This window comes from Salvelinus namaycush, chromosome 1, assembly GCF_016432855.1.
Source record: "Salvelinus namaycush isolate Seneca chromosome 1, SaNama_1.0, whole genome shotgun sequence".
NCBI lineage: Eukaryota > Metazoa > Chordata > Actinopteri > Salmoniformes > Salmonidae > Salvelinus > Salvelinus namaycush.
The window spans coordinates 8,977,987-9,122,165 of NC_052307.1; the positions used below are offsets into that span (position 1 = coordinate 8,977,987).

Genomic DNA, 144,179 nt, shown 5'->3' on the forward strand with positions numbered 1-144,179 from the left:
TTAATTTTAATTCTTCAAGCTCTGTCAAATTGGTTGTTAATCATTGTTTAACAACCATTTTCAGGTCTTGCCATAGATTCTCAAGTAGATTTAAGTCCAAATTGTAACTCGGCCACTCAAGAACATTCACTGTCTTCTTGGTGAGCAACTCCATTGTAGATTTGGAATTTATCTCCCAGTGTCTGGTGCAAAGTAGACTGAACCAGGTTTTTACTCTAGGATATTGCCTGTGCTTTGCTCCATTCCGTTTATTTTTTATCCTGAAAACTCCCCAGTCCTAAACGATTACACGCATAGCCAAAAAACATGATGCAGCCATCACTATGCTTGAAAATATGGAGAGTGGTACTCAGTAATGTGTTGTATTGGATTTGCCCCAAACATAACACTTTGTATTCAGGACCAAAATGTATTGCTTTGCCACATTATTTGCAGTATTACTTTAGTGCCTTGTTGCAAACAGGATGCATGTTTTGTAATATTTGTATTCTGTACAGGCTTCCTTCTTTTCACTCTGTCAATTAGGTTAATATTGTGGAGTAAGTACAATGCTGTTGATCCAAGTCACCATTGGCCTCCTGGTGAAATCCCTGAGTGGTTTCCTTACTCTCCGACAACTGAGTTAGGAAGGACGCCTGTATTTTTGTAGTGACTGGGTGTATTGATACACCATCCAAAGTGTAATTAATAACTTCACCTTTATTTTTAGCCTTACAAAGGGTGCCCTTCTTTGCGAGGCATTGGAAAACCTCCCTGGTCTTCGTGGTTGAATCTGTGTTCGAAATTCACCGCTTGACTGAGGGACCTTACAGATAATTGTATGTGTGGGGTACAGAGATGAGGTAGTCATTCAAAAATCCTGTTATTACACACTGAGTCCATGCAACTTGTTATGTGTCTTGTTAAGCACATTTATACTCCTGAATTTATTTAGGCTTGCCATAACAAAGGGGTTGAATACTTATTGACTCAAGACATTTCAGCTTTTAATTTTGTATTAATTTGTAAACATTTGTAAAAGCCTACTTCCACTTTGACATTATGGGGTATTGTGTGTAGGCCAGTGACACAAAATGTCAATTGAATCCATTTTAAATTCAGGCTGTAACACAACAAAATGTGAAAAAATTCAAGTGCTGTGAATACTTTCTGAAGGCACTGAATGTATGCTCCTACTAGCTTGACAACCTTTGATATCCTATAAATGTTTTGCGTGGGTATGAATACACCTGGGTTATACACTTGGGCTAGCTTGATCAGCTATGTATCAAAGCTGATCTCGCTGTGAAGATACAGCCATCCCAGATGTACTAATCCTGTGTGTTCAATGGCCTATTTTGGGAGGACACAGCCACTGATGCATTGACCTGGGGCGGCAGGTAGCCTAGTGGTTAGAGCATTGGGCCAGTAACCGAAAGGTTGCTAGATTGAATCCCTGAGCTGACAATGTAAAAATCTGTCATTCTGCCCCTGAACAAGGCAGTTAACCCACTGTTCCTAGGCCGTCATTGTAAATAAGAATTTGTTCTTAACTGACTTGCCTAGTTAAATAAAGGTAAAATAAAAAACTTGTTAGGGGAAAGATTTGGATTTAAGTCTGGTGGTTAATTCCTTTTTGTTACCAGGAACCCTTTGCTGTTGTTCACCTGCTGAGGCAATGAGACAGCTAGTATGGAAGGTATGGGGCCCTGCCACATGCAGTCTCAGCTACTGTATGTACTGTAGGAAAGGTATGGGGCCCTGCCACATGCAGTCTCAGCTACTATATGTACTGTAGGAAAGGTATGGGGCCCTGCCACATGCAGTCTCAGCTACTGTATGTACTGTAGGAAAGGTATGGGGCCCTGCCACATGCAGTCTCAGCTACTGTATGTACTGTAGGAAAGGTATGGGGCCCTGCCACATGCAGTCTCAGCTACTGTATGTACTGTAGGAAAGGTATGGGGCCCTGCCACATGCAGTCTCAGCTACTGTATGTACTGTAGGAAAGGTATGGGGCCCTGCCACATGCAGTCTCAGCTACTGTATGTACTGTAGGAAAGGTATGGGGCCCTGCCACATGCAGTCTCAGCTACTGTATGTACTGTAGGAAAGGTATGGGGCCCTGCCACATGCAGTCTCAGCTACTGTATGTACTGTAGGAAAGGTATGGGGCCCTGCCACATGCAGTCTCAGCTACTGTATGTACTGTAGGAAAGGTATGGGGCCCTGCCACATGCAGTCTCAGCTACTGTATGTACTGTAGGAAAGGTATGGGGCCCTGCCACATGCAGTCTCAGCTACTGTATGTACTGTAGGAAAGGTATGGGGCCCTGCCACATGCAGTCTTGAGAGAGAAGAGAAACAGTCACCCATGCTCCAAGAGACAGTTATTATTTCATACTATTGTCTAAGTTAAAGACGGCACAATAATGTTTGATCATCAATTACAACTTTTATATATTTTAGTATCCACTACTGTTGAACAGTTTATAATATTCTTGTTTTATTTCACAAGGGGATGTGTCAGCTTCCAGTTGACATGTACAATAAAAAACATTGGAGCGTGCGTGACAAGTTGAAATGGACTTGTTATGCATTTCAAGTGGAGGATCCTTTGAAAAGTCAGACAGACAGACAGACAGATGCGTAAGAATGGCACATGATGATGACCAGAGCTGTCACCTCATTCCGGCAGGAACATTTTTAATTCTATGGCATTGGAGAGGCCATGCAGTCTTTAACACCCTCTCTCTGTCAGGGAACAGCTTCACACTATTTAATTGGTCTCAGAGAAAATTGGTTTGGTATGTTTTCTCATCAACACATAGGCCACCATACTCTCAGTAACATGTTATCAATATATAAATAAATGTATATTCAGGTAATAAGCGTTCCCTTTATTATATATTCGACTTAATTCCAGCAGGATCCTCTTCTTCTCTGAATCATAACAGCTACCCACTGTGTTAAAGTGATGTGTTGTAAGTGATAAACAGTAGGCTACTAAAATGACTCTGGTAGAGGATTATCCAGAATAGGTTTTTACAATTATTCTTACTGACCATGGTTTTACTGTTTGTACAGTTATGCCAACCATTATATTGTGTCCCATCATCACTGTTTTAGAAGAGTGTTGCAGTTTGCACATCAGCTCTTTCAGAGATGAGCTCTGAGCTCTGACTGAAAGCTTCAGACATCTACCTCAGCATATTAAATTAAGGTAAGCCCGGTGACCTATAATGGCAAAACGTTGTAAAGCTGGGGTAGAGATTCACTCAGAAACCTGCAACTTGAGTCTGAGCCAGAGCATGCACCAAGGCTTGCTTAAAAGCATGAATAAGTCAGTGTTTCTGCCCTGAGTCCCTATAGTGACGGGTGACAGTTAAAGAGCCCAGTGTTTTGGGCATCCGCCGTCATGTGCCTTTCCAAATGGACCTGGTGCAGCAGGGAGGCATCTGCTTCAGGCACGGGGTAACTGGACCAGGAACCCGCCCTGCCTCGGCTCTGTGAGTCACATGTGCCTCTTTGAGTCCCTGGTTTAGGGGGGGGGTCCCCATTAGCCCCATCTCTAGCCAGCTGTGGGTAAACCAGATGTTTTAATGACAACTGTGCTCAGGCCCTGCTGAATAAATTATCCTGCCAGTGCTAACACACGATAGTGCTCATACATTTTTTAGCCAATCCATCTCTGTCACTCTCTCAACGTGGATGCGTATGTACACGTAAGGCGGGCGTATTTTTCTGCATATTTTAGCATCATCTGAACTCTCTATTGAGTCATATGTTCTTTCTCAGTGGTCTCGGGAACTTGTTTTATTCCATTACTTGCAGCTTTGCACGTGTTGCCCATGGTGATGACTGTGTGGAAAGCAAGGGTTTCTGCTCTGAAATCAGTGCACCTTCACCATGTTGTATCTACATGTATTGTATATGAACAATAACAATATTTTGATTAACTGAAAGGAATCAAGAGTAGAGGTCTGCAGAAACTGATATCCATCCATGATTAAACATCACAATCAGGCTTTTGACTTTCCAGTGTAGACAGACCTGAATTTGAACTGATACATGATTGATGTGTCAGATGAAAGCAATGTAGGTCATTGTGGGTAAGGATCCACATGCACAGCATAAATCACCTGGGATAATAACCAACTACCATGAAGGATAATGGCCCATCAGACCATTTCAGGTGCATTCAAGGTCCATAACTCAAACAACCGGTCTTTACATAGTCACTTATGTCTGGCGCAGGTACATTTGTGATCTACAGTATTTAGGACATTAAACATACATGTAATTTTATAGTGGCTATTGATGTCAAGATTTACGGTGATGGATCAATATTCAATAAACAGACAACAAACAGCATGGCGCCAAAGGAAATCAATTCATATTAACTATATTTTAGATATTTTTATTCTCTGACAACGGTTTGCTATATAAGAAAGTAATTCCAGTTAATGTTGCTATTAATCAAATAAAATAAAATGTATATATAAAGCCCTTCTTACATCAGCTGATATAGCAAAGAGCTGTACAGAAAGACAGCCTAAAACCCCAAACAGCAAGCAATGCAGGTGTAGAAGCACGGTGGCTAGGAAAAACTCCCTAGAAAGGCCAAAACCTAGGAAGAAACCTAGAGAGGAACCAGGTTATGAGGGGTGGCCAGTCCTCTTCTGTCTGTGCCGGGTGGAGATTATAACAGAACATGGCCAAGATGTTCAAATGTTCATAAATGACCAGCATGGTCAAATAATAGTAATCACAGTGAACAGGTCAGGGTTCCATAGTCGCAGGCAGAACAGTTGAAACTGGAGCAGCAGCACGGCCAGGTGGACTGGGGACAACAAGGAGTCATCATGCCAGGTAGTCCTGAGGCATGGTCCTAGGGCTCAGGTCCTCCGAGAGAGAGAAAGAAAGAAAGAGAGAAAGAGAGAGAGAATTAGAGAGAGCATACTTAAATTCACACAGGACACCGGATAAGACAGGAGAAATATTCCAGATATAACAGACTAGCCCCCCCGACACATAACCTACTGCAGCATAAATACTGGAGGCTGAGACAGGAGGGGTCAGGAGACACTGTGGCCCCGTCCAATGATACCCCCGGACAGGGCCAAACAGGCAGGATATAACCCCACCCACTTTGCCAAAGCACAGCCCCCGCACCACTAGAGGGATATCTTCAACCACCAACTTACCATCCTGAAACAAGGCCGAGTATAGCCCACAAAGATCTCCGCCACGGCACAACCCAAGGGGGGGCGCCAACCCAGACAGGAAGACCACGTCAGTGACTCAACCCACTCAAGTGACGCACCCCTCCTAGGGGAAGAGCACCAGTAAGCCAGTGACTCAGCCCCTGTAATAGGGTTAGAGGCAGAGAATCCCAGTGGAGAGGGGAACCGGCCAGGCAGATACAGCAAGGGCGGTTCGTTGCTCCAGTGCCTTTCCGTTCACCTTCACACTCCTGGGCCAGACTACACTCAATCAAAGGACCTACTGAAGAGATGAGTCTTCAATAAAGACTTAAAGGTTGAGACCGAGTCTGCGTCTCTCACATGGGTAGGTAGACCATTCCATAAAAATTGAGCTCTATAGGAGAAAGCCCTGCTTCCAGCTGTTTCTTTAGAAATTCTAGGGACAATTAGGAGGCCTGCGTCTTGTGACCGTAGCGTACGTGTAGGTATGTACGGCAGGACCAAATCGGAAAGATAGGTAGGAGCAAGCCCATGTAATGCTGCTTTTCTTTTCAATAAGTAAATTTACAAAATCACATTTATTTTCCTCTTCCTCATACAATCACTGAGGCAATATAAATATATATATATAAAGTAGTTATAAACACGTTCATCAAAGAATATCTACTGTATGTGGAAAAGGACATGCGAAAAATGATCTCTGCACACCTGTCTTTCATTCTCAACTAGGTTTCATATGCCTTGGTGAGAGTACGCTATCTGAGTGAGAAGTGCTCAGAGCATCTGCTTATCTCCTATTGTTAAATCCTGTAAAAAAGATATACTCCTTTCCTCATTAAGCCTAGTTCACTTAGCATTTTCAGAGACAAGAGATGGGCTGCCAAACAATGAGTGATGCAAAGGCATTTGAAGAACCAGAAAACAACCCGTCAATTCGTAGCTATACTCAAAAGGCACATAGACTGTGTCATCATAGGTGAAGAGTGCCGTGAAATGAAGCTGTGTAACATTTATAATTAAAAAACAGTTAAAATATATTTTTTTACCTTTTAGGAACCAAGTTTGTGCCAAAACAAAATCTAGGGTGGTTAAGAGATTGTGAATTACATCTGCCATTGGAGAAACATTTCCAATATTAGTGCTGTGCAGACCGAAATACATTTTACATTCATTTGCATCATTAAAAATGACTAGTTAACAAATTGTCCTCTTGATAGTTGACCTTACACAACATGCATACATTATAATACTTTATTATACTACATATTGTTGTTCATTACCAACATTCAATTGAATTCAAATGTAAATAGCAATTTTCAACAGCAAAACAAATTCATCAAATCATATGATGAGTTATTTATTTAAGTCTCAGTCTTTTCAAAACACAGCCACAAGTTACCCAGAATAACAAAAAGAGAACACAGCAGACACTCCCTGAGCTCTCCTCTGTGAGAGAGAAAGCCACAAGCTACCCAGGATAACAAAAAGAGAACACAGCAGACGCTCCCTGAGCTCTCCTCTGTGAGAGAGAAAGCCACAAGCTACCCAGGATAACAAAAAGAGAACACAGCAGACGCTCCCTGAGCTCTCCTCTGTAAGAGAGAAAGCCACAAGCTACCCAGGATAACAAAAAGAGAACACAGCAGACGCTCCCTGAGCTCTCCTCTGTAAGAGAGAAAGCCACAAGCTACCCAGAATAACAAAAAGAGAACACAGCAGACGCTCTCTGAGCTCTCCTCTGTGAGAGAGAAAGTACTGTAGTTCTGTTGTTGTCAGCACAACAACGGCAGGCATGCAGGTGATGGAAGGATAATGACTGTGGGAGGAGGCTACTTGACCCCTGGCAACCTCTTCCTGGATGCTGCTGCTGGGAAACGATTCAGGAAGTGGGTGCAGTTAATGTGATGGGATATCCTGCTGCTGACAGCCCTTCTTCCTCATACAGTAATTAATTGTTCCCACAGTCCGAGTCACCTTTGCAGGATGCTGCACTTGAAGCGCACACAGACACCTCCAGGTGACTCAACGACAGACACGGCCGAGGACGCTTTCACTCAGACACAGCGTTGACACTGCAACACAGAAAAGAGGAATTCAAAACTCACACAATCTAACAAAAATGGCAATAACAAAAGCAATGTGATCATCATGGTACAGTTGGACTAGGAATCCCCTGAACATGGAGTAGCTGCTAAGAGCGCAAAGCTTTCTCTAAGTACAGTTTCACACATTTATGCCAAGAACAAAGCTTAGTGGTGAAAAGGTGTTTAAAGTACACTAATTCACCAAAATGACATCATTTCCCATTTTATGATTACTGGGGCCAAATGATGATGGTTTCCTCTTCAAATAACTATTGTTTTATTTGTCATTACATGTCATTAAGGTTTGGTGCGCATGGCCTTCTCAGATATTTCTGTGGGCATTCTCTTGTTTGAAGGCCTGCATTCTTGTTCCTTGAACATCAAAGGATGGGCACACTGCAACTTCAAGCACATTTTGACATTGCCCTCCCTCCTGACTCTTATGCAGTAATTACAGCTCGGAAAAGACAACATTATTACCCATCAAGTCTGGATATAATAACACTACAAAACACTTTAAAGAGGAGGGGAAATAAAAGCCGTGGATTATGTATTAGGAATTGTTCGACCTCTACAAAGCTAATGGGAGCATTGTATGTCAACCATAAAGAAGATTAACAATACCTTTAATAATATATTCTAGCTTGCTGTATTTCTCATACAATGATACAGCTGTAAATTGGGCCAATGGTCTTGGGGGAAACCCCATTATGAACAACTTCCATAAAAAACATTTTTCCATGAGAGAGTTATGGTTGTTACAAAATGAATATTCCATTAAGCATTGCATTTGGTTAGAAAGGCTTGACTGTTTTGTAAAGCTCGGAAGTTCTCCCCACTGAAGTACTTTCATGTTTCAACACTGCCCTCTTGTGCATGATATTTAACATGCAAATGTACACAATAAAAATGCCTTCAATGTGCTCTTAATTTTTTGTCAGACATGATAATTATACTGTTGGAACATTCATTTATATAACAACATTAGATTCAATTAGATCTTTGCTCACAAATGTGCTTTGTGTACGAAGGTGTATTGTGACAAACTAAACCGAGCCAGATCAACAAGAAACATGGTCAACAAACAGACATGGTCAACAAACAGACATGGTCAACAAACAGACATGTCAACAAACAGACATGGTCAACAAACAGACATGGTCAACAAACAGACATGGTCAACAAACAGACATGTCAACAAACAGACATGTCAACAAACAGACATGTCAACAAACAGACATGGTCAACAAACAGACATGGTCAACAAACAGACATGGTCAACAAACAGACATGGTCAACAAACAGACGTGTCAACAAACAGACATGGTCAACAAACAGACATGGTCAACAAACAGACGTGTCAACAAACAGACGTGTCAACAAACAGACATGGTCAACAAACAGACATGGTCAACAAACAGACATGGTCAACAAACAGACATGTCAACAAACAGACATGGTCAACAAACAGACATGTCAACAAACAGACATGGTCAACAAACAGACATGGTCAACAAACAGACGTGTCAACAAACAGACGTGTCAACAAACAGACATGTCAACAAACAGACATGGTCAACAAACAGACGTGGTCAACAAACAGACATGGTCAACAAACAGACATGTCAACAAACAGACGTGGTCAACAAACAGACGTGGTCAACAAACAGACGTGGTCAACAAACAGACATGGTCAACAAACAGACGTGTCAACAAACAGACGTGGTCAACAAACAGACATGTCAACAAACAGACGTGTCAACAAACAGACATGTCAACAAACAGACATGTCAACAAACAGACATGGTCAACAAACAGACGTGGTCAACAAACAGACGTGTCAACAAACAGACATGGTCAACAAACAGACATGTCAACAAACAGACGTGTCAACAAACAGACGTGTCAACAAACAGACATGGTCAACAAACAGACGTGTCAACAAACAGACATGGTCAACAAACAGACGTGGTCAACAAACAGACATGTCAACAAACAGACGTGTCAACAAACAGACGTGTCAACAAACAGACGTGTCAACAAAGAGACATGGTCAACAAACAGACATGGTCAACAAACAGACGTGTCAACAAACAGACATGTCAACAAACAGACATGTCAACAAACAGACACGGTCAACAAACAGACATGGTCAACAAACAGACATGTCAACAAACAGACACGGTCACCAAACAGACACGGTCAACAAACAGACATGTCAACAAACAGACATGGTCACCAAACAGACATGGTCAACAAACAGACATGTCAACAAACAGACATGTCAACAAACAGACATGTCAACAAACAGACATGGTCAACAAACAGACATGGTCACCAAACAGACATGGTCAACAAACAGACATGGTCACCAAACAGACATGGTCAACAAACAGACATGGTCAACAAACAGACATGTCAACAAACAGACATGGTCACCAAACAGACATGGTCAACAAACAGACATGTCAACAAACAGACATGTCAACAAACAGACATGGTCAACAAACAGACACGGTCAACAAACAGACACGGTCAACAAACAGACATGGTCACCAAACAGACATGGTCAACAAACAGACATGGTCAACAAACAGACATGGTCAACAAACAGACATGTCAACAAACAGACATGTCAACAAACAGACATGTCAACAAACAGACATGTCAACAAACAGACACGGTCAACAAACAGACATGGTCAACAAACAGACACGGTCAACAAACAGACATGTCAACAAACAGACATGGTCACCAAACAGACATGTCAACAAACAGACATGGTCACCAAACAGACATGGTCACCAAACAGACATGGTCAACAAACAGACACGGTCAACAAACAGACATGTCAACAAACAGACATGTCAACAAACAGACATGGTCAACAAACAGACATGTCAACAAACAGACACGGTCAACAAACAGACATGGTCAACAAACAGACGTGGTCAACAAACAGACACGGTCAACAAACAGACATGGTCAACAAACAGACATGTCAACAAACAGACATGGTCAACAAACAGACATGGTCAACAAACAGACATGGTCAACAAACAGACATGTCAACAAACAGACATGGTCAACAAACAGACATGGTCAACAAACAGACATGTCAACAAACAGACACGGTCAACAAACAAACATGGTCAACAAACAGATAGCACAATGCATCTAACACATCCTGCTACTTACTGCTTCCCCTACAAATACAAGTCTATTACTTTCTGTTTTTTGTATGTATGTTCTTAATTAATACATTGCACATCCATGATCCCTGTACACTGCACACTCCAGAATAATGAATCATCAGTCTTCTTATACATCCCTATATACCCCAACTGTCCTCCTGGATACTTGTTAAGCAGGTCAATTGAGTATGAGGTTTTAAACCTGTTGGACCTGAGGAACTTGAAGCACTGTTTAGGTGTCATCTGACAACTAAATTATGTCATGATTGATGGTCAACCCCATTTAGTCCTTGGTGTGCCAAATGGAAAGTACAGGTGAGCTAACCCATGCTGGTGCTACACAGTTTGTACACACAGACCAAGGTGGATTTGTGAGTGTTGTACTAGCTGAGCTCAATCAGTAAGGAACCAATGGTACCAGTTAAATGACGGCTGGGTTAAATGTCCACTGTCCAGCTGTTGCATTTTGGCATGTAGGATATAGGGTTGGATGGTGTTGAAAGCGAAGGATAAATCTATAAAGAGACTTTGGCGTTAGTCTTTGATTGATCTGTCTGTTTGAGGATCAGGTGCTGGCTGAACTCATTTCTGTAAGCAAATTGGTACGGGTCCATCTTCATTTCCACTGTGGCAAGTAAGTGATGTTAAATCACAAATCTCTCCTATGTTTTTATCAGCACGGAGGCTACTTGGACCATGTATTTGGGATGGGGATGATGTGTGATCTTTTCAATGGAGGATGTCTGGCAGATAGGTTGCCAGACAGATGATAGACGCGTCAGCGTCAACTATGAAATATAGAAATAGATGTCTTTAAAAACCCCTAGAGTCTATTGACGCACCGGTGCATCAATCTAAGTAACATAATAAAAAAATCAGCATCAAAATCTGTCAGTTTAAGCTAGAGATATCTGGGCTGCGTCTCAATCCACGGTATCCGCCGATGGTTGCCTTCTGCATCTGCAGTGGAAGGTGGCCGAACTACAGCGGTGTTTGTCTGTGGAAGGATGAGACTCTCACAAACACGATGGTCGTCTCCGTTTTGTTCTTAGACCCCCACAAGTGTCACGGGACTCATCTGAAGGTAACCAGCACTGGTTTATAAAATGAATGGAAGTATGGAGGTAGTTTAGTGCCAACAAAAATAAGGGGTTAAATATGTGAGCTTTCTTATATATCCTAGATACAGGACAGACACTTCCAAACCGTATTCCTTATGATTTCTTTGTTGGATGTCTTTTGCCATTTCTGAATGTGTTATTCAATGTGTTTCTATAGGCTATAGTAGTAAAGGACAAATTCAATATTTTATCAAATCATTTTTTAAATATATTTTTTTGTATACCAATAGGGGTCCTACAATTCTAAATCAAATTGCTAAATGATCCATGCTATGACCATCTTAAAACAAGTCCATATGTCAGCTTAGAACCTCCACTCCCCCACCCACCAACGGCTTAGACTCTTAAATTTTAAAATAATCTATTTTTTTTGTTTCCTTTCTTACTTAGCTATTGCAACTGCAATTCTTTGCCATGTCAAAATAGAATATCTATTTTTGCAGAAGTCTGATCCGTGCACTCACTAACAAAAGCCACCAGTGAGGCCTAAGAGAATTACATTTTATTCCGAAAAACAAGTTCTTATGCAGATTACCTGACATAACACACTTGGGGCCCAGCTTTTCTCTAGCATTTTCCAGTCAGTGTGTTTCTATTCAAAGCCGTATTCAATGGAGGGGGATACTATCATGTACACACAGATAATGTGACATGTTTATACTGAGGGAGACTAAACCTGTGGTGTGTGCAGGCCCGTAGCTACATATGAGGACACCAGTCATTAAAAAAAAGAAAAAAAAAAAGGGAATTCTTGCCGTGTGTGTGTGTGTTCTAAGCAATGTAATATTTAGTGTGAGGCATGGACTGCATCTTTAATGACGTTGTGACCTACTTCTGGTCAGCACAGTCAACAGTTTCACCAACTGTCGTAGAAAAAAATATATATCCCTAAACCATCTTAATGTCAATGACATGTCAGACTTTTAATTATTCAGGAGACTGTCTGTCCCACTTATCTCTGCACTATTTAGCTGACCTTGAAATTACCTCCCTGCACTTCCACTGTGACGTTAGCCTTGACAATGAAGGCAGGCATACTGTCATTATGACAATACACAGTGATTAATAAAGCGATTCTTGACCAAATATCCATGCGGGGACACACGCGGTAATAACACCAGACGGCCTGATAATACCACAAACCCACAACCCAGAGGGCTTCCATTAAAGGGGGGGGGTAGGCTAGCCTACCTCTGGCTAGATTACATTAACCGCTGTACATACAGTACAGATCGCTTTTTTAGAGCTCATGCAAATGTAGACCATATTACACTACTCAAAATAGCTTTGCTTTATGTTAAATGCTCTTGACCATGATATTCAGTGAGCTCCAAAAGTATTGCGACAGTGACACATTTTGTTGTTGTTTTGGCTCTGTACTCCAGCACTTTGGATTTGAAATGATACAATGACTATGAGGTTAAAGTGTAGACTATCATCTTTAATTTGAGGGTATTTTCATCCATATCGGGTGAACCGTTAAGAAATTACAGTACTTTTTGTACATAGTCCCACTTTTTAGGGGACCAAAAGTATTGGGACAAATTCACTTATATGTGTATTGAAGTAGTCAAAAGTTTAGTATTTGGTCCCATATTCATAGCACACAATGATTACATCAAGCTTGTGACTCTCCTTCTGTTGGATGGATTTGCTGTTTGTTTTGGTTGTGTTTCAGATTATTTTGTTCCCAATAGAAAATCATTGGTAAATAATGCATTAGGTCATTTTTGAGTTTTATTTATTGTAAATAAGAACAGAATATGTATCTAAACACTTCTAAATGAATGTGGATGCTACAATAATTACGGATAGTCCTGAATGAGTCACAAGCTTGATGTAACCATTGTGTCAAGATGTCAAACCTTCTTCCTGTACCCAAGAAAGCGAAGGTAATTGAACTAAATTACTATCTCCCCAAAGCACTCACTTCTGTCATTATGAAGTGCTTTGAGAGGCTAATTAAGGATCATATCACCTCCACCTTACCCGACACCCTAGACCCATTACAATTTGCATACCGCCCCAACAGATCCACAGATGACACAATCGCCACTGCATTGCACACTTCCCTATCCCATCTACATTTGTAAGAATGCTGTTCTTCGACTACAGCACAGCCTTCAGCACCATAGTGGGAAGAGGTCTGTCCATGATAGGGCGTTGCTTTGCCTTCTTGACATCTCAGTCGACCAGACAGGTCCTACAGGCCCTGGTTTTGTCGCACCTGGACTAATGCCCAGCTGTGTGGTCATGTGCAGAAAAGACATAGGTAAATTGCAGTTGGTCCAGAACCAAGCAGCACGTATCACACTTAGATGTACAGTGGCAAGAACACGTATGTGAACCCTTTGGAATTACCTGGATTTCTGCATAAATTGGTCATCAAATTTGATCTGATCTTCATCTAAGTCACAACAATAGACAAACATAGTGTGCTTAAACTAATAACACAGACATTATTGTATGTTTCTTGTCTATATTGATACATAATTTAAACATTCACAGTGTAGTTTGGAAAAAGTATGTGAACCCCTAGGCTAATGACTTCTCCAAAAGCTAATTGGAGTCAGCTAACCTGGAGTCCAATCAATGAGACGAGATTGGAGATGTTGGTTAGAGCTGCCTTGCCCTATAAAAAACACTCACAACATTTTTGTTTGCTATTCACAAGAAGCATTGCCTGATGTGAACCATGCCTCAAACAAAATAGATCTCAGAAGACCTAAGATTAAAAATAGTTGACTTGCATAAAGGAAAGGGTTACAAAAGTATCTCTAAAAGCCTTGATGATCATCAGTCCACGGCAAGACAAATTGTCTATTTTCCCTAGGAGTGGCCATCCTGCAAAGATGACTGTAAGAGCACAGTGCAGAATGCTCAATGAAGTTAAGAAGAATCCTAGAGTGCCAGCTAAAGACTTACAGAAATCTCTGGAACACGCTAACATCTCTGTTGACGAGTCTGCTGTCCAAAAAAAACATTGCCGCAAGTCTGAAGTTTGCAAAAGTGTACCGGGACAGAAAAAAGAAACACACAACACCATGTGTGGAGGAAAAAAGGCACAGCACACCAACATCAAAACCTCATCCCAACTGTAAAGTATGGTGGAGGGAGCATCATGGTTTGGGGCTGCTTTGCTGCCTCAGGGCCTGGACAGCTTGCTATCATCGACGGAAAAATGAATTCCCAAGTTTATCAAGACATTTTGCAGGAGAATGTTAGGCTATCTGTCCGCCAATTGAAGCTCAACGGAAGTTGGGTGACGCAACAGGACAACAACCCAAAACACAGAAGTAAATCAACAACAGAATGGCTTCAACAGAAGAAAATACGCCTTCTGGGGTGGTCGAGTCAGAGTCCTGACCTCAACCCGATTGAGATGCTGTGGCATGACCTCAAGAGAGCAGTTCACACCAGACATCCCAAGAATATTGCTGAATTGAAACAGTTTTGTAAAGAGGAATGGTCCAAAATTCCTCCTGACCATTGTGCAGGTCTGATCCGCAACTACAGAAAAAGTTTGGTTGAGGTTATTGCTGCCAAAGGAGGGTCAACCAGTTATTGAAACCAAAGGTTCACATACTTTTTCCACCCTGCACTGTGAATGTTTACACGGTGTGTTCAATAAAGACATGAAAATGTATAATTGTTTGTGTGTTATTAGTTTAAGCAGACTGTGGTTGTCTATTGTTGTGACCTAGATGAAGGTCAGATAAAATTTTATGACCAATTTATGCAGAATTCCAGGTATTTCCAAAGGGTTCACATACTTTTTCTTGCCAATGTACATGGAGGGAAAGTGTCAGTAACATGCATATCAGTCTCTGCTGGCTCAAACTTGAGGAGAGATTGACTGCATCGCTATTGGTCTTTGTGCGGGGTGTTGTGTTGAAGGTACCCAAACTTTCTGTGCAAGTAGTTGGCACAAGGTTCGGACACTCATCGGTAAAACACAAGACATGCAACCAGAGGTCTCTTCACAGTCCCCAGGTCCAGAACAGAGGCTGGGAAACGCAACGTACTAAATAGAGCCATGCCCATGACTACATGGAGTTCTCTGCCACCCTAGGTAACTCAAGCTAGAAATAAAATCAGTTTCAAAAAACAGATAAAACAACACCTTACTGCAGAAAGGGTACTGTGAAGAGACACAGCCATTTTATATATATTGTATTGTAATTTGCACTGTACTATGTATTAGACCTAGATATTGTGTGTATGTACTGATATGTAGGCTGTGTGTGATGTTTTAAATGTATGTATTTCAGTCCTTGACTAATAATGTTCTGCACTAAGTATTACGTCATGTTTCATGTGGAACCCAGGAAGAGTAGCTGATGCTTGTGCAGCGGCTAATGGGGATCCTATTAAATACCAAATAGTGCCCTCCAAGCTCATCACTAAGCTCGGGGCCCTGGATCTGAACCCCGCCCCTGTGCAACTGGGTCCTGGACTTCCTGATGGGCTGACCCCAAGTGGTGAAGGTAGGCAACAACCTGTGGGCCCCACAAGGGTGTGTGCTCAGCCCCCTCCTGTACTCCCTGTTTACCCATGAATGCGTGGCCACGCACGTCTCCAACTCAATCATCAAGTTTGCTGACGGCACAACAGTGGTAGTCCTGATTACCATCAATGACGAGACAGCCTACAGGGAGGAGGTGAGGGCCCTGGCGGAGTGGTACCAGGAAAATAACCTCTCTGGACTTCAGGAGACAGCAGAGAGAGAACGCCACCATCCGCATTGACGGGGCCGCAGTGGAGAGGGTGAAAAGCTTCAAGTTCCTCGGCATGCACATCACTGACAACCGGAAATGGTTTATTCACCCAGACAGTGTGGTGAAGAAGGCATAACGGTGCCTCTTCAACGTCAGGATGCTGTAGAAATTCGGCTTGGCCCCTAAGACCATTGAGAGCATCCTGTCGAGCTGTATCACTGCCTGGTACGGTAATTGAACTGTCCGCAAACACAGGGCTCTCCAGAGGGTGGTGCGGTCAGCCCAATGCATCATCAGGGGCACACTGCCTGCCCTCCAGGACATCTACACCCGGTGTCACAGGAAGGCCAAGATGATCAATGACCTCAGCCACCTGAGCCACAGCCTGTTCACCCCGCTACCATATAGAAGGAAGAGACCTTACAGGTGCATCAAAGCTGGGACCGAGAGACTGAAAAACAGCTTCTATCTTCAGGCCATCAGACTGTTAAATATTCATCACTAGCTACTGAAAAACAGCTTTCTATCTCCAGGCCATCAGACTGTTAAATAGTCACCACTAGCTACTGAAAAACAGCTTCTATCTCCAGGCCATCAGACTGTTAAATAGTCATCACTAGCCGGCCTCCACCAACTGGCGACCAGTACTCTACCCTGCACCTTAATCACTGTTTCTAGCCGGCTACCACCCGGTACTCTACCCTGCACCTTAGAGACTGCTGCCCTATGTACATAGTCATTGAACACTGGTGTCGTGTCTTTGGCTATGCCGGATTAAGTGATATGACATGCTATTCTATAAAATCCTTTCTCTGTAATTAATATTACCTGATTGAGCTAATCATGTAAATGTAACTAACTAGAAAGTCGGGGCACAACGAAATAATATTTATAGAGCAGTTATCTTCCGAATAAACTCTTAAAGACCTAGTAATATTTTAAATCAATAGCAGTGTAACGATAGTCATTTTCTTCCTCCTCCTCGGACGAGGAGAGGCGAGACGGATCGGACCAATACGCAGAGTGGTTAGTTTCCATAGTTATTTAATATAACAAAACAATATGCGATACAAAATAACTACCGTGACAGTCCCGTGTAGCGAAACACTGACACAAGAACAAACACCCACAAACACACACGTGAAACCCTGGCTGCCTTAGTATGATTCTCAATCAGGGACAACGATTGACAGCTGCCTCTGATTGAGAATCATACCCGGCCGAACGCACAAAACCCCAACATAGAAAACAACACATAGACAACCCACCCAACTCACGCCCTGACCATACTAAATAAATACAAAACAAGAGAAAACAGGTCAGGAACGTGACAAGCAGTCAATATTAATCGTCACCTTATTTCAGTCTCATCTGAAAGCTGTAAATTCTTGGTTATCTTCACGAACCCTGGCTAACAAGTTGAATCAGCAATACAAAATTGGGTTTAATTATTTATTTACTAAATAACTAACTAATCACACAGAATTACACATACACAGAATGAATCATACCTTGATTACAAATTATGTCATAAAGGAATACGTCCCTAGCGGACGGAACAGATATGACAGCTGGTTACACAAAGAAACGGGGGCTGGGTTTGAGTGAAAGAGCGGGAAGACTGAAGAACAAAGGGAGAAGCGATGTCTCTATCGGGCCGTAGGCAGCTAGTCTATCGTAAATACAGAATCTTATGCATTCTAAATTACCGCCCATTTGGAAAAGGAAAATGCTATAAATATTTACTCTGAGCTGCGCTTCAATAGGTTGGTGGTAGATGGAAGGCCGTGTTGCCCAACAGAGTCCTTTGTCCTTTGAAGAGTGTCTCTGGTGGTGAACGGGAAACGTTGTAGTGTCGTCGTTGTGTGGTAGACGGGATACTCTGTCTGTCCTCTCCTAGCCCACGTTTACAGCGGCTGCTGCTAACTCAACGGCTAGGAGGTATCACTTCTGTAGCGAATAAGAGTTCAAAGTTCATACCATTCGCAATCAAAGCTCACGCTGAGGTTGGCTTCGTTCTGTAGTTATTATCTGAATCCTTCTGACATCGGATCGTCATCCTAATGTACCTGGAACAGGAGGTTACATTTTCGTCAAGGGCTTATATAGTGGAGGGAGAAGGGTGTGTTTCATAGTTTATGGCCCATGTCTCTTCACGGGGACGGGCCACTGATTGAGCAGAGCCCTAACCTTATGAAAATCCAAATCTCTCATTTGGAAGTTAAAATTACATTGAATCTTTTCACCAATAATTTTATATTTAAACATTAAAATTGCACAACAATTCCATGTGAATCTGATAACTATAATGTGTAGATTTTCCCAGATACAGTTTAGGTCGTCCTGTCATCAGTCATAATGTCTCAGATGACAACCGAACTGACATCATATTCACTAAGTACCAACGCATATTTTCAACTGGTTCTATTACCGAAATATGGTTCCTTTCCCTCCACTTGTTTGATGTTCCCAGACTCTCTGTTTAACAAAGGCTATTCAAGAGTCCCTCTGTAGACTCAAGAGAGAGGGAAGGGAGAAACGTATTTATGGGGGGGGGGGGGGGGGTCCTAAACCTTACCCACAGGCCAACGTCATGACACTGGTCACTTTAATAATGTTTACATACTGTTTTACCCACTTCATATGTACAGTTGAAGTCGGAAGTTTACATACACCTTAGCCAAATAAATTTAAACTCAGTTTTTCACAATTCCTTATATTTAATCCTAGTAAAAATTCCCTGTCTTAGGTCAGTTAGGATGACCACTTTATTTTAAGAATGTGAAATGTCAGAATAATAGTAGAGAGAATGATTTATTTCAGCTTTTATTCCTTTCATCACATTCCCAGTGGGTCAGAAGTTTACATACACTCAATTAGTATTTGGTAGCATTGCCTTTAAATTGTTTAACTTGGGTTAAATGTTTCGGGTAGCCTTCCACAAGCTTCCCACAATAAGTTGGGTGAGTTTTGGCCCATTCCTCCTAACGGAGCTGGTGTAACTGAGTCAGGTTTGTAGGCCTCCTTGCTCGCACACGCTTTTTCAGTTCTGCCCACAAATTTTCTATAGCATTGAGGTCAGGGCTTTGTGATGACCACTCCAATACCTTGACTTTGTTGTATGCTTGGGGTTATTGTCCATTTGGAAGACCCATTTGCGACCAAGCTTTAACTTCCTGACTGATGTCTTGAGATGTTGCTTCAATATATCTACATTATTTTCCATCCTCATGATGCCATCTATTTTGTGAAGTGCACCAGACCCTCCTGCAGCAAAGCACCCCACAACATGATGCTGCCACCCCCGTGCTTCACGGTTGGGATGGTGTTCTTCGGCTTGCAAGCCTCTCCATTTTTCCTCCAAACATAACAATGGTCCTTATGGCCAAACAGTTATATTTTTGTTTCATCAAACCAGAGGAAATTTATCCAAAAAGTATGATATTTGTCCCCATGTGCAGTTGCAAAACGTAGTCTGGCTTTTTATATGGCGGTTTTGGAGCCGTGGCTTCTTTCTTACTGAGCGGCCTTTCAGGTTATGTTGATAACCTGTCCACTCGTTTTACTGTGGATATAGATACTTTTGTTCCTGTTTCCTCCAGCATCTTCACAAGGTCCTTTGCTGTTGTTCTGGGATTGATTTGCACTTTTCGCACCAAAGTACGTTCATCTTTAAGAGACAGAATGCGTCTCCTTCCTGAGTAGTATGACGGCTGCGTTGTCCCATGGTGTTTTTACTTGCATACTATTGTTTGTACAGATGAACGTGGTACCTTCAGGCGTTTGGAAATTGCTCCCAAGAATGAACCAGACTTGTGGAGGTCTACAATTTTTTTTCTGAGGTCTTGGCTGATTTATTTGGATTTTCCCATGATGTCAAGCAAAGAGGCACTGAGTTTGAAGGTAGGCCTTGAAATAAATCCACAGGTACACCTCCAATTGACTCAAATGATGTCAATTAGCCTAACAGAAGCTTCTAAAGCCATGACATCATTTTCTGGAATTTTCCAAGCTGTTTAAAGGCAAAGTCAACTTAGAGTATGTAAACTTCTGTCCCACTGGAATTGTGATACAGTGAATTATAAGTGAAATAATCTGTCTGTAAACAATTGTTGGAAAAATTACTTGTGTCATGCACAAAGTAGATGTCCTAACCGACTTGCCAAAACTATAGTTTGTTAACAAGAAATTTGTGGAATGGTTGAAAAACGAGTTTTAATGACTCCGACCTAAGTGTATGTAAACTTCTGACTTCTGCATTCTAGTCAAGGCTCATTCAATGTAACTACTGCTGTACACAGCTTTTCTATTCATATGCTGCCCATACGGTCTATTTCACAGCATTATATACATATACTGTATATATATTTATATTCCGGACTCATTCTGATATTTATTCATTTCTTTATTTACATTTTTGGGATGTGTCTGTATTGTTTTGCATTGTTAGGTATTACTGCACTGTCGGGGCTAGAAACATAAGCATTTTGCTGCCATTGCGATAACATCTGCAAAATTGTATTTGATTTGAAAACTATAATTTTTATATAATGGATATTCAGTCATTGCATGCATAGCTCTGTCTATGATTTTGAGAGTGGTGTCACGCCCTGACCTTAGAGATCCTTTTTATGTCTCTATTTTGGTTTGGTCAGGGCGTGAGTTGGGGTGGGCATTCTATGTTTTGTGTTCTATAATTTGTAAGTCGCTCTGGATAAGAGCGTCTGCTAAATGACTTAAATGTAAATGTAAATGTAATGTTTTCTATTTCTGTGTGTTTGGCCGGGTGTGGTTCTCAATCAGAGGCAGCTGTCTATCATTGTCTCTGATTGAGAACCATGCTTAGGTAGCCTTTTCCCACCTGTGTTTTGTGGGTACTTGTTTTCTGTTTTTTTGTGTCTGCACCAGACAGAACTGTTTCGGTCGTTCTCTTTGTTGGTTTTGTTATTCAGTGTTCAGTATTATTAATAAATCATGAACACTTACCACGCAGCGCATTGGTCACCTTCTTCTTCAGACAGCCGTTACAGAACTACCCACCACCAAAGGACCAAGCAGCGTGGTGAAAGGGACTCCTGGACAGGTGAGCAGTGCTATCTGGAGTATGAGACAACCCGGGAGGAGATAGAGAGGTGGTCGGTCGACCCAGGGAGAGTGCCGGAGCCCGCCTGGGATTCTCTAGAACAGTGCGAGGAGGGATACCGGAGAATGGAGTTGGCGTCACGAAAATGGCTGGCAAGGAAGCCCGAGAGGCAGCCCCCAAAAAATGTTTGGGGGAGGGAACACGGGGAGTGTGGCAGAGTCAGGTAGTAGACCTGAGCCAACTCCCCGTGCTTACCGTGGCGACCATGGGACTGGTCAGGCCCCGTGCTATGGGGTGATGCTCACGGTGTCGAGGCGGAGCATTCACAGGCCGGTGTGCTCGGTGCCAGCGTCCCGCATTTGCCGGGTGGAAGCTGGCATCCAACCAGAACGGGTGGTGCCAGCCCTGCTCTCCAGACCTCCAGTGCGCCTCCACGGCCCAGTGTATCCGGTGCCAAGGACAAGGCCTCCTTCATGTCTCCCCAGCCTGGTGAGTCCTGTGCCTGCGCCTAGAACTAACCCTCCTATATGTCTCCCCAGCCTGGTGAGTCCTGTGCCTGCTCCCAGAGCCAGGCCTCCTGTGTGTATCTCCACTCCTGTGATGATCCATGGCACGAAGCCTCCAGTGATGATCCATGGCAAGAAGCCTCCAGTGATGATCCATGGCAAGATGCCTCCAGGGGTGAGACATGGCACGAAGCCTCCAGAGTCGAGCCTCCAGCCCGGAGCCGCCAGAGTCGCCCTCCTGTCCGGGACACGCTGCGAGGGTCCCCAGTCCTGGGTCGGCGGCGAGGGTCCCCGCTCCAGAGGCGCACCTAAGTGGGCCAAGCCTAAGGTGGAGCGGGGTCCACGTCCCGCACCAGAGCCGCCACCGCGGATAGATGCCCACCCAGGCCCTCCCCTATAGGTTTAGGGGGGGGGGGGGGTACTGTCACGCCCTGACCTTAGAGATCCTTTTTATGTCTCTATTTTGGTTTGGTCAGGGCGTGAGTTGGGGTGGGCATTCTATGTTTTGTGTTCTATGTTTTCTATTTCTGTGTGTTTGGCCGGGTGTGGTTCTCAATCAGAGGCAGCTGTCTATCGTTGTCTCTGATTGAGAACCATACTTAGGTAGCCTTTTCCCACCTGTGTTTTGTGGGTAGTTGTTTTCTGTTTTTTTGTGTCTGCACCAGACAGAACTGTTTCGGTTGTTCTCTTTGTTGGTTTTGTTATTCAGTGTTCAGTATTATTAATAAATCATGAACACTTACCACGCTGCGCTTTGGTCACCTTCTTCTTCAGACGGCCGTTACAAGTGGTTACATTTCTCCAGGCCCATCTCTCAGCTTTTGACTAACAGAGGTGAGGAAAATGCTTTGTTATTGTTTCAATTAACTCTTCTAGCTTTAAAGGTATAATCTGCAATATTTACAATGGTCATTTCAACATACAGTACCAGTCAAAAGTTTTGGACACACCTACTCATTCAAGGGTTTTTCTTTATTTTTTTACTATTTTCTACATTGGTTTTAACCGAATCATAACGCAAAATGGAGTTATGTTTTGCTTGTAAATAGTGTTTTTGTAAACAAACCATTTATATCCCTATTCCGCATTTACAGCAAACCAAGTTGCAAGGCTGACATTTGTCTGAAATAAGAATGAAGGAGTGGAATATTTCCCTTAAAAAAAGGTCCTACAGGATTCATGTAAAATTTTCCAGTATGATATTTGTTCCTGCAAGAATTCTCTTTTTTTTTTTTTTTTTTTTTTTACTTCTGAAGGTTGTCCCACAGAAAAATGCACTCAAAATCCGGTAGGATTTTCCTTGCAGGATTCCTGTAGGACTTGTTGTAAGGGTTGATAGAGGTAAGAAAACATGATAAACTTACCTGGCATGTGAGATACCTTGATCACCCAGGACAACGCTCGACCATTGCACTCAGGCCATGCTGACTTCTGTGAATTCTACAAATGTGGGAATCTCGACTGCATAATTTTTGGTAGTGGGGGACTGCGTCTACGCTCTCCCTTGATAAAAGAAATTAAAACATTTAATGTTCATACAAATTATAGGCCCAGATCAGCATCATTGATTTACCCATCGCTGTCAGCAGTGAGGAGGATAGTCCAAGGAAAAGAGAAAATTAAAGAACTATACAGAATTCTTGCCTCTGGGGGTGCTCTTGAGCCAAAAGGGGTCTGTCCCCTAAATGGACAGATATTGTCCAGAAATTACTTTTTTGGACATAAAGAGTACAACTCCCTTGTTGATTTTTTAATCAATATTGGGGAATGACTTGGGAATTGGTCCCAATACACTGCATGCTATTTTAGTTGACTGTGTGAGGGCCAGCATTGTTATTTTTTTATTTAACTAGACAAGTCAGTTAAAAGAACAAATTATTATTTACAATGACAGCCTACACCGGCCAAACTCTGACAACACTGGGCCAATTGTGCACTGCCCTATGGGTCTCCCAATCACAGGCGGTTGTGATACAGCCTGGAATCGAACCAGGGTGTCTAATGATGCCTTGAACACTGAGACGCAGTGCCTTAGACCACTGTGCCACTCGGGAGCCCCAAGTTATGAAGGCATGAGGATATTGAATGGTGTAGCAAGTGTAACGGATGTGAAATGGCTAGCTAGTTAGCGGGTACGCGCTACTAGCGTTTCAATCAGTTACGTCACTTGCTCTGAAACCTAGAAGTAGTGTTGCCCCTTGCTTTTGTGGAGCGATGGGTAACGACGCTTCGTGGGTGTCAGTTGTTGATGTGTGCAGAGGGTCCCTGGTTCGTGCCCGTGTCGGGGCGAGGGGACGGTTTAAAGTTATACTGTTACATTGGTGCCGTATCACGGGTCACGGCACCAATGTAACAGTATAACTTTAAACCGTCCCCTCGCCCCGACACGGGCGCGAACCAGGGACCCTCTGCACACATCAACAACTGACACCCACGAAGCATCGCTCCACAAAAGCCGCGGCCCTTGCAGAGCAAGGGGCAACACTACTTCTAGGTTTCAGAGCAAGTGACGTAACTGATTGAAACGCTACTAGCGCGTACCCGCTAACTAGCTAGCCATTTCACATCCGTTACACAAGTAAGGAATTATAATTTAGAATACTGGACATGAACCTTCTTCTGATGGTCTAAAGGTCAGCTATTTTGGTCAGGGAGTTGGTCAACCATGGTTTGCCAGTTCTGTGATAAGAAATTGTGTAAAACAATGCATTTTAAGAATGTATTTGCACCATATGTTTGTTAGTATTAACTGCCAACATTCCATTCAAACAATGCATTCAATACACAGCCATACACTGGCTGAAATCAGTTGATGGTAGGACTGATATTGTATCATATAATAGCACTCACACCTTTCCAAGCAAAACACAATTTGAGACATTTATGGTCTGTTTACGTATATATTTTAGAGACTACTTATACATACAATTTGTATAAAACCTGTATAAACTGTATTTATAATTATATGACACGATTTTAGGTTGACAAATAATTCTATTACATCATTTCTGATAAATCACAGGCCTTACTTATATTTTCCTGTGGAAGAAAAATCTGGATTATGTTGTACAACTGACTAGGTATCTCCCTTTCCCTATACTGGTTAGGATTTGTCCCTGACCAATATGGCTGCCATTTTCTACCCATTCTGGAACTGCGAGGGTTTATCATAAGCTCCTCTCCGTATGTAGAGGGCATCCGTAAAGGGCAAACACATTCTGCAAACAGCATCGTCATTGATGAAATCACGCACCATCAATTACTACAATAACCACAATCCATAGCACGGTTTCATGACCGTCTCACGGGAGAGGAGCGCCACTAGCTAACTCTATACCACAGTTAGCTAAATGGTTTAACGTGTGTATTTAGCATATTATTTGAAATTGTCCGTTATTTTACTTTTTGCGAGACGAATAGCTAGCTACCAACGTGACTGAATGACAGACTGCATGCTAGAAGTCATATGATAGCAGGTCGCAATGCATTCATGAGTCAAACCAAACGACGAGAAGTAAGTGCATTTTGACACTAGGCTAGCTAGCTGTAACGTTACATTTCGGATTTCGCCCAATAGTGTTGTATACTATAACGTAATATTTTGTATCGAAACTGCAGCTAAGTAGTTCATTTAGTTGACTATAGCTAGCTAGTAAGCCTGTAAAGACGCAACAACATGGCTAGCTAGGTAGCTTAGCTATGGGAAACATCTGTAATCTATGTATTATTTACAGTGACTCCCGATGTTGTGTCCCAAAGCTAGGTAGCCTGCTCGTGCCTTTGCTAGCTAGCTAGTTGGTTGTTGCGTGAATTGACTTGATAGTTGATCACTTGCTTATTGATAACTATATCTTTTTTTTTAAATCACAATGATAGACTATGTTGCTTTTATTTAGCTAAATGGGTTGCTATCTGTCATCTATTTCCGAGTGATGGTGTCACGTGAGTTGGCACACGGAACTTGCTCACCTCTTTCCAGTTTAGAAACGATTGTTATGCCGGTGTCCGTTCTAATTTGCGGGCCAAACACCTCTACATTCAGGTTGGTTTTCCATGTAGGAGCGGTGATTTCATGGGATGAGGGGTGTAAATTATCCAATGGGCTAATGTCTCAACATTGTCATTAGCTAACTAACTAGCTGTCATTAGCTAACTAACTAGCTGTAATCTTTAGCTACAGCTAGCTACCTGCTACTGCTAGTTTGCTGTCATTGGCTAGCTAGGTATGTAGTAATTTTGTTTACCAGCCAAATGTCACTGGTTTTGCTAGCATAGGTCCAATCCATAGAAAAATATCACCCAATTATTGCTCTTAGTTAAATTAATGTCTATCGCTAATCTTGTGATCTAATTAAGTAGTGCAGTGCACACAACATGGATTACTTGCTAATCTAGCAATGTTGTACTGTACCAAATTATCAACCTAACGTTAGTTGTCTCACTAACTGACATGTCTGGTGATGTTTGCCACTGAAGATTGTCTTGCTGAGAATATGACATTCAGTGCGGTGGCTACAAGTTACCTAGCTAGTGTCTTAACTGTCAGTAGCACAACTAACAACGGACGTGTTTCTCTTTCTCACAGGGGAACTGACTTTATGATTTGAAGCACAATGACCACGTCATTGCATTGGTTTCTCATGAATTTGTCCTGGATCAAGGCCACATTGTGAGGGCAGGAAGACAGCGTTACAAAGGACCATGAATCTTCACCAAGTCCTTACTGGGGCTGTCAACCCAGGGGACAATTGTTTTTCTGTAGGTAGCATAAACAACCAACCATTCACGGTAAGATATTTCAGGCAGTCAGTCTCCCTACATTTTAAGCATGCTTTGGGAGTGTTCCGTGCTAGTCCAGCAGCACTGCTCAGAGAAGAGAATCTGATACTATACCCACAGTCTTTCACTGAGCCGATCAATATCAGACTATTTTTGTCTCTGTCCTCTAGTGCAGGCAAAAGTTACATTGTGCTGCTTATGCCGTGTTGACAGTCTGCATTTTGTCTGTATATTTATTCATGGCATTAGTATGCATACTACAGATATCATCTGCTTGTCAGTGTCATACAATGCAAAGTCATACTAGAAGTTCAACTTTCATTAAATCACGCTTGACAGTTCTTTGTGATTATTGTCCTAACTGAGTGACATTCCTCCCTCATCCCACCCTCTCATGTGATAGGCATATGCCTCTGGCTGTGACGTTGTGATTTTGGGCAGTGACTTTGAAAGGCTACAGATCATCCCAGGAGCGAAGCATGGGAACATCCAGGTGGGCTGTGTGGACAGCTCACTACAGGGAGGCCAGGTAAGAGACATTGTTTCTTGTATTACTTGTTTGGTGTAGTTACTGCAACTTATAGACGATGCTGTTTGGCGAAGAACCAGTTGAGTTTGCATGCTACTATGACCCTATTTGTATATCCATGCCATATTGTTTACATGGCCGTTGCTTTGTATCAATATTGACCATCAATTTGCTATAGGCTATATTGTAGCTAAACCTTTAGCAATATTGAGCATTTATTTGCTATATTGTTTCTAAACAGCAAAATATGTGAATTATGATGCAATATTACAAATGTTGAACGATCCCCCAAATCCGGGTAAATTTTAACAAGATGGAACACAGCACAGCAACTCAAGAGAAGCGGGCCTTTTGTTCTCACTGTAATGCCATATTGCCTAAAATCTGTTTAAATCTTATCAAAATGCCATGTTGCCTGGATCCATTGTGTTTGTCCTAGGTCAACAATGCATTTTAAGCTGTGTACGAGTCATTGAGCTTGGCCAGCTACACCCGTCAATAGATATCACAATATTTCAGAAAAAGGAAATGAAGAAAGAGAAACAAACTTAGCCAGCCAATACACGGTGGGAAAATGTTGTATGTTGTGACTCAGACTCACTAGTCACTACTCATGACATGTAGCTCTCCTGACTGTTGGAATATTATTAGACACAACCTGTATTATCTAAGGAAGTTAGCTTATAGTTATTTTTGAGCCTGACTATGGACTACCTCGTTTTAGATCAGCCAGTAACTTGCAGAGTTAGAAAGAGGAATCAAGTATATTGGCATATGTGTTAATTATTGGGTCTGGTGCAGATTTCAAATTATGCAAAGTAGACATTTAGCATGTGGTAAAATGCTTAACCCTTTACACTCATGGGAATTGGCCTATATGATAAATTGAAATGTTTCTTACAGAATAAATATGAAAAGCATATGCATAACCATGGTAGCAATTGACAGGGAACAGTTTGGAGATTGTGGGAAGAGTATTCGACCAAAGGTGAGGACACAACAGTTCACCTGACACGAGACTGAATCCGAACATTAACACTGTTGATTTTATGTGCATTTTACATTTACTGTACTTTTCGCCGCATTTGTTGATAAATCATAAGGTACTCTGGTTACTTTCAGTAACATGATAAGAATGTTTATGGAAAATGTGGGGTAGATGCAACATAAAACCATAAAATTACAAAGGTTTGAGTGAGAGGAGTAACTGGTGTCTCCAAGTGTCCACACATCTCTCCATAGTGTGCCCAGTTCCTAAGTAATTTCTCTCTCTCTCTCTCTCTCTCTCTATAATTTTTTTTTTACTCAAAGAAAAGTCTTCAACAATAAGGTGTTGTTGTTTACTCTCCAAGCTGTGCCGTTGAACTACAGCGACCTGTAGTTGTTTTGTTTGGAACTCAGTCCTGCATCCCCGCCATCACACAGTTACTGTTTACGTAATCCAAGAATGGCCCGTTTATAAATCGCAATCTGGGTCAATCGGGCATCATTTTGAAAGCTTGTTCTGTTGTCAACAGGACTAGCATGACGGTGTTAGGCTTTCAGATTGCCATTCATAAAAAGTAGTCATGAGTGCATTCAGGTGCTTGAGAGGATCAAGTCTGTATCAGCGCAGTCCCTTTTTATAGTGCAAAGAGCCTGCTCTACTTACTCATTCATCGCTAGAGCTGCATTAGCTCCCTAGTCCCCACATGCTGCACAGAAGTTAACTTGAATAATGCAACACGTTATGTTGAAACGGTTCGTTACTGTCTGCAAAAACAATGTCCACACAGGCTAGAACACATACAATGCAAGACAATGCAGGTGGCTTCCAGCTTTAATAGTAAGTTAATAGAAGTTAATAGAAGTCAGATTCCACAGCCACATTCTGCCTAACAAATTGTCATTCATTTCTTATACAGGCACACTTAGAAAATATGAGATTGCTTATTCTATAGAAGGGTTGGTTGTCTAGCAACATTTGACGCGTGCACAATTATGGGGCAAAACAGACGCGGTTGGCTTAGATTGATGACATGTAAACTATATTTCGTCGCCAATGTTTATTGAACACGTAAATACATTTGCACAATGAGCACTTGTTGTCAAATACCTCGTTAGTTGTTTGTTAGCGAATTTTACCCATATTAGCATAGACATAAGGTCAGTCAAAATAAGACATGGTATGAAGAACAAGATGAAGCGATTCCCCACATGGCAGTTTCTTGTCGTTCTCGCCATCCAGAATCACTACAACACGCGGACTTCTGCCTCATAGAAGCGTGTGCATTGTTTACGTGACGGTGTCAGCTAACCCATCTATGCAAATGTTGTTAACTTACTACTTTATTGTGCTGATTATCTTATCAGTTGCCAATAAAATAGTCCTAAATGGAAGGGATTGTCATTTGTAGCCCAATGGAATCAGCTAAAACAAGCTCAATAACTCAATGCATGCACACACTCCTATTGAATAATATGCATTCACCTGTATTGTGAATAGACCTAGGCTACATCTTGATTTACACAGTTTATCAATAGATATTAATGATTACAAATATATTGTTTTGAAGTTACAAAGTCAAATTGATTGTATCATTTACTCAATTCATGCATACATGGTTGTCTCCAAAAATTTGACAATGTTCAAATGTAATGATATTGAACTAACGATTTAACAGAGCTGTAGCTGAGTTTATCTGTCTGGATCAAGTGCCATTCTGTGACTTTGGCTAATATGTATTTTTTTTTTTTTGTGGTATCGTTTTGATATTTAGTATCGTGATATCGAGTATTGTGATACTAAACCTGGTATCGATATGGAAGTCAAAATTCTGGTATCATGATAACACTAGCGTGTGCCACAGTGAATTTTCTTAATAATAGACAGACTAATTCGGTTCAGAACAACCCTTGTAAATGTACATCAAACATAGTGATCATAAACTGACACTGTATATTACATGAGTTTTATAATGTGGAAATGTGCACTTTTGGACTCACAGGTATTTGGCTTGCTTGTATGACATCACAGGGGTATTTATTATAATCCTAAATGTCTCATCTTTCAAAATACACCGTTTACATAAGGAAACCATTCAGGGAGCCTAGTGGTTAGAGCGTTGGGCCTGTAACCCAACGGTTGCTAGATCGAATCCCCGAGCTGACAAGGTAAAAATCTGTTGTTCTGCCCCTGAACAAGGCAGCTAACTCAATGTTCCTAGGCCGTCATTGTAAATAAGAATGTGTTCTTAACTGACTTGCCTAGTTAAATAAAAAAAGAATACAATTTAAATAAATTCATTAGGCCCTAATCTATGGCTGTATTCACATGACTGGGAATACAGATATGCAAAAAGGTAGGTGCGTGGATCAGAAAACCAGTCAGTATCTGGTGTCACCACTATTTGCCTCATGCAGCACAACATCTCCTTCGCATTGAGTTGACCAGGCTGTTAATTGTGGCCTGTGGAATGTTGTCCCACTCCTGTTCAACGGCTGTGCAAAGTTGCTGGATATTGGCGGGAACTGGAACACGCTGTCGTACACATCGATCCAGATCATTCCAAACAGACTCAATGGGTGACATTTTTGTTGAGTATGCAGGCCATGGAAGAACTGGGACATTTTCAGCCTCCAGGAATTGTGTACGGATCCTTGAGACATGGGGTCATGCATTATCATACTGAAACACAAGGTGATGCTGGTGGATGAATGCCATGACAATGGGCTTAAAGCATCTCATCACGGTATCTCTGTGCATTCAAATTGCCACCAATAAAATGCAATTGTGTTCATTATCTGTAGCTTACAGTGCATTCAGAAAGTATTCAGGCACCTTGACTTTTTCCACATTTTGTTACATTACAGCCTTATTTCTCATCAATCTACACACAATACCCTATAATGACGAAGTAAGAGAACTGAAATATCACATTTACATAAGTATTCAGACCCGTTACTCAGTACTTTGTTGTAAGGGAAATCAGAGAGGTGCAGGGGCTACCTTAATCGACATCCACGTCTTCGGCGCCTGGGGAACAGTGGGTTAACTGCCTTGCTCAGGAGCAGAACGACATATTTTTACCTTGTCAGCTTGGAGATTCGATCCAGAAACCTTCCGGTTACTGGCCCAACACTCTAACCACTAGAAGCACCTTTGGCAGCAATTACAGCCAAGAGTCTTATGTATGACACTACAAGCTTGGCACACCTGTATTTGGGGAGTTTCTCCCATTCTTCTCTGCAGATCCTCTCAATCTCTGTCAGGTTGGATGGGGAGCGTCGCTGCACAGCAATTTGAGGTCTCTCCAGAGATGTTCGATCGGGTTCAAGTCCGGGCTCTGGCTGGGCCTCTCAAGAACATTCAAAGACTTGTCCCAAAGCCTCTCCGGCTTTGTCTTGGCTGTGTGCTTAGATTCATTGTCCTTTTCGAAGGTGAACCTTCACCCCAGTCTGAGGTCCTGAGTGCTCTGGAGCAGGTTTTCATCAAGGATCTCTCTGTACTTTGCTCTGTTCATCTTTCCCTTGATCCTGACTAGTCTCCCAGTCCCTGCCGCTGAAAAACATCCCCCACAGCATGATGCTGCCTCGACCATTCTTCACTTTAGGGATGGTGCCAGGTATGGTGCCAACCTTTAGGTACCTTTTGGCAAACTCCAAGCGGGCTGTCATGCCAAACTTCTTCCATTTAAGATCGCTGGAGGCCACTGTGTTCTTGGGGACCTTCAATGCTGCAGACATTTTTGGGTACACTACCCCAGGTCTGTGTCTCGACATAATCCTGTCTCGAAGCTTTACTGGAAAATTCCTTCGACCTCGTGGCTTGGTTTTTACTCTGACATGCACTGTCAACTGTGGGCCCTTTTATATAGGCAGGTGTGTGTGCCTTTCCAAATCATGTCCAATCAATTTCCAGAATTTACCACAGGTAATCAAGTTGTAGAAACATCTCAAGGATGATCAATGGAAACTAGATGCATCTGAGCTTAATTTCAAGTCTTAGCAAAGGGTCTAAATACTTAAAGGTATTTTTTATTTTTATTTTTAATAAGCAAAAATTTCTAAACCTGTTTTCGCTTTGTCATTATGGGGTATTGTGTGTAGAGGGGGAAAAAATAATAGAATACATTTTAGAATAAGGCTATAACGTAACAAAATGTGGAAAAAGTAAAGGGGTCTGAATACTTTACGATGCATTGTATGCCTGCCCATACCATAACCCCACCGCCACCGGGATTCATCCGTGAAGAGCACACTTCTCCAGCGTGTCAGTGGCCACTGAAGTTGACTACGGAGCCAAACTGCAGTCAGGTCAAGACCCTGGTGAGGATGACGAGCACGCAGATGAGCTTCCCTGAGACAGTTTGTGCAGAAATCCTTTGGTTGTGCAAACCCAGTTTCATCACAGGTGAAGAAGCCGGATGTGGAGGTCCTGGTCTTACGTGGTCTGTGGTTGTGAGGCTGGTTGGACGTACTGCCAAATTCTCTAAAACGACATTTGAGGTTACAGAAATGAACATTAAATTATTTGGCAACAGGTCTGGTGGACATTCCTGCAGCCAGCATGCCAATTGCAAGGTGCAGCTGTGTAATGATCACGCTGTTTAATCAGCTTTTTGATATGCCATGCCTGTCAGGTGAATGGATTATCTTGGCAAAGGAGAACTGCTCACTGACAGGGATGTAAACAAATTTGTGCACAAAATTTGAGCGAAAAAGATACGCTTTTTGGAACATTTCTGGGATCTTTTATTTCAGCTCATGAAATATGGGACCAACACTTTACATGTTGTGTTTATATTTTTGTTCAGTATGCATAGGCCTGTTAATTTACAGCATTTACCTCCCTCAGACAGCAAAACATTTGCAAAAGTTGCCCAATTAGTGGGAGGGATATGCTTGTCACCCAAGTTCTGAACATCTGTCAGTCAAAACCCATACACCGATGTGAACCGCAGAGCCAGAGTTCTGACGTCATATAACACATGTTACTGTACAGCCATTTCATTCCAATTTAAAAATGTATCAGTGTCAAAATGTTCAACCCGTATACAGGTACGAGTGTGTAAAGAGCTACAGTAAAATGACATTACGTTTCTAAGGTTGCCAAGACATTTTTTATAATTCATGTGGTTATTTACAATTTGTGAGGATGCTATTACCACAACTATCTTAAGTCATAATTGCAGTACTCATATCTTTAATCATCTTCACTCTAACCAGTAGGCTGCAGCTCACAGTCCTTTTCAAAATTCACAATATTGTGCTTGGTACTTGTTATGGTATAATGAGAGTGAGAAGGTCAAGCCTTCACATTGAATAAAATGTCCCTTCTCTTCAATTGCTGCTGACAGGTTGCAGCTTCCTATGGAAGTATTGTCTGTGTCTTTGAGCCGGTTCAGCTCATGAACCAGAAGGACAGGACATCAGCAGTAAGTGCTATTTGTATTGATTCTCTAATAGTAATTGATTCTCTAATAGTAATTGATTCTTACTGACTGCAGTGTAACTTCCTGATACAAATAATATGTGAGGAAATGTATTAATTTATTGTTCCTAATGACTTGGTATTGACAATTTGGATTTGATCGTTTGAATGCTTGTGTTCTTACAGGAACTGAGCTACCAGTGGCAGAAGAGTGGACAGTTTGTTTTGCAGTCCATAGTGCGTAACCTGGCCTGGGACCCCACAGGTAAATTCATTATTCTATGTATATTTGGTATCTTTCCAAATTCAAATGGCACTCGAACATCTGAGCTATCTTTGTTACAGGTGTATAGTAACAGTTGAATAACATGAGAAAAAATAAGAAACCCACACACTGCTCTTGATAGTATCTCTGCTCTGTAATAAGCTTTATGGATCCAGGTTAAGATTACCCACTGCTCTTGATACTATCTTTGCAAATTAAAACGTCCTGTGTTCTTTAAAAATAATCTTCTCTCTCTCCATTGTTTGATCTTTGTTTTATATTTTGCACACAGGCACTCGTCTCTTAACTGGGTCCGCTAGCCTCCAGCTGTGGTCCAATATCAGCGATGGTTTTGATGAGGAAGGGGAACAGACAGACATCACCATTGGTGACCCTCGGTGTCCCTGGAGGTGTATCTGGCACTGCAAGTAAGAACTGCACTATGAAATAGTCCAAATGTAGCCTGTTTAGAAGAATAAAAAAAGATTCCCCCAAAAAACATTCTCATGGATCCATCTGATGTATTGTTGTGTTCCCCTCATCTTAATAGAACCGCCTCCCCAATTCAGCTCATGAAGTTCTCTCCAGATGGAGAATTCTTTGCTACTGCCGGACAGGTGGGTGGCCTTTGGTGTCCATTCATGCGCATAAAGATGTTCCTTTTTTTAAGTAAAGACCTTACAGAGAAACGCATTCTAACAACAGCCATGTAATCCTTCGTGTACTAACTCCCAGTGATGCCGTTGTTTTCAGGACGACTGTCTGGTCAAAGTTTGGTACGGCACCAGCAAATGGCAGTCTGGCGTGACCAAGCTGTTCACCCCACCGGAGCACAACGCTCAGGGCGAGCTCGACTTCTCTTTTGTCTACCTGGCACACCCACGCTCTGTAACAGGCTTCTCCTGGAGGAAGACCAGCAAGTACATGCCACGGTAAGGCCCATCGTTAAGTCTTTAGAATATGTTTCTCCATACCTGACCTGATGGAGTTGTGTCCTCTGTGTTTTTCCCTCCAGGGGTTCAGTGTGCAATGTTCTACTGACATGCTGTAAGGACAGTGTGTGTCGCCTGTGGGCCGAGACCCTGCTTCCCAGTGACAGCTTGCTGTCCGGACACACGCTCAGTCACGTTAATAATAACGGACAGAGCAGCGACTCACTGAAATCGTCAGGCAGCAAGAAGACTCCCTCTCGTATCAAAACACAGGACAGGAATCCCCTGGAGGTAGGAAGAATGTTTCCACCGCATAGTCCATCAGGCTGGTGAGAAGTTAAGAGAGCGTAACAGGCTTAGAGCTAAAAGGATATCTGACAGGAAGCTCGTTTTCCAGGCTTCGCAGCCCTTGAGAACATCACTAAAAAAATCTTGTTTCTATACTGTACACCCATTAATTAAAGTACGTCTGTTCATTTTGCGGACAAATGTAATTAGTTTTTTGTTGAGGTGCTCTAGTAACTAATTATATCATCAGATGCATTGCCTTCACTTTAGTTGTGTAAAGAACATTTCCTTATTGGAAGACTGTCATTACATGGTTATGCATCTTGCCAGAAAATATTGAGGAGCAAGGGACGAATTACATTGCAGGAAAAATAGATATGCAAATGTATATTCAATGCCCAGAGGAAAGTCTGCTAACATTGCTGAGTTATTCATTAACATCACTGACTGCGATATCAGAGGTACTATTTTAGTTCCGGTCTGGTTTTCCAAAGCAAATGAGAGTGAGATCCCTACTTAGGAGCCATTTTGTTGCTTCAGTTGAATCTGCAGGAGTCGTGGAGAGCCCCCTTGAGAGGTGTGGCCCAGCCCTCCCTGACCGGCTGCCTTCCGACCCAGCAGAACAGTCACCACAACCACAAGACCAACAGCGTGCCCCATGCCAACGCTCTCTGCCACTTCCACATCGCTGCCAGCATCAACCCTGCCACAGGTACCGCACGCAAACAGTGGTTCAGTGCCATTAAGTTCAGTGGCATTAATTCAAGGATGTTTACGTTGTTTACATTGTTTAACAGTTCATTTTAGGATAACAGAGCCTGTCGTAAACCCCTTCTGTACTTCATGCATAAGAATGACAACGCAGAGGTTATGCCTAAGAGTCAATAATATAAGCCCCTCTAACTGACCGTTAGTGATGAAGGGTGGAATTGATACAGTCACATAACGGGATATTATTTTTGACAATATATTGTATCGTTTTGACAACATCGTGATATTATTAGGCAGTACCTGCACCAAAATACTAGTATTTTTCATTCATAGCTTGTACTCCATCTTTTTTTTAAATGGGGAGCTAATATGTTTCCCACACTTATTTCCATGACTGATCAAAACTCGTTTTCTCATGGCTCTCGCTTCCCTCTGCAGCAGACATATTGTGAGCAGTGTTTGGACCATGGAATCGCAATAAAATCACAGTATTGGATCGCAATACGTACACAATCGTATCGGCACCTAAGTATTGTGATATCGGTTCACTGACATTATCGGCCAATATAGCAGTATCGGATGATAATTCAACCGTTAAACGATATTCAATAAATGGGATGGAAAAAAGGGAATCTCAGACCAATTGCGGCCATACTCATGATGTCATTGTCACAATGTATGAAATCAAGCATAGTTATTGAACAATTGCTCTTTTGGATGCCAATTCAGGATAATTCAGTTTGGGAAAATTACACTTTTTAATTTCCCCACTATGAAACAGTATATCGGCAGATATATCGGTAGGGTTACGATTTGTCCCCCCAAAAAATCGGAATCGATATCGGACCAAAAATACCACATCGGTCGGGCTCTAGAAAATATTGTATTGTGAGGTCCCTGGCAATTCCCAACTCTACTGATCATCACACATATTTAGGGATAATGTGACCTGCCCAAGAACAACCAGGTAGAGGATTGCACGATTTCATACTGCGCCCGCCCCCGCAGGTTCTTTTTCCCGACATCCCACCTGCTCCCACCAAATCTCTTCCAGCTCCTATACCCTGTCCCGCAATGTTAAAATTACACATTTTCAAAACCTCCATCTTATGCATTATAATGTGCAATGAATGCATGATTTCATAAGACATTTGCTGGTTGGAATAAAGTCAGTCATTTAAAGCAGCCCAGACAAAGTCCCTGTTCACCTTGTAAACTTACAATCATCTCAATTCAAACTGTCAGTAAGCGAATGGAAAGGCAACAAATAGGATGTTGATAGGCTGACTAGTGCCCAATCATAATTGCCATTTATTTCATTACCTGTAGAAAATGATTAACATTCTTTCCAGTGAGAACTGCAAGCTGATAATTTCTTTTATAATTCATCAGAAGTGGCCACAAACTCAATCACATCACATCAGATTTAAAAAAATATATATATATATTTGCCACCACTACTGTTTGAAGCAGGCTTGAGCCGGTTGTGTAACGAGCCCCAGTTAGAGAAGAGGAGCCAGAATTACTGAGAGGGATTCATGTGATAAGTGGATTTATAACAGATCACAGTGCATTTAAACGGCGATATGGCCATTATTAAATCATTTGCGGAAATAAAATAATATTTTCATCCTGAATTTGTATTTCTGACCGTCCGCTGCCCGCCCGCAGCATGAACCATTCCGACCGCGCCGCACATTTCTCTGTCGGGCGATATGGGAGTCCCAGGGTAATGCAGGGCTCTGCAACCAGGACCAACTCTGGGCACAAATGACTGTACACCAGTTAAGTGATCCAGTATTGGTGTGTTGTTTGGAGCAGATATCCCCCTGCTGCCCTCTATCACGTCGCTGTGTGGGGGAGATGACGAGGAGCCTGGCGGGCCCTTCACCGTGCACTGGCTCAACAACAAGGAGCTGCTTCTCACCCTGGCCATGGAGGTGTTCCTGCAGCAGCTCAGAGGCAGTGTGGAGCAGAACCACTCGGAACACTCTCAGGAGGGTAGGTACTAGGTAGAGAGCAGGGGTGGATTCATTAGGACACAATGTTTTGCAACGGAAAATGCTTTGTAAAGAAAACAAGCTTTTTTTAATTGGACAAGTTCATGTTAGTACCTCAGTTTTGACTGTTTGCTTAGGTTTGGTTCCTAGTGAATACACCAGGGGTAGGCAACCCTTGTCCTGGAGATCCTTGCTAATTAGTGACCTTAATTCATCCATCAAGTAAGGGTGGAACAAAAACCCGTAGTCACCCGGCCCTCCATGGAATGTGTTTGACACATGTGCCCTAAATGATTGCATTCTCACACTTTACCAGATTGCACAACATGTCATAAAATAAAAAGTCATAGAGCAATATAATAAACTTTTTTAGAGGCAATCTGCAGTTGCTTCATCCAATTTGGAGTTCAAGAAACAGTGGGTATATTTCATTAACAATATAACATATAACTGCCTCATGAGCTTAGTTCAACTGTCGTACCTCATCAGAACCAAAAATAAAAGCTTGTTTTACTCCACTGTTTGTAAACAAAGTAAATGTAAAGAAACACTATATAGTCACAAAACAGGGTTAAAACTATAATTTTGTCATGGATGGTCAGCCCTTGCATCTGTAGCTCTATGAATTTGAGTGGTTACATTTCTCCAGCCCTATCCCTCAGCTGTTTAACGAAACGGTTGGGGAGATCGCTTTGTTATTGTTTCACCTGCTGATTGACGCTTTAACCTAGAAATGAAAGGTCTTTGGATATGAGCTCTCCTGTCTGTCTGTCGGTCTCCCAGAGCCTGACTATGAGGAGGTAGAGGAGGCTTCTAGGCGAGCGGCCGAGCGAGGACCCGACGTGGCGTCCACCCACCTGCCTGCTGCAGCGGTGGAGCACCAGGTAGAGGTGCTACTGGAGGACTGGAACAGGGGGGCAGACATGCTGTTCAGTATCCACCCCATGGATGGCTCTCTGCTGGTGTGGCACGTGGACTGGCTGGATGAATACCAGCCTGGCATGTTCCGGCAGGTCCAGGTATGTTATCTTCATCAGTAAAGCAACCTAACTGACATTTCTGTTCTGCATCACAATACAGTGCCTTCGGCAAGTATTCAGACCCCTTGACTTTTTACACATTATGTTACATTAGTCTTATTCTAAAATGTATTAAATAGTTTTTTCCCCTTCAATTCCCTATAATGACAAAGTGAAAACACTTTTTTCAAAAGATACCTTATTTACATAAGTATGCACCCTTTGCTATGAGACTTGAAATTGAGCTCAGATGTATCTTGTTTCCATTGATCATCCTTGAGATGTTTCTACAAGTTGATTGGAGTCCACCTGTGGTAAATTCAATTGATTGGACATGATTTGGAAAGGCACACACACCTGTCTATATAAGGTCCCACAGTTGACAGTGCAAAAACCAAGCCATGAGGTCAAGGAATTGTCCAAAGAGCTCCGAGACAGGACTGTGTCGAGGCACAGATCTGGGGAAGGGTACCAAAAAATGTCTGCAGCATAGAAGGTCCCCAAGAACACAGTGGCCTCCATCATTCTTAAATGTAAGAAGTTTGGAACCACCAAGACTCTTCCTAGAGCTGACCACCCGTCCAATCGGGGGAGAAGGGCCATGGTCAGGGAGATGACCAAGAACCCAATGGTCACACTGACAGAGCTCCAGAGTAACTCTGTGGAGATGGGATAACCTTCCAGAAGGACAACCATCTCTGCAGCACTCCACCAATCAGGCCTTTATGGTAGAGTGGCGTGACGGAAGCCACTCCTCAGAAAAAAGCACATGACAGCCCGCTTGGAGTTTGCCAAAAGGCACCTAAAGGACTCAGACCATGAGAAACAAGATTCCTTGGTCTGTCTAAACCAAGATTTAACACTTTGGCCTGAATGTCAAGCGTCACGTCTGGAGGGATGGTGCCAGGTTTCCTATGGTGAAGCGTGGTGGCAGCATCATGTACTACTCCCTTCACAGAACGGTGCCAACTGGCTCTAACCAGAATAGAAAGAGGAGTGGGAGGCCCGGTGCACAACTGAGACGCCTCAAAGGTCCTCAACTGGCAGCTTCATTAAATAGTGCCCGCAAACACCAGTCTCAACGTCAATAGTGAAGAGGCAAACTCCGGGATGCTCCGGGAGTTCCTCTGTCCAATGTCTTTGTTCTTTTGCCCATCTTAATCTTTTATATTTATTGGCCAGTCAGAGATGGCTTTTTCTGTGCAACTCTGCCTAGAAGGCCAGCATCCCGGAGTTGCCTCTTCACTATTGACGTTGAGACGGGTGTTTTGCGGGTACTATTTAATGAAGCTGCCAGTTGAGGACTTCTGAGGGGTCTGTTTCTCAAACTAGACACTAATGTACTTGTCCTCTTGCTCAGTTGTGCACCGGGGCCTCCCACTCCTCTTTCTATTCTGGTTAGAGCCAGTTTGCACTGTTCTGTGAAGGGAGTAGGACACAGCGTTGTATGAGATCTTCAGTTTCCTGGCAATTTCTCACATGGAATAGCCTTCATTTCTCAGAACAAGAATAGACTGACGAGTTTCAGAAGAAAGGTCTTTGTTTCTGGCCATTTTGAGCCTGTAATCGAACCCATAAGTGCTGATGCTCCAGATACTCAACTAGTCTAAAGAAGGCCAGTTTTATTGCTTCTTTAATCACCACAAACGTTTTCAGCTGTGCTAACATAATTGCAAAAGGGTTTTCTAATGATAAATTAGCCTTTTTAAAATGATAAACTTGGATTAGCTAACACAACGTGCCATTGGAACACAGGAGTGATGGTTACTGATAATGGGCCTCTGTACGCCTATGTAGATATTCCATAAAAAATCAGCCGTTTCCAGCTACAATAGTCATTTACAACATTAACAATGTCTACACTGTATTTCTGCTCAATTTTATTTTATTTTGATGGACAAAGATTTTAGCTTTTCTTTCAAAAACAAGGACATTTCTAAGTGAACCCAAACTTTTGAAGGGTGTTGTATGTAAATGTGATATTTCTGTTTTTTATTTGTAATAAATTAGCTGTTTTTGATTTAACATTATGGGGTATTGTGTTTAAATTGATGAGGGGGAAAACTATTAAATCAATTTTAGAATAAGGGTGTAACGTAACAAAAAGTAATGTGGAAAAGTCAAGGAGTCTGAATACTTTCCGAATATCCAAATCGGATATGTATGTGATCAAACTGCATGTGATCTCTGATGGATTGACATACCCTGTCATAAAAAAAGTATCAGTAAAGTTGCATAACTGACATTTCTATGGTTTCTGCTTCACAATAGAACATAACATTTTCTGAGTCAAGATAACTTATGCAGTCAAAAAGCAAGCCGTGAACTACCGCTCAGAATTTCTTTAAAAAATGACTACATATTTTTTAGATTAACATAATACAAACAGTTTTGGAGGAATTAGGTTTGTGCAGTAGGCCTAATACATTATCACAGCATATTGTCTGTATGCCTGGCCTTTCAATATTGTTCTTCTCAGACCATATTATATTTCAAATCTCAAGCTTTGGTAACAAAATAGATCACTTGGTGTAGCACTTCCGAGGCACAGCTGAGCAAAAATTGAAATAATTCGCTTTTTATTTTACTGGACTGATGGTACCTGCATCTGATGGTCATGGTGCTTTCAAGACAACTGTGAAAAAAGAACATCAAATCATGTCAGTGATCTTCAGGTCTGAGCTCTGGAAAGATGCCCGAGTTTCCGACTTTGAATTCCGAGTTGGATGACCGTTCAAAAAGATTCTTCCAAGTCAGAACTTGTTTTTTTCTCCAGAGTTCCTAGTTGTCGAACACTATATTAGTCTCAGCGGAGGGACCATAGGGAGGGGAAGCAGTCTTCCACCTGACGGCTAAACTCGAGTCGCACCGCATCCAAATCATACACAAATTCATGTTGTTCCTATGACCAGAGAAAGTGAAATTCCTTGATATTAAAATAGACACAACGAGCGGCTAATAATAAAGAACACAGGGCTATTGATACACTTAGCTACTCGTTCATTGCAGTGCAAGTGGAAGTAGAGATGTTTTGTAATGGTGTTGAATAAAAAGAGAAACAAAAACAGCAGCTCTTTGCTGTATTCTTTGACATTCTCTCTGGTCTTTTATAAAGTTATGAAATCTAATGTAGGTTAATATCAAAGTTTGCTGTGGCCGGGGTCATGGAAGATATAGGCATGGTGATTTGGAGCTATCCGATTTGGCCAGCGCAGTAGATGTACTCGATTTAGCCACAGTTCTTCTGGTCTGCTGGGTAGGCAGATTTTTAAAAATATTTTAAAAAACGCAAGCCTTTATCGTTGGCTTTTCTACAGAAATGTGTGGTGAGGCCTCCCGAGTGGCGCAGCGGTCTAAGGCAGAGGCGTCACTGCAGATCTGGGTTCGATCCCGGGGTGTGTTACAGCCGGCCTCGAACGGGAGACCCATGAGGCAGCGCACAATTGGCCCAGCGTGGTCCGGGGAGGGTTTGGCCCGGCCCGGATGTCCTTGTCCCATCGCGTTGTAGTGACCCCTGTGGGAGGCCGGGCGCATGCGCGCTGACACGGTCGCCAGTTGTACGGTGTTTCCTCTGACACATTGGTGCGGCTGGCTTCCTGGTTAAGCGAGCAGTGTGTCAAGAAGCAGTGAGGCTTGGCAGGGTCTTGTTTTCAGAGGACGCACGGCTCACGACCTTTGCGTCCCCCGAGTCCGTACAGGAGTTGCAGCGATGGAACAAGACTTTAACTACCATGAAATTGGGGAGAAAAATGATTTTTTTAAATAAATGTGTGGTGATCGACTAGGAATTCCGGTTGGTGACCACTGCAATAAAATAATAAATTGGATTTACAGTTCCATAAAGTATTCATACCCCTTGACTTATTCCACATTTTGTTGTTATAGCCTGAATTCAAAATATATTAAAATAAATGAAAATCGCACCCTTCTATACACATTTTTTAAAGTATTTATAAATGTAATTCAAAATGAAATGTAGAAATCTAATTTACATACAGTACCAGTCAAAAGTTTTAGAACACCTACTCATTTAAGGGTTTTTCTTTATTTTACTATTTTCTACATTGTCGAATAATAGTGAAGACATCAAAACTAACACCCATGGAATCATGTAGTAACCCGAAGTGTTGGAACAAATCAAAATATTTGAGATTCTTCAAAGTAGCCACCCTTTGCCTTGATGACAGCTTTGCACACTTTAACAGATGCTCTTATCCAGAGCGACTTACAGTAGTGAGTGCATACATTTTATATATATATATATATATTTTTTTTTTATCATACTGGTCCCCTGTGGTAATCGAACCCACAACCCTGGCCTTGCAAGCGCCATGCTCTACCAACTGAGCTACATGGAACTAGTTGTCTTCAGACAACATTTCCCTCACATTCCCTCTTCTCACTGATAATTATTTACATTTGATTAATTTGGTTATTGCTTAAACTATCAAAGGAGGTTCTATCAAAATACATCATAAGTAAACAAAATCAACACGCAAAACCAGACACTTCATCCTTTCAAACCCTTCATTATGGGCTGTACAATCCAACTTGCAAAACCATTGCAGTAGAAGGTTTTAACTTAAGACTTTCGCTTCATACAGTTACATGCTTCATTAGACAATTTCATTTATGGATTCTGGAAATGACATTTCAGCTGGAGCTTTTGTTGCGAGTGGCATGTAAATGACAGATCGATATCTCAATGCATTTTTTTGTCTAAATGACTATACATTTTGCAGTGTGCAGACCACAATCAACCGGATACACCAAATAAACAATTTTTGTAAGCCTAAATCAATTATGGGCACGGTTGACCCCCCCCCCCCCCTTCACGGCACTCATTCTTCTGGCGTTTCTTCATTTTCTTCTTCAGATAGTGTTTCAGTTTGTCCTCCCAATGACACATGTTCAAAGTCGATGACCCTTGATAATTTCCCGTTTCAATATCTGGGGAATAATCTGATTTTCCAAAGCACCTGAGCATCATCCTTTACGGTCTATTATGTCTTGTCCAATTTCCTACCAGTACGTCAGCAGCATGAGAGAAGTTTGGACGGGATCTCTCTCCATGCTCACTCCAGGTGGACTCATGTCGCACTCCTGAGAGGAAAGGCAGTTGATAGCTTTGACTGGATGCTGTGTACAGGTTACTGGCTCGGACTCAGGTTTCAGGTAGAAGTGGTGAAGCGCCATATTGAACGGCATCAGCCGGTTAGAGGGGATGAGGCTCACACTGTTCTTGGTCGAATTATCCCTTCCGTGCATCGAGATACCATCATCTGTGGTCACCTTTGCCATAACCTCGGGAGAGGACAGACCAGAACAACAGTTTAGTTTGGGTCATTTCTGATTCAGGAAATCCAGACCAACTATTTACTGTATGACAAATTATTCCTACTACTAATATTATTAATATAAATGTCTAAGACACATGTCAAAAAGAATAACACAAATTGGCTTATACTCCCCTATCATCTTGGCGACCTCACTGCAGAGTTACGAGGTCAGGGAGTTAGAGGGCTAATCCTCCAGCAGACCCAATCTGGTGAGATTTGTATTGAAGCAAGACAAAAACAAAACAATACACACACAACAACATGCACTTCTTCCCTTTTGACATGACTTATATCGTGATTTATGCATCCAAAAATAACAACACCACCACGATTGGGCCGAATCACACACAGGACTATTGATCAATTATAAACTTCTTCCTAATTATCAGCGTTTACAAATTACATTTAAATCTCACCAAATGTCTCTAGCCTTTCTAGTGAGGGGAATCAGGCCTCACCAGAAAATCAGAACAGAGGTCATTCAACCCCATTGAGTGTTTCTTTCCCTGTACCTCACTCATTATTTAAAAACGTTTAAAACATTTTGTGTACCAGGTTTACATTGGGTTTTTCAGTAAATTTCTTATAAAAATAATTTACATGTATACAACCAAAATTCGGGCAATAGATACTTCAGAAAATGTCATTTGTGTGCCCTTTTTAAGGCGCATCCTTTCTAATCTGTGAAAACCCACTAAAACCAAATGGAAAAAGACCCCACACAATAAATCACAGTATTAACACCACTAACAAATATTCATAACACGTGGGTTGTGTGTGGGTGCTGGCTTGTGTGGTAAAATGTAGCATAAAAACAAACAAATTGGCCAGGCCTTACTTAATCTGGGAGCTCCCTTAACAGCTGGATCCGGGCACCTTTGTACGGTGTAGTACACAGTCTCAATAACGTCTCTCCTAAGGCACCTGCCTCAGGAAGCCTTTCAAATGAAGAGATAAAGAATCATTGGTAAACTTAGTCAGTCCTAACAATTCTTAATCGAGTTTACTACATCTTGGGCAGGATAAAACCATGTGTATACAAAATCCTACTTCAGACACATTAGATGATAGTGTCCCGTTAAGTGGAATAGGCACCTTCTAAAGTAAACAATCCCAGAGGCCCTTTCTTGTAATCTCATAATGTTGACCTGTTGCATTGACATATGTCCTGCACTGACTGTCCCTGTGACATAAACTAGTCAAAATATGAAACCTGTTGTTTTGACAAATCTGCTAGGTCCTTGTGCTGGCTTATCAGCTCAGTATTCGGGTACTACAAATATTTACTTGGATCTACTTACATTTTGGACACAGTTCCACGTAATGGAAACTGATTGTTTTAGATGGCATTACCTTCTTACTTAAATCACTGGTGTTACCCAAACGATAGGATTGAGTAATGATAATTGGACATTTTCAAAAACGTATATTTTTCAATTATTCATACCTCTGTCCCAATTGTCCCACTATGTCCCTTACAGCCTGTTTTGAGTTCAGTGAGTAGCACTTATTTTCACTGGTGGGTTATCTATTTGTCCACAGGAAGCTTATCTCTAACCAAAACACCAGATGGCAGTCTCTAATGTATTGTCCCAATGCTTAATCCCTCCATTTGTCATGTGACCTTTTTATTGAAACATTGTCTTCTTCAAATTACTAAGATATTGCATTATTAGAGTGCTTTCTGGAAGCCACTAATATTACCATTTACTTTGTTGATTTCACTAGTCTCCATATCTGTTTCCTTCAAGACCCTCCCAATCATTCCATAGTAAGTCTGGCACCTGAGACAGTATAAACTGGGAGGCAGTGTCAGACCCCTACTCCTCCTGGGGGAGTGGTTCAGGACAGACTGGGAGGCAGTGTCAGACCCCTACTCCTCCTGGGGGAGTGGTTCAGGACAGACTGGAAGACAGTGTCAGACCCCTACTCCTCCTGGCGGAGTGGTTCAGGACAGACTGGGAGGCAGTGTCAGACCCCTACTCCTCCTGAGGGAGTGGTTCAGGACAGACTGGAAGACAGTGTCAGACCCCTACTCCTCCTGGGGGAGTGTCAGACCCCTACTCCTACTGGGGGAGTGTCAGACCCCTACTCCTCCTGGGGGAGTGTCAGACCCCTACTCCTCCTGGGGGAGTGGTTCAGGACAGACTGGAAGACAGTGTCAGACCCCTACTCCTCCTGGGGGAGTGGTTCAGGACAGACTGGAAGACAGTGTCAGACCCCTACTCCTCCTGGGGGAGTGGTTCAGGACAGACTGGAAGACAGTGTCAGACCCCTACTCCTCCTGGGGGAGTGGTTCAGGACAGACTAGAAGACAGTGTCAGACCCCTACTCCTCCTGGGGGAGTGTCAGACCCCTACTCCTCCTGGGGGAGTGGTTCAGGACAGACTGGGAGGCAGTGTCAGACCCCTACTCCTCCTGGGGGAGTGTCAGACCCCTACTCCTCCTGGGGGAGTGGTTCAGGACAGACTGGAAGACAGTGTCAGACCCCTACTCCTCCTGGGGGAGTGGTTCAGGACAGACTGGGAGGCAGTGTCAGACCCCTACTCCTCCTGGGGGAGTGGTTCAGGACAGACTGACTGGGAGGCAGTGTCAGACCCCTACTCCTCCTGAGGGAGTGTCAGACCCCTACTCCTCCTGGGGGAGTGGTTGAATTTGTCTGCTTACGCATTGGTTTAATATCTCATTGTTTTGGGTATCAACAAAAACTCAATCTGGGGTACAATAAATTGTAGCATTAAGTCATTTTTATTTAACTAGGCAAGTCCGTTAAGAACATTATTATTTTACAACGACGGCCTACCCCAGCTAAACGCTCCCCTAACCTGTGCCAATTGTGCACCGCCCTATGGTACTGCCAATCACGGCCGGTTGTGATACAGCCCAGGATCGAACCAGGGTCTGTAGTGACGCCTCTAGTACTAAGATGCAGTGCGTTAGACCGCTGCGCCACTTTGGGGTTTTAGTTAACAGAAAATCATGTTCAACATTCATTGGGCCTATTGAACAGGGCATGGGTATTGTTTCAAAATGTATTACCGGGGTGGAGGAATCCCATAAGCGTTTATAATTTTATTGGTTGGGGGTAAATCAAGTCCCGTACCTTTACCAAAAGTTGATATGCGCCAATCTTTAGACAGACCCGTTTAGACAGTCATACAACGCTTTAACCTTATCTTTATCAAATGATCCATAAAGGGACCACCCTGAACTTCTCAGAATACGTTTCACACCACTTACGTAAGTCTACGTGTGGGTGTGCAAGTTGTATATTATTATTTTATTTTTTTCAATGTTACTTAATCAAATCTCTAGTAAACCATTATACATTCATACACCATATTCAGTAATAAACTCAGCAAAAAAAGAAACGTTCCTTTTTCAGGACCCTGTCTTTCAAAGATAATTTGTAAAAATCCAAATAACTTCACAGATCTTCATTGTAAAGGGTTTAAACGCTGTTTCCCATGCTTGTTCATAGAACCATAAACAATTAATGAACATGCAACTGTGGAACGGTCGCTAAGACGCTTACAGACGGGAGGCAATTAAGGTCACAGTTATGAAAACTTAGGACACTAAAGAGGCCTTTCTACTGACTCTGAAAAACACCAAAAGAAAGATGCCCAGGGTCCCTGCTCATCTGTGTGAACGTGCCTTAGGCATGCTGTAAGGAGGCATGAGGACTGCAGATGTGGCCAGGGAAAGAAATTGCAATGTCCGTACTGTGAGACGCCTAAGACAGCGCTACAGGGAGACAGGACGGACAGCTGATCATCCACGCAGTGGCAGACCATGTGTAACAACACCTGCACAGGATCGGTACATCCGAACATCACACCTGCGGAACAGGTACAGGATGGCAACAACAACTGCCCGAGTTACACCAGGAACGCACAATCCCTCCATCAGTGCTCAGACTGTCCGCAATAGGCTGAGAGAGGCTGGACTGAGGGCTTGAATTCCTGTTGTAAGGTAGGTCCTCACCAGACATCACCGGCAACAACGTCACCTATGGGCACAAACCCACCATCGCTGGACCAGACAGGACTGGCAAAAAGTGCTCTTCACTGACGAGTTGCGGTTTTGTCTCACCAGGGGTGATGGCCGGATTTGCGTTTATCGTCAAAGGAATGAGCGTTACACCGAGGCCTGTACTCTGGAGCGGGATGGAGTTGGAGGGTCCGTCATGGTCTGGGGCGGTGTGTCACAGCATCATCGGACTGAGCTTGTTGTCATTGCAGGCAATCTCAATGCTGTGCGTTACAGGGAAGACATCCTCCTCCCTCATGTGGTACTCTTCCTGCAGGCTCATCCTGACATGACCCTCCAGCATGACAATGCCATACTGCTCGTTCTGTGCGTGATTTCCTGCAAGACAGGAATGTCAGTGTTCTGCCATGGCCAGCGAAGAGCCCGGATCTGAATCCCATTGAGCACGCCTGGGACCTGTTGGATCGGAGGGTGAGGGCTCGGGCCATTCCCCCCAGAAATGTCCGGGAACTTGCAGGTGCCTTGGTGGAAGAGTGGGGTAAGATCTCCCAGAAAGAACTGGCAAATCTGGTGCAGTCCATGAGGAGGAGACGCGCTGCAGTACTTAATGCAGCTGGTGTCAGCAGATACTGACTGTTTTGTTTTTGACACCCCCTTTGTTCAGGGACACATTCAATTTCTTTTAGTCACATTTCTGTGGAACTTGTTCAGTTTATGTCTGTTCTTGAATCTCGTTATGTTCATACAAATATTTACACATGTTAAGTTTGCTGAAAATAAAAGCAGTTGACAGTGAGTTTTTTTTTTTTGTTGCTCAGTTTAGTATTCTCTCCTTCTATATCTTCACATCACACAGAATCCCTATATAACGTTATCAATCAACTTAGGTATTTATATCCACACCACCCCATCTGCATCCTGTGCACCATATGTATCTTCAACGGTTCTCTAGCCTCCCAGAAACTATGGTACAGTGGTCTCAGATCACATGGACAATTCTCAGAAATGCCTATAGACTTCTACTTCCTATACATATAAAACAACACCCCATGCTATTACTAGTAGTCCCAGACTACGATGGGCAGTGGTGGACGGAACCCCCTCACTAGGGTTATAGATCGAAAAACTCTCTGTCCCTCAATTATTTGCAGATGATGTGTCTCCTCCTGGGCAGCTTGCAGTATGGGTCTGGGCGGGTCCTCGTCATCTTTTGGTCAGATGGGAATTTCCCTCACGTTTCATAAAATGCCCCACCGGTGTTCCTCGCAGACTCTCACTAGAAAGTTCCGCAGGCAGAATCAATCATCCGGTTTCGTTGACTCAAAATTGTCGTGGAAATTCAACACAGGGACACTCAGTCCCTAAAGTACCAGTCTGAAGTCTGCCAGGAGCTCTGTCGGGGCAGTCCCGTTAGTTCTCTTATTTACGGCTATACAAACAAGCTTCACAGGCATGGTTCATAGGGTTGGTTCCTGTATATGACTGGCACCGTCTCCCATCTTAACTTATAGAACATATTCTGGGCGTTCTGACAAAAGGTCTGAAGAGGGGGTCGTGGCGGTCTTCCCTTCATATCTCTACCCAGCATCTAGAGGAACCAATGATTGTATGAGACAAGATGTAAAATTCAAGGCTATTTCTTCAGACAACAGAATTTCCCTCACAATAGTTTCTACTCTGAAATGCACTGTCAACTGTTGGAAATGTTATATAGACAGGTATGTTTCTTTCTAAATCATGTCCTAACAATTGAATTGGCCACAGCTGGACTCAAATCAAGTTGTAGTGACATCTCAAGGATGATCTAAGGAAATCGGATGCACCTGAGCTCAATTTGGAGTGTCAGGAAAGGGGTGTGAATATTTATGTAAATTAGATATTTCTGTATTTCATTTTCAACTAATGTGCAAACATTTAAAAAAAAAAGTTTTTCACTTTGTCATATTGTGTGGAGATGGGTGAGAACAGAAATTGATTTAATCCATTTTGAATTCAGCCTGTAACACAACGAAATGTGGAATAAGTCAAGGGGTATGAATACTTTCTGTAGGCACTGTGTTATGTGGTCTGACTGATTTCATTTTTGTTACTTTTTTGTGTCTTTTAATACGTGGACTATTAACATAAATTAACGTGCTACTCGTTGAAAACAACATTAGCTGTCTCCAAGAAACTAATCATTTTGACAGTTGCATTGTACAGCTTACATTTTAATGGATTCTCACTGACGCTGGGTTAATTATATTCTAATTAAGTCTGACATTATTTGAAATTGGAAATGCGTTTATCTGCAGTATAATGGTTGGGCCTCTTTTGATCCGGCAGTCAACGCTGCTGATGGAATCTCAATGACATCCAGGTTTATTAGGGCTGGCTGCCTTCATTTGATAAAAATGGCAGAAAGCGTAATGCATAATAATATGCTAATTATCTTTGGTGAAGAAGTGAAGCAGCACCGACTGACCAATCATGTCTCCGTTGTCCCGTGACAGGTGTCCTTTGTGTCCCGGATTCCTGTGGCCTTCCCCACGGGCGACGCCAACTCCCTGAGCCGCAGCGTGGTCATGTACGCCTGTAACAAGAACGTGGACCTAGCCATCCAACATGGCCGCCAGCGGCCTGCCGGCCTACCACATTCCTCGTCGGTGCTGATTCCCTATGGCCAGAGCAAGGCGACCTCCTACTCCAGCAGCCTGCGCCTCAGCATCTTCACCCCCAACGTGCTCATGATCTCCACGCACTCCGATGGCTCCCTCAACCAGTGGGCGGTCAGCTTCGCAGAGGAGTCGGCCTTCTCCACTGTGCTCAGCGTGTCCCACAAGTCACGCTACTGCGGCCACCGCTTCCACCTCAACGACCTGGCCTGCCACTCCCTGCTGCCCCTGTTGCTCACCACCTCACACCACAATGCCCTGCGCACCCCCGATGTGGACAGTGTCCCCGCCCCCTCAACCACCCTTTCTCAACCCCTTGGGGGCGGGCCCAGCCGGGTGTCCCTGGGCGCTGTGTCGCAGGATCCCAATGCCATCTACAGCGAGCTCATTCTGTGGAGGGTGGATCCAGTGGGACCGCTGTCCTTCTCTGGAGGGGTGTCTGAGCTGGCCAGGATCAACTCTCTCCACTCCTCCGCCTTCTCCAATGTAGCCTGGCTGCCCACACTCATCCCCAGCAACTGCCTTGGTAAGGAAGGAGACAGTCAGTGGATTTACCTTTGAAAACTCTGGTAGCTACAATATCTGTCAGCAGATGGCTTGTTGCAATAGTTTTCTTCTCTACTGCAGGTGTCTACTGCAACTCTCCCAGTGCCTGCTTCGTGGCCAGTGACGGTCACACGCTGAGGCTTTACCAGGCTGTTATTGAAGCCAAGAAACTACTCAGTGAGCTCTCCAACCCAGATATTTCAGTAAGTCGACCACCAGCACAATGTCTTTTTGATATCTCAGATTAACATAATGTTTTATTTACCCTCACTATTCTCGATATCTAAACATTTACAAATATTTTTCTTTTTTATAACTTTGTCTCAGAAATATGTCGGCAAAGTTTTTAACATCATCAGCCAGCAATCGACTGCTAAACCAGGTTGTATCATCGAGCTAGATGCCATTACTGACTTCGTAAGTATACGTTTATGGAAGAAGGAAATATGTTCTATTGAGTGCACACAGATTTTCACTGACCTTTTTCAGCACAATGATTGGGGTTTGCTAGGCATAGTAAGCACAATCCGATATTCAATACATGACTGAATTCTATTTAACACATTGTTTAATGGCTTCTTGCCATCTTAATGAAAAGGTCAGCTATGCCATAGATGTTTTACACTGTAGCCTAGCCAGTAAGCGTTAAATCATGCAGAGCTACCACCAAGTCACAGCCTAGCCTTGGCATGAAATAATTAACTTTTGTGTGTGTATTATGATGATGATGCATGGTTAGATTTTATGTATGGAAGCATCAGCACACTCAGTGACAAAGTATATCCTGTCCTATTGTGTGTCCTGTCTAGCTCAGTTGGTAGAGCATGGTGCTTGCAGCACCAGGGTTGTGGGTTCGATTCCCACGGGGGACCAGTACAAAAAGAAAAAGTATAAAAATGTATGCACTCACTACTGTAAGTCGCTCTGGATAAGAGCGTCTTGCTAAATGACAAAAAATATAAATGTAAAATGTGTGTTCTGCAGCAGGGGAAGGAGACTCAGCTGCTGCATGTGTTTGAAGAGGATCTGATTCTGGGCAGTGAGAGGAGAGATGCCACTCAGGAAGCTCCCGCTACAGAGACTGGTAGGATTAGGGGAGACACTCACTAATACAACCTTCTCTTTACTCTCCAGTCAATCTCATTCAGTCTGATGTACGTGTCCTTGTGTGTGTTTGTTTTTGCTCCTGCAGCCTCCAGCCAGCCAGGCTTCTCCGCCCGCTTCTTCCTGGTGGTGGTAGAGTTTACCCAGACTGGCAGGTCTTTCCTGCATATGTGGCACCTGCAACTGGCAGCTGGCCAAATCACTATGGGTGTGTGACCTTTAAGGGTCCATTTCTATGTTACAGCATTGTTGGGCATTGTGTGCCAGTCAGCCAGCTTTAACCTGGCTCTAAAAAAACGATTTGTTTTTGTGTGTCTTTACAGACGAGACCGGTGCTCCGCCTGAAAAGGAGAATGTGACCTTGTCGCCAATGAACAGCTCCTTTAGCTTTGAGACGTTCAACTCCCCCTCGGCCCAGAAGAACAAGCCTTGCACGTCCAACCTGCAGAGTGCCAGTCGCCTCACCCTGGCCACTCACAGGTTGTACAGCCAGGAGCTAGCTCTTCCAGACGGCGTTGAGGTGATCAGTGTCACGCCCTCAGCAGGTGAGAGGGCACTGAACCACAGTCACACCGCCCTCTTCTCCTGTATAATGGGACAATCCTGTTTGTTCTTCCACAGGAATGTAATCAACTCACAAAGTGTTGGCTAATTCTATAGAATGGAACCAGTTCAACTGAAATTGGATAAGAGATAATTAACAGCCCTTTGTTTGGAAAGGTTTTGGGGTTTTGCATCTTTGTTACTTTGCTGGCATCTAACTGTTACATTTCAGTATAGATATAGCTTAAGTCAATTGTATTGAGTTTGTGTCTTTAAAAAAAAACGTAACTAGGCAAGTCGGTTAAGAACAAATTCTTATTTACAATGACGGCCTAGGAACAGTGCCTTGTTCAGGGGCAGAAGACAGATTTTTACCTTGTCAGCTTAGGGATTCGATCCACCATCCTTTCGGTTACTGGCCCAACGCTCTAACCAGTAGGTTATCTGCCGTCGCAAGTGTACAAGCCTACCTAGGAAGTGTGGCTAAACTAACTAACCAATGATTGTTCTTGTTCCAGGTCATCTGAGCGCGTCCTCCCTGCAGCCGGCAGGTGGCGCTCCCTATCTCCTGGCCACTTCCTGTTCAGACGGGAAGGTGAGGTTCTGGAGGTGCAGGGTGGCTGCAGTGGAGCCAGACACCAAGGAGCTGACGTACACCTGGGAGGAATGGCCTCTATTGGTGGAGGAGGGGCTGGGCAACAGCAGTGCCGTGACCGTGTCAGGCAGACCAGTCACGGTCAGCTGTTGTCACACCAGCCGCATTGCAGTGGCCTACCGACACAACCCTAGCCCTCACCTGAGCCCTAACCACCTGAGCCCTAACCCTCAGCAGGGTGTCAGGGAACCACTGGTCCATGTAGGGTTATTCCAGTGTGAGTCCACAGGTGGCTCCCACTGGGTGCTAGAGCAGACCCTCGTCCTGGATGCTTCCACTCCCACTGGTAACAACAACAATAACATGGAGAGTGTCGTCAAGGGCCTGAATGTGGAGAATAATAACCTGGACATCTATCTGCCCAATGACGACTGCCAGGGGACGTCTGGTAAGAGTCTGGTCCACCTGGACTGGGTCTCCAGGGAGGACGGCTCCCACATTCTTACTGTGGGGATTGGTTCCAAACTCTACATGTACGGCCTGCTCTCTGGCAAACCTCCTGAACTGGGCCTGCCTGAGGGCCCCAGGGAGCAGAGCTCTTCCCGCCTGGTCCTCCTGCGCTCCGTGGACCTGGTCTCCTCCGTGGAAGGCTCCCTGCCCATCCCCGTCTCCCTGTCCTGGGTGAGAGACGGCATCCTGGTGGTGGGCATGGACTGTGAGATGCACGTGTACTCCCAGTGGCAGCCCCCGGCCCCGGCCAAGTCCACGGCCTCGAATACCACCACCACAGACATGGGCAGCGTGTCATCCCTCCTGGCTGCAATGAAACAGAGCCATGAGGAGGGCCTGAACCCTGCTCCTCCCAAGAAGAGCTTGACCAGGTCCATGACCAGCCTGGCCCAGAAGCTGAGTGGGAAGAGGACGGTGTACGACCTGCCTGCGGAGATGGAGGACTACGGGCTGTTTGAGGCGGCACACCACCTGTTCCCCACACTGCCCCAGTACCACCCGGTACAGCTGCTGGAGCTCATGGACCTGGGGAAGGTTCGGCGTGCCAAGGCCATCCTCTCCCACCTCGTCAAATGCATTGCCGGGGAGATTGTGGCCCTCAAAGACAACGGCACCAACCAAGACAAGCGTTTCCGCTCGCGCACCATCAGCGCCGGCGGCAGCACCTCCAGAGACCCCAAGCTCTTCAGCAAGGGCGAGAGCTCGGACTACACAGAGATTGACTCCATCCCTCCCCTGCCCCTGTACGCGCTGCTGGCGGCCGACGAGGACTGCTCCCCCAAGCCCAAGGACAAGGTGTCCAGCTTGAGTGGAGACAGTGGCCACGGGTCCAGTCAGACGGACGCCTACGATGAGCTCTTCCAGAGCAGTGGGGTGGGTGTGGACGACCTGGAGCATATGGACAGCGACCAGGAGGATGGCGGTGCTAAGGTCATAGACCTGTCTCAATATAGCCCCACCTTCTTTGGGCCAGAGCACGCCCAGGTTCTGTCCAGCCACCTGCTCCACTCCAGCCTGCCGGGCCTGACCCGCATGGAGCAGATGTCCCTCATGGCCCTGGCTGACACCATCGCCACCACAAGCACTGACATCCGGGAGAGCCAGAGCAGGGGTAAAGGTACGGTATCTCATTTAACCCAACACAGACCGTCCTTAATAGTCCTTCTCCTTACAAAATGTTGTTCAATGGACTAATATGACCAAAGGGGGTGTATTTGTTTTATTCTAGTAGAAGGCCTGTGAGGAGGAGTACTGCAGATGGTCATGTTCTTTCCATTGACTAGGTGGAGAGACTTTGGATGAGTGCGGTCTGAAGTTCCTGTTGGCTGTGAGGCTCCATACGTTCCTGCTGACTACCCTGCCTCCTGCCCATCGCGCCCAGCTCCTTCGCCAAGGTAGGCAGGGCTGAACCCAACTGAGCACAGCAGCCCACTGAGGTTCAGATGGCTAGAACATGATGCTTGTTGCAACACTGGACTTGTGGGTTTAATTCCTGCATGGCTGACCTATGCTGATTAGCCTATTTATTTTTGTAAAAAATACATACATTTAAATCAATGTGGGTAAATTAACATATTATTACATTAGTCAAACAACTCTAGCTCCTCCAGCCTGGTGCTGTGTAGACTAGTGTGACGTTTGATTGTCTTGACAACCTGTGTTTGGTCCTCCAGGTCTGTCCACCTGTCACTACGCCTGGGCTTTCCACTCCGAGGCTGAGGACGAGCTGCTCCACATGTTACCTGCCTTGCAGAAAGGAGACCCCACCTGGCCCGAGCTCCGCGCCATGGGCATGGGCTGGTGGCTCAGGAGCACCAATAAACTCCGGAGGTGTATTGAAAAAGTGAGCCCATGTGTCCCATATACCTATTGCGATAATTTTTCCTCCCTTTAAATAAATATATACATGCATGCATACATACAGTGCATTCGGCAAGTTTTCAGACCCCTTGACTTTTTCCACATTTTGTTACGTTACAGCCTTATTCTAAAATGAATTAAAAAAATTAAAAAAGAATACATCAATCTACACACAATACCCCATAATGACAAAGCGAAAAGTTTTTTTTTTAATGTTTGCGTATTTATAAAAAATGTAAAACTGAAATATGACATTTACATCAGTACTCATCAGACCCTTTGCTATGAGACTCAAAATTTTGCTCAGGTGCATCCTGTTTCCATTGATCATCCTTGAGATGTTTCTACAAATTGATTTGGAGTCTACCTGTGGTAAATTCAATTGATTTGGAAAGGCACACACCTGTTTATATAAGGTCCCACAGTTGACAGTGCATGTCAGAGCAAAAACCAAGCCATGAGGTCGAAGGAATTATCCGTAGAGCTCCGAGACAGGATTGTGTCAAGGCACAGATCTGGAGAAGGGTACCAAAACATTTCTACAGCATTGAAGGTCCCGAGAACACAGTGGCCTACATCATTAAGTTTGGAACCACCAGGACTCTTCTTAGAGCTGGCCGTCCGGCCAAACTGAGCAATTGGGGGAGAAAGGCCTTGGTCAGGGAGGTGACCAAGAACCCAATGGTCACACTGACAGAGCTCCAGAGTAACTCTGTGGAGATGGGATAACCTTCCAGAAGGACAACCATCTCTGCAGCACTCCACCAACCAGGCCTTTATGGTAGAGTGGCCAGACGGAAGCCACTCCTCAGTAAAAGGCACATGACAGCCCGCTTGGAGTTTGCCAAAAGGCATCTAAAGGACTCTCAGACCATGAGAAGCAAGATTCTCTGGTCTGATGGAACAAAGATTTGGCCTGAATGCCAAGCGTCATGTCTGGAGGAAACCTGGCACCATCCCTACGGTGCAAGGCTATTCCATGCGAGAAATTTCCTAGAAACTGAAGATCTCGTACAAGAAGGCCAGCATCCCGGAGTCGCCTCTTCACTGTTGACGTTGAGACTGGTGTTTTGCGGGTGCTATTTATGAAGCTGCCAGTCGAGGACTTCTGAGGGGTCTGTTTCTCAAACTAGACACCAATGTACTTATCCTCTTGCTCAGTTGTGCACTGGGGCCTCCCACTATTTCTATTCTGGTTAGAGCCAGTTTACGCTGTTCTGTGAAGGGAGTAGTATACAGAGTTGTACGAGATCTTCAGTTTCCAGGAAATTTCTCGCACGGAATAAATAGCCTTCATTTCTCAGAACAAGAATAGACTGACGAGTTTCAGAAGAAAGATCTTTGTTTCTGGCCATTTTGAGCCTGTAATCGAACCCATAAATGCTGATGCTCCAGATACTCAACTAGTCTAAAGAAGGCCAGTTGTATTGCTTCTTTAATCAGGACAACAGTTTCCAGCTGTGCTAACATAATTGCAAAAGGGTTTTCTAATGATAAATTAGCCTTTTAAAATGATCAACTTGGATTAGCTAACAACGTGCCATTGGAACACAGGAGTGATGGTTACTGATAATGGGCCTCTGTACGCCTATGTAGATTCCATAAAAAAATCAGCCGTTTCCAGCTGCAATAGTCATTTACAACATTAACAATGTCTACACTGTATTTCTGATCAATTCGATGTTATTTTAATGGACAAAAAATGTGCTTTTCTTTAAAAAATAAAGACATTTCTAAGTGACCCCTAACTTTTGAACATGTGTGGATAGATAGATAGATGGATAGGTAGATAAGAGTTATTGGTTGCCTTTGAGATACAAAAGGAGAACAGAGTCAGATTTTGCTGCAACACAGAATTCAGTAATATAAATCAGAGAATGTAGAATGACCTATATACAAATGTGTTTTTCTACCTCCGTTATTCATCAGGTCGCAAAAGCGTCTTTTCAAAGGCAGAACGATCCTCTGGACGCCGCCATCTTCTATCTCGCTATGAAAAAGAAAGCGGTGGTCTGGGGACTGTACAGGTAACGTCTTTGAGAAGTTCTTGAATATAATTTCCCATATCCCCTTGAAAAGATTGAAACAATTATTTCACATTACAGATAGTCTAATGGCAACGTGTGTTGTTCCATCAAGGTCTCAGAAGAATGCCAAAATGACTACGTTCTTCAGCAACAACTTTGGTGAGGAAAGGTGGAGGAGGGCTGCCTTGAAGAACGCCTTCTCTCTGCTGGGGAAGCAGCGCTTCCAGCACTCTGCAGCCTTCTTTCTTTTGGCAGGCTCCCTCAAGGACGCTGTAGAGGTAAAGAATGTCCTAATTTCAGCTACATGATATATGCTATATGATGTCCACCTTGATGTCCACCAGCTATATGATGTCCACCTTTTTCATACAAAGATTTTCAGGAGAGAGGTAGCTCTCTCTTTAAAAAAATATATATAATTAAATACAAAGTTGTATCTTTGAGCATTTATGCAAATTACATCTGGCCATGCAAAGGGTAGAGGTGACCTTATTTGATATTCCTGTGAGGTATTTTTCTGTGCTGCTACTGCAAATGCTTTCAACACTATTGGATGAGGTTTGGCCTGCCTTGTACAGGTTTGCCTGGAGAAGATGCAGGACCTGCAGCTGGCCCTGGTGATCTCCCGGCTCTATGAGTCCGAGTTTGAGACGTCCTCCACCTACAAACGCATCCTGCAGAGGCACGTGCTGGGCCAAGACCGCCAGCTCCCCGCCCACCAGGACCCCTTCCTGCGCAGCACGGCCTACTGGGTACTAGAGGACTACAGCCGGGCCCTGGATACTCTGCTGGAGCAGCCTGCTGCCCCAAACCTAGCGTCCTCCACTCAGGCTGGCCACACAACTCAACCAGGTAGTAGTAAGAGAACAATGCTTTTTCCCTTCTTAGATTTGACGTTTGATTATTTTGAGGTAAATTATTGATGTGAATGCCTGGGGAAATGACAGAGCTGTGATTTGCAGGTACCTCGTCCACGTCCATCTGTAGCCCGGAGGTCTTCAACTTCTACACCTACCTCCGCACACATCCCTTACTGCTGCGCCGCCATTTTGGCTCGTCTGAGAAGACCAGGGTGGGTCTGACAGCGGAGGGTCGCATGGCAAACTCAATCAGCCTGGTGGAGAGGAGGCTGTTCTTCACCGCAGCCTACGCTCACCTGCAGGCCGGCTGCCCCATGCTGGCCCTGGAGGTCCTCTCCAAAATGCCCAAAGTCGTCAAAAGATCCAAGCTCCACCAGGACGATACCACTAACCCCGACCTGAGCGAGACGAAAAAGGAACAGGCGTCAGATTTGGACTGGTCTCAGCCCGCGTTGAACGGCTTCGAGTCTGTGTCAGACAGCTTGTCCAATAGCCAATCGGACTCTGTGCTGAGTTTTGACTGGGGTCAGCCCTCTGTGTCGGTTCAGGATGAAGCCCTGGAGTTGAAATGGGACAGCGACAAGGAGGAGGAAGAGGACGACGACCCACAGGGCTTGGCCATGAAGAGTGCCGACAACACCAGTAGCGTCTTTCAAGACGCCATCTCTCCATTGACGGAGACGCTGCTGGACGAGGGTGACGTCCTCATGCCCTCTGAGGACATCCTGGCCGCTCAACTCAAATTCAGCGCCTGCCTGAAGATCCTGACCACGGAGCTGCGGACCCTGTCCACGGGTTACGAGCTGGACGGGGGGAAGCTACGCTACCAGCTGTGCCAGTGGCTGGAGAGGGAGGTGGTGGCCCTGCAGAGGTGCTGCAGCTACAAGCCCTGCCTGCCAGAGCTGGCCCTGGGAATGGCAGGGCCAAGTGGAGAGGAGGAGGCCCAGGCCCAGCCTGGTGAGGCCCAGCGCACCCGCAGACACTGGCTCCAGAGCAACCAGCCTCTCCTGCGCATGTTCCTCAGCTACTGCAGCTTGCACGGCTCCCACGGAGGAGGCCTGGCCTCGGTGCGCATGGAACTCATCCTGCTGCTTCAGGAGTCCCAACAGGTACAGCACACATAACACACACACTGTATGTTGTCAATCTTATTAAAATGAGTAACACATGGATACAATAGCCATATATACTGTGTACAAAACATTAGGAACATTAGCACCCCATTTTGCCTTCAGAACGGCCTCAATTGGTCAGGGCATGGACTCTACAAGGTGTTCCACAGGGATGCTGGCCCATGTTAACTTCAATGGTTCCCACAGTTGTGTCAAGTTGCTGGATGTCCTTTGGGTGGTGGTCCATTCTTGATACACACGGGAAACTGTTGAGCATGTAAAACCCAGCAGCGTTACAGTTTTTGACTCAAACCACTACGCTTGGCACCAACTACCATACCCTATTGAAACTTCAATATTTTTTCTTGCCCATTCACCCTCTGAATGGTACACATACACAATCCATGTCTCAAAAATCCTTCTTTAGCCTGTGTCCTCCACTTTATCTCCACTGATTTAAGTGGATTTAACAAGTGACATCAATAAGGATCATAGCTATATTGGCCATATCACAAACCCCCGAGGTGACTTATTGCTATTATAAACTAGTTACCAACGTAATTACATTTTGTCATACCCGTGGTATACTGTCTGATATACCACGGCTTTCAGCCAATCAGCATTCAGGGCTCCAACCACCCAGTTTTTTAATTATACTGAACAGAAATATAACTATAATTTCAAAGATTTTACTGAGTTACAGTTCATATAAGGACATCAGTCAATTAATCTATGGATTTCACATGACTGGGAATACAGATATGCATCTGTTGGTCACAGATACCTTAAAAATAGAAGGTAGGGGCATGGGTCAGAAAACCAGTCAGTATCTGGTGTGACCACCATTTGCATCATGCAGGGTGACACATCTCCTTCGCATAGTTGCTCAGGTTGTTGATTGTGGCCTGTGGAATGTTGTCCCACTCCTCTTCAATGGCTGTGCAAAGTTGCTGGATATTGGTGGGAACTGGAACACTCTGTCGTACATGTCGATCCAGAGCATCCCAAACATGCTCAATGGGTAACATGTCTGGTGAGTATGCAGGCCATGCAAGAACTGGGACATTTTCTGCTTCCAGGAATTCTGTATAGCTCCTTGCAACATGGGGGCTGTGCATTATCATGCTGAAACATAAGGTGATGGTGGTGGATGAATGGGACGACTATGGGCCTCAGGATCTTGTCACAGTATCTCTTTGCATTAAAATTGCCATCGATAAAATGCATTTGTGTTCATTGTCTGTAGCTTATGCCTGCCCATACCATAACCCCATCGCGACCATGGGACACATGTTGACATCAGCAAACCACTCACCCACACAACGCCATACACGTGGTCTGCGGTTGTGAGGCCGGTTGGACCTCCTGCCAAATTATCTAAAACAACATTGGAGATGACTTATGGTAGAGAAATTAATATTAAATTCTTTGGCAACAGCTCTGGTGGATATTCCTGCAGTCAGCATGCCAATTGCACGCTCCCTCAAGACATCTGTGGCATTGTGTTGTGTGACAAAACTGTACATTTTAGAGTGGCTTTTTATTGTCCCCAGCACAAGGTGCACCTGTGTAATGATCATGCTGTTTAATCAGATTATTGATATACCACACCTGTCAGGTGTATGGATTAACTTGGCAAATGAGAAATGTTCACTAACTGGGATGTAAACAAATTTGTGGACAAAATTTGAGAGAAATTAGCTTGTTGTGCGTATTAAACATTTCTGTGATCTTTTATTTCATCTCATGAAACATGGGACCAACACTTTACACATTGCGTTTATATATATTTTTGTTCAGTGTACAATTAAAATTCTTCTAACAAAAAAGTATCTTTGTTGTAAACAAGACTAAGAAAAAGACTCTTGCATCTCAGTACTTGACAGCAAGTTCTCTGAGGAGGGATACGAAGGAAGGGCAACACAAAAACTGAAGCAAAGAAAACGGAGCTTGCCATTTTGTCTCAGCCTCGCGTTTGCCGGGCTGGGGTTTCGCGTAGCTGATGGTTGGAATCAGTGACTTCTGCAGTGAGTGGCTGGCTGTCTGACAGACAAGATTGATTCCAATTCTCTTCTGACGTCTCGTCCTACTTATAGGGAGACAAGCATCGAGTCACCAACACCAGAAACACTGGTCTCCTCTGGAGCGTTTGCTTACTGTCATACCACATGATAGTAACGCCTCTGTCTGAGATGACGCCTCTGTCTGAGATGACTTACTTTAAGTTTGACATCAAAGCATCTGATCTGATGAGTGAACCGCAGAATAGTAGCCAGGATGCAATTCTGTAGCAATTTTTTTTAGGGATGTAACAATTCGCCGATACGCATCGTTAACCGGTTAAAATGTCTAAGATGCGAATGCATCGGTCCGCGGATCCCAAACGGATCCAAGTAAAGCACTAATCGGTAATAAAACCGGCTGTTCATTGACGTGTTTTGTTCCTTTTTTTCTGCCTTATTACGAAAATACCTCATGTTGTGACAGAGTTGATGCGTCCTCTCCTTCAGCCTATTGAACTTTTATAACCGTAACTGCGTTTGACATTGATCTAAAATTCAGATAACTGCGCACAGTGCAGGAGAAGCAGCTTCTCGCGCCAACGAGAAGTAGGCCGCCCCCTATCCCTGCTTCAATATGCGTAGGCTATATCTGCGCCGCGCCTTCAGCATTCAGATGTTTGTAAAATGGCTTTTGCAATAATAAATCATAGGCTTTAGGGACAACCAATGTAATTGTCTATGTCATTGTTACCAAATGCGCTGTAGAAAATGGTGTTTTACCAGCGGGGATGTGTAGTCTACCATCGTGGACACAACTCACGTCTTGCTGCTGATTGCACATTTAACTGATTGGGGCTTTTCGATTGCCAGGTTCATTATACAAAATATTTTTGGTAGTTCTGCCTTAATCAGTGCATTTGGCCATTTTTAAATGAACAGTTGAAAGATGAAATTTCATAACAAGGACAGCAATCATTTTTGCAAGATGCACTGGTCAGAACGGGAGAAGAGATCAGCTCTCTGTAAAGTTCCAAATGGGGGTGAAATTCCCTGTTTTTGAGACTGGGGTGAAATCCAAAGCTGCATTACATTAATTGTCTATGTATGTCATAGCTAATTTCTAAAGATAAATATTGACATTACTAGCTCAAAACATTTTAAACTGTTATATGAGAAGTTACTCAGTGGGTGATGATAATTTCAGATAAAAAGTGGGTGGGACTAAAAACAATGTTATAGTGGTAGATGCTCAGTCCGCCATATGGCTCAGCACACACACACACAGTTAGCTCAGACAGATCCAACTCCAGCTCAGTTGTTTATGTATTTTCTCTGTGAGTCTTGGAGCCACACTTCACTCCACGCTACTTTATGTCCACAGGATGACAGTGTCCAGTCAGCCGTCGCCCCCTACCTGCACCACGCCTCCATTCCTCTCCTGCTGGCCTGCACTGCCAGTGCCAAGACAGTGGTGGCCAACCCCATCGTCCATCTGACCAACCTCACCCACGACATCCTGCACACCATCAACGCACTGGACTCCCCGCCACACCCAGACATCGTCAACAACGAGGTCAGACACACGTGCACCAGCCAAGGCTATCGTCATGCTGTGTGCTCCAAACAAAGAGCATGTTGAGAGATCAGAGTGGTACTTGTGTTGGTTGTGCGTGGTGGTTGGGTGGGGGGGGGGGCGGTAATGTGCTGTGAATTTGACAGGGGCGGTAATGTGCTGTGAATTTAACCAGGGCGGTAATGTGCTGTGAATTTGACCAGGGCGGTAATGTGCTGTGAATTTGACAAGGGCGGTAATGTGCTGTGAATTTGACCAGGGCGGTAATGTGCTGTGAATTTGACAAGGGCGGTAATGTGCTGTGATTTTGACAAGGGCGGTAATGTGCTGTGATTTTGACAAGGGCGGTAATGTGCTGTGATTTTGACAAGGGCGGTAATGTGCTGTGATTTTGACAAGGGCGGTAATGTGCTGTGATTTTGACAAGGGCGGTAATGTGCTGTGAATTTGACCAGGGCGGTAATGTGCTGTGATTTTGACAAGGGCGGTAATGTGCTGTGAATTTGACCAGGGCGGTAATGTGCTGTGAATTTGACCAGGGCGGTAATGTGCTGTGAATTTGACCAGGGCGGTAATGTGCTGTGAATTTGACCAGGGCGGTAATGTGCTGTGAATTTGACCAGGGCGGTAATGTGCTGTGAATTTGACAAGGGCGGTAATGTGCTGTGAATTTGACAGGGGTCATATCTTATCAGAAGTGTTTTAGTGTAGATATTGTGATAGATGGATATCACTGGTAATATAAGGTGAGTTGATGGTGGGAAGGAGTGTTCTGCTGCTCCTAATGTGTCTAATACCTCCTGCTCTTCCAGATCTATGTGATGCACACACTGGCAGCCTCGCTGTCCGCCTGCATATACCAGTGTCTCTGCGATGGCCACAACCACAGGTTAGTCTGAATCCTAACGCCGCCAACTTTGATCTGTGCTCCGTATCTCTGTACTAGAACGGCACACAACCAAGAACATGCTGGGAAATGCACATTAGGCAACAGTTCAGACATTTGAACTGCACCGTGCATCTGATTTTGAGAATCTGCCTGTGTGTGTGTGTGTGTGTGTGTGTGTGTGTGTGTGTGTGTGTGTGTGTGTGTGTGTGTGTGTGTGTGTGTGTGTGTGTGTGTGTGTGTGTGTGTGTGTGTGTGTGTGTGTGTGTGTGTGTGTGTGTGTGTGTGTGTGTGTGTGTGTGTGTGTGTGTGTGTGATGATCATTAAAACCTTGTCCTGTTTTTTTATTCTCTAACAGCTGTACTACTACAAGGAGAAAAGTGTATGATGTTAAAAAGTAGAGAAAAGGCTTTTTTCTTTGACTCATCTAGCAGTTGAATGACCTTAAAATAGGAATCACGTGACTGCGCCCAGCCCTCGGCCTGACCTTGACATTTCAAAGCTCACCGATCTGTAAATGAGTAAGGACTTTGTTTTGAGCCGTGCCCAACAGTTCCCCCTCTCGTGTGGAGAATGAAGCGGTGCAGTCCGACTAAATTAGCTTTTTCTAATTCAACACTCCCCTTTTGTTATGCTAATGAAAACCCACGCCGCAGTCGTGCTAGAGGTTTGTCGAAACGTTGACTCTAAATTCAACTCATGGTAGGTGATTCCATCTGGCGAACATGTGAAAGGCTTTGGACGCTGGCTTTTTATGTTGTTGCACAGTTTCACGGTCCTTTTCAACCTGCTCTGTCCACTAAAGAAGCACTTTTATGTTCTAATATTGCAGATTTAGCCTGTACACTTCCAGTAACTCAATTCTGTGTTATGTGACAGGAATCAGCTCTTTCGTGCAAGCTTAATAGAGGACTTAGTAGATATACAATGCACTCTAATATACCCGTCAGTATACTGAACTAGATCCATCATGTTGAGAGAGCTATATATCCCCCCTGTGAGAGATGGAACTCTGTGCTGCCTCCCAACTCATTAACTATCTAGAGAAGGCTCTTTGATGTCAGAATACACTTCTGCGCTTCATCTATAGATCTCCTGAATTCTTTATTGTAACCAGAGGGTGAGGAGCCACAGCAGTGTATTAGTGTTTTATGTGTTAAATGGGTCTGCCTCCCGCCGTCTGCCGCGCAAAACTTCTCTGGATTCAGAGAAGTTAAAACATTTACAGTCCGCTCCATATAGGCCTACGTACACGTCGCCATTTCCCCTGGTTGATAATCCCTTGTTTAATGGAACGTCCCCTTCCTTCTTGCTAAATGACTGAGTGTGGGTGTCCTTCCTTGTCTTTCTCTCCTCCCAGCCATGTGAACCAGTTCACTGGGATAGTGTACCAGAGTATCCTCTCCTTCCAGCACCACCCGGTACGCACTGTGAGCATGGAGGAGACTGTACTGCCCAACACCCACCCAGCACAGTGGCCAGGTAATCCCACTTTACTTCCACCAGTTTTCACTTAATTTCACAGAAATGAACCCCATGTATCCTGTTTGGAGAACCATTGCTTGTTTGCTACATTAAAGGGGCGATCTGCAGTTCAAACAGTAACAAAGTGTAGACCCCGTCCCTGTTTTGCTAAAAAGCTGAGGGAAGGGTCTGGAGAAATGTAACCACTCTCAAATTCATAGACAGCTATGGGATGCAAGGACTGACAATCCATGAGATCAAAATGACAGTTTTAACCATGGCTTGAGGCCATAGTGTTTGTTTACAATTACATTGTTTATAAACATTGGAGTAAAAAAATATATTTTGGGTTCTGATGGGTTTCGATAGTTGAACTAATCTTATGAAGTATTTCTAAGTAATATTCTTCAAGAATCAATGGGTACATAGTATTAATTTATAAGTCAAATGTATGTAGCAATTGCAGATTGCCCCTTTAACACCACAGTCCTAAACATACAACTTTTAAAGGATCACTTTAAACACAAAAACAAATTTTTGTATTTTGTTAATATTTTGTTAATTAGTATTTTGTTCTTTCATTAAAAAGCAAAAAAGTGTGATGCCTTTTACATCATCACACTTTGCTTTTTACTGAAAGTGCTCCATCTAAAAAAAGAAAACAGTAAACGATTTGTTGGGACAATATCAACAGTAGACTAATGAACAACATACTTTATTCAAAAAAACATTTCAGTGATTCTTTAATTCTAGTCAATTCATTCACCCTCACTCCCTCACGGTCTCTGTATGTCAGGTATCAGTACCCTGATCCGCCTGTTGAACTCTGCTGGTGAGGAGAGCCAGCCAGGCCTGGCCGTGTTACTGTGTGAGATCCTGACGGCCGTCTTCCTCAGCCTGTTTGTGCACGGCCTGGCCACCCACTCCAGCAACGAGCTGTTCCGCATCGTGGCCCACCCTCTCAACAGCAAGCTGTGGGTGGCTGTGTTCGGAGGGGGGGCGCGTACCCCCATCACAGAGAAGCCCAGTCAGGCCAAGTCACCTCCAGGTCTGTCATCCTCTGTGTGTGTGTGTGTGTGCGCCAGATGTAGAGGCTGATGTAACTGGAACGCAAGGGTGGGCAACTCGGAGCCGTGTGGGCAGGCTTCACCCCTGATTCAAAGATCTGTTGAAGATTGTGATTGGTTGAATCAGGCATATTACAGCTGGGCTGGAACAACAGTTTACACACACTGCAGCTCTTGTTCATCTCAATAATATCCATAATATTATGTCAGTTTTACGCACTAATATAAAGCATCACTACCTTGAAAAATGGCAAGTCCAGTATGTCCAATAAATATAGCATGTGTGTGGTTGTCTCAGCAGCCAGTGAGGAGTTCGATAGGAAGCCCAGGCGCTTCAAGCTGTTGTCGTCGTCGACACGCAGTGCCTCCAGAGAGGGGCCAGAGACCCCCAGCCCAACCAGCCCTGTGGTGGAGCAAGAGACCTCCATCTTCAAAGAGCACTTTGTCCCCCCGGAGCTCAGCATCTGGGACTACTTTATCGCAAAGGTACCGTAGTAGTGTACACTTCCAGGTTCTTAGTTGACTTAAAGACCCAGTCATTCAGCTCATTCTAACATGTATGTACAGTTGAAGTCGGAAGTTTACATACACTTAGGTTGGAGTCAGTAAAGCTCATTTTTCAACCACTCCACAAATTTCTTGTTATTAACAAACTATAGTTTTGCCAAGTCGGTTAGGACATCTACTTTGTGCATGACACAAGTAATTTTTCCAACAGTTGTTTACAGACAGATTATTTCACTTATAATTCACTGTATCACAATTCCAGTGGGTCAGAAGTTAACATACACTAAGTTGACTGTGCCTTTAAACAGCTTGGAAAATTCCAGAAAATTATGTCATGGCTTTATAAGCATCTGATAGGCTCATTGACATCATTTGAGTCAATTGGAAGTTTACCTGGTGGATGTATTTCAAGGCCTACCTTCAAACCCAGTGCCTCTTTGCTTGACATCATGAGAAAATCAAAAGAAATCAGCCAGGACCTCAGAAAAACAATTGTAGACCTCCACAAGTCTGGTTCATCCTTGGGAGCAATTTCCAAACGCCTGAAGGTACCACGTTCATCTGTACAAACAATAGTACACAAGTATAAACACCATGGGACCACGCAGCTGTCATACCGCTCAGGAAGGAGATGCGTTCTGTCTCCTAGAGATGAACGTACTTTGGTGCGAAAAGTGAAAATCAATCCCAGAAAAACAGCAAAGGACCGTGTGAAGATGCTGGAGGAAACGGGTACAAAAGTATCTATATCCACAGTAAAACGAGTCCTATATCGACATAACCTGAAAGGCCGTTCAGCAAGGAAGAAGCCACTGCTCCAAAACCGCCATATAAAAAGCCAGACTATGGTTTGCAACTGCACATGGTGACAAAGATCGTACTTTTTGGAGAAATGTCCTCTGGTCTGATGAAACAAAAATAGAACTGTTTGGCCATCATGACCATTGTTATGTTTGGAGGAAAATGGGAGAGGCTTGCAAGCTGAAGAACACCATCCCAACCGTGAAGCACGGGGGTGGCAGCATCATGTTGTGGGGGTGCATTGCTGCCGGAGGGACTGGTGCACTTCACAAAATAGATGGCATCATGAGGGAGGAAAATTATATGGATATATTGAAGCAACATCTCAAGACATCAGTCAGGAAGTTAAAGCTTGGTCACAAATGAGTCTTCCAAATGGACAATGAACCCAAGCATACTTCCAAAGTTGTGGCAAAATGGCTTAAGGACAACAAAGTCAAGTTTATTGGAGTGTCCATCACAAAGCCCAAACCTCAATCCTATAGAAAAAATTGTGGGCAGAACTGAAAAAGCGTGTGCGAGCAAGGAGGCCTACAAACCTGACTCAGTTACACCAGCTCTGTCAGGAGGAATGGGCCAGAATTCACCCAACTTATTGTGGGAAGCTTGTGGAAGGCTACCCAAAACATTTGATCCAAGTTAAACTATTTAAAGGCTATGCTTACTAACACTTATTGAGTACATGTAAACTTCTGACCCACTGGGAATGTGATGAAAGAAATAAAAGCTGAAATAAACATTCTCTCTACTATTATTCTGACATTTCACATTCTTAAAATAAAGTGGTGATCCTAACTGACCTAAAACCGGGAATGTTTACTAGGATTAAATGTCAGGAATTGTGAAAAACTGAGTTTAAATGTACTTGGCTAAGGTGTATGTAAACTTCTGACTTCAACTGTATGTGTGTGTTTATAGTGTTTTCTCCTCCCACAGCCTTTCCTCCCTCCGTCAGAGAGCAGGGTGGAGTACGACTCGGAGGAGAGCCAGGGCAGTCAGGACGAGGATGATGATGATGATGAAGACGAGTTTGGAGACTTTGACCCCAACTCTCCTAGCCGAGAACATTCCAATCCCAACTCCTACAGGTACAGTCGGTGGGCAGCAGTATCAAAGCAAATGGACGTTACTCTTGTCAGTGATGGTTGGACATAACAATGGTGATTTCTCTGTGTGTGTGTGTCCAGTTGGTGTCTGATGCGCCTGGCCATGGTCCAGCTGGTCCTAGGCAACCTGAAGTCATTCTACCCCATGGCAGGACATGACCTACTAGGTACCGTACACTAACGACAACTAGCCTACACAACCACTGGACTAATGTCTATTTGTGGAGACAATTTTAGTTGGAAGCATTAGGGCTTGTGAAGTCCAAACTAAGAGAGGGATTCTGTGATATTGAACTATACTCCCTTTTAGATAACTGCCTGCACTTTTTGTGAAGTCTCACGCCTCTGAATGTACTGTTGTTAATGTCACCTAGTGTTTGTGTCTCTCTAAGATCTACCTGTGGGCTCTCCTCTGTGTCACGCGGTGCTGAAGACCCTCCAGCGCTGGGAGCAGGTGTTGCTGAAGAGGCTGGAAATCTTCGGGGGGCCGCCCTCCAAGTACATCTCCACACACCCTCTGGACGAGACGGCTGCCTCGGGCCCCGCCATCCTCAGACACAAAGCCCTGTTTGAGCCCTCCAACACACCTTTCAGGTGAGCTCCAAACAGGAATTCTCTGTATATTGATATGTTTGCCATAACATTCTGTAAATCAGTGGTCACCAACCGGTCAATTGCATTCGACTGTTTGATCATCAAGGCGCATTCCTAGTCGATCATCAAGGCGCATTCCTAGTCGATCATCAAGGCGCATTCCTAGTCGATCATCAAGGCGCATTCCTAGTCGATCATCAAGGCGCATTCCTAGTCGATCATCAAGGCGCATTCCTAGTCGATCATCAAGGCGCATTCCTAGTCGATCATCAAGGCGCATTCCTAGTCGATCATCAAGGCGCATTCCTAGTCGATCATCAAGGCGCATTCCTAGTCGATCATCAAGGCGCATTCCTAGTCGATCATCAAGGCGCATTCCTAGTCGATCATCAAGGCGCATTCCTAGTCGATCATCAAGGCGCATTCCTAGTCGATCATCAAGGCGCATTCCTAGTCGATCATCAAGGCGCATTCCTAGTCGATCATCAAGGCATTTCTGTAGAAAAGCCAAAGATGCTGGTCCCCTGATCAGAGGTTACATGCCACGTCATCGAATGACAGATTACTATAACATATGATGTGGTTAGCTGATATGTAAAATACCTGTCCAGGTGTTATAAGATCTGGCAGGCATCAGCAACGCCTGGGCAGAGGAACACGCACAAAGCCTTGCGCGCTATTTTTTTTTGTTCTATTCGTCTTGCGAGATTGATGGTAGGTGCACTTGATTCAGAGGCCCTCCGCGCTAGGTAGGCGAAGTTTTCCCATTTTGAACAATTTCATTTGTCTAAAGGGACAAACTCTGCCTACCAGATGGACCAGGAGAGCTAAATCAAGTGCGCCTACTGTTCTGGCCAGTCGGATAGCTCAAAATACCATGCCTACAGCTTTCACGACCCAACAGTAGAGTTTGATACTAGCTTACGTGAGATCTCATAACTTTTAAAACCATGACCAGAGAGAGACTGTCAAACAATACAGCAAAGAGCTGCTGTTTTTATGAGTGACTTCATGTTTACGTTTTTTATTCAACACTGTTAACACTGTTTTTACAAAACATAAAACGTGTTTCTCGCTACTTCCAATCACGCTACAACCAGCGCTGCAGCTGCAGTACATGAGTAGCCAAGTGTATCGATAGGCCAGAATTTGTATTATTAGCAGCTCGTCGTGTATATTTTAATATCAAGGGATATTTCACTTTCTCTGATCATAGGAACAACATGAATTTGTGCATGAGACAGAAATAATGTGGTGTGTCTCAAGTTGGGCCGTCAGGTGGAAGACAGTGTCTCCTCTCTCTGGTCAGTTTCACCAGAGAAAAAGAGAGGACAGTGAGAGATGGACCCTCTGCTTCTCTCTCTCACCACAGAGACTGACTATCAGTCCAGTAATTATTTCAATTTATTCTCAGCTGTGCCTCCCAACTGATACAACAAATGATCTAATTTGTTATAAAAGATTGAGTTTTAAAATATAATATGGTCTGAGAAGAACAATATTGGCAGGCCAAGCATAGTCAATATGCTGTGATAATTTATCAGTCCTACTGCACAAAACTTTCCTACAGAACTGTTTTTATTAAGTTAATGTTGCATATGCGCATTACAAGTCCTTTTTTAAAGTGTCAGATCTAGGCTTGCTTTTTGACATCGAAAGTGATCTTGACTCCGAAAAGGTTAGTGACCACTGCTGTAAATGTAGGTTTTCGGTACACTCTGATATGATCCACACAACGTCATAAATGCCTTTTTGTAAGTGAGCTGTATAACCGAGGGGAGTATTGTGTGGCTACAGGTCCAGTCACCACTCTGCCCTGCCTGTGAAGAGGCTGTGGCAGTACCTGGTCAAACAGGAAGAGGTGCAGGAAACGTTCATCCGCAATATTTTCACCAAGAAACGAGACCAAAACGAGGTAGCTACCGCTCCACTTCACCCACCCACAGCATGCAGACAGCTGAGCAGTCTGAGCACTGACACATTGCATACTGTCACTAAATAACATCTCCCATTTGAATAATACCTAAAACATAATTTCTAGTCCCAGAGAGAGTCATTAACTTTTTCTATCCCTGTTGACACATTTGTGCTTTTGTTTTGCATGGTTCCTGTACTTATATCCTAATTGCCTTTTACTTTATGGATTTCTGGTGAATAATATTGTTCTTAAACTCTGATAATTAACCGTCTAATTCTAGATTGTGTTTCCTGTTGACTCTGCATGATTCATCACATTGTTTTGTCTGATGTCTTGGGGGCTTCTCAAATAATTAAGTCGGTTGAGGACCACAATGAAAATGACAAATGTTCAGGGATGGAGGAGCCTAGCTGTAACCAGGTACTGCTTTGGATAATTTTGGTGGTGGGGATTTATGGGTTGTAATTATCATGTTCATTGACCAGTAAAATCATTTGGTTTTTTCCCCTGTTTTTAATTGACACCTGTGTTTTACGCTGGGAAAATGTCATCTATTTCCGCGTCCACTTCCATGTCCGCGTTTTCTGTTTTTAACTGGACTTCAAGATTATATCATGGAATTCATAAAAACATGGTCATAGTTTTGATATCTTCACTATTATTCTACAATGTAGAAAATACCAGTCAAACATTTGGACACACCTACTCATTCAAGGGTTTTTCTTTATTTTTACTATTTTCTACATTGTAGAATAGTAGTGACGATATCAGAACTATGAAATAACACATATGGACTCATGGAGTAACCAAAAAAGTGTTAAATCAAAATATATTTTATATAGCCACCCTTTGCCTTGGACAGCTTTGCACACTCTAGGCACACTCAACCAGCTTCACCTGGAATGCTTGAAGGAGTTCCCTCAAATGTTAAGCACTTCTTGGCTGCTTTGCCTTCATTCAGCTATCCAACTCATCCCAAACCATCTCAATTGGGTTGAGGTAGGGTGATTGTGTAGGCCAAGTCATCTGATGCAGCACTCCATCACTCTCCTTCTTGGTCAAATAGCCCTTACACAGTCTGGAGGTGTGTGGGGTCATTGTCCTGTTGAAAAACAAATGATAGTCCCACTAAGCGCAAACCAGATGGGATGGCGTATAGCTGCAGGATGCTGTGGTAGCCATGCTGGTTAAGTGTGCCTTGAATTCTAAATAAATCAGACAGTGTCACCAGCAAAGCACCATCACACCTCCTCCTCCATGCTTCACGGTGGGAACCACACATGCAGAGATCATCTGTTCACCTACACTGTGTCTCACAAAGACACGGTGGTTGGAACCAAAAATCTCAAATTTGGACTCATCAGACCAAAGGACAGATTTCCACCGGTCTAATATCCATTGCTCGTGTTTCTTGGCCCAAGCAAGTCTCTTCTTCTAATTGGTGTCTTTTAGTAGTGGTTTCTTTGCAGCAATTCGACCATGAAGGCCTGATTCATGCAGACTCCTCTGAACAGTTGATGTTGAGATGTGTTGAACTCTGTGAAGCATTTATTTGGGCTGCAATTTCTGAGGCTGGTAACTCTAATGAACTTATCCTCTGCAGCAGAGATAATTCTGGATCTTCCTTTCCTGTGGTGGTCCTCATGAGCCAGTTTCATCATAACGCTTGATGGTTTTTGTGACTGCAAATTTTCCGCATTGATTGACCTTGATGTCTTAAAGTAATGATGGACTGTTTCTCTTTGCTTATTTAATATGTTCTCGCCATAATATGGACTTGGTCTTTTACCGAATAGGGCTATCTTCTGTATACCAACCCTACCTTGTCACAACTCAACTGATTGGCTCAAACACATTAAGAAGGAAAGAAATTCCACAAATTAACTTTTAAAAAGGCACACCTGTTAATTGAAATGCATTCCAGGTGACTACCTCATGAAGCTTGTTGAGAGGATGCAAAGAGTGTGCAAAGCTGTCAATGCAAAGGGTGGCTACTTTAAAGAATCTTAAATCAATCAAAATATAATTTGTATTTAACACTTTTTTTGGTTACTACATGATTCCATATGTGTTATTTCATATTGTTGATGTATTTACTATTATTCTACAATGTAGAAAATAGTACAAATAAAGAGAAACCCATGAGTTGGTGTGTCAACTTTTGACTGGCACTTTATTTATTTATATGTATGTATGTAAACTTAGCAAAAAAAGAAACGTCCTCTCACTGTCAAATGCGTTTATTTTCAGCAAACTTAACATGTGTAAGTATTTGTATGAACATAAGATTCAACAACTGAGACATAAACTGAACAAGTTCCACAGACATGTGACTAACAGAAATGGAATAATGTGTTCCTGAAAAAACGTATCAAAAGCAACAGTCAGTATCTGGTGTGGCCACCAGCTGCATTAAGTACTGCAGTGCATCTCCTCCTCATGGACTGCACCAGATTTGCCAGTTCTTGCTGTGAGATGTTACCCCATTCTTCCACAAGGCACCTGCAAGTTCCCGGACATTTCTGGGGGGAATGGCCCAAGACCTCACCCTCTGATCCAACAGGTCCCAGACGTGCTCAATGGGATTCAGATCCGGGCTCTTCGCTGGCCATGGCAGAACACTGACATTCCTGTCTTGCAGGAAATCACCCACAGAACGAGCAGTATGGCATTGTCATGCTGGAGGGTCATGTCAGGATGAGCCTGCAGGAAGAGTACCACATGAGGGAGGAGGATGTCTTCCCTGTAACGCACAGCGTTGAGACTGCCTGCAATGACAACAAGCTCAGTCCGATGACGCTGTGACACACCGCCCCAGACCATGACAGACCCTCCACCTCCAAATCGATCCAGAGTACAGGCCTCGGTGTAACGCTCATTCCTTCGACGATAAACGAGAATCCGACCATCACCCCTGGTGAGACAAAACCGCGACTCGTCAGTGATGAGCACTTTTTGCCAGTCCTGTCTGGTCCAGCGACGATGGGTTTGTGCCCATAGGCAACGTTGTTGCCGGTGATGTCTGGTGAGGACCTGCCTTACAACAGGCCTACAAGCCCTCAGTCCAGCCTCTCTCAGCCTATTGCGGACAGTCTGAGCACTGATGGAGGGATTGTGCGTTCCTGGTGTAACTCAGGCAGTTGTTGTTGCCATCCTGTACCTGTCCCGCAGGTGTGATGTTCGGATGTACCGCTCCTGTGCAGGTGTTGTTACACATGGTCTGCCACTGCAAGGACGATCAGCTGTCCATCCTGTCTCCCTGTAGCGCTGTCTTAGGCGTCTCACAGTACGGACATTGCAATTTATTGCCCTGGCCACAGCTGCATTCCTCATGCCTCCTTGCAGCATGCCTAAGGCACATTCACGCAGGGACCCTGGGCATCTTTCTTTTGTTGTTTTCCAGAGTCAGTAGAAAGGCCTCTATAGTTCATAAGTGTGACCTTAATTGCCTACCGTCTGTAAGCTGTTGGTGTCTTAACGACCGTTCCACATGTGCATGTTCATTAATTGTTTATGGTTCATTGAACAAGCATGGGAAACAGTGTTTAAACCCTTTACAATGAAGATCTGTGAAGTTATTTGGATTTTTACGAATTATCTTTGAAAGACAGGGTCCTGAAAAAGGAACGTTTCTTTTTTTGCTGAGTTTATGTATCACTCACTTACACACACACACACACACACATACACACACACACATACACATACACAGTGCCTTCTGAAAGTATTCAGACCCATTGACTTTTTACTCATTGTAAGTTACAGCCTTATTCTAAAATTGATTACATGTTTTATTTATTTTTATCAATCTACACACAATACTCCACAAGGGCAAAGCAAAAACAGGTTTTTAGAATTTATTACAAATAAAAAAACTATCACATTTACATAACTATTCAGACCCTTTACTCAGTACTTTGTTTGGCAGTGATTACGGCCTCAAGTCATCTTGGGTATGACGCTACTAGGTTTCCACACCTGTATTTGGGGACTTAATCCCATTCCTCTCTGCAGAGCCTCTCAAGCTCTGTCAGGTTGGATGGGGAGCGTCACTGAACAGCTATTTTCAGGTCTCTCCAGAGATGTTCAAGTCCGGCCTCTGGCTGGGCCACTCAAAGACATTCAGAGACTTGTCCCGAAGCCACAACTGCCTTATCTTTGCTGTGTGCTTAGGGTCGTTATTCTGTTGGAAGGTGAACCTTGGCTCCAGTCTGAGGTCCAGAGCGCTCTAGAGCAGGTTTTCATCAAGGATCTCTCTGTACTTTGCTCCGTTCATCTTTGCCTCAATCCTGACTAGTGTCACTGCCGCTGAAAAACATCCCCACTGCATGATGCTGCCTGCATGATGCTGCCTGAGGAGTGGCTTCCGTCTGGCCACTCTACCATAAAGGCCTGATTGGTGGAGTGCTGCAAAGATGGTTGTCCTGGAAGGTTCTCCCATCTCCACAGAGAAACTCTAGAGCTCTGTCAGAGTGACCATCGGGTTAAAACAAAAATAATAATTACATTTAACCATCATATAACTAGGCAAGTTAAGGACAAATTCTTATTTACAATGACGGCCTACCCCGGCCAAACCTGGACAACGCTGGATCTATTGGCACCACCCTATGGGACTCCCAATCATGGCCAGATGTGATACAGCCTGGATTCTAACCAGGGACTGTAGTGACACCTCTAGCACTGAGATGCAGTGCCTTAGACCGCTGCGCTACTTGGTCACCTACCTTACCAACGCCCTTCTCCCCCGATTGCGCAGTTTTCCTAGAGCTGGCCGCCCAGTCAGAGTCTTGGTGGTTTAAGAATGATGGAGGCCACTGTGTTCTTGGGGACCTTTTAATGCGGCAGACATTTTTTGGTATCCTTCCCCAGATCTGTGCCTCGACACAATCCTGTCTCGGAGCGCTACAGACAATTCCTTCGACCTCATGGCTTGGTTTTTGCTCTGACATGCACTGTCAACTGTGGGACCTTATATAGGCAGGTGTGTGCATTTCAAACTTTCTTATGTACATGTAATATTTTATTTTTAATACATTTGCAAACATTTCTAAACAGTTTTTTACTTTGTCATTATGGGGTATTGTGTGTAGATTGATGAGGAAAAAACAATTTAATACATTTTAGAATAAGGCTGTAACATAACAAAATGTGGAAAAAGTCTAGGGGTCTGAATACTTTCCAGATGCATTGTATATCAAATTAGATTAGTGAATTAATTTACTTCAACCTAATGCATTTTATGAAGGTTTTACATTGCATTTTGTGCATTTTGCACTTGAAGTCCATTTAAAAAACGGAACAAATAAAATACGGAAGTGAATGTCACTTTCCCAGCGCATTATTCATTTGGCAAATTTCCCAAGTTGTTTGAAATAATTGAACCAATTAGTTAAGCAATTTGGCTCATTTCAAAAAGCTGCATTGGTTTTATTGAAATCTTGTTAGCATGAGCTCACGAGTTGAATCACAAATGCATGTGCATTGCTTTCATTAGGCAATCTGAGATTTGTATGAATTTTGTAATGGACAGCTTCATAAAGAATCAAACAATGTTTATACTGTCATGGTATAGAGCTACATGAAGGACATTGCCATGCTTTTATCTGAATGTTATACAGTAGACTAGATCTAAGACAACATTCACTATATATACGGTCTTGAGGGTATATGGTGTGATTTTACTTAATAGAACCATAAATAACACTTTCAGAATTATTGAACGGTAAAATAATGACAAAATGCATGCTCTGTGATAAAGTCTTTTCCTAGTCTATACAGTGATTAGGTTGCAATAGTTTGTCATTAACTAATTCCACAGAATGTGCAGAGGAGAATAAGACTGTCATTAAGTACAATAGGTTCTGATTAGCAGGCCCAGAGTGTCACGTTGAATGTTCGTCAGGTTAAGATTAAGTACTATGTGAAAATGGCAAGTCACCATATTTAGATTTCATAGTCAAGCCGAACACTCTCTGAGAGGAAATGTGGTATTTACCATTTAAATAATTGTGATGTAGAATGTAATTCAACCTAATGTTCTGTGAAAGCCTCCGTTCGGCATCTCGTGTCAATACACCCCTTTTATATTATACAATAAGACGCCCATCGCAGTGGGTTGTGCTGAGCCTCATGTGCTGAGTATTGTCTCTAGAGGTTGAAAATGGCACTAATCCTGATAACTGTGGGTTCTTGATGCTCTAGTCTCCCACCCTGTAGCCCTGAGGCAAGGCTCTGTTAGAGATACACACCCTCCTACTGCAGACAGGCATGCGTCGTCCATTCATCTCCCACCACTTCCTTTAGGTCACACTGAAATGATTCAGACGGGCAGAGACTGTATAATGATTCAGACATGCAGAGACTGTGTAATGATTCATGCGTTGCTCTACAGAGCGAGGCAGATCTGGGCTACCCAGGAGGCAAGGCCCGGATCATCCACAAGGACTCGGACATCATTACCGCCTTCGCCATCAACAAGGTACTACGCATGTTCTCCACAGGAGACGTCTGTTCTAAACATGTTCTCCACAGGAGACGTCTGTTCTACGCATGTTCTCCACAGGAGACGTCTGTTCTAAACATGTTCTCCACAGGAGACGTCTGTTCTACGCATGTTCTCCACAGGAGACGTCTGTTCTAAACATGTTCTCCACAGGAGACGTCTGTTCTAAACATGTTCTCCACAGGAGACGTCTGTTCTACGCATGTTCTCCACAGGAGACGTCTGTTCTAAGCATGTTCTCCGCAGGAGACGTCTGTTCTAAACATGTTCTCCGCAGGAGACGTCTGTTCTAAACATGTTCTCCGCAGGAGACGTCTGTTCTAAACATGTTCTCCGCAGGAGACGTCTGTTCTAAACATGTTCTCCGCAGGAGACGTCTGTTCTAAACATGTTCTCCGCAGGAGACGTCTGTTCTAAACATGTTCTCCGCAGGAGACGTCTGTTCTAAACATGTTCTCCGCAGGAGACGTCTGTTCTAAACATGTTCTCCGCAGGAGACGTCTGTTCTAAACATGTTCTCCGCAGGAGACGTCTGTTCTAAACATGTTCTCCGCAGGAGACGTCTGTTCTAAACATGTTCTCCGCAGGAGACGTCTGTTCTAAACATGTTCTCCGCAGGAGACGTCTGTTCTAAACATGTTCTCCGCAGGAGACGTCTGTTCTAAACATGTTCTCCGCAGGAGACGTCTGTTCTAAACATGTTCTCCGCAGGAGACGTCTGTTCTAAACATGTTCTCCGCAGGAGACGTCTGTTCTAAACATGTTCTCCGCAGGAGACGTCTGTTCTAAACATGTTCTCCGCAGGAGACGTCTGTTCTAAACATGTTCTCCGCAGGAGACGTCTGTTCTAAACATGTTCTCCGCAGGAGACGTCTGTTCTACGCATGTTCTCCGCAGGAGACGTCTGTTCTACGCATGTTCTCCGCAGGAGACGTCTGTTCTCATCTGCGTCGTTATGTTAGACTAGCAAGGTGTCACATTGGCTCAATAGGCTGTGTGAAGTGGAAGGACTGATTTGGATTTCTATCTATTCTCTCTCGCTCCTCTTTCTCTATTCTCTCTGTGTCCCAGGCTAATCGGAACTGCTTAGTCATGGCCTCCACTCATGACATCCAGGAGCTGGACGTGTCCTCCATCTTGGCCACTCAGATTCTGACGTGGATCGACGACGATACCGAGGCCGAGGCCAAAGGGTGAGCCCGGATCTCAATTACCCAAACAAGAAAATAGTGTCTTCTGGAGTTGTGTAGGAACTTTGAGTGTCCCTCTGTGTCCCTACCTGTGATTTGGCTGCTGAATACCTCCTATTGACCATATCAGAGATGTTCAGATTGGCAAGAAGTAAAAGCCTCAAGCTTAGCTCTTGGATGCAGTCAGCACTGTGTTAATACTGTTCTGTCTGGGAGTGTCCTCTCAAACTCTTCTCTCTCTCACACTCTCACACTAGTGATGACTTTCTGGTGATCCAGGCCCGGGATGACTTCAACACCCTCCACGGCACCACCCCCTACACCCACAGCAGCCTAGGGACGCCCATCAACATGCCCTGGCTCGGGGGCCTGCAGACGGGGAGAGGCGCTGCCGTGGTGAGACCGATAGAGCTTTTACTGCGGTTCCTTTTCTTTTTTTTGCCACTGATATTGAGCACAATGCAGTACATTCTACTAGCATGTCTTGTCGAGTATCTTGTCCTTTTATTTCCTGGTGTAGCTCATCAAAAGGAACATCAACAACGTGAGAAGGATGACCTCCCACCCAACCTTGCCTTACTGTAAGTAGATGTGACTTCTTTCCTGCTTCTATACAATGACTGAAACTGCCACACATGCTAGCTATGTGTGTACCATGTCTATTTTGTTTAGTCCTTGATGTTATCATCCTTACCTTGTGCTAATATTCCAAGAATATACACAAGGCCTTTTATTGTCAATACTACATTGGGATTGGAGAATCCTATTGTTGTGGTTTTGATTACCAAGTCCCTCCCTCCCTCCCTCAGACTTAACAGGAGCACAGGACGGAAGTGTCCGGATGTTTGAGTGGGGCCACTCTCAGCAGATCATCTGCTTCCGAAGTCCAGGCAATTCCAGAGTCACACGGATACGATTCAACCACCAAGGAAACAAGGTGACTACATTTTCCTTCCCTAATTGCGCCCTATTCCCCATTTCCCTTTATAGTGCACTACTTTTGACCAGGGCTCATAAGAATCTGGTCAAAAGTAGTGCACTGTTAAGTGAATAGGGTGCCACTTGGAACGCATGCTTAGTTTACATCAAATTATTCACCGAGTAACGTTTTCCCCGCCCAACTCAGTCCCTCAACAACATGGCTACTGCTGAGGAATGATGTAGTTGCTGGACATTACATTTACTCCCTATTTGAATTATCTTCCTAATATGGTCATCTCTTGGCTGTAGTTTGGTATCGTTGACGCTGACGGAGCCCTACGTCTATGGCAGACCAATACGACTGGGAACACCCCTAAACCCTACCTGGTAGGAACAAAGCACTCGTCTGTCTCTGTCTACATGTAACTGCCAAAATAAAGGAAACACTTGAGTAAATGAGAGAAACAAAGTATATTGAAAGCAGGTGCTTCAACACAGGTGTGGTTCCTGAGTTAATTAAGCAATTAACATCCCATCATGCTTAGGGTCATGTATAAAAATGATGGGCAGAATGACAAATCCCCCATCCACACGGCAAGGCTGGTCACTGAATGGTTTGATGAGCATAAAAACGATGTAAACCATATGCCATGGCCGTTTCAGTCACCAGATCTCAATCCAATTGAACTCTTATCGGAGACTGGAGCGGCGCCTGAGACAGCATTTTCCAACATAATTTGTTGCGGAAGAATGGTGTCTCAACCCTCCAATAGAGTTCCAGACATTTGTAGAATCTATCCCAAGATGCATTGAAGCTGTTCTGGCGGCTAGTGGTGGCCCAACGCCCTATTAAGATGCTGTATGTTGGTGTTTCCTTTATTTTGGCAGTTAGCTGTGCCTCCTACTGTCTGGTAGCGTTGTTGTTATTTGTTGTTGTTATTTACTGGTGATGCTCTTCCCTCCACAGACATTGCAGTGCCATAATAAGACGGCTCACGACTTTGTGTTCGTGGGCTCATCCTCCCTCATAGCCACAGCAGGGCTGTCAACAGACAACAGGTACACTTCGTAGCCCTGCTTCGTAGCCCTGCTACAGAGCCATGCGATCAAACCTCTCAATCACTTCACTGGGGAACAAATGGGCTGATGTTATAGAGTGCCTGTTTCAGTTTTTTTTGTTTGCGCTTTGTTTTGTCTCCATAGGAATGTGTGTCTTTGGGATACATTGGTGAATCCAATGAACAGTCTAGTGCACGGTGAGTCCTCCACAACACTATTAACAGTCTAGTGCACGGTGAGTCCTCCACAACACTATTAATAGTCTAGTGCACGGTGAGTCCTCCACAACACTATTAACAGTCTAGTGCACGGTGAGTCCTCCACAACACTATTAACAGTCTAGTGCACGGTGAGTCCTCCACAACACTATTAACAGTCTAGTGCACGGTGAGTCCTCCACAACACTATTAACAGTCTAGTGCACGGTGAGTCCTCCACAACACTATTAACAGTCTAGTGCACGGTGAGTCCTCCACAACACTATTAACAGTCTAGTGCACGGTGAGTCCTCCACAACACTATTAACAGTCTAGTGCACGGTGAGTCCTCCACAACACTATTAACAGTCTAGTGCACGGTGAGTCCTCCACAACACTATTAACAGTCTAGTGCACGGTGAGTCCTCCAACACTATTAACAGCCTAGTGCACGGTGAGTCCTCCACAACACTATTAACAGTCTAGTGCACGGTGAGTCCTCCAACACTATTAACAGTCTAGTGCACGGTGAGTCCTCCACAACACTATTAACAGTCTAGTGCACGGTGAGTCCTCCACAACACTATTAACAGTCTAGTGCACGGTGAGTCCTCCAACACTATTAACAGTCTAGTGCACGGTGAGTCCTCCAACACTATTAACAGTCTAGTGCACGGTGAGTCCTCCACAACACTATTAACAGTCTAGTGCACGGTGAGTCCTCCACAACACTATTAACAGTCTAGTGCACGGTGAGTCCTCCACAACACTATTAACAGTCTAGTGCACGGTGAGTCCTCCACAACACTATTAACAGTCTAGTGCACGGTGAGTCCTCCACAACACTATTAACAGCCTAGTGCACGGTGAGTCCTCCACAACACTATTAACAGTCTAGTGCACGGTGAGTCCTCCACAACACTATTAACAGTCTAGTGCACGGTGAGTCCTCCACAACACTATTAACAGTCTAGTGCACGGTGAGTCCTCCACAACACTATTAACAGTCTAGTGCACGGTGAGTCCTCCAACACTATTAACAGTCTAGTGCACGGTGAGTCCTCCACAACACTATTAACAGTCTAGTGCACGGTGAGTCCTCCACAACACTATTAACAGTCTAGTGCACGGTGAGTCCTCCACAACACTATTAACAGTCTAGTGCACGGTGAGTCCTCCACAACACTATTAACAGTCTAGTGCACGGTGAGTCCTCCACAACACTATTAACAGTCTAGTGCACGGTGAGTCCTCCACAACACTATTAACAGTCTAGTGCACGGTGAGTCCTCCACAACACTATTAACAGTCTAGTGCACGGTGAGTCCTCCACAACACTATTAACAGTCTAGTGCACGGTGAGTCCTCCACAACACTATTAACAGTCTAGTGCACGGTGAGTCCTCCACAACACTATTAACAGTCTAGTGCACGGTGAGTCCTCCACAACACTATTAACAGTCTAGTGCACGGTGAGTCCTCCACAACACTATTAACAGTCTAGTGCACGGTGAGTCCTCCACAACACTATTAAGTCTAGTGCACGGTGAGTCCTCCACAACACTATTAACAGTCTAGTGCACGGTGAGTCCTCCACAACACTATTAACAGTCTAGTGCACGGTGAGTCCTCCACAACACTATTAACAGTCTAGTGCACGGTGAGTCCTCCAACACTATTAACAGTCTAGTGCACGGTGAGTCCTCCACAACACTATTAACAGTCTAGTGCACGGTGAGTCCTCCACAACACTATTAACAGTCTAGTGCACGGTGAGTCCTCCAACACTATTAACAGTCTAGTGCACGGTGAGTCCTCCACAACACTATTAACAGTCTAGTGCACGGTGAGTCCTCCACAACACTATTAACAGTCTAGTGCACGGTGAGTCCTCCAACACTATTAACAGTCTAGTGCACGGTGAGTCCTCCACAACACTATTAACAGTCTAGTGCACGGTGAGTCCTCCACAACACTATTAACAGTCTAGTGCACGGTGAGTCCTCCACAACACTATTAACAGTCTAGTGCACGGTGAGTCCTCCAACACTATTAACAGTCTAGTGCACGGTGAGTCCTCCACAACACTATTAACAGTCTAGTGCACGGTGAGTCCTCCACAACACTATTAACAGTCTAGTGCACGGTGAGTCCTCCACAACACTATTAACAGTCTAGTGCACGGTGAGTCCTCCACAACACTATTAACAGTCTAGTGCACGGTGAGTCCTCCACAACACTATTAACAGTCTAGTGCACGGTGAGTCCTCCACAACACTATTAACAGTCTAGTGCACGGTGAGTCCTCCACAACACTATTAACAGTCTAGTGCACGGTGAGTCCTCCACAACACTATTAACAGCCTAGTGCACGGTGAGTCCTCCACAACACTATTAACAGCCTAGTGCACGGTGAGTCCTCCACAACACTATTAACAGTCTAGTGCACGGTGAGTCCTCCACAACACTATTAACAGTCTAGTGCACGGTGAGTCCTCCACAACACTATTAACAGTCTAGTGCACGGTGAGTCCTCCACAACACTATTAACAGTCTAGTGCACGGTGAGTCCTCCAACACTATTAACAGCCTAGTGCACGGTGAGTCCTCCACAACACTATTAACAGTCTAGTGCACGGTGAGTCCTCCACAACACTATTAACAGTCTAGTGCACGGTGAGTCCTCCACAACACTATTAACAGTCTAGTGCACGGTGAGTCCTCCACAACACTATTAACAGTCTAGTGCACGGTGAGTCCTCCACAACACTATTAACAGTCTAGTGCACGGTGAGTCCTCCACAACACTATTAACAGTCTAGTGCACGGTGAGTCCTCCACAACACTATTAACAGTCTAGTGCACGGTGAGTCCTCCACAACACTATTAACAGTCTAGTGCACGGTGAGTCCTCCACAACACTATTAACAGTCTAGTGCACGGTGAGTCCTCCACAACACTATTAACAGTCTAGTGCACGGTGAGTCCTCCACAACACTATTAACAGTCTAGTGCACGGTGAGTCCTCCAACACTATTAACAGCCTAGTGCACGGTGAGTCCTCCACAACACTATTAACAGTCTAGTGCACGGTGAGTCCTCCAACACTATTAACAGCCTAGTGCACGGAGAGTCCTCCACAACACTATTAACAGTCTAGTGCACGGTGAGTCCTCCAACACTATTAACAGTCTAGTGCACGGTGAGTCCTCCACAACACTATTAACAGTCTAGTGCACGGTGAGTCCTCCAACACTATTAACAGCCTAGTGCACGGTGAGTCCTCCACAACACTATTAACAGTCTAGTGCACGGTGAGTCCTCCAACACTATTAACAGTCTAGTGCACGGTGAGTCCTCCAACACTATTAACAGCCTAGTGCACGGTGAGTCCTCCACAACACTATTAACAGTCTAGTGCACGGTGAGTCCTCCAACACTATTAACAGTCTAGTGCACGGTGAGTCCTCCACAACACTATTAACAGTCTAGTGCACGGTGAGTCCTCCACAACACTATTAACAGTCTAGTGCACGGTGAGTCCTCCACAACACTATTAACAGTCTAGTGCACGGTGAGTCCTCCACAACACTATTAACAGTCTAGTGCACGGTGAGTCCTCCAACACTATTAACAGCCTAGTGCACGGTGAGTCCTCCACAACACTATTAACAGTCTAGTGCACGGTGAGTCCTCCAACACTATTAACAGTCTAGTGCACGGTGAGTCCTCCACAACACTATTAACAGTCTAGTGCACGGTGAGTCCTCCACAACACTATTAACAGTCTAGTGCACGGTGAGTCCTCCACAACACTATTAACAGTCTAGTGCACGGTGAGTCCTCCACAACACTATTAACAGTCTAGTGCACGGTGAGTCCTCCACAACACTATTAACAGTCTAGTGCACGGTGAGTCCTCCACAACACTATTAACAGCCTAGTGCACGGTGAGTCCTCCACAACACTATTAACAGTCTAGTGCACGGTGAGTCCTCCACAACACTATTAACAGTCTAGTGCACGGTGAGTCCTCCACAACACTATTAACAGCCTAGTGCACGGTGAGTCCTCCACAACACTATTAACAGTCTAGTGCACGGTGAGTCCTCCACAACACTATTAACAGCCTAGTGCACGGTGAGTCCTCCAACACTATTAACAGTCTAGTGCACGGTGAGTCCTCCAACACTATTAACAGTCTAGTGCACGGTGAGTCCTCCAACACTGGCTCTTTCTATTGTAGCCAGTACATCATCAACAATAAGACAGAGTGGCCAAGTTAGCTACTTTTAAGTTGTTCCTATTTTGCCCCTCTCTCTGCAGCCTTTAGTTGTCATGAGTCGGGGGCCACGGTGCTGTCGCTGGCCCCCAGGCAGCAGCTGCTGATAACAGGTGGCAGGAAGGGCTGGATCAGCGTGCTGGAGCTCCCCCACAGGCACCAGCGCCAGAGCTTCCAGGCCCACGACTCCCCCGTCAAGGCGCTGGCTGTGGACCCCACCGAGGACAGCTTCATCAGCGGTTCTGCCGAGGGCAACATCAAGGTGCCCTCCCTCCCTCACTAGCCACATAGTCCCCTCGCATAGTCCCCCTCACTGCACCTGTTGCTTGTTTATTCTTTCCAGGTGACTGGGTTAGGATGGGTCAAAAACAACAGTTGTGGATCGGTATAGGGTGGGTTTATGGGTGTATTTTGGGAGGTTCAAGGGGAGTTGGGTGGTGGGAGCAGCCTATTAGAAAATCAGGATTACAATAGATATTTGGTTCCCCCCTGTATAGCATGTTAAAGATTTAAATCCATAAATCGTATGCAAGTATAACAAAAAGGTTACTTTGGCTCCAACCCTGACTGTGGCATGTTGTTGCAGGTGTGGAGCCTGTCCACGCAGTGCTTACTGCATCAGTTCCCCAACGAGCACGCTCGCCAGTCCCTGTTCCGGAATCTGGGCACGGGCGTGATGCAGATCGAGGTGGGCCCGGCCAACCACATCTTTTCGTGTGGGGCCGACGGTACCATGAAGATGAGGATTCTCCCTGACCGCTTCAGCGTCAACAATGGCAACCTGAAGAACGACGTCAAGTTCATAATTTAGCTAACTCAGCACAGCCTCAGCTTGTGGTTTACGTGACCAAGACTGCCTTTGTTTGCACAAGTTACTGCAAGATGAGTGTGGAGGGACTGACTGTCTGTCTGCACAAGGAGAGGACACTCAAAAACGGACGCAAGTGATCACTTTTCTAAGGCAATCATCATATTGGAATCTTACATGTCAAGATGAGTCGTGTAGAGATGAGATTATCTGTGCAGTGTATGATTTGGGATGTCAGGTGTTTCTACAGTGCTCTGCATCTATTTTAAGACTGTAAAATACTGACATCCCTGCTTGCTTGAGTTGTTAAGGCCAGTTGATATAAAGCACATTATCGAATCATAAGGAATTCGCTTTGTTTGCTCATAAATAAGGTAAAATGATATGCAGTGCATAGTTTAGATCCCAGAGAGCAAGCCAAGCCTTAAGTAGAATATTCTGTTTAGTATTGTTGTGGTCTAGATTCAAACAGTGGTGATGTGTCCTTATAAATCTTTAACTCATACTGGTACTGCACCCATCTCTCCTAGGTATTTAGTTTTGGTTGGACCTTGTGTGCAATTGACCAATCAAGTGATCATCTTATTGAGGTACACACGGCGCTTTAATAAGGACCCACTTATCAGGGGACACCAATATAATTGGTCTGTTCTTCCCCTTGATTATTTTAGACAGAATGCTGTAACTATCAAGAAGCTTATAGTAATACCACGTAAGTGCCCTTTCCTTTAGCCAATAAGAGAGAGAGCACTAATTTGAATGGGTGTCTTGAGTATGAAATAGTTTTATTCCAACACAGCACTTTCCTCCTCCCATCGCCAAATCAACCACAGATGCATAGATAAGTCACTTAAATTGTGGATTTACCTTTGCTAACATGAAATTGACTTCACAAACTGGTTAACTAGCTTGTCAGTTAGGATGCATTTAGACAACCAGCCCAATCACATCTGATATTTTCAGAGCTTATGATTGGCTTAAAAAAAATCTGAATTTGGCTGCCTTAGTGGGATACTTGTGTGGTTTGACAAATAGCTTTTTATTTTTACAAAATGCATTGCCTTCAGGAAATGACCTTATAAACTTATAGATTGAATCTAGGCCCATGTATATTGTGATATCGATTATTCCCAATAACTTCACCCCCTTGACATACTGTCACATAGCTGCTGTAGACAAATCTATATTTGGGGTATAAGCTGGAGAAAAGCTTTCTTGATAAAATAGTTATTGCATTCTGTAAATAGAACAAACTACACCTCACAACTTTACTGTGATGTTTTAGCAAGTTCTGCAAAATACCAGTAATATTTATGGATTGTGTTTTAAACAATACTGTCTGATCATGATGCAGAATTGGGTTTGTTTAATCACCTCCAGGGGCAGATGGTTAATATCATAAGAATCAAAGTTCATTGATATATGGTTAGAGCGTTGGGCCAGTAACCGAAAGGTTGCTGGTTCGAATCCCTGAGGTGAAAAATCGGTGTGCTCTCGAGCAAGGCACTAAATCCTAATTTCCTCCTGGGGTGCAGTACAACTATGGCTGTCCCTGTAAAACACATTTCACTGCATACTCATTGCAAAGTAATTTAATAAAATCTTTAATCAAGGCGGAGGAGATATACAAATTGCTTAGTGTAATATGCTATCGCAGACAAGGGATGAGTATTTAACTAGAACTATCATATACAATAGGGATTCCATGTTTTTCTTCCTTTACACTGTGAATATGCTCAGAAAGCTAATTTTATGAATATGTTGATTAAGTCAGATTTACAAGTGTAATATAATAAAGCAACTTAATGTACACTTGTCTGTTTGGAACCTTGATTAAAGTTTATCACTGTCAGAAGCCACATGATGAAAGTGCATTAGATTTATTAGAAATTAGTGTAGCATGTTGCACCATGCCAACACTATGGCTACAGTTTTATTTCATTAGGGTCACTTGAGAAAAAAAACAATGCCTAATCTGGGAGCACAAATGCAATTTTCATGAGAAGATGTAGCAGACAGGTTCTGCTAGCCTTTTCTTCATTGCCCTGGAATACAGCAAGCATCACCAGTTGTTCATGTACAGTTTGCCCCAGTAATTTATTTGCCCCATGCACCCATCATCTGACTTGACATTCAGAATTGCACATCAGCACTATCTTCTTAACCATCAAAGCTGTTGATGTTTAATAAACATCGCTATACATTTCATCAGCGTCAAAGTACAAATCATGATCTCAGTGTAAGGTGTCTATTAGTTGAAATAGCATTAAATCACTGGACAACTCGCATTTAGGTTGATGCATTGAAATCCAGGTCAAATTAGTGCAACAGAAGAGGTGCAATTTGAAAAACTCAGCGGATGGTGTTAAAACAATGACTTCTGCCATCTTTATGCACATCGGCAATTAATGCTGCTACCTCAGGTGAAACAAGTTAGATAACTGATTGAGTGGCTCAACCTCAAAGTTTGGCATAGTCTTTGAGGATCACCTCCAGCTTCTGGCTCAGCATGACGTTCCCTCGCACTTTCAGCTTGCCTGCAAAGAACGCCTGGAAGAACAAGTACAAGTCTCAGGTCACTGAGAAAAATATGTTCATAAGCTAAGGGCTTCCTGGAGCGACACTGAACAAAAATATAAAATGCAACAATTTAAAAAGATTAACAGTTCATAAGGAAATCAGTCAATTGAAATGAGGGCCTAATCCACAGGTGTCAAACTCATTCCACGGGGGGCCGAGTGTCTGCGGGTTTTCGCTCCTCCCTTGTACTTGATTGATGAATTAACATCACTAATTAGTTAGGAACTCCCCACACCTGGTTGTCTAGGGCTTTATTGAAAGGAAAAACCAAAAACCTGCAGACACTAGGCCCTCCGTGGAATGAGTTTGACACCCCTGGCCTAATCTATGGATTTCACATGACTGGGAATACAGATATGCATCAGTTGGTCAGATTTGTTGGTAGGGTCGGATCAGAAAACCAGTCAGTATCCAGTGTGATACCATTTGCCTCATGCAGCGCAACATCTCCTTCGCATAGTTGCTCAGGTTTGTGATTTGTGTGGCCTGAGGAATGTTGTCTCCTTCATTGGCATGTGTGAAGTTCATGGCTATTGGCGGGAACAGGAACACGCTGTCGTACACGTCGATCCAGAGCATTCCAAACAGGCTCAACGGTGACATGTCTGGGGAGTATGCAGGCCATGGAAGAACTGGGACATTTTCAGCTTCCAGGAATTGCGATGCTGAACTGTGCTTCTACACCTGCATTGCTTGCTGGTTGGGGTTTTAGGCTGGGTTTCTGTACAGCACTTCGAGATATTAGCTGATGTACGAAGGGCTATATAAAATAAACTTGATTGAAACTTGAACTGCAGTCAGGTCAAGACCCTGGTGAGGACGACGAGCACGCAGCTGAACTTCCCAGAGACGGTTTGTGCAGTAATTCTTCGGTTGTGCAAACCCACATTTTCCAGGTGGCGCGTCTCAGAACATCTCGCAGGTGAAGAAGCCAGATGTGGAAGTCCTGGGTTGGCGTGGTTTACACATGGTCTGCGATTGTGACATACTGCCAAATTCTCTAAAAATGACATTGAGGCAGCTTATGGTAGAGAAATGAACATTCAATTATCTTGCAACAGCTCTTTCCTGTAGGACTTTCAGGTAGTCAGCATGCTAATTGCACACTCCCTCAAGACATCTGTGGCATTGTGTTGTGTGAAACTGTACATTTGAGTGGCCTTTTATTTTCATGATCATGCTGTTTCCTCAGCTGCTTGATATGCCACACCTGTCAGGTGGATGGATTATCTTGGCAGAGGAGACATGCTCACTAACAGGGATGTCAACAAATTTGTGCACAATTGAGAGAAAAGCTTTTTGCGCATATGAAAAAATGTCTGGGATATTTTATTTCAGCACATGAAACCAACATGTCACATGTTGCGTTTATATTTTTGTTCTGTAGAAAAATCAGGGATGGGCAACTTTGATTGGGGTGGGAGCCACAAAAAAAAATCTGAACTCATGATGGGCTGCAGTGGCTCACAGGTCTGCATACCCACACAGGCAGTAAAAGGTAATCCTAGCCTTTTGGGGGCCCTAAGTGAAATGTTGTTGAGAAACTGCACCTTGTGTATTCTACCTCTCAACATAAAGTTGAGTTCCCTCCACCCCCCAACATTTTATTTTACAGAAATTGATCCGCGGGCCTACAAAAAGGAGGGCTGCCAGTTGTCCATCCCTGATCTAAAGTCACAAAACAATGAAAAGGTGAAATGTAGCTCATTCCTGCCAAGGAAACCCACTCTTACTGGGATGTACTTAGTTTAAAAAATAAATATAAAAAGCTTTGAAGTGTAAATGTGCTACACATTGGCAGTGCTCTCTGCTGAGTCATCTTCCAGCTTTCTACAGTGTCTCACAGATGTTGCCAGGCATGTAGGGGAGATGTTTATACCTTCTGAGGGTTCAGTTTTCCCTGCACTACTTCCATGAAGTCATCATCAGATACAGTGATGGTCACGTCGGTTTTGCCACTGTATGGGCCCTTGTGCAAGGCGCCAGCTCCAGTTTTCAAATCAATGGCTGGGGGAGAGCATAATGAAAATATGGTTTAGGCATTCACACTATGGGCCAGTTTCCCAGATCAAGTTTAATAGTAGACTAAAGTGCACAATGGTAATTCTCCATCGAGAATAATTTTTAGTCCAGGACTTGGCTTAAAATCAGGGCCCGGGGAGCGGGCCGCATAGGTTCAACATGACTGCATTGATTGACAGGAGTGCTTGGAAAGCAACAAGGGTTCACTTACTCCACTGGGCTGCAGTGTTTCCCCCCTTGGTGATCTCCCAGCCAAACACTGCATTGACCTTCTTCACCATCTCAGCCCCTAGGTCCTTAATGCGATGGCCGATCTCAGCAAACACCAGCTCACTCTTGAGTCCCCCTGCCTAGAAGGGTTCAAAACAGGAAAAACTAGTCAGAGGTCATTTCCACCTTTGTGTTTTTGCGTCACACATGAATAGTCTGACTGATGTACCTCAGGAAGAATTTGTGGGGAGCCATCTGCAGCAGCATGCAAGTCCACATAGGCACCTGACAAAACCACAGCACCGCTCTCTTTGACCTGAGGAATAAGACATAACCCAAATCAATTTAACATGGATATTCTGTATCGCATGGAAAGAGGTTACTGGACCTCATTTGGGTAATTCTTTCAATCTTAATGGATCACTATTAACCTCTAGCACAACCATGATAAAACTGCTTACTTTGCACTGAATGTGAATTCGGTTTCCTTCTTTCCACATCTCAGTCTGTAGGGACTGGCCTGGTAGCACTGGCTTTACAAAGCGAACCTGAAGGAACGGTAGGGACCAGGGAAAATTCTTTTTTTTTTAAAACAGCTGATTACATTTTCAATTCTAGACATTTAGCAGACACTCTTATCCAGAGTGACTTACAGTTAGAGCACCCATCTTAAGGTAGCTAGGTGAGACAACCACATCTCACAGTCATAAGTCAAACACTCCTCGATAAAGCAGCTATCAGTGATAGTCAAGAGACAAGTGTAAGAAAAGGTACGCGCAACGGTAGGGTGTTCTTATTTTTCTTAAGTGCCAAGCTCCAAAAAGATATAGGGAACTGTTAACATAGAATGGGCTTGGAACCTCTAACCCTGGCAATTTGACCGGTAAACTCATAGGTACACTTGCAATGGCTGCCTGGTTTCCATGGTAATGTAGAAAGTTAACTGATGTCGCTCATGCAATTTAATATATTTTTTGTAATGTCAGTTGAGCTGACTCAACAAATCACAGCACAGATTGATGGGTACACTCGCAACGGCCGCCAGTCCCCCCATTATGCCATCATTGACTTGAATGGAAACGGCCGTTCTATTCAGTCTATGACGTTACTGCCAAGATCGTGCTTCACCTTGATGGACTTGAATCTGGAGGCATCGTTGTTGGCATACTGCTTCAGCACATGCCTAGCTGCAAACCCAAAGGAGCACAGGCCATGCAGAATAGGGGATTTGAATCCTGAAAAATTGAAGAGAAGAGGTCTTTATGAGTCAACACAATATCCTGCATAACACTGTGCAGTGTTATATTCATATAGAAGACTCAAAGCCTGGTGCCAGATCTGTTGGTGCAATCATGTCAACTCCTTGGCACTCTTCTTTTGGCATGACAAGGGAGTTGACACGATTGCCAAAACAGATCTGGTACCATGTCAAAAGACTCACCTCCCATTGCTGCAAAGCTGGGGTCTATGTGGAGGGGGTTCCAGTCCCCACTCAGACGATACAAGGCAGCCTGAAAGCGTGGAATCAATGTCAAGTCGCTCCTTTTAGAAATATCCTGAGTCGGCCTCCCGTTGAGCCATTATGGCTACTTACTTGATGCGTCAACTTTTGAAAAAAATCCTAACAGTTTGGGCACTAGTAGTAAAAATCAGTGTATACATTAGATGAAAAACAAACCTGGTCCCTTGTTGTGGTGTCAGTCATCACAGCATCAGGAGTTCTGTTTGGATGCGCCACTGTGCTCTGAAAGAGTGAGATTAAGTTACGTTGAAAGAAAAATAGGTCGTGTCAACCATTTTGTTCTAGAAAAAAATGGTAGTACTTCTGAATAGTTTGAAAGCATTGGTGGTGTTAACAGACTCCTTGTTACCATTGCTTTATCAGATGTTCTCTTTCCTCCAAAGCCACCAGCCCCCACGATGAACAGAGAGTACTGGTTGTAACACACCAGCTCTTTACCACTGTACGTGTGGACTGTGGAGAAAGACAATGTTATTATCTTCCAAATGGTCCTCTGTAGCTCAGTTGGTACAGCGTGGTGCTGCAATGCCAGGACAGTGGACTTCAAATGTGTGCAGATGATTAAGTCGCTTTGGATAAAAGTGCCTGCTAAATAGCTTCTTTATTTTTTTCACCAATAATGAAACTTTTTTTTCTTCTTTTTTTTTTTAACATTCCACAGGAGAAAACAAAATATTCTTTCATGTTTCTCTGAAAGAATCTTTAGACTGCATGTGTTTAATTTCCTTCCTTTAATATCAGGTCCATAACTAATTCTTAAAGTTCCTCTGCTATTTCTTTGCTCATCTCATGCAACCCTGTGGAACGTCACATACATACCCTTCACACTACCACACTAATTCTCAGGGACAAGGAAGCGTAACAAAACTAACCATCCAGGAGAATGACTGCGCCAGATCCTTTGTCTAACACATCTGCGATTCTAGCCTGAGACGTCAGTGTTCCTGCAAATGCAGACAAATTATTTTAAATAACAGGCTTTTGTAAGCAGAAAATGTTGTTCTCAGAGATACTTAGAATCTGTAATGGGCACACATACCAGAGGTGGGTAATGGTTTGAAAAGCTCCAGATACTGCTCTCCGTGCAACAACTGAGAGAGAGGGACAATATCAGAATGAACAAAGGTGAGTAAATTGGTTATGGTTACAATAGCGGTTTCAGTTAGTCTTTGCTCCTAGCAAAATAAAATGTAAATGAAATGTGAGAACAGCAACAGTTGCTTTGCCACTTCTGGATGGGATGAGTTCTGAGTTTACTGCATCTATTTTCTATATAATGCATATAAACTGTAAATTCTACTGTACTTGGGGGAAATAAAGATGATTGGGATTGTTTCCTGGAACTTTTACCCTGGTGAAGTCAAAGTTAAGTCCAGGCACGGAACCTAGCCCTCCGTCCATCATGGCCGCCTGGGAGGGTATGACCCCGAAAGTGGGCAGACAGCTAAAGTCCTCGTGGCCCTCGTACAGGAACTTGAGGTGGTCGTCATCCTTGGTGGACATGCCCACTCCCAGGGCGTACAGGATGCACTGAGTTTGGGAGTAGCTGAAGGTCGACTCCGGAAGCTTCTGTCCCACCGCCTCCAGCTGAAGGGGAAGCACAGTGACAATCGGCACAGTACGAAGTGGACACAAGCCATGTCTTTACTAAGCATGCCTTTTGGTAGAACCAGGCCCCGTAGGTCAACTAGGGATACACTGACATCAGCCTGCAAGGGACTGTTTGACTTGGAGCCATGGCCCCTTGGTGTCAAAGACACTCCAAACAGACATCTTTGAAGACATCGCCCACAGAGCATCATTATGGGACCATCTGTCACCAACATGCATGTCACTTCATTCCAGCCTAGTACTGTTAACCTCTCCACTCACAGGACTGATCCCAGATGCAGCAGTGGCCATAGCACTGGTGGGGTTGGGGGCAATTCCCTCATCAGTCTCCACTCTTGACAGCACCTCCACCAATGTAGCCAAGGACTCTAAAAAAAAAATGGGAAAAGAGGAGATTCATTACAGTCACTCAATAAGGACGTTGTGGAACAAAGACGGCCACGAGTCCACTAATAAGGTACAAATGAGGAGCACTACAAAGTCATGGTAATGAGGCACTCCTCTGGAGGCTGCCACCCCCATGCTGCTGCTGCACATCCAAGGGCAAGCCGAGGGAGGAGAATAATGATGAACACTTGCCATGTTCTCTTCTGTGTCTGACCCAAAGGCGCTCCGCTCGATACTGTACTGTGCTCTTTATTAAAAGACGAGGGGGGAAATAGCGGTGGTGGAATTGACATTGTGTCATAGCAGCACAAGCCAATGAGTTTGTTCACTGGATTGCTGGCTTGTCCCCCCCCCCTTCTCTTAGAGGTTTGATCCCTGGTCAGCCACTCGGTTTACACTGCAGACCTTGTCCCATGAAAGTGGTTGTTATTACAACACCAAAAGAGTTCCAGCATTTACTGCAGGTGGACTATTATTTGAATGTTTCACTGACACCTACCTAGTCAGTAATTTTCTGCATTTTATACTATTGTTAAAAAATATATATTTAAAGTTTAAATTCAATACATCTGTGTATAAGTCAATGACTAATATCTGTAACGTATCTGACAGAGGCAAAATATGCCAGCATAGGTGTTCAGTCTAAGGGCTGCTTGACTTGGTTACCATTGATGTTGGCAGGTTTGGTGGCATTGGTGAAGTCACAGATGTTGTCCCACTGGTCTCGTACAGTCTCAGGAAACATGCCCTGGTTCTTGTTCCTCACAATGCAGCCCTGTGAACGCTCCCAGCGCACTACACAAACACATTGATGGAAAATATTGTAGAACGGTGAAAATACTCCCAAATGAGAATAATAAGATCAACTCACATTTTCCAATCCAGCCAGCACCAACCTAAACAGGGAGAGAACATTAACAGAATAATCAGTAAGGATTGGGAGTAAGCCCGATACAGTTTAAGGCATAGGTGAACATTTCATATAGTTCTCTAACAAACCTCGAACAGGCCTCCATTTTCCTGACACTGGTCATGAGACAGCCACAGAACTAGGGGAGCCACGTATTCTGCTTTCAAGGACTCCAACAGATCTACGACAAAAAAAGCAAAATGTTAAGTTGCTAATAACATGAAAAGGTATGCACATTGTGGGGGGTATACCAGCCTTTTGCTGGTATATACACATATATATTTTTTAAAACTTCATAAACCATAGGACAGGGGTGTCAAACTCATTCTACAGAGGGCCGAGTGTCCGCAGATTTCTGTTTTTTCCTTTCTCAATGAAGACCTAAACAACCAGGCAAGGGGAGTTCCTTACTAATTAATGACCTTAATTCATCAATCAAGCACAAGGGAGGAGTGAAAACCCGAGACTCTGCCCTCCGTGGAATGAGTTTGACTCCCATGTCCTACAGTTTAAGATACTTTTTTTAATACCAGCAAACGGGACAGTATCACACGACTTTCATATGGGATATTAAAAGGGCATCACGTGGCAGACACCAGAGAAGAAAAATCACAGATGTCAGCCAAGCAGAGGCCACCAAAGCAATCTACGACACCTCATTAAATGCCCAACCCATAAATAAACGTTATTTGTCAGAACGCATGATTAATCTGTGTTTACTTAGTTTGTGAGTGCACTAGTTTGACAATAGCAGGTAACTTTAGTAACAAATGTACATGTCAATATTACATGATGCAACAGTGCTTGACTTAGGCAGATCACTGGAGCAGAGTACCGGCACCTCAAATGTGTTCTACTGCTCGAGTTCCTGTATTAAACTGGGTGGTTTGAGCCCGGAATGCTGATTGACTGAAAGCCATGGTATATCAGGCCGTATACCACAGGTATGCCAAAAATATTTATTTTTACTGCTCTAATTACATTGGTACCCAGTTTGTAATAGCAATAAGGCACCTCTGGGATTTCTGGTATATTGCCAATATACCACGGCTATATCCAGGCCACCATGTTCAGTCGCGCATAAGAACAGCCCTTAGCCGTGGTATATCGGCCATATACCACAACCCCTCAGGCCTTATAATATTAGCTCAAAACTATGTAGAGCTCCTGCATCTAAATGTAAACAATACTGGCACCCACAATGAGTACAGGCACCCATCAGGACATGTCAAGCACTGGTAACTCATCGCAATATTACACAACAGATCAACTCAAATCATTGAGTCTTAATAAGATGACCCAGTAATGTGTGCTGCTCAGCCTGTTTAGAGCAGTTTCTCAGCGGCTCCTCTGACCTGGGGGCATAACAGTCTCTGTGAGGCGCGAGCCTGCGGTCGGGGCGATTGTGTTGCAGTGGATGTTGTACTTTTGGCCCTCGATGGCTAGGGTGTTGGCCAATCCCAGCAGACCCAGCTTCGCCGCGCTGTAGTTCGCCTGCCCAAAATTGCCGTAGATGCCAGCAGCCGATGAAGTCATGATGATCCTGGGCACAGACAGAGCACCGTGGCACGTTGATTCAACACTGTGCACTGAATTAGACTGAAGCGCCAAGGCTGTTTCAGGCACGTGGCAATAACAATAGTTAAGAAACCCATCCGCTTCACTGCCTGTCAAAAGCTAACAACCACGTAAAAACTATTCTAGAACATTTGAAGACCGTTTTCTCACGTATTCTTGGTGCCGATGCTGCAAATCAAGGGGTATCATCAGGATGATTTCTCTACATTAATTTAAGACAGGGTCCACCTGTGCGCAAACCTGAAACAGGTCTATACTCTGCAGCGGCCATTACCTAACTGTTTGGAGTGTGCTCAGTATGAGAGCTGGATTGATTGGATGTACAAAAGGAATTCTGAATCCCTAGGCACTGCTTATGAGCTGAAATTATTGAATGGCTCAGGGGGTTCTCAAACTTTTTGGGCCCTGGGACCCCTTTTGTGATGGCAAAGTCATCAGGGACCCCCCTCATAATCAGAACAACTTGAGTGAGATAAAAATAGCATGCAGGGAGTTTTACTAGGACTCTGGCAGTGCATGTCCGGACAAACCAAGTCCTGAGCAGGAACATTTTAAAGGCCCATCTCTTGGCATGGGTTGCAAATTTTGCCATTTTCAAGCAAATTTCCTGCAATTCTACACAATTTGTCATTGGGAATTTTGTTGTATGGAGTTGGGAAAAAAATATCTATTTTTTTTAAAGTACAATTGGTGAAGTACTGTGGATACCAATATCCCTGTGAGCCTCCCAGGCCCATGTAGGCCAGGGTTAAGAACAGAAATTGCAGATTAGATCAAATGTAAATATATATATATTTTTTTTAACAATAATAATACGTGGGGGGGGGGGGGAATCTAGCCACAACTCCCTGAAGTACCTCCACAGACCCCACTTTAAGAACCCCTGGAATAGATGACAGCAAAGCGGTGGTGAGAATTCCATCCAGGCTATCAGAAGACAATTACCATGCTGCTTATTCCTATCCAATCCACACTGATCTACAGGACTGCAGAGCCTGCTCTAGGGTATGATTTGGGATTCAGCAGAACAGTCAGCTCTACTTCCTTTTACATAGGCAACATGGTGCTGGGTCTGACCCTTGTCATCACCTCCCAAACTTCTGGTTCTTCATGTGGTTCCAGGCAGCTCTAGTGACCATGAAGGACCCTCTCAGGTGGACTCTATGGATGAGGTCTGAAATACAAGCAAATGTATTTATAAAGCCCTTTTTACATCAGCCGTTGTCACAAAGTGCTATTCAGAAACCCAGCCTAAAACCCCAAACAGCAAGCAATGCAAATGTAGAAGCACGGTGGCTAGGAAAAACTCCCTAGAAAGGCCAGAACCAGGAAGAAACCTAGAGAGGAACCAGGCTCGAATGTTGCATTACAATAACTATGTAGAGGTTATCCTGTTCTTGCAAATTACTACTCAGACTGTATTTGTCATTCATTTCTCTAAGCTAAAGTCCTTGGAATTAAAGCTGTTCTCCAGCCTGATAGACATTTACTATTCATTCCATATGACTGTTTAATATGCAATATTCTCCTTCCGTGATGGACAGAATGAACATGTACTCAAAAATAAACTCCTTACCCCAATCCAAATCACTCGTTCTGCCAAAGGAACGATCCCGAAGTATCCTTGAAATCAATAAAACAGGGTGTTTGTTCACTTTGACCTCTATTCTATTATATACATTGAGTAAAATGGAATAGTTTTCCATGTCACATATCCATCTGAAACACTACAGTTTAGTTTATTTAGCAAAAAGTGGTCATCAAATCTGATTAAAAGGATTTAGATAAATCACATTCTTACCCAGCATTATTAACAACAATATCTGGAAAAGATAAGCAACAGGTCTGTTTAAATCAAAATTCTTATCACCAAATCATGTACTGTAAGATGCCAAAACAAACCATTTGCACATTAACATGTAATTGTGTGCTCAATCAAGCCTGAACATACAATGCATTCAGAAAGTATTCAGACCCCTTGACTTTTGTTACAGCCTTATTCAGACCTCCCCCCAAAATGACAAAGCAAAAATGTTTGCAAATTTATATAACATAACTGAAATACCTTATTTACATAAGTACTCAGACCCTTTGTTATGAGGCTTGAAATTGAGCTCAGGTGCATCCTGTTACCAGTCATCATCCTTGATGTTTCTACAACTTGATTGGAGTCCACCTGTGGTAAATTATTTTGATTGGACATGATTTGGTAAGGCACACATCTCTCTATATATAAAGGTCACGCAGTTGACAGTGCATGTCAGAGCAAAAACCAAGCCATGAGGTCAAAGAATTGTCCGTAGAGCTCAGAGACAGGATTGTGTGGAGGCACAGATCTGAGGAAGGGTACCAAAAAAATGTCTGCAGCATTGAAGGTCCCCAAGAAATCAGTTCTCCAGCAATGTTAAATGGAAGAAGTTTGGAACCACCAAGACTCTTCATAGAGCTAGCAGCCTGGCCAAACTGAGCAATCAGAAAAGAGCCTTGGTCACCTCCCTGACCAAGAACCCGATGGTCACTGACAGAGCTCTCGAGTTTCTCTGTGCAGATGGGAGAACCTTCCAGATGGACAACCATCTCTGCAGCACTCCACCAATCAGGCCTATATGGTAGAGTGGCCAGAGGGAAGCCACATGACAGTCCGCTTGAAGTTAGCCAAAAGGCACCTAAATACTCTCAGAACATGAAACAAGATTCGCTGGTCTACTAACCAAAATGTAACTCTTTGGCCTGAATGCCAAGCATCACATCTGGAGGAGACTTGGCACCCTCCCTAGGGTGAAGCATGGTGGTGGCAGCATCATGCTATGGGGATGTTTTTCCAGTGGCAGGGACTGGGAGACTGGTCAAGCTCGAGGGAAAGATGAACAGAGAAAAGTACAGAGATCCTTGATGAAAATCTGCTCCAGAGTGCTCAGAACCTCAGGCTGGGGCAAAGATTCACCTTCCAACAGGACAAACCTAAGCACACAGTCAAGACAACACGGGAGTGGCTTCTGGACAAGTCTCTGAATGTCCTTGAGTGGCCCAGCCAGAGCCCGGACTTCAACATCTCTGGAGAGACCTGAAAATAGCTGTGCAGCGACGCTCCCCATACAACCTGACAGAACTTGAGGGGATCTGCAAAGAACAGCACACCTGTATTTGGGGAGTTTTTCCCCAAACTTGTAGCGTCATACCCAAGAAGACACAAAGCTGTAACATAATAAAATGTTTTTAAAAAGTCCAAGAGTATGAATATTTTCCAAATGCACTGTATAATCATGCTTGACTTAACACCATCAGCCATGCTATGTTTAAAATTGTTAAATGTGCATAGTGTTATTGGTTTTAAACAAGGAAAATTGTTGTCTAAATTACGCACCTATTCGCCCAAAAGCATCCAGGGCAGTCTGGATCAATTTCTCACCATCTTCTACAGAATCTGTGGGGCAAATATGAGCAGGTAAACAAACATGAGAATAAACCCCCAAAATGCCTAACCAAGGTGTGATGGTGGCAAAGAAACTCTGGGAAGAAAGAAACCAGTCTCTTCTGGGTGGCCAGGTAAAAAATGGAAACGTCAAAACAGTAGACAAATGTGCATGGCTTCTTTTCACAGCTGATATAATGCTCCTAAACAGTTATGGATGTCTACAGTCATAGTTTCATTGAGGGCTCAAAAAAAACATAAGGAAGTAAAATTGGGCAATGGAAGGATGGAATGAGACTGTATCAAGGCTGTGATTTTGCCCTGTAACCTGCCCACATAGCCTTGAACCTAACTTCAGATTCCAGGGCTCTAGACAGGATTTGGAAGGTTGGCCACGCAAGACTCTTGAACCATGTGCAAAAGTTCAAATGGAGTTAGATAACTTGGTCCATCTACCCACCATAGTTAGCCACTGCTTTGCCTCCCTTGGCTTTTATCTCTTCCACGACTTTATCAGCAGCATCAGAGCTCTTCCCTCCCCCTTTAATATCTCCTCCAAGGTCATTAACTGTGTGCAGAGAAAAGATAAACAATTAAAACAAGAACTAAGCATTGAACAGCATATTTTCTGTATAGTTGCCAGCTTATTTAATGTAACGTTACATCTTAAAAATATACATTCACAATACTTACCAACTACTGAGGCACCCCTCTCACCAAAAGCCAAAGCATATTCTCTCCCAAGTCCTATGGAAATAAGTTTAAGTTAATACTTGGTCAAATGAAAAAGTTAAATAAGACTTACGGTTGCAGCAAAGTGTCCAGCACAGTCCATGTTGTCGTCATGCGTGGATGGGCTACTGGGTACTTTTTTGCAAGAATGCCCTCACATAAGCTATCTGGAATGAACTAAATGTACTTTGTCCTGTGTGGCCGAGCGATATCAGATTCAAGTATAAAGTGTTGCAACAATGACAGCAGTGGGTAACTTGCTCAAGTAACTTAGCAAGTTGGCTACTTTCTGACATAGCGCCTAGCCACCAAGCACTGCTGCTGGTTAGGATAGCTAGCTAGTTAGCCACTGTTGCTACCAGACAAATAAGAATACCCCTGGCCATAATCCCTACAATGGATTCACAACCATGTCAACCACCACTAAAACACAACACCACCTTGCACAACGTAGCTAGTTAACAAAATGAGCATATCCCAATGAAGCTAGCTATGTTAGCATAAGATAGCAGTCATTTACCTCCACCGGCCCCAGTGACAATAACAACTTTCCCGTCGAAAACCAAAGGCACAGACATGATGAAGTAGTTCTGGATTTTAACTTTGTGTCCAGATTCAAAACTGTGCTGGTAGTATGCAAAGACAGCAGGGCAACGACTAGAGTGTTAACAGCTATCAGGGTGAACTTTGTCTTACTTCCGCAGGGGGGGCGCTGGGTAATCAAAGGTAACAACAACCAATCACAGAGATCCAAGTACAAACCATTATAAATCCTATATAATTTAACCTGTTAATTACTTAAATGCCCTCTGCTGAAAAGTGCTTACGTCTTGAGCTGAACCTTTTGCTATAATGATCCAGTGCTTATTTGATGCATAAATGAATTCAAATTAGAGGCATAAGATGCAAAAGAAAAAAAGGATAAGCTTGTCAAACAAATGTCACAACTCTCCAAACCATTGTGGATGGCAAGGCATTGTCATTGAGTTCTCCAAGCAAACAAAATATATCTTAAAAGGTTGTAGCCTAATTGAATACTAGGCTCAACATAAGTGATGATGACCCTGCTCTGACTCTGGCCAATAAGACATACAGGTGAGTTAATAGGCTATAGTCTAGGCTATAGTTCGAAAATTACATTGAGGAGCACTTTTTAAAGGGCTCCTCAATCATGGGATCTTAGATCAATTCTTGACATACAAGTAAGGCTGCAGCACTACCAGCCAAATCACTTTGTTTGAGTGAGGAAGGATTATGACAATTTAGTGGGCGTTTGAGTGACTCAACTTGGACTGATACATACTTGCAATTGTAAGCCTTCAGCATTTTGCATTATTATGAGAAAATCAATGAAAAGAAGTGGGAGCATTTAAATGTCCTTTCATTTTTTTCTCAAATTAAAAACCACAGCTTCACAAAGCCAATATCTCTAGTCTGTTCACATAGCCTACCGTGTCATAGGGCCTATATGAAGTTATTCAAATGAAATCATTGATCACACCTGTCTCTGATCATATATGGCAAAAATAGCCTGGACATGTTTTGAGTCAAGGTTTGAGGATACGGACCAAACCACAGAAGCACCCAACCCCTTTTTCCAAAATTGAACTAGATGTCCAAGTGGGGCCTAAGTATTATAAATGACTGCTTACCCTGGGCAAGCAAATCCATGCCTTGTGAAGTGTGCAAGACACACACAGGTCAATGATGATGGATGTGATTGCTTAACTTGGACGTGAGATCTTCAACAGTAAATGACCCTACCCATCAAAATAGCCTACAGTATTGCCGATTTAGTATGGTTGGAAATATTCTTTCATTACATCTTAAAGTTTGTCTATAGGCATAATCACCCAAAAAGCAGAAGTCAAAAGCTTTTCTCATATAAACACGCAGGCAATATAAGATGAGTTGTCCAAACAGAAGAAACAAGCCCATTGGAAAATATTCCAGGAACTTGATGAATGTTATGTAATCGTGAGTTGGAAAGCTTTCTATGTTGTTCCAAAGTTAGAAAGTCTAAAGAGGCCGTAATATTTACCCTCCAACAAAAGCCTAGAAATGTGCAAAACTTTCCCAAACTGCTTCAATGCAGCCATGCTTTAACCCAGGAACCTGTCATCCGGAACCGCAGCCGTTCGACTAATGTGATCTAAAGGCTATTTCATCCAGTACACCTGATCCAACTGTACTTGGCTACTTGAATCAGGTGTGCTGGTGTTGGAATAGATGACATAGCCTATGTGAAAGTGCTGGCTGAGGGTAATGACACGTCACGTGTACCGGTTCGGGAAAACATTGTTTTAAACCATAACACTATGGAAATAATGGTGAGTAACACGAATGTATCACTTTCCAAATCAAAACATGAAGAGCAGCCTTAGGTGACCTGCTTCTGCGGCGCGCGTGTCATGACACGCGCAGCCGTGCAGAGACCATTCTCTCCCCTGGTGTATGGACAGGCTATCAGACACCACGGAGGCTTCGATGTAGATGCAATGTGAAGATGGGATTATTATCACTTGTCATTTATTCAGTAAAGTAACTGCAGTTTATGAATATACTATGCCTGTCTTATGTAGCCTATAGAATATACATATATTTCTGAGAGACAATACGTTCAATGGGGATGTCTGGCGCAGCCTATGGACCATTATGATTAGAATATTGGACTTGGATTGGATTGATGTGTACTATGTACCATGTTCCTTTTCATTCTCTTATTATTTCAGTCTGATTAAAATTATGGACCGAATATCTGACTAGGCATCTTGCCACAAGGAAATGTGACATATCAGCATTTGTTTTTTTTTGACTGAAATTTTGAAAGGTAACGGCGGAATGATCACGAGCGACTGTCTAGAAACACCTCTCCAGCAACATTATTTTGTTAAACATTTTTAAGATAATATTATTTTTGCTTTGCTCTATTGCGCAGGCGTGCTGGCCGGGACGCTGTCACCACGCTTCGCTACATTATTGCGTGATTTAGCCTGTATGGGAGGAAAGTGAAGAAAACAGAACATTAACATGCATAGGCAAAGTGGTCTGACGGCAGCGGAAGGATTTACTTGTGATCCTTAAAAATACATTGTGCCAACGAAGAATGTCAGGGACATCAAATGTAGAATCTGCTGAAGGAGTAGTCTCCAAAGTTAAAGTCAAAAAGCAGATCAAGACTATCGTGAAGGATTTGGAGACCATACTGGGAGACTTGAGGGATGTAGCCAAGGAACTCAAAGAGGTTAGTGGAATAGGTTTCCTATGTCTGGCTTATGTTTGGTGTTTTTTATTTGATATGAACATTGTTTTGTTTTAATGCAGGTATGTTTAGGGTATAGATTTTTTACCGATTGGGAAAAAGATTGTTCTATAATAAACACATCTGAAGGCTCAGATATAATTAAGTCCATGGCCTATGCATTGCCCTTTCGTATGTGACCAACTATCTTATCAGTGAACATGAACGACATATAGGACACGTTGTATGTGCGAAGGATGACAACGCAGCTGCGCCTTAGTGCGTACACTGGGCTTTGATAATTTAAGTGCAAACATGTATCATGAATAATCACGTGTAGTTCACCGGTATGGTTTTGCATTGCATTTCATCATCTAAATGCAGTCTAGCCTACTGTTTTAATGATAATTGTCTCCTGTCAAATTATACAGCAGCTCTCTTCTCGATAGGCACCTTGTTACAGTATCAGGATTGTGTCAGCGTTGTCATTGTGTCTAAGTGATATACAATTGTCAGGAATATCAATTTTAGTGCATTCATTCATTTAACTCATACTATATTTGTTTTCTGTTGATTTCACACATTGATCCTTGTGGTCTTCCATCGTCCCTATAATGACACGAAATCTAACTTGCTTTGACGCGTGGATGTAGCCTACCAAGATGTTTGTACGAAAGGAACTGTCCGGCCTGCTGGTCCTGAAATACCCGCCCTTACACGACAGGTTGTCACTTTAGATGAAACCTACACTGTTCTTCTTAATTGATGGATGTAATGGATGGATACATGACACACATTTCCTCTGACATAATGCTACTCTTTCAACATTTTCAACAAGTATTTGAATTTAATACAATGTTATAGAAACATCAATCTGGGGCGGAAGGTAGCCTAGTGGTTAGAGCGTCGATCTTACCCAAAGGTTGCTAGATCGAATCCCTGAACTGACAAGGTAAAAATCTGTTATTCTGCCCCAGAACAAGGCAGTTAACCCACTGTTCCTAGGCCGTCATTGTAAATACGATTTTTTTTCTTAAATGACTTGCTTAGTTAAATAAAGGTTAAATAAGAAATAAAAAATACAAATCAATATTCTATTTAGGAGAGTGTACACTAATAAAACAACCCACCTCGGGGATTGTCAGTTCATTGTGAAAGCCAATGTTTCAGTAAATCCCATTTAGATGCAGTATTTATCTAGTGCAACTCACACACTTGAATTATTGGATTCGAGCCTATGTTTAAGGGGAGCTGAACCCAGATGCTTGGCACAGAGAGAACCATCATGCCCCTAAGCATGTTGCAATGGATACTGTGACTCTCTTTTGTGTCCCACTAAATGATCCATTTAATAAGACTGCATGGAGATTTCACTCTACATGAGCTTTTTACCCAACCTCAGTTTTATATTCCATTAAATGTGGATATGCTGATATTACTTCACTAGCGTCAATTACTTAAAAATATAATGACTTTTAAAATGGTATACTATGTGGATACTGTTCGCAGACATGGTTTGGCAAAGTATTGGCTACCACTAAAATGTGAAAGGATAGGCAACTTATACCATAGGTCTTAATTAGTAGGTATTGTGTCAGTAATAGATTACAAAATAACAAGTCATTTCAGACTATCTCCATAATAGTGTTGAACATTGTGTATTTTTATACATGCACATACACATAGAGTAATCAAGGTTTATTTCTACTCAAAACTAGTAAACATACCTAAGGGAAGATGTAGTCATTTGCTACAAAGAGATGTCTTTGCAATTTTCACTGCCTGTCCTGTAGGTATATTATTATCACCTCAACCATGAATGTATGGAGGGGCCAAGTATGTGCTTTCAACAATTTCAATTTCATCTTAATATGTCCACCACGTGCCAGAGCATACTCACAGAATTCATTCTTATATAAACTGATCATGTATGTTATCAAGTTAGTATTGCTATAGCCAGAGGGTCTTGCTTTTGATTTAGAGTCTTCATACAGTTTGGTGTGTGTTCTTTTCATTGGACTATTATGGGTAGTTTCTAGTTTGCCCTTACCTTACAAATACGTCTAGCAAATTAATTAATCAAACACGACCTGCAATTAATCAGAGAATACTGTGTAATATTGTTGTGTTGCATGCGAATCTGGCTTGAGAGGACCATATGTCTACAAAGTTATTATAATAATTCATTAGTTTAAAGGCCAAATTAAGCAGTTTTTTCCCCCATATCAAATCATTTCTGGTAACAATTAAGTACCTTACTGTGATTGTTTTCAACTAAAATGGTCAAAAAGAAGCAAAAATAGCTTCTCAGCAATGAGCAATTTCTCAAGCAAAAAATGTAGCTAGGACTGTCTACGAGTGGTCTGAGTGGGGAGGGGAAACGGAAGACTAGCTGTTATTGGAAGAGGTTTGAAACTCTCTTATTGGTCTATTAACTAATTAACCACCCGGTGATGTCACCAGGCAGGCAAAAACTCCATCCCACCAAAACAGGCTGAAATTTCAGGCAGACTTTTCAAACAGCTCTTACACTAGAAGGACATTATCATAATTTTCACAATTTCACAATATTATTCCAACCACATAGTGTGGAAATATACATTATATACAGTGCCTTCAGAAAGTTTTTTTCTCACCCATCTACCGCCAAAACCGTATAATGACAAAGTGAAAACTTGTTTTTAGACATTTTTGCAAATTTATTGAAAATGATATACAGAAATATCTCATTTACATACAGAACCAGTCAAAAGTTTGGACACACCTACTCTTTCAAGGGTTTTTCTTTATTTGTTACATTGTAGAATAATAGTGAAGACATCAAAATTATGAAATAATACATATGGAATCATGTAGTAACCAAAAAAGTGTTAAACAAACCAAAATAGATTTTAGATTTTAGATTTTTCAACGTAGCCACCCTTTTACCTTGACGACAGCTTTGCACACTCTTGGTATTCTCTCAACCAGCTTTATGAGGAATGCTTTTCCAACAGTCTTGAAGGAGTTCTCACATATACTGAGCACTCATTGGCTGCTTTTCCTTCACTCTGCGGTCCAACTCATCCCAAACCATCTCAATTGAGTTGAGGTCGGGTGTGAAGTGTGAAGGCCAGATAATCTGATGCAGCACTCCATCGCTTTCTTTCTTGGTCAAATAGCCCTTAAGGAGCCTGGAGGTGTGTTTTGGGTCATTGTCCTGTTGAAAAACAAATGATAGTCCCAGATGGGATGGCGTATCGCTGCAGAATTCTGTGGATGCCATGCTGGTTAAGTGTGTCTTGAGTTCTAAATAAATCACAGACAGTGTCACCAGCAAAGCACCCCCACACCATAACACCTCCTCCCCCACGCTTCACGGTGGGAACCACACATGCGGAGATAATCCGTTCACCTACTCTGCGTCTCACAAAGACACGCCGGTTGGAACCAAACATTTCTAATTTGGACGCATCAGACCAAAGGACAGATTTCCACCGGTCTAATGTCCATTGCTGGTGTTTCTTGGCCCAAGTATGTCTCTTCTTCTTATTGGTGTCCTTGAGTAGGGGTTTCTTTGCAGCAATTCGACCATGCAGGCCTGATTCACGCAGTCTCCTCTGAACAGTTGATGTTGAGATGTGTCTGTTACTTGAACTCTGTGGAGCATTAATTTGGGCTGCAATCTGAGGCTGGTAACTCTAATGAACTGATCCTCTGCAGCAGAGGTAACTCTGGGTCTTCCTTTCCTGTGGCGGTCCTCATGTTTCTGTACAGCACTTTGAGATATCAGCTGATGTACAAAGGGCTATAAAAATAAATTTGATTTGATGAGAGCCAGCTTCATCATAGCGCTTGATGGTTTTTGCGATTGCACGTGAATAAACTTTCAAAGTTCTTGACATTTTCCAGATTGACTGACCTTCATGTCTTAAGGTAATGATGGACTGTCGTTTCTCTTTGCTTATTTGAGCTGTTCTTGCCATAATATGGACTTGGTCTTCTACCAAACAGGGCTATCTTCTGTATATCACCTCTACCTTGTCACAGTACAACTGATTGGCTCATTAAGAAGGAAAGAAATTCCACAAATGAACTTTTAACAAGGCACACCTGTTAATTTAAATGCATTCCAGGTGACTACCTCATGAAGCTGGTTGAGAGAATGCCAAGAGTGTGCAAAGCTGTCCTGAAGAATGTCAAATATATAAAATATTTTGATTTCTTTAACACTTTTTATTTACCTACATGATTCCATGTGTCATTTTAGAGTTTGCTGTCTTCACTATTATTCTACAATGTAGAAAATAATCAAAATAAAGAAAAACCCTGGAATGAGTACGTGTGTCCAAACTTTTAACTGAAAGTATACATGTTAGAATCACCATTGCCAGCGATTACAGCTGGGAGTCCTTCTGTGTACGTTTTTAAGAGCTTTACACACCTGGATTGCACAATATTAGTACTTTTTTTTCAAGCTCTTTCAAGTTGGTTGTTGATCATTGCTAAACAGCCATTTTCAAGTCTTGCCATAGATTTTCAAGACAATTTGAGTCAAAACTGTAAGTAGGCCACTCAGGAACATTCAATGTCGTCTTGGTAAACAACTCCATTGTATATTTGGCCTTGTGTTTTTGGTTATTGTCCTGCTGAAAAGTGAATTTGTCTCCCAGTGTCTATTGGAAGGCAGACTGAACCAGGTTTTCCTCTAGGATTTTACCTGTGCTTAGCTATATTCCGTTTCTTTTTATCCTAAAAAACACTCCCTGGTCCTTGCTGATGGCAAGCATACCCATGACATGATGCAGCCACCACCATGCTTGAAAATATGAAGAGTGGTACTCAGTGATGTGTTATGTTGGATTTGCCCAAAACATAACGCTTTGTATTCAGGACATAAAGTTAATTTCTTTGCCACATCTTTTGCAGTATTACTTTAGTGCCTTATTGCAAACAGGATGCATGTTTTGGAATACTTTCTTTCTGTAGAGGCTTCCTTCTTTTCACTCTGTCATTTCGGTTAATATTGTGAAGTAAATACAATGCTGTTGATCCATCCTCAGTCTCCTATCACAGCCATTAAACTCTGTAACTGTTTTAAAGTCACCATTGGCCTCATGGTGAAATCTCTGAGCGGTTTCCTTCCTCTCCGCATGCTGAGTTAGGAAGGACGCCTGTTTCGTTGTAGTGACTGGGGGTATTGATGAACCATCCAAAGTGTAATTAATAACTTCACCATGTTCAAAGGGATATTCAATGTCTGCTTTATGATTTTTATCCATCTACCAATATGTGCCCTTCTTTGCGAGGCATTGGGAAAACCTCCCTGGTCTTTGTGGTTGGATCTGTGCTTGAAATTCACTGCATGACTGCGGGACCTTATAATTGTATGTGTGTGGTACAGAGATGAGGTAGTCATTCAAAAATCATGTTAAACACTACAATTGCACACAGAGTGAGTCCATGTAACGTATTATGTGACTTGTTAGGCAAATGTTTACTCCTGAACTTATTATAACAAAGGGGTTGAATACTTATTGACTCAAAAAATGTCAACTTTGTAAAAATGTCTAAAAACGAAATTCGACTTGAACATTATAGGGTATTGTGTGTAGGCCAGTGACACAAAATCTCAATTTAATCAATTTTAAATTCAACACAACAAAATGTGGAAAATGTGTGAATACATTCTGAAGGCACTGTAAAACAAGTTTTTGACTGCAGTGGGCCTTTATAGAGTCGATGTCCACGTCTATGTCTCATTCTACCGCATCCACCAATGACGGCCTTCCGCATCTGCGGTGGAAGATGGCCGAGCTACAGCGGTGTTTGTCAGACCATGAGACATCCCAAAAATTGTTCTGCACACGAAAACGTCTGAAGTAGCGTGCAAACTGTTTGGCTACATATGAATATGCCTCTATGAAAAGGTGAGACTCTCACGAACACATACACGTCGGTTGTTTTGCTGACAGGTGTATAAAATTGAGGGCACAGCCATGCAATCTCCATAGACAAACATTGGCAGTAGAATGACCATACTGAAGAGCTCAAATACTTTTAACGTGGCACAGTCTTAGGATGCCACCTTTACAACAAGTCAGTTTGTCAAATTTCTGCCCTGCTATAGCAGCCCCGGTCAACTGTAAGTGCTGTTATTGTGAATTGGAAACGTCTAGGAGCAACAAAGGCTCAGCCGCGAAGTGGTAGGCCACACAAGCCCACAGAACATGATCGCCGAGTATTAAAGCGCGTAGTGCGTAAAAATAGTCAGTCCTCAGTTGTAGCACTCACTACAGAGTTCCAAATTGCCTCTGAAAGCAACATCATCTGTTCGTCGGGAGCTTCATTAAGTGGGATTCCATGGTAGAGCAGCCGCACACAAATCTAAGATCAGCATGCGCAATGCCTGCGTCGGCTGGAGTGGTGTAAAGCTCGCCGCCATTGGACTCAGTGGAAACGCGCTTTGTGGAGTGAAGAATCACGCTTCACCATCTGACAGTTCGAAAGACGAATCTGGGTTTGGCAGATTCCAGGAGAACGCTACCTGCCCCAATGTATAGTGCCAGCTGTAAAGTTTGGTGGAGGAGGAATAATTATCTGGGGCTGCTTTTTATTGTTCGGGCCCCTTAGTTCCAGTGAAGGGAAATCTTAACGCTACAGCATACCTGTGCTTAGCTCTATTCCGACATTCTAGACGAGTCTGTGCTTCCATCTTTGTGGCATCAGTTTGGGGAAGTCTCTTTCCTGTTTCAGCATGACAATGCCCCCGTGCACAAAGCGAGGTCCATACAGAAATGGTTTGTCGAGATCGGTGTGGAAGAACTTAACTGGCCTGCACAGAGCCCTGACCGCAATCCCATCGAACACCTTTGGGATGGATTGGAACGCCGACTGTGAGCCAAGCCTAATCGCCCAACATCAGTGCCCAACCTCACTGATACTCTTGTGGCTGAAAGGAAGCAAGTCCCTGCAGCAATGATCCAACATCTAGTGGAAAACCTTCCCAGAAGAATGGAGGTTGTTATAGCAAAGGGGGGACCAACTCCATATTAATACCCATGATTTTGGAATGAGATGTTAGACGAGCAGGTGTCCAAATACCTTTGGTCATGTAGTGTATATCTATATGGAAGTAGTTTAGTGCAAAAGAAAAATGGGGTAAATATGGGTAAAAAAAAAATACTAATAATTTCCGTATCTTTCTTATATCTCTCAGCTATAGGACAAAAACTTTAAAACAAAATTCCTTTGCATACATTTTTTGGACTATGTATGAATCTGTTATTCAATGTGTTTCTATGGGCTAATAACAGTAAGGCCAAATTCAATGTTTCATCAAATATTTGTTTTATATACAGTATATATATATTTTTTTGTTATATACCTAAAGGGTTCCTAAAACTCTAAATAAAATAGCTAAATGATCCTTGGTATGACCATCTTAAAACAATTCCATATGTTAGCCTAGTAGAAGCCCCCTCCCCCTGCCTAACTATTTACTAGCCAGGTTGCACAACAACAAGTGCTTCATACGGTAACATTTTGGCTGCTGCTGTATTTTCTACTCTATTAGTCTGTTATATTTCGATGTCTGTCAAACTAAATATGTACTGTCCTCCTTTTCCTTTTCTCCTGGTGCAGGTTGTGCATGAGATCGACTCCCTCACGTGTGACCTACAGCTGGAGGAGGAGATGACAGACAGTTCCAAGACAGACACCCTGAACAGCAGCTCTAGCAGCACCACCACCACCACCACAACCTCCAGCATCGACAAGATCAAGATCGCCATCTTTAGGCCCCCGTCTGTCAGCCACGCCATCCTGACCGTGATGAAGAAGCCCCACCCTCCGCTGCCCCCTCCCAGGCTGACACCTATCAAAGCAGAGGAGCATAACAAGAACCCACTATCAGGGAGCCTACTAGCCAAGGCTAACGGGACTCTTATGCGTAATGGTGTTTTCCCAGGGAAGCCAAACAGAGACTTATCGTGCTGCATCTCTAATAGTACAAAGGAAGAGAGAGGACTTATGCCAATGCCTTTGCTACGGCATGAAAAGACCAAATGCCCCCAGGCAACCCGGGAGAGGGTCCGATTCAGTGAAAAGGTCCAGTATCACGGGTACTGCCCTGACTGTGACCTGCAATATGACGTTGACAACACAGATATGCACTTACAGACAGAATTTACTGATGACATGAGCCCTGTCCATCAGTGTTCCTCCTCCTCACCACCATCCCAGCTCATGTTAGAAAATGGCGGCCTCAGTGTCAGCCATAGTTTCCCTCCTACAAAAATGCCTTGTGTGCCTCATTCTAACCCTTCCCTGAAACCACAGAAAACCATCCTTCGAAAATCAACCACCACAACGGTTTGATGTTAATCACCCTTAATTTAAATATTTCTAAATAATTTATAGTGTTTTCTATTTCATGAGCACTTTCTACTCGAGTCAAACGTGGATTATCTAAACGATGAGGAAAAAAGAGCGCTAGAAGACGTGGCCATGAGAAATGCACAAGGAGAGAATGAACGGTGAGGTGAGTGAGTGGCATCTAACAACTGTCCTGCTAGTGTAAGGGTTTGGCAGGATTGGTTTGAGAGATGTGAAGTAACATTGTATCATATTTTGGGGGGGGATTTTTTAGAAACAAGAAGCTGTGTTAGAACATGTCATTCATTTATGCTCTGGATTAAACAACAAATCAAGCTTGCCTCAAATCCGACCGCTGACCCAGATTCTACAGTACACCTCTGTGTATAGGGCTGAGACAGTAATACAATGATGGCATATAGTAGCTTTTGTCACCCGCTATTGCTTCACTGCCATACTTCACTTCTTGAGATGGGGAGGGTGTCACACTACTGAATCTAGAGCAACATCTACTGGTGGCTTAGGTTATAGGAAGATGTAAAATAAATATAGTCACATTGAGTTTAGCTTGCGAAGACAAACCATGTCAAATCTCCCATGGTGGACTGAACAGACACTATTCAAAAGTGTTTAACCTCAGATGTTTTGAGGTTAAATCTTAGTTAGATGTATTACCATTCAACATATGTTGGTATTTTAATCTTAATTTACCATACATTTATAGAACTGTAATTAAACAGTAGTGGCCGTGTGTGGGTGCTTTATTATGTTATCGTGTCATTCAGAAAGGAATGATCAAAAGGGTATGAAAGCACAAAGCATTTCAGTGCTTTGGAAGGGAAGAAATTAGGCATACCCTGGAGGTGGATGGAAATAGTAGCACCTCCTACTAGCAAGCCTTCTAATGAGCAGGATTAGGCTATTACTGTGCCGATAACACTATTTCATACTGCCTTTGTACCAACACAAATGTTGACAATGCTCTAAAGTAGACATGGGAAAGCAATGTGTGTGTAAAATGTGTGCGAGTCTGTGTGAACAAAGACAAAAAGTGGGATGTGAACGCTGCTGAGATTCAATGCATGATGTCTTTGCTCTCATGGACAAGCTTACTAACCCGCATTCAACATTTAGATAGGGATTGGTGCTTATTCAAGCATTTTAAATAAACAGAAACATGAAAAAAATGTAACAAACATGAGGAATGCCATGAAGGATGTAGCGATATCAGCTTATGCCCTGCAGGCTTGCTTCGCCCGGTCGCATTGTGGATAAGATTAGTAAAAAAACATTTTATTCTGGAGAAATAAAACAAATGTGTTAACCTTCATCAAGAAGTACAGCTCTATGTATGTCATATTGAATACTAACAAATTAACAACAATTCCCTTGAAATACATAAATGCATAAATGTACTAAAAGGAAATGGGCATTGTAGGGTGATCAGAAAAGACTTCCACAAGAGTGTGCCCACAGCAGAACTATATATAGAGATATCTATCGCAATGATGAATCCCACCCACCCAGCTACAGTACATGATCTGCATGTGCCTGTGGGTGGGAAACTATTCCAGACATTTAGAATGATGGTGTAAAACTTATTGTGCAAAACTCTAACATCGATTGAGCTGATGGTTAAAAATTCTGCGTGACATCATCGCTTGCCGACCTGGCAAAGAGGAATATGCATAAATGTGACACAATTACAGTTGTTTCAATTAACAATTAGCTATCATACTCTTCTATATCGTACTACAGTGCCAGACACAATTGTTGATATACTCAACATGTATCACCTGGTTAGGTCTTTAATTTCAATTGGATACATGCTTTCTAAATTGAAATAAAGTGAAAAGACATTAAACAAAATGGAAAGTGAAATATGACAAGACAAATAATACAGTTTTGTTCCAGAAGCGTTCCATCTATAATGGAGATATCAAAATAGTGATCACCTACAGTACATTATCAAAACATTAGAGTGCTAATAATACATCTCATACATATTAGGAGAGAGAGAGTGTGAGAGTGTGAGAGAGAGAGAGAGAGAGAGAGAGAGAGAGAGAGAGAGAGAGAGAGAGAGAGTTTGAGAAAGTTGTGAAGCAATGTTAATCTAAGATTATTATGCTCCTTTGGAGACTATTAAAAGGAGACGCATCAGATTATTATGCTCCTTTGGAGACTAAAAGGAGAGACATCAGATTATTATGCTCCTTTGGAGACTAAAAGGAGAGACATCAGATTATTATGCTCCTTTGGAGACTAAAAGGAGAGACATCAGATTATTATGCTCCTTTGGAGACTATTAAAAGGTGGGACATCAGATTATTATGCTCCTTTGGAGACTAAAAGGAGAGATATCAGATTATTATGCTCCTTTGGAGACTAAAAGGAGAGACATCAGATTATTATGCTCCTTTGGAGACTAAAAGGAGAGACATCAGATTATTATGCTCCTTTGGAGACTAAAAGGAGAGACATCAGATTATTATGCTCCTTTGGAGACTAAAAGGAGAGACATCAGATTATTATGCTCCTTTGGAGACTATTAAAAGGTGGGACATCAGATTATTATGCTCCTTTGGAGACTAAAAGGAGAGACATCAGATTATTATGCTCCTTTGGAGACTAAAAGGAGAGACATCAGATTATTATGCTCCTTTGGAGACTATTAAAAGGTGGGACATCAGATTATTATGCTCCTTTGGAGACTAAAAGGAGAGATATCAGATTATTATGCTCCTTTGGAGACTAAAAGGAGAGACATCAGATTATTATGCTCCTTTGGAGACTAAAAGGAGAGACATCAGATTATTATGCTCCTTTGGAGACTAAAAAGAGAGACATCAGATTATTATGCTCCTTTGGAGACTAAAAGGAGAGACATCAGATTATTATGCTCCTTTGGAGACTAAAAGGAGAGACATCAGATTATTATGCTCCTTTGGAGACTATTAAAAGGTGGGACATCAGATTATTATGCTCCTTTGGAGACTAAAAGGAGAGATATCAGATTATTATGCTCCTTTGGAGACTAAAAGGATAGACATCAGATTATTATGCTCCTTTGGAGAGTAAAAGGAGAGACATCAGATTATTATGCTCCTTTTGAGACTATTAAAAGGAAAGACATCAGATTATTATGCTCCTTTGGAAACTATTAAAAGGAGACATATCAGATTATTATGCTCCTTTGGAGACTATTAAAAGGAGAGACATCAGATTATTATGCTCCTTTTGAGACTAAAATGAGAGGCATCAGATTATTATGCTCTTTTGGAGACTGAAAGGAGAGACATCAGATTATTATGCTCCTTTGGAGACTAAAAGGAGAGACATCAGATTATTATGCTCCTTTTGAGACTAAAAGGAGAGGCATCAGATTATTATGCTCTTTTGGAGACTGAAAGGAGAGACATCAGATTATTATGCTCCTTTGGAGACTGAAAGGAGAGACATCAGATTATTATGCTCCTTTTGAGACTATTAAAAGGAGAGACATCAGATTGTTATGCTCCTTTTGAGACTATTAAAAGGAAAGACATCAGATTATTATGCTCCTTTGGAAACTATTAAAAGGAGACACATCAGATTATTATGCTTCTTTGGAGAATATTAAAAGGAGAGACATCAGATTATTATGCTCCTTTTGAGACTAAAAGGAGAGGCATCAGATTATTATGCTCCTTTTGAGAGTATTAAAAGGAGAGACATCAGATTATTATGCTCCTTTGGAGACTAAAAGGAGAGACATCAGATTATTATGCTCCTTTTGAGACTATTAAAAGGAGAGACATCAGATTATTATGCTCCTTTGGAGACTATTAAAAGGAAAGACATCAGATTATTATGCTCCTTTGGAAACTATTAAAAGGAGAGACATCAGATTATTATGCTCCTTTGGAGACTATTAAAAGGAGAGACATCAGATTATTATGCTCCTTTTGAGACTAAAAGGAGAGGCATCAGATTATTATGCTCCTTTGGAGACTGAAAGGAGAGACATCAGATTATTATGCTCCTTTGGAGACTAAAAGGAGAGACATCAGATTATTATGCTCCTTTTGAGACTAAAAGGAGAGGCATCAGATTATTATGCTCTTTTGGAGACTGAAAGGAGAGACATCAGATTATTATGCTCCTTTGGAGACTGAAAGGAGAGACATCAGATTATTATGCTCCTTTTGAGACTATTAAAAGGAGAGACATCAGATTGTTATGCTCCTTTTGAGACTATTAAAAGGAAAGACATCAGATTATTATGCTCCTTTGGAAACTATTAAAAGGAGACACATCAGATTATTATGCTTCTTTGGAGAATATTAAAAGGAGAGACATCAGATTATTATGCTCCTTTTGAGACTAAAAGGAGAGGCATCAGATTATTATGCTCCTTTGGAGACTGAAAGGAGAGACATCAGATTATTATGCTCCTTTGGAGACTGAAAGGAGAGACATCAGATTATTATGCTCCTTTGGAGACTATTAAAAGGAGAGACATCAGATTATTATGCTCCTTTGGAGACTATTAAAAGGAAAGACATCAGATTATTATGCTCCTTTTGAAACTATTAAAAGGAGACACATCAGATTATTATGCTCCTTTGGAGAATATTAAAAGGAGAGACATCAGATTATTATGCTTCTTTTGAGACTAAAAGGAGAGGCATCAGATTATTATGCTCCTTTGGAGACTGAAAGGAGAGACATCAGATTATTATGCTCCTTTGGAGACTAAAAGGAGAGACATCAGATTATTATGCTCCTTTTGAGACTAAAAGGAGAGGCATCAGATTATTATGCTCTTTTGGAGACTGAAAGGAGAGACATCAGATTATTATGCTCCTTTGGAGACTGAAAGGAGAGACATCAGATTATTATGCTCCTTTTGAGACTATTAAAAGGAGAGACATCAGATTGTTATGCTCCTTTTGAGACTATTAAAAGGAAAGACATCAGATTATTATGCTCCTTTGGAAACTATTAAAAGGAGACACATCAGATTATTATGCTTCTTTGGAGAATATTAAAAGGAGAGACATCAGATTATTATGCTCCTTTTGAGACTAAAAGGAGAGGCATCAGATTATTATGCTCCTTTGGAGACTGAAAGGAGAGACATCAGATTATTATGCTCCTTTGGAGACTGAAAGGAGAGACATCAGATTATTATGCTCCTTTGGAGACTATTAAAAGGAGAGACATCAGATTATTATGCTCCTTTTGAGACTATTAAAAGGAGAGACATCAGATTATTATGCTCCTTTGGAGACTATTAAAAGGAAAGACATCAGATTATTATGCTCCTTTGGAAACTATTAAAAGGAGACACATCAGATTATTATGCTCCTTTGGAGAATATTAAAAGGAGAGACATCAGATTATTATGCTTCTTTTGAGACTAAAAGGAGAGGCATCAGATTATTATGCTCCTTTGGAGACTGAAAGGAGAGACATCAGATTATTATGCTCCTTTGGAGACTAAAAGGAGAGACATCAGATTATTATGCTCCTTTTGAGACTATTAAAAGGAGAGACATCAGATTGTTATGCTCCTTTTGAGACTATTAAAAGGAAAGACATCAGATTATTATGCTCCTTTGGAAACTATTAAAAGGAGACACATCAGATTATTATGCTTCTTTGGAGAATATTAAAAGGAGAGACATCAGATTATTATGCTCCTTTTGAGACTAAAAGGAGAGGCATCAGATTATTATGCTCCTTTGGAGACTGAAAGGAGAGACATCAGATTATTATGCTCCTTTGGAGACTAAAAGGAGAGACATCAGATTATTATGCTCCTTTTGAGACTATTAAAAGGAGAGACATCAGATTATTATGCTCCTTTTGAGAGTATTAAAAGGAGAGACATCAGGTTATTATGCTCCTTTGGAGACTATTAAAAGGAGAGGCATCAGATTATTATGCTCCTTTTGAGAGTATTAAAAGGAGAGACATCAGATTATTATGCTCCTTTGGAGACTATTAAAAGGAGAGACATCAGCTGCATCTCCTTTTTTAAGATAAACAATATTGCAATTGGGACTTGTTTGTTTTTCAAATGGTGATACAGCTGTACAGATCTACAGTCAAGAATTTGTCAAGTGGAAGAATTGGTCAAGAGACTATGAAGAATGTACGAAACACACACTGTTCCTCTGTCTGCCACTTCCTCTGTCTGCCACTTAAAATGCAGAAGATTTTATGTCACCCAGAAACTGTAAAGAAAGGGACAGTATCAACATTCTACTATAATGTGTAATCACCATTGAAGTAATCCATTTGAATTTGATGATTAGATAAAGATATTTAGTCAAAGTACAAGGCATTCAGGTTGACCAACATCTATCTGTGAGTTAGAAAGTGTAAGGTTCCAACCACATACTGGATTATTGATGTTGGCTATTATGGTGTAGCTGCATGCACATCAAAAACATAAGAGAATTCACAATGTACTATTTTGTTCACAATTTTTGTGATTTTATTAACAAATAAGTTTAATGTAACCTTGAATGCACTGAAAGGAATTGTGCAATAATGTTCTGACCAAAAAAACATCCCCATCCTTTTATTTGAATTGTGGTCATGTTCTTTTTTAATCTGTTCATTCCCATGGCTACTGCTGTTATGCAAGTTCAATTGCATTTCCCTCTTCCTATCAGAATGCTCACATTAATGTGTTTCCCTTGTTTCCCCTGCAGGTCCTTCTGGGTAAAAGTGGAAACAGCCTTTACTGACATGAAACGGATCAATTTTGGTTCATCATACAGTCACTGAGAACGAGGCTCCCTACCTTTGACAGAATACCAGATCCTCTGAGCCAAGGACATATAATTAATCCTCATAGAGAATTGGAAGACATAGTAGCACAGTTTTATTCATGGGAGAAGCATGGTAAAAGTTCAAATGTAATGCAAACATAAGATGAAAACATTGCATCCAAATGTGACTGGTTCATTTACAATTGAAATGGAGATTCTATGTATAATTATAGGCAGTGGAATTACTGATGTCCCCAGCATTCTGAGAACTCTTCAAGGGTGGGAAGTCTACAGACATTCCTATTGAAGGTGAGAGAGAGAGAAACCAAACCATGTTCATGTTACTTTTTTATGACATCATTTGAACAAGAACAGACACTCTCAGTTCATAATTGTATCTGTTGGTTATAGGATTTTGTGAATTATGGGATATTAGACATAAACAGCCAGTAAAATCTGCTGGACAAGATTTGTTGATCTGCAGTGACTGCTCTTAATATACAGGAACATGAAATACATACATGTGTCATATTGAAAATCCAACATACAATATGAGGCAACTTAAATGGCTAAAATATAGGAATTGAGGATGTTCACTAATTTGTGTTCGGAATACTAAGTTGAGCGTATAGAAATCTATGTGTGATCAATGTCAAACAAGTTGCTTGCAAAGATATGGCATGCACTTAAAGAATAACTTGCATTACATTTTATTTGTATATATTTATATATTTATAAAACATTTCTACAGAGATTGTAACATTTAAAAAGAGGATATTTTTTTTATTCCGTGGGATGAAAGGTGTGTTTTAAAGAAGGCTGTCATTCTTCTGAAAGTACATGCGTTTCTGCAGGGCATATCTGGATAATTTATTTCTATAGTGAGAGTATATAAATAAACACACATTATTGTTATGGTATAGGGGTGGAACATTTTTTGTAAAATGTGAAAGCAAACTAGATTAAACCAAATACATTGTTGTGCTTATCAGGGGAGGCATGATACTGAATGAACGCATGACTGATTCTTTTTCCACTTCCTCCTGTCATCGCTGTGGTCTGCTATGCATTTCCTGGAGAGAATGTTAGGACCTGCTGCCCCTTCCACCAACCGTGCACCTCACTTCGGCCCACCCTTAGTCGATGCGGACTTTGTGACTGTGTTCTCTCTGGGAAGAAAAACCCATTGTCAATGACGTGTTGGGGAAACAATGTCCACATCTTTGGACATCATTTGCACTTTGCACTTATGTTAGTCTTTATACTTTGTTTTTCCTTTAACATGTTAATTACAGAATCATTTCAAGTATGTGTTGATTGTGTTGATTTGAAATGGCAATGCCTGCTTCTAAAGCTATTTGAAAGGTCAATGACCTACAGTATATCACCCCGCTGTAAGTTAAATGAAAAAGTTAGTATTAATACTCATCCAAGCTAGTGCTACTGTCATTATTATCTCAGATTTTCAGTGAGAGTCAAAAACCTATTTCAAAGTGAATGAACATAAGAGGCAAAAGGAAGACAATTGATATCTGGGCTCCTGAGTGGCGCAGCAGTCTAAGGCACTGCATCTCAGTGGAAGAGGGGTCACTGCAGTTCCTGGTTTGAATCCAGGCTGCATCACAGTGATTGGGAGTCCATAGGGTTGGCGCATAATTGGCCCAGGGTCATCTGGGTTTGGCTGGGGTAGGCCATCACTGTAAATAATAATTTGTTCTTAACTGACTTGCCTGGTTAAATTTTTTTTTTTATCATTGTACCATGTAAGACCATCGTCCCAAGTAGCTGAAGACGTTCAATGTAAAAAACAAACAAGGAATGAATAGAATTATAATACCCATAGATTCTCAATTTGTAATCAAAGGAACTGGGTCAAATAGATCCCTCTGATAGTGGTCTACCTTTGTTCAAGAGCCCCAGCTGTTGCTAGAGCAGATTTTTCTGCAACTCAGAGATGACTGGAGGCACACTTCCAGAGGTGTCATCCATGATACTACACTGTGTAAGGAAATGTAGTTGGCTAAACTACACTAAATATACACGTGTATGTGGACACCCCTTCAAATTAGTGGATTCAGCTATTTCAGCCACACCCGTTGCTGACAGGTGTATAAAATCGAGCACACAGCCATGCAATCTCCATAGACAAACATTGGCAGTAGAATGGCCATACTGGAGAGCTCAGTGACTTTCAACGTGGCACCGTCATAGGATGCCACCTTTCCAACAAGTCAGTTTGTCTGCCCTGCTAGAGCTGCCCCGGTCAACTGTAAGTGATGTTATTGTGAAGTGGAAACCTCTAGGAGTAACAACGGCTCAGCCACGAAGTGGTAGGCCACACAAGCTCACAGAATGGGATCGCCTTAGTGCTGAGGTGCGCAAAGCGTAAAAATCGTCTGTCCTTCGTTGCAACACTCACTACCGAGTTCCAAACTGCCTCTGGAAGCAACGTCAGCACAATAACTGTTTGTCGGGAGCTTCATAAAATGGGGTTCTATGGCCGAGCAGCTGCACACAAGCCTAAGATCACCATTCGCCGAGTGTTGGCTGGAGTGGTGTAAAGCTCGCTGCCATTGGACTCTGGAGCAGTGGAAACACATTTTCTGGAGTGATGAATCCTACTACACCGGCTCTGACGCTCGTCGGATGTGGCAGAGCTGGAAAAATATTACGGACTACAGCCGCGAGCTGCCCAGTGACGCGAGCCTACCAGATGAGCTAAATGCCTTTTATGCTCGCTTCGAGGCAAGCAACACTGAAGCATGCATGAGAGCACCAGCTGTTCCGGACGACTGTGTGATCCCGCTATCCGTAGCTGATGTGAGCAAGACCTTTAAACAGGTCAACATTCATAAAGCCGCGGGGCCAGACGGATTACCAGAATGTGTACTCAAAGCATGAGCGGACCAACTGGCAAGTGTCCTCACTGACATTTTCAACCTCTCCCTGACCGAATCTGTAATACCTACATGTATCAAACAGACCACCATAGTCCCTGTGCCCGAGAAAGCGAAGGTAACCTGCCTAAATGATTTACCGCCCCATAGCACTCACGTCGGTAGCCATGAAGTGCTTTGATAGGCTGTTCATGGCTCACATAACACCATCATGCTGGAAACCCTAGACCCACTCCAATTTGCATACCCCCCCAACAGATCCACAGATGACGCAATCTCAATCACACTCCACACTGCCCTTTCCCACCTGGGACTAAACACTAAGGACACTAAGGACACTGGGACTAAACACCTCCCTCTGCAACTGGATCCTTGACTTCCTGACTGGCCACCCCCAGGTTGTAAGGGTAGGCAACAACACATGTGTCATGCTGATCCTCAACACTGGGGGCCCTCAGGGGTGCGTGCTTAGTCCCCTCCTGTACTCCCTGTTCACCCACGACTGTGTGGCCAAGCATGACTCCAACACCATCATTAAGTTTGCTGACGACACAACAGTGGTAGGCCTGATCACCGACAACGATGAGACAGCCTATAGGGTGGAGGTCAGAGACCTGGCAGTGTTGTGCCAGGACAACAACCTCTCCCTCAATGTGAGCAAGACAAATGAGATGATTTGGGACTATAGGAAAAGGAGGGCCAAACAGGCCCCCATTCTCATCGACGGGGCTGAAGTGGAGCGGGTTGAGAGTTTCAAGTTCCTTGGTGTTCACATCACCAAAGAACTATTATGGTCCAAACCCACCAAGACAGTTGTGAAGAGGGCACAACAACAGCTTTTCCCCCTCAGGAGACTGAAAAGATTTGGCATGAGTCCCCAGATCCTCAAAAGGTTCTACAGCAGCACCATCGAGAGCATCCTGACCGGTTGCATCACCGCCTGGTATGGCAACTGCTCGGCATCTGACCCTACAGTGGGTAATGCGTACGGCCCAGTACATAACTGGGGCCAAGCTTCCTGACATCCAGGACCTATATACTAGGCTATGTCAGAGGAAGGCCCAAAAAATTGTCAAAGACTCCAGTCACCCCACTCATAGACTGTTTTCTCTGCTACCGCACGGCAAGCGGTACCGGAGCACCAAGTCTAGGACCAAAAGGCTCCTTAACACCTTCTACCCCCAAGTCTAAGACTGATTTGAATCACGCTTTACCATCTGGCAGTCCGACAGACGAATCTGGGTTTAGCGGATGCCAGGAGAACGCTACCTGCCCCAATGCATAGTGCCAACTGTAAAGTTTGGTGGAGGAGGAATAATTATCTGGGGCTGTTTTTTATGGTTTTGGCTAGGCCCCTTAGTTCCAGTGAAGGGAAATCTTAACGCTACAGCATACAATGACATTCTATACGATTCTGTGCTTCCAACTTTGTGGCATCAGTATGACAATGCCCCCATGCACAAAGCGAGGTCCATATAGAAATGGTTTGTCTAGATTAGTGTGGAAGAACAGGGCCTGCACAGAGCCCTGACCTCAACCCCTGCGAGCCAGGCCTAATCGCCCAACATCCGTGCCCGACCTCAGTAATGCTCGTGGTTGAATGGAAGCAAGTCCCTGCAGAAATGTTCCAATATCTAGTGGAAAGCCTTCCCAGAAGAGTGGATGCTCTTATAGCAGCAAAGGGGGGACCAACTCCATATTAATGCCCATGATTTTGGAATGAGCTGTTCGACGAGCAGGTATCCACATACTGTTGCTCATGTAGTGAATATTAACACCTTATTGTTTTACTGTCAATGGGTTAAAAGCAAAACAAGAGTCCAGAAACAACCCCTTACACCCACGTTGTGTGACAGACTGCAGACTCTCACCGCCTCTTCCATCCCTATAATGCCATTGATTTATCGGATCGGGCGTGTCTGGCAGGCTGGGCATGCCATGTGCGCTAGTTTAGAACCATTCTACAACCTCCCGGCGCGAGCGTAGCCGCGAACGTGGCCTACGGGCGGTCAGTAACAAGCTGTATCTTTGTTTGTTTGGTTTGTGGCTGGGGTCGGCATGGCGGATAGTTCAGATGGTAGCGTTAGGGCAACTGATATTGTTAATGATGATATAACCAGTGACGATCAGCTATTTACACCTGTTGTAAATAGGAGGAACAGGAGTAAGATAAATCGCAATGAGGGTGATGGAGGGATGAACACTGGAAACCATGAGTGTTGAGAGTAGATCTGTAAAGCGCAGGACCACTAGACAAAGAGGTTGGAGTAGAAAGCTATAAAGTTATGGTAGTGTTCCCAGAACCAGCAAGTAAGTACTTCCATCCTTTGCATTTGACAAAAATATTTGGGAAGAGATTGGGGTTATTAAGGATGCCCAACCGCTGGGTTAGGAGAAGGTCCTGATCACTGCAAACAGTACAATTCAGCAGGAGAAAGTTTTGAAATTGAACTCACTAAATGGGGGTCGGGTGGAATGTCACATTCCCAGTACTATGTCTAAAATGAGAGTAGTAATTGCTGGAATGCCAATGGAAATGGAAGAAGTTAAGGCTTCCCTGAAAGGAGGAAAAGTTATTGACGCGAACAGGATGAAAAGCAGAAGAAGTGGCAGTCGAGTGGACACTACAACTGTACTGTTAGAATTTGAAGGGAACCTGCAGAATAGGGTGCAGCTAGGATCCCTCAGTTGTCCGGTTAGAGAGTACGTGCCGTCTCCACTTCAAGTGCCAACGGATGGAGCATGTTGCTAATGTGTGCAAAGGTAAAATGAGATGTGCAAAGTGTGGTAGGGATCACGTGTATGGGAAATGTGGGCCTGATGCTAAAGTTAAATGTTATAACTGTGAGGGAGGATGTGAAGTACAACAGAAAGCCATGGAAGCACAGAGGTACACAATTACAAACAAGGTATCCTATGCTGAGACTATTTGGAAAGTGAATAACAAACCTAGTGTTCAAAATACTCCAGATACAACATATTGGCAGATAGTGGCCGCTCCGAGGACGCCAATGGAACGCTAGGAGTTTGATTGCCAATGGACAAGAATTTTAAAAAGTGTGTACATGATTTAGATGTTTTACAGGACGTGGTGTGTGTAAAGGAAACATGGTTTAAACCCCAATTGGATTATATTATAACTGAGTTTATCTCTGTGAGAAGTGATGGAAATAGAGTTTTCGGTGGTGGGTGTGCTACATTTATTAAAGAAGATGTAGCACTTAGAGAGATTCATGGTTTCAAAGAACATGAATGTGTGGCACTGGAGATTTGTAGAGAAGGGGGTAATATCACATTGCTTAATTACTATAATCCTTGTAAACCCGTCTCTGTATCTGAATCTAGTTGCGATATCCAGTAAAGGTGACAAGGAGATATAGTATGGTGTGGAGATTTCAGTGTGCATAACAGCTTGTGGGGCAGCAATACAAGACTTTATGGAGCGAAGGGGACTAGTTGGTATAAATTATGTTCGGGGGACATGGATAAATGTGACTAGAGGTACATTGTCATGCTTAGATCTTACATTGGGTCCTCCTCCATTGCTGGTACACAGTATGTGAGTGGGGTGTGAAGATAGAATCCACAACAGGTAGTGATCATTTTCCAGTCACATGCAACATAGATCTTGAAGTACAGTATCGGTCAAAAGTTCGGACACACCTTCTCATTCCAGGGTTTTTCTTTATTTTTGCTATTTTCTACATTGTAGAATAATAGTGAAGACATCAAAACTATGAAATAACACATATGGAATCATGTAGTAACCAAACATGTGTTAAACAAATCCAAATATATTTTATATTTGAGATTCTTCAAAGTAGCCACCCTTTGCCAGCTTTGCACACTCTTGGCATTCTCTCAACAAGCTTCATGGGGTAGTCACCGGGAATGCGTTTCAATGAAAACACGTGCCTTATTAAAAGTTCATTTGTGGAATTTCTTTCCTTCTTAATGCGTTTGAGCCAATCAGTTGTGTTGTGACGAGGTAGGGGGGTATACATAAAATAGCCCTATTTGGTAAAATACCAAGTCCATAGTGTCACGACTTCCGCCGAAGTCGGCTCCTCTCCTTGTTCGGGCGGCGTTCGGCGGTCGACGTCACCGGCTTTCCAGCCATCGCCGCTCCATTTTTCCATTGTTCCATTTGTTTTGTCTTGTTCTCGGCACACCTGGTTTTCATTCCCTAATCACACTGCATGTATTTATTCCTCTGTTCCCCTGTCACGTTCCTGACCTTATTTCCTTTGTTTTGTCTTTATTTAGTTGGTCAGGACGTGAGCTGGGTGGGTATAGTCTATGTTCTATGTTTCTAGGTTAGGTTTGTCTTATTGGCCTGATATGGTTCTCAATCAGAGGCAGGTGTTTTATGTTGTCTCTGATTGGGAACCATATTTAGGTTGCCTGTTTTCACTATTGGTTTGTGGGTGATTGTTCCTGTTCGTGCGTTCATGTGTTCTATGTTCACTAGTTCAGGACTGTAGCTTCGTTGGTTTTCGTCTGTTTATTGTTTTTGTTCGTATTGAAAAAGTATTCCAATAAATATGGAAACGTACCACGCTGCGCTTTGGTCCTCCTCTCTTTCCACCGACGAAAGACGTTACACAAAGACATGGAGGGGATGTGAAATTGTTTTTGTTACATGTTCGTGTGTATGCGCCAGGCTGGGTTTTTCCCCGTTATTCCGTGGCTTTTCATGAGGGATGTTGATTGTACAAAATTTGCTAAATTTTTGTGACAGTTTCGCGCATAGCACTTTTACCTTTGGCTGGAGGTTTTGACGCAGTGGCATCTGTCTGTTTTATTTGCCTCTGCCTTAATAAAGTGTGCGCCTGTTCACAACTCTCTGCTCTCCTGCACCTGACTTCTCCACCAGTAGCGCACACCTTGACACATAGTATGGCAAGAACAGCTCAAATAAGCAAAGGGAAACAACAGTCCATCATTACTTTAAGACATGAAGGTCAGTCAATCCGGAGAATTTCAAGAACTTTCACGTGCAGTTGCAAAAACCATCAAGCGCTATGATGAAATTGGCTCTCAAAGACCGCCACAGGAAAGGAAGACCCCGTTACCTCTGCTGCAGAGGATAAGTTCATGAGCGTTAACTGAACCTCAGACTGCAGCCCAAATAAATGCTTCAGAGTTCAAGTAACAGACACATCTCAACATCAACTGTTCAGAGGAGACTGCGTGAATCAGGCCTTCATGGTCGAATTGCTGCAAAGAAACCACTACTCAAGGACACCAATAAGAAGAAGACTTGCTTGGGCCAAGAAACACGAGCAATGGACATTAGACCGGTGGAAATCTGTCCTTCGGTCTGATGAGTCAAAATGTGAGATTTTTGGTTCCAACCGGCGTGTCTTTGTGAGATGCAGAGTAGGTGAACGGATGATCTCCGCATGTGTGGTTCCCACCGTGAAGCATGGAGGAGAAGGTGGGACGGTGTGGGGGTGCTTTGCTGGTGACATTGTCTGTGATGTATTTAGAATTCAAGGCACACTTAACCAGCATGGCTACCACAGCATTCTGCAGCGATACGCCATCCCATCTGGTTTGCGCTTAGTCAAATCAAACTTTATTTGTTACATGCGCCGAATACAACAAGTGAGACTTTACAGTGAAATACTTACTTACAAGCCCTTAACCAACAGTGCAGTTCAAGAAGAAGAAAATATTTACCAAGTAGACTAAAATAAAAAGTAATAAAAAAAGTAACACAATAAGAATAACAATAACGAGGCTACAGTATATACAGGGGGCACTGGTACCAAGTCAGTGTGCGAGGGTACAGGCTAGTTGAGGTAATCTGTACATGTAGGTGGGGTTGAAGTGACTATGCATTGGTAACAAACAACCAGCGAGTAGCAGCAGTGTACAGGGGGGGGCTCAATGTAAACTGTCCGGTGGCAATTTTATGAATGGTTGGGGGTAGAAGCTGTTGAGGAGCCTTTTGGTCCTAGACTTGGCGCTCCGGTACCTCTTGCTGTGCGGTAGCAGTGAAACCAGTCTATAACTAGGGTGACTGGAGTCTCTGACAAAGGACAATCATTTGTTTATCTCTGGCAAAGGACAATCATTTGTTTATCTCTGGCAAAGGACTATCATTTGTTTATCAACAGGACAATGACCCAAAACACACCTCCAGGCTGTGTAAAGGCTATTTGACCAAGGAGAGTGATGGAGTGCTGCATCAGATGACCTGGCCTACACAATTACCCGACCTCAACCCAATTGAAACGGTGTGGGATGAGTTGGGCCTCAGTGAAGGAAAAGCAGCCAACAAGTGCTCAGCACATGTGGGAACTCTTTCAAGACTGTTGGAAAAGCATTCCTTATGAGGCTGGTTGAGAGAATGCCAAGAGTGTGCATAGCTGTCACCAAGACAAATGGTAACTACTCTGAATAATAATAACACTTTTTGGTTACTACATGATACCCAATGTGTTATTTCATAGTTTTGATGTCTTCACTATTATTCTGCAATGTAGAAAATAGTGCAAATAAAGAAAACCCCTTGAATGAGTAGGTGTGTCCAAACCTTTGACTGGTACTGTAAGTATACAGGTGGTAGACGAAAGATAGTTCCTTGGTGCCTGAAGTATGTAATAAAGCCATCAATGATCGTGATAATGCTTTTAAAACTTTGAAGAATAATTTGACATTTGATAGCATGATAGTCTCTCAGGGAAAGAGAGTGTTGGCTAGGAATGTCATTAAGAACACAAAGAAAGGTGCATGGCAGGAATTCTGTTCTTCTATAGGAAGGGAAACAACTGGGGGATGTTTGGAAAATGTTTGTCACGTTCCTGACCTGTTTTCTGTTATTTTTGTATGTGTTTAGTTGGTCAGGGCGTGAGTTGGGGTGGGCATTCTATGTTTTGTGTTTCTATGTTTAGGTCATTTGTAATTAGCCTTATATGGTTCTCAATCAGGGACAGGTGTTTGACGTTTCCTCTGATTGAGAACCATATAAAGGTAGGCTGTTCACACTGTTTGTTTGTGGGTGGTTGTCTTCCGTGTCTGTGTATGTTGCACCATACGGGACTGTTTCGGTTTGTTCGTTCGTTTGTTCTTCGTGTTATATGTAAGTTCTCATAGTTCAGGTCTGTCTACGTTCGTTTGTTATTTTGTAGTTTGTTGAAGTGTTTTCGGTTTTCGTCTTTACTTTAATAAACTTCATTATGTCCACTTTCCCCGCTGCGCTTTGGTCCAATCCCTACTCCTCCTCTTCTTCCGAAGAGGAGGAGGACGACCGTTACAATGTTAAAGAGGATGATGGGGAAAGGAAAGACAGTACAGATAACTGTGTTAGTTGAGGACGATGTTATGGCTGTTTCAAACAAAGAAAAAGCAGATGCTCTAGGAAGAGATTTTGCAGCAGTGCAATAAAGTTCACAATCTAAATGATGAATGTAAAAGATGTAAGGAAGAAAAGCTAAGAACGCATGAAGATGTATACCGTAAGAAATGTGATTCTGAATTATCTCTGGATGCTGAATTCGCCACGTTTGAAATAACGAGGTCTTTGGTTGCACTGCTCCAGGTCAGGATTGATTATGCTACATTTTGTTTAAACATCTGCCTACAGAAGTTTTAGGAAAGATTTTGATTTTATTAAACAAAATATGGAGGACAGGAGTGCTACCATCAGAATCTGCATATGCTTTTTGTGAAGCCTGGTAAAGATCCATCCAGTCCTGCTAGTTATAGACCTCGACAACCACTGTGATTATTATTATTTGACCCTGCTGGTCATCTATGAACATTTGAACATCTTGGCCGTGTTCTGTTATAATCTCCATCCGGCACAGCCAGAAGAGGACTGGCTACCCCTCATAGCCTGGTTCCTCTCTAGGTTTCTTCCTAGGTTCTGTCCTTTCTAGGGAGTTTTTCCTAGCCACAGTGCTTCTACACCTGCATTGCTTGCTGTTTGGGGTTTTAGGCTGGGTTTCTGTACAGCACCTTGTGACATCAGCTGATGTAAGAAGGGCTTTATAAATAAATTGTATTGATTGATTGATTGATATTGCACTTGCATCAAGTCTCTGTAAATTAATAGAAAAGTTGATTGTAGGAAGATTGATGTATTATCTGTAACATAGGGGTCTATTAAGTCCACACCAGAGTGGATTCAGAAAATGAAGAACTAGCCTTGATGCATTAGTTAAAGTTAGTACTGGAGGTGACCAAGGCTTTGGCAATGAAGGAAGTGATGTCAATAGTATATATATATATTTTTTTAAATTATTTATCCCTTTTTCTCTCCAATTTCATGGTATCCAATTGGTAGTTACAGTCTTGTCTCATCGTTGCAACTCCCGTATGGACTCGGGAGAGGCGAAGGTCGAGAGCCGTGCGTCCTCCGAAACACAACCCAACCAAGCTGCACTGCTTCTTGACACAACGCCCACTTAACCCGGAAGCCAGCTCCACCTCCCGGGTGGCGCAGTGGTCTAGGGCACTGCATCGCAGTGCTAGCTGCGCCACCAGAGTCTCTGGGTTCACGCCCAGGCTCTGTCGCAGCCGGCCGCAACCGGGAGGTCCGTGGGGCGACGCACAATTGGCATAGCGTCGCCCGGGTTAGGGAGGGTTTGGCCGGTAGGGATATCCTTGTCTCAGTATGTAAATGTAATAAAATGTATGCACTCTACTGTAAGTCGCTCTGGATAAGAGCGTCTGCTAAATGACTAAAATGTAAATGTAAATGTGTCTGAGGAAACACCGTACACCTGGTGACCGTGTCAGCGTGCACTGACAGGAGTCGCTAGAGCACGATGGGACAAGGACATCCCTGCCAGCCAAACCCTCCCCTAACCCGGACGATGCTGGGCCAATTGTGTGCCGCCCCATGGGTCACCCGGTCACGGCCAGCTGCAACAGAGCCTGGACTCGAACCCAGAATCTCTCGTGGCACAGTGCGATGCAGTGCCTTAGACCACTGCGCCACTCGGGAGGCCGTCAATAGTATATTTTGATATTGAAAAAGCATATGATACAATGTGGCGGGAAGGTTTACTGATTAAATTGAATGGAATAGGCAGGGGTGGGAGAATGTATAACTGGATTTCGGAGTTCTTGTTTGACCTAACCTTCCAGGTCAGGGTGGGATTGGCGTTATCAAGAGTATAGGAGGTAGAAAATGGAACTGCACAAGGTAGTGCTGTTAGTCCTATCTTATTTCACATTTATGTTTGATGATATCTTTGGGGTATCGGACAGGGTATAGGGGCGGCGTTATTTGCAGATGATGGTCCATTTGGAAAACGGGAAGGAGTATTCCTTATGCAATAGAGACAATGCAAGGTGCTGTTGTAGCAGTAAAGGAATGGGCCTTATCATGGGGTTGTTGCCATGTTGCCGTATGTAGTTCACTAATAAAAAGATTTAAGGAAGATGTCAGTGTTCAATCATATGCAATACGAATGGAAAGGGTAACAGAATTTAAGTATTTGGGGCAATGGTTTTATGAAAAGCTTACATGGAGACATATTACATATATTGATACTAAATATAAGAAAGTTTTAAATAGTTGGGCATGATTGGGGGGCAGATAGGCAATATTTACTGAATATTTAGCGTACTTTAGTGAGATTGTCCGAAGATTGAGTACTTTGTATATGGTTCTGCGGCTTTTACATTGCTGTTGCACCTTGATAGGATGCAAGCGAGGGCACTCAGGATGTGCAATGGTGCATTTAAAACTACACCGGTTGAGGCTTCACAAGTAGATACTGGGGAAATGCCACTATCCCTTAGAAGAGTTAAGCCAGCCCTGGCATACTGGATTGAAGGGTAGTACGGTAGACCATCATATACTGACAGTACTGGAAGAGTGCTGGGAATATGAACAATATCAAGAGGGGTTTTGGCCCAGAGATTGGAAAAAGGGTTGCTGAATATGGACTCAGAGATGTTGTTATAGGGCCATCTGTGGCAATAGGAAATCTGCCACTGGGGTTTTATACAAGACCACATGTTGATCTGAGCCTGACAGAAGAAAAGAAACAGTGGTGTGAAGGAGATAATGAAGGAACAATAGTGGATCAATATAGTAGTAATACATTTTATTCTTGTCTTGCAGTGTATACAGATGGTTCAAAGGATCCCATGAATGGGAAGACAGGAGCAGGTGTATTTATTCCTGATTTCAATATTAATCTATGCAAGAGACTAACAAATGATTTATCTGTATATTCAACAGAAATGCTTGCTATAATTGTTGGATTCCAATGGATAGAGGAGGCACAACCAAGAAGACTAGTAATATGTTGGGACTCTGCATCAGTTTAGTATAGTTTAAGATCTGGAACGTCAGAACGTGATGATTTATGGGTAGAAATAATGATGCTGTTGGGCTTACAAAGAAATGGTATTGAAATTCAGATCTGTTGAATTCCAGCTCATACAGGAGTTAATGGAAATGACACAGTAGATATAATAACAAAAAGAGCAGTGAGAAAGAATATTGTGGATATAAGGGTGCAGTTGGGTAGAGAGGAAAATAAAACATTGATTCGGGAAAATGGGTTAGATTGCTGTCAGAGACAATGGGATGAAAGTAGTAAGGGCAGACATTTTATTGTACAAAGAAATCTGTACGGGAGATAGTGTCATATAATGGGAACAGAAGGGAGGGGGTTATGTTGTGTAGGATGAGATTAGGGCTTGCGGGATTGAATTAATCTTTGAAATTGATAGGGAAACATGGTCCTGGAATGTGTAATGGCTGTATGGTAGAGGAAATGGTTGATCATGTATTATCATTTTGTGAAATGTATGATGTAGAAAGGGAGAGGTTGTTTGATAGGGTCAGAGAGGTTAGACGGGAATGGGGAGTGGGTGGTATTTTGGGTGGGGGTAATGGGAGTAGTGAGGTTTGTTGGGAATTATTTTATTAGAAATTCTGGGTCAGTTAATTAAGAAAATATAGTGGTATAAATACAGTTGAAGTCGGAAGTTTACATACACCTTAGCCAAATACATTTAAACTCAGTTTTTCACAATTCCTGATATTTAATCCTAGTAAAAATTCCCTGTTTTAGGTCAGTTAGGATCACCAATTTATTTTAAGAACGGGAAATGTCAGAATAATAGTAGAGAGAATGATTTATTTCAAATTTTATTTCTTTCATCACATTCCCAGTGGGTCAGAAGTTTACATACACTCAATTAGTATTTGGTAGCATTGCCTATAAGTTGTTTAACTTGGGTCAAACGTTTCAGGTAGCCTTCCACAAGCTTCCCACAATAAATTGGGTGAATTTTGGCCCATTCCTCCTGACAGAGCTGGTGTAACTGAGTCACGTTTGTAGGCCTCCTTGCTCGCACACACTTTTTCAGTTCTGCCCACACATTTTCCATAGGATTGAGGTCAGAGCTTTCTGATGGCCACTCCAATACCTTGACTTTGTTGTCCTTAAGCCATTTTGCCACAACTTTGTCATTGTCCATTTGGAAGATCCATTTCCCACCAAGCTTTAACTTCCTGACTGATGTCTTGAGATGTTGCTTCAATATATCCACATAATTTTCCATCCTCATGATGCCATATATTTTGGGAAGTGCACTAGTCCCTCCTGCAGCAAAGCACCCCCACAACATGATGCTGCCACCCCGTGCTTCACGAATTGGACGGTGTTCGTCGGCTTGCAAGAATCCCCCTTTTTTCCTCCAAACATAACGATGGGCATTATGGCCAAACAGTTCTATTTTTGTTTCATCAGACAAGAGTACATTTCTCCAAAAAGTACCATATTTGTCCCCATGTGCAGTTGCAAACTGTAGTCTGGCTTTTTATATGGCGGTTTTGGAGCAGTGGCTTCTTCCTTGCTGAGCGGCCTTTCAAGTTATGTCAATATAAGACTAGTTTTACTGTGGATATAGATACTTTTGTACCTGTTTCCTCCAGCATCTTCACAAGGTCCTTTGCTGTTGTTCTGGGATTGATTTGCACTTTTCGCACCAAAGTACGTTCATCTCTCGGAGACAGAACTTATCTCCTTCCTGAGCGGTATGACGGCTGCATGGTCCCATGGTGTTTATACTTACGTACTATTGTTTGTACAGATGAACGTGATACCTTCAGGCGTTTGCAAATTGCTCCCAAGGATGAACCAGACTTGTGGAGGTCTACAATTTGTTTTCTGAGGTCTTGTCTGATTTCTTTTGATTTTCCCATGATGTCAAGCAAAGAGGCACTGAGTTTGAACGTAGGCCTTGAAATACATCCACAGGTACACCTCCAATTGACTCAAATGACATCAATTAGCCCATCAGAAGCTTCTAAAGCCATGACATCATTTTCTGGAATTTTCCAAGCTGTTTAAAGGCAGAGTCAACTTAGTGTATGTAAACTTCTGACCCACTGGAATTGTGATACAGTGAATTATAAGTTAAATAATCTGTCTGTAAACAATTGTTGGAAAAATTACTTGTGTCATACACAAAGTAGATGTCCTAACCGACTATAGTCCTATAAGTATAGTTTGTTAACAAGAAATGTGTGGAGTGGTTGAAAAACGAGTTTTAATGACTCCAACCTAAGTGTATGTAAACTTCCGACTTCAACTGTAGGTCGTGACCGGCCTTACACTCCAGTACAGTAGGTGGCAGTGTATGCACCTGTCAGTTGGTTGTGATTTGCCAATAAAACTTAAAGAAGAACCTCCCGCACGGAGCGAGGGACAGCAAGTGTGCCTACTGCTGGTTAGCGTGATGCTGTGTCGAAAGAACACGTGACTGACTAGGGGGAAAAGAATGAAAGGCTAAAAAGAAAAAGGCGAAAAAGAGCTTTAACAACACTGCAAGGTATGATAAAAAACACTTGTGGAAATGGGACAATTGTATGTATAGATATATATATAACGTTATATATTTAAATGAGACATAGTATTAAGTATCCAGTTTTAAGGCGAGGAAACTGTATTTGCTGACGTTGGATAATTTTCACTGTCTGGACCAAAAACATTTAGCCAGTTAGTTAGGGGCATCAAGCTAGGTGTGTGTTTGCTAGTTAACGTTAGCTTTCTTTCAGTAGTTGGATTGGCTAGCTAGCACTGTTTTCAAGGGAGTTATTGGTAACGTTGCATCCTTGTGCTGATGACGTGTCAAATCTAAGCCATTGAAAGTATAGTTAGCTAACGTTATCCCTAAAACATTCATGTGTTGGTACTTATAGGCCGTTTTTTCCCCTGTGGTGTGAGACTGTCCTTTTGTTTTCGAAATTACAGTGTAAGATTTGCGGTGTTTTTCCAGCTCCAGCGGAGAGAAAGGGGATGGTGAATTCTGACCTGCAATGTTGTTGTGAGATCAAACAGGCCTGCGGTAAAGGGTCTGTGAGTATAACGTTACATCCAGTCTTCGGCGCTATTGACTGAAAATGCTGTTAAATGTAAAACCCTTTTTTTTTTGCACCACTACCCTGTTGTGATACTTAAAAAATGTATCACTGATTAGACTTATCTGGAAAGGTAAAATATATGTGCAGAGCACTCACTTTCACCTGTTCAATCATATAACATCAGTGCTAATACGCCAGCGTTTCCCAAACTCGGTCCTCGGACCCGTTTTTTTTTTTTTTTTTGCCCTAACACTACAAAGCTGATTTAAATAATCAAGTTGATGAGCTCCCCAGACTGCTGGGCTTGGCAAAAACCAAAACATGCACCCCATGAGGTCCCCAGGACAGTGTTTGAGAAACGCTGCATTAAGCTAAGTTGCTTTAGCTAGCAGAGGTCGTTACAGTGACCTCTTGCATGACCCTCGTCTTTGTTTGCACGCTACAGTACTTGTAAACTACAAATGGGCAGGTATAGGACTTGTGAGCTGTTTAATTTGTTTACAGTAGTCTAATCCTAGATGCCTCTGACCTGTGTTGTGAGAGGTGTGTATACCTAAACAATTAGTTAATACATCTTATTGATGAGCTGGACTAGTACCCAGATGCTGTATTGTGATTATTATTATTAATTTTTTTAAGAACACCCCTGTGGAGAAGGCGTGATGAAGCTGAATGAACGTAGTGTGGCTCACTATGCCACCTGCGACTCGCCGCCAGACAAGACAGGCTTCCTTTTCAAGAAGGGGGAGCGAAACACAGCCTACCACCGGCGTTGGTTGATCCTGAAGGGCAACATGCTGTTCTACTTTGAGGAACGTGAGAGCCGGGAACCCATCGGCGTCATCGTGTTGGAGGGCTGCACCGTAGAGCTCTGCGAGTCAGCTGAGGAGTTCGCCTTTGCCATCAAGTTTGACTGCGCCAAGGCGCGTGTCTACAAGATGGCGGCGGAGAACCAGGCGGCCATGGAGTCGTGGGTTAAGGCTCTGTCGCGAGCCAGCTTCGACTACATGCGGCTGGTGGTGCGAGAGTTGGAGAGGCAGCTGGAGGAAATCCAGGAGGGGGCTGGTGGGCTGCAGGGCAGGCCCAAGTCCTCCAAGAAGGCTGGGGGGGTGGCACGCTCCAAATCAGGAGCATCATTCAGCGCTTCCTACGTGCCCTCTACCCAGGTTACAGGTGCAGCGCTCGCACAGGGTTCGGCTCATGCCCGCAGCCTTCAGGAGGAGGTGCAGCTCCTGTCAGGCGCCTCTAAAGAGAACGGGGTGGCCTGGAGCAAGCCTTCTGCTCTGGTCAATGGTTATGGTGAGGGCCCCCACTCTGGTGTGCCGTGGGAGGGAAATGGGAATGGAGGGGGTGATGGGGTCAGGCCTCCGCCCGTGCCTCCGCGCAGGAGGGGTGCATCTCTTGAGAGTCCTGTCTCTCCCGGGACTGGGTGCTTCTCCAAACTTCACGACTGGTACGGAAAAGAGGTGGCTGAACTGAGGGTGGAGTGGCTTCAGAGCCATTGAGGCGCCCCTCCCCCTCACCTCACAGCCCAGCTGTTAGCCATTATTAGAAAGGGCACTTGTCACTTCGCAGGATTGTTTCACCCCAAAATACCTTGACTTTAATGCCAGAGAGCGTGTCCTTAAAATTCCAAACCCTTGGGGCAGTCTGGGGAGCTAGTTGATTTTCTAAAAGCAGCACTTTCCTGGTATTTTTAGGTCTTGTGGGCCAGTGGGAACATGATGTGTTGTCCTATGACTGTCTGTCACTACATTTCTATGAGTCTATGGTACATTTTGGATTTTTTTTTTTAAGGAAAAGCTTTGTATTTACTGTCTTTTTGTTGTAGTTTTTTTCCAATCAGAAACTACGATCACTTATCACTTTCTCTATCATTGTGTTCTACCATTGTTCTATTCACAAAAGAAAGGATGACCCCTGATTGTTACTGAATTGAGTATGTCTGACAGGTAATAGAAGTCAGTACATGTACATAGTTGAAAAAATGCATTTCATTCCATTTCACCGGAGGTTTTGAAAGGGGGACCATTGAAGAATGAACACCGGTGCATTCATTCTTTATACCACATTAATTTTGCTCAAGCAATGGTTTACATATTTAGAAAATTCTTCTCTCTTTTTAACCTGTGCCTTATGATTTTCCTCCCAAACCTGTCATTGACAGTCATCTAATAATAAGAGTAGGCCTACCCAATGCCTTTATCTGCCTTTCGTTTTTGCCAAACCATACCTTAGTGCAATTTTTGTTCGTTTGCGACAATGGCTCAATCCATTTGGCCAGATCTAACACAGTATTTTTATTAGTCACTTTTTTTATATATATACATTTGATTACTGATAATGGAATAACCCAGTTTTTTTTTTTTAGGGGGGCCTTTTCTGTTTCCTTGTCATACCATACTAGACTGGTAGCTTTAGACAAGTCTGTTACTGGTGCCAAAAATATGATGGGACAAGGAATGGAAAATCAAGTTGTGGAAAGCCAATAAAGATCCTGAACAGGCTACATACAGGTGGTTGGTATAGATGTGATTGTGACTGGGTGAAGGATGATCAGTTGTATGTTATTGATTACTATGTTTTTATTGAATCTATTTCTGACACTAGGAGGACATTTTGTACCGAGTTACAGTTCCCTTTTTTAATTATGCCATTTGGAGTATGTCAAATTATTGGATGAGACATTGCACAGCATGACACCTCTATATCCAGTGTGCTAAAAATGGAATGATGACAACCCAATGCTTCCTTATACTTTTGTAATCTGTTTGTGGTCAACTTCATGGAAAGAATACCAAAATATTTTAGTACACTACTGCCAGAAGAATGTCCTGTTTCCATGTGGCTAGTTGGGATTGTGTCTAGAGACCGTAATGCAATTACCTTCAGCTGCTCACCCCTGAATGAATGACTGAACTTATACAATGAGCATTACCTATAAGTAATTTAAACACATCAATAAACAGCTGAAAGATTCTCTTGTTTTGTCCAAGTGTGTATCCTTCATTTCAATGTTTGAATGAATACATTTGTTCATGTTGGGCTGTTTTCCTCGAACTGAAAACTTTTTTGATGCTAATCTGATGCCAGTTTCTGTGTTCGCATTGGCATGTCTGTAGAATATATGTGAATTTAATGTGAGCGAGGAAACTGAAATGGACGGCATTAAATCAACATCAGGTGACCAGTCCAGATGGGACAATAGGGTTGCGTTTTCTCTTAAAGTGAAACATTTTGCTTTCATTTAACCAGATGTCGCTCCAAACTAATTTCCTCTTTGCTATATTGTAACAATTCATAAAAACAAAAATGTGCTTTTTGGTCTAAATTTAAGGTTAGAGTTGGGCAAAAGTATTGCAGTGTGGTTCATTTTAGGGTTAGGTTTAAAATCACATTTTAAGAAGGTAAATTGTAGAAATAGGGGGGTTTATGACTGGCTGTGGTAACTACTGATGACCGAGGTGTATGGAAGGGGTAGTCTGGCCTAATTTCTACTCCTTTTAATTGATCAATACATGTTTATATTATAGAGATGATTAAAACACTATGACCAAATCTACATCGACAATTTATTACATGTTTGTATTTATTAGTGTTACAAGGACTTATTGTATTTTTTTGTTTCCAATCCTCCATTGTTGTTCCAGTCTCGAAAAAACAAAAGGTGTCCTACCTGAACGCCTTCAAACCTGTCGCGCTCACCTCGTTCATCATGAAAACCTTTGAGAGCCTGGTACTGTCCCCTCTCTAAACCATCACCGACGCCTCCCTTGACCCACTGCAGATCGCCTACAGAGCTAACAGGTCTGTGGACGACGCTGTCAACATGGGCCTACACTACATCCTCAAACACCTCGATAACCCAAAGACATATGCAAGGATATTGTTATTGGACTTCAGCTCTGCGTTCAATACCATCATCCCAGAACTGCTACAAAACAAAACTCCCAGCTGAATGTGTCCAGCGCCATCTGTCAGTGGATCACTGACTTCCTGACAAACGGGACACAACACGTGAAGGATGCATGCTCTCACCTCTACTGCAATGACTGCACCTCCAACAACGCATCTGTCAAACTACTCAAGTTTGCAGATGACACCACTGTTCGGTCTCATCTCTTATCATGGCGATAAGTCCATGTACCGTGGAGAGGTCAACTGGCTGGTGGCCTGGTGCAATAGCTTCATACCATATCATCCTGATCTCACGAACTCGCATTCTCTTTCACTACACAGATGTATCAGGATGACCCGTGTAGCGAAATGGAATGTGAACGTGCGAGATCAGGATGACCCGTGTAGCGAAATGGAATGTGAACGTGTGAGATCAGGATGACCCGTGTAGCGAAATGGAATGTGAACGTGTGAGATCAGGATGACCCGTGTAGCGAAATAGAATGTGAACGTGTGAGATCAGGATGACCCGTGTAGCGAAATGGAATGTGAACGTGTGAGATCAGGATGACCCGTGTAGCGAAATGGAATGTGAACGTGCGAGATCAGGATGACCCGTGTAGCGAAATGGAATGTGAACGTGTGAGATCAGGATGACCCGTGTAGCGAAATGGAATGTGAACGTGTGAGATCAGGATGACCCGTGTAGCGGAATGTGAACGTGTGAGATCAGGATGACTCAAGACTACTGGTACAGTCGCAATAACTTGGAACTCAACAGACAAAACTGTGGAGATGGTGGTTGACTTCAGAAAACACCCCCACCGTCTCTCCCCCCTCAGAGGAAGGCCTCAAAAATGTTTTCCCAAGTCATAGACTGTTCTCTCTGCTACAGCACGGCTAGCGGTACCGGAGCGCCAAGTCTAGGTCCAAAAGGTTCCTTAACAGCTTCTACCCCCAAGCCATAAGACTGCTGAACAATTCATCAAATCGCCACCCGGACTATTTGCATTGACCACCCCACCCCCTCTAGTCACTTTACCCCTACTTACATGTACAAATTACCTTGACTAACCTGTACCTCTGCACATTGACTCGGTACCGGTACCCCCTGTATGAAGCTTCATTATTGTTATTTTGTTGTGTTACTTTTTTTTTTTTAACTTTAGTTTATTCAGTGAATATTTTCTTAAAACTGCATGGTTGGTTAAGGGCTTGTAAGTAAGCATTTCACGTTGTCTATACCTGTTGTATTCGGCAAATAAAATTTGATATGAAGATTGATGGCACCGCTGAATCATAAAAATTCCTGGGGACCATAATCTCCCACAACCTCAAGTGGGAGGACAACCAAGAAGGCAACATCACAGCGGTCACCAAGAAGGCAACATCACAGCAGTCACCAAGAAGGCAACATCACAGCAGTCACCAAGAAGGCAACATCACAGCAGTCACCAAGAAGGCAACATCACAGCAGTCACCAAGAAGGCAACATCACAGCAGTCACCAAGAAGGCAACATCACAGCGGTCACCAAGAAGGCAACATCACAGCAGTCACCAAGGAGGCAACATCACAGCAGTCACCAAGAAGGCAACATCACAGCAGTCACCAAGGAGGCAACATCACAGCAGTCACCAAGAAGGCAACATCACAGCAGTCACCAAGAAGGCAACATCACAGCAGTCACCAAGAAGGCAACATCACAGCGGTCACCAAGAAGGCAACATCACAGCAGTCACCAAGGAGGCAACATCACAGCAGTCACCAAGAAGGCACACACCAGCAGATACATGTATTACCTACTTCAAGCCTGACCCGGTTTTACGCATCAATCGTTGAGTCCATCCTCACCTCCTCCATCACATTCTGGTTTGGGTCTGCGTCTGCCCGCTGCAAGGGCAAACTGCAACGCATTGTTCTGTCTGCAGAGGGTCATGCACCTGGCTCCAGAGCAAGGAAGCGTGCAGGAAAGAAGAAAAAAATGAGCCTCTGGCAGGCAGTTCAGGTCACTCATGACCAAAACCACACCACCTGAAAAGATCCTCTGGACTATGCACTCTATGCCGCACACTGCATCAAGCATTCTCTAAACGGTAGCCTACACAAAAATAACTGCGCTATACTGCATTTGCACTTTTGTTCATCGCTCTGCATTTAGATATATTCATATTGATACTGCACATTTGTACATCCACTGTATATCAACTGAGTATTACCCACAGTATATTTGTATATCTACTAATTCTCTTATAGCTCTATTCTCACTCTACCTAGTTGTATATAATACAAAATTAAGTGAGAATAGGCATTGGTCTGAAGCCGAAAAAGGAAGGAAATTCACAAGCACCACAATGTCTATTCCACCCATGCTCTACCAAGGTTTTTCAGCACACAGCTTTGACCTACTACAGTAGCTATGTTGGTATTGTACTTCAAACTATGTGTAGGCAGGTTGCTTAGGATTCAAACCTTCTCAAATAGCCTAGTTAATACTCATAAAGGAGGTGCTTCCACAATGTGATTTGTACCGCATGCAAGGTAAAGTATTGGATTCTTCACACACCACAGTAAGACATAATCCCATTAAGCTACCTTTTAAAGCTTTTAAAAAATAAATTAAATGAAAGCTAGCTTAGCTTTTATACTTACTGTCACATCTGCTCCTGCTACGCCCTCTGGTGTTCATCCGGTGTCTTCTTAACCAGCAGTTACTCCCCCAGTACTCTCTCTCTCTCTCTCTCTCTCTCTCTCTCTCTCTCTCTCCCTCTCTCTCTCTCTCTCCCTCTCTGTGTGATTGTGTGGTTGGAGACAGGTGTGCTGGAGTCAGAGCAAATCCCTTCCAGCTGCAACTCGTTCCATAATCAAGACCTCTACAAATACTCAGTCCTGCCATTTCCACTCTGCCAGATTGTAATCTCTGCTCAGTCAGTTATTATTCTAGCCTTGTATGATTACGCAAGTGCCTGTTAGGCTGTTGTGCCTGTTTCCCTGCCTCACACCATTTATCCTCTCATTGCAGTTACCGCTCTCTCTGTCTCCTGTTCCACATCTCATCACCCAACTACCTTGCTCTGGATTTTACTCACCATCACTACCTTGGATTCCCCTCAGGATCTGTTTACCCTGTTCAACTCAGCCAACTCCAACCTCAGTCTCCACATCTGGTTTTTCTGCAACTCATCTGAGCTTCCCAGGATCTGCACTCCATATCTCTCTGTGTAACAAATATTTTGGTTCATTCATCCCCGTTTCCTCATCTGAGTCTGCTCTTGGGTTCCACGGTGTCGCTCCGCTTAACACTTACAAGACCATCAGGCATGATTGAGCTGTTTTGTCTTGTAGTTATCTGGTGCATGGCTGTATTTCCTTAAACCTTTATTATAGCAATACATGTCATTTCAATAAATTATCATGACATCCTTTTTTGGTTAGTAGGTGCCCAACATAACAGGTAGTGTGTTGGAGACAGATATGTCTGCTAGCTGTTAGCTTACCTGTGTAATACTGGCAAAAGCTCAGAACCACTTGTGTTTTAACATAGTCCTGTTTTATCAATTGCTGTACTGATCAATGGACTGTTCATTACCTCTGTCAATAATGTGTAGCTTCAAGTTATATTTGTACTCTTTTTTTGTTGCAATAAAGACAATGCAACAATACACATTTACAATAGGCCTATATCTAAAAATATATACAGCCAAATGTGGAATGCCTTGACACAGCCACTAACATTGGTATATTGGCCATATACCACAAATCCCTGATGTGCCTTATTGCTATTATAAACTGGTTACGTAATAAGAAGAATAAAAATAAATGTTTTGTCATACCTGTGGTATACAGTCTGACATACCACAGCTTTC

At 43.1% G+C, this 144,179-nt stretch overlaps 4 protein-coding genes and 1 pseudogene across 7 annotated transcripts; 4 read left to right on the plus strand and 1 right to left on the minus strand.

Moving 5' to 3' along the window:
• The first annotated feature begins 23,248 nt into the window (after window positions 1–23,248).
• LOC120057288 lies at window positions 23,249–23,399 on the plus strand (annotated as a pseudogene).
• A 1,795-nt stretch (window positions 23,400–25,194) lies between these two features.
• LOC120045108 (dmX-like protein 1) lies at window positions 25,195–88,710 on the plus strand. Its single transcript, XM_038990034.1, has 45 exons — window positions 25,195–25,406; window positions 26,478–26,680; window positions 27,075–27,200; window positions 33,539–33,616; window positions 33,799–33,877; window positions 34,170–34,305; window positions 34,428–34,494; window positions 34,631–34,809; window positions 34,893–35,100; window positions 35,638–35,809; window positions 37,630–37,809; window positions 38,592–38,827; window positions 50,652–51,339; window positions 51,441–51,562; window positions 51,687–51,776; window positions 52,344–52,443; window positions 52,552–52,671; window positions 52,787–53,008; window positions 53,525–55,228; window positions 55,395–55,505; window positions 55,785–55,954; window positions 57,901–57,998; window positions 58,111–58,276; window positions 58,577–58,850; window positions 58,961–59,967; window positions 63,355–63,546; window positions 64,359–64,435; window positions 65,793–65,914; window positions 66,693–66,944; window positions 67,262–67,449; window positions 69,208–69,359; window positions 69,459–69,544; window positions 69,770–69,971; window positions 71,769–71,886; window positions 72,247–72,309; window positions 78,284–78,370; window positions 79,466–79,587; window positions 79,842–79,980; window positions 80,105–80,165; window positions 80,394–80,521; window positions 80,815–80,892; window positions 81,473–81,564; window positions 81,709–81,761; window positions 86,088–86,305; window positions 86,630–88,710. Exons 2-45 carry the CDS (start codon window positions 26,594–26,596, stop codon window positions 86,852–86,854), a joined length of 9,075 nt encoding a protein of 3,024 aa, XP_038845962.1. The 5' UTR covers window positions 25,195–25,406; window positions 26,478–26,593; the 3' UTR covers window positions 86,855–88,710.
• On the minus strand, window positions 88,439–102,511 carry hsd17b4 (hydroxysteroid (17-beta) dehydrogenase 4). The gene is made up of 24 exons (XM_038990163.1): window positions 102,336–102,511; window positions 101,777–101,830; window positions 101,544–101,651; window positions 101,036–101,095; window positions 99,473–99,494; window positions 99,248–99,294; window positions 98,761–98,845; window positions 97,449–97,636; window positions 96,183–96,274; window positions 96,055–96,079; window positions 95,850–95,978; window positions 95,058–95,164; window positions 94,536–94,772; window positions 94,225–94,276; window positions 94,058–94,129; window positions 93,535–93,638; window positions 93,342–93,407; window positions 93,105–93,174; window positions 92,792–92,898; window positions 92,125–92,211; window positions 91,893–91,979; window positions 91,665–91,803; window positions 91,311–91,438; window positions 88,439–89,401 (listed from the first exon to the last, which is right to left on the minus strand). The coding sequence occupies exons 1-24, from the start codon at window positions 102,391–102,393 to the stop codon at window positions 89,312–89,314; spliced, it is 2,214 nt and encodes a 737-aa protein (XP_038846091.1). The 5' UTR covers window positions 102,394–102,511; the 3' UTR covers window positions 88,439–89,311.
• A 2,458-nt stretch (window positions 102,512–104,969) lies between these two features.
• LOC120053709 (protein Largen-like) lies at window positions 104,970–113,414 on the plus strand. Its single transcript, XM_039000911.1, has 2 exons — window positions 104,970–105,059; window positions 112,680–113,414. Exon 2 carries the CDS (start codon window positions 112,731–112,733, stop codon window positions 113,412–113,414), a length of 684 nt encoding a protein of 227 aa, XP_038856839.1. The 5' UTR covers window positions 104,970–105,059; window positions 112,680–112,730.
• Window positions 113,415–135,744: 22,330 nt separating this feature from the next.
• Window positions 135,745–139,398, plus strand: pheta1 (PH domain containing endocytic trafficking adaptor 1). 4 transcript variants are annotated; one of them, XM_038990350.1, is made up of 3 exons: window positions 135,745–135,885; window positions 136,308–136,408; window positions 137,057–139,398. In XM_038990350.1, the coding sequence occupies exon 3, from the start codon at window positions 137,080–137,082 to the stop codon at window positions 137,920–137,922; it is 843 nt and encodes a 280-aa protein (XP_038846278.1). In that variant the 5' UTR covers window positions 135,745–135,885; window positions 136,308–136,408; window positions 137,057–137,079; the 3' UTR covers window positions 137,923–139,398. The 4 variants fall into 4 exon arrangements, with proteins under 4 accessions (XP_038846278.1, XP_038846354.1, XP_038846140.1 ...); XM_038990426.1 differs by having other exon boundaries at window positions 136,333–136,408; XM_038990212.1 differs by having other exon boundaries at window positions 135,746–135,885; window positions 136,308–136,412.
• The last annotated feature ends 4,781 nt before the right edge of the window (window positions 139,399–144,179 follow it).

What these genes read in the sequence shown, in the direction of transcription:
- LOC120053709 (XM_039000911.1), top strand. Translation starts at nt 112,731, where the DNA reads ATGACAGACAGTTCCAAGACAGACACCCTGAACAGCAGCTCTAGCAGC.
- pheta1 (XM_038990350.1), top strand. Translation starts at nt 137,080, where the DNA reads ATGAAGCTGAATGAACGTAGTGTGGCTCACTATGCCACCTGCGACTCG.
- LOC120045108 (XM_038990034.1), top strand. Translation starts at nt 26,594, where the DNA reads ATGAATCTTCACCAAGTCCTTACTGGGGCTGTCAACCCAGGGGACAAT. An exon ending in CCACCCAGCACAGTGGCCAG is followed by an intron (nt 65,915 to 66,692) that starts GTAATCCCACTT and finishes TCTGTATGTCAG; the next exon opens with GTATCAGTACCCTGATCCGC. An exon ending in TCAGGCCAAGTCACCTCCAG is followed by an intron (nt 66,945 to 67,261) that starts GTCTGTCATCCT and finishes TGGTTGTCTCAG; the next exon opens with CAGCCAGTGAGGAGTTCGAT.
- hsd17b4 (XM_038990163.1), bottom strand. Translation starts at nt 102,393, where the DNA reads ATGTCTGTGCCTTTGGTTTTCGACGGGAAAGTTGTTATTGTCACTGGG. An exon ending in AAGAACCAGAAGTTTGGGAG is followed by an intron (nt 97,637 to 98,760) that starts GTGATGACAAGG and finishes GTCTGTGCCCAG; the next exon opens with GATCATCATGACTTCATCGG. An exon ending in CGCAGTCATTCTCCTGGATG is followed by an intron (nt 93,639 to 94,057) that starts GTTAGTTTTGTT and finishes CTTTCTCCACAG; the next exon opens with TCCACACGTACAGTGGTAAA.